Genomic DNA, 117,204 nt, shown 5'->3' on the forward strand with positions numbered 1-117,204 from the left:
TCTCTTTTCAGCTGGCGATAAACCTTTCCTCGATCCTTTGCAGACTTGTTAAACTGTTCCTGATCAGAATAAAAAACGCTCACGCTAATACACAAGCACCCGTGTCTCGCCAAAGCTGACAAATAAACAGACGGACAAGCCGCACTGCACGTGAGAACAGGGGAATGAGCCAGCGAGCGGGGATAGGGCGCCTCCTGCGCTTAAAAGCTTACAGCACCTGGTATTCCCAGGCGGTCTCCCATCCAAGTACTAACCAGGCCCATCCCTGTTTAGCTTCCGAGATCAGACGAGATCAGGCGTGCTCAAGGGGGTGTGGCCGCAAGCAAGAGCAAGGCTCGCTGGCACCCTTCTTATTGAGAGGACAGCTCCGTCACCTCTTTTACAACGCTGCTTTTTTTCCCTTGCGTTTTTCTCTTCTTCCCACGTTCTCTCTCTTCACTGCCTTCGTCCCCGCTCTATTTCACTTCAGCCTTTCACTCTTGCTTCCTTCCAATGAGGACGGAGCTGCGGGAGAAAGGGCGCTATAGAGGATCGCTGTGGAGAGCTGCTGCTGTGCTTTGACATCTGAGCTCTGTGGAAAACGATCTCAATACAATTCTGAAAAACGCGACTCTCCGAACGCCAGCCGAACAAGTCTCCACAGCCGAAGCGCTGTGTCTCTTTTCAGCTGGCGATAAACCTTTCCTCGATCCATTGCGGACTTGTAAAACTGTTCCTGATCAGAATAAAAAACGCTCACGCTAATACACAAGCACCCGTGTCTCGCCAAAGCTGACAAATAAACAGACGGACAAGCCGCACTGCACGTGTGAACAGGGGAATGAGCGAGCGAGCGGGGATAGGGCGCCTCCTGCGCTTAAAAGCTTACAGCACCTGGTATTCCCAGGCGGTCTCCCATCCAAGTACTAACCAGGCCCATCCCTGTTTAGCTTCCGAGATCAGACGAGATCAGGCGTGCTCAAGGGGGTGTGGCCGTAAGCGAGAGCAAGGCTCGCTGGCACCCTTCTTATTGAGAGGACAGCTCCGTCACCTCTTTTACGACGCTGCTTTTTTCCCTTGCGTTTTTCTCTTCTTTCCACGTTCTCTCTCTTCACTGCCTTCGTCCCCGCTCTATTTCACTTCAGCCTTTCACTCTTGCTTCCTTCCAATGAGGACGGAGCTGCGGGAGAAAGGGCGCTATAGAGGATCGCTGTGGAGAGCTGCTGCTGTGCTTTGACATCTGAGCTCTGTGGAAAACGATCTCAATACAATTCTGAAAAACGCGACTCTCCGAACGCCAGCCGAACAAGTCTCCACAGCCGAAGCGCTGTGTCTCTTTCAGCTGGCGATAAACCTTTCCTCGATCCTTTGCGGACTTGTAAAACTGTTCCTGATCAGAATAAAAAACGCTCACGCTAATACTCAAGCACCCGTGTCTCGCCAAAGCTGACAAATAAACAGACGGACAAGCCGCACTGCACGTGTGAACAGGGGAATGAGCCAGCGAGCGGGGATAGGGCGCCTCCTGCGCTTAAAAGCTTACAGCACCTGGTATTCCCAGGCGGTCTCCCATCCAAGTACTAACCAGGCCCATCCCTGTTTAGCTTCCGAGATCAGACGAGATCAGGCGTGCTCAAGGGGGTGTGGCCGTAAGCGAGAGCAAGGCTCGCTGGCACCCTTCTTATTGAGAGGACAGCTCCGTCACCTCTTTTACGACGCTGCTTTTTTTCCCTTGCGTTTTTCTCTTCTTCCCACGTTCTCTCTCTTCACTGCCTTCGTCCCCGCTCTATTTCACTTCAGCCTTTCACTCTTGCTTCCTTCCAATGAGGACGGAGCTGCGGGAGAAAGGGCGCTATAGAGGATCGCTGTGGAGAGCTGCTGCTGTGCTTTGACATCTGAGCTCTGTGGAAAACGATCTCAATACAATTCTGAAAAACGCGACTCTCCGAACGCCAGCCGAACAAGTCTCCACAGCCGAAGCGCTGTGTCTCTTTTCAGCTGGCGATAAACCTTTCCTCGATCCTTTGCGGACTTGTTAAACTGTTCATGATCAGAATAAAAAACGCTCACGCTAATACACAAGCACCCGTGTCTCGCCAAAGCTGACAAATAAACAGACGGACAAGCCGCACTGCACGTGTGAACAGGGGAATGAGCGAGCGAGCGGGGATAGGGCGCCTTCTGCGCTTAAAAGCTTACAGCACCTGGTATTCCCAGGCGGTCTCCCATCCAAGTACTAACCAGGCCCATCCCTGTTTAGCTTCCGAGATCAGACGAGATCAGGCGTGCTCAAGGGGGTGTGGCCGTAAGCAAGAGCAAGGCTCGCTGGCACCCTTCTTATTGAGAGGACAGCTCCGTCACCTCTTTTACGACGCTGCTTTTTTCCCTTGCGTTTTTCTCTTCTTTCCACGTTCTCTCTCTTCACTGCCTTCGTCCCCGCTCTATTTCACTTCAGCCTTTCACTCTTGCTTCCTTCCAATGAGGACGGAGCTGCGGGAGAAAGGGCGCTATAGAGGATCGCTGTGGAGAGCTGCTGCTGTGCTTTGACATCTGAGCTCTGTGGAAAACGATCTCAATACAATTCTGAAAAACGCGACTCTCCGAACGCCAGCCGAACAAGTCTCCACAGCCGAAGCGCTGTGTCTCTTTCAGCTGGCGATAAACCTTTCCTCGATCCTTTGCGGACTTGTAAAACTGTTCCTGATCAGAATAAAAAACGCTCACGCTAATACTCAAGCACCCGTGTCTCGCCAAAGCTGACAAATAAACAGACGGACAAGCCGCACTGCACGTGTGAACAGGGGAATGAGCCAGCGAGCGGGGATAGGGCGCCTCCTGCGCTTAAAAGCTTACAGCACCTGGTATTCCCAGGCGGTCTCCCATCCAAGTACTAACCAGGCCCATCCCTGTTTAGCTTCCGAGATCAGACGAGATCAGGCGTGCTCAAGGGGGTGTGGCCGTAAGCGAGAGCAAGGCTCGCTGGCACCCTTCTTATTGAGAGGACAGCTCCGTCACCTCTTTTACGACGCTGCTTTTTTTCCCTTGCGTTTTTCTCTTCTTCCCACGTTCTCTCTCTTCACTGCCTTCGTCCCCGCTCTATTTCACTTCAGCCTTTCACTCTTGCTTCCTTCCAATGAGGACGGAGCTGCGGGAGAAAGGGCGCTATAGAGGATCGCTGTGGAGAGCTGCTGCTGTGCTTTGACATCTGAGCTCTGTGGAAAACGATCTCAATACAATTCTGAAAAACGCGACTCTCCGAACGCCAGCCGAACAAGTCTCCACAGCCGAAGCGCTGTGTCTCTTTTCAGCTGGCGATAAACCTTTCCTCGATCCTTTGCGGACTTGTTAAACTGTTCATGATCAGAATAAAAAACGCTCACGCTAATACACAAGCACCCGTGTCTCGCCAAAGCTGACAAATAAACAGACGGACAAGCCGCACTGCACGTGTGAACAGGGGAATGAGCGAGCGAGCGGGGATAGGGCGCCTCCTGCGCTTAAAAGCTTACAGCACCTGGTATTCCCAGGCGGTCTCCCATCCAAGTACTAACCAGGCCCATCCCTGTTTAGCTTCCGAGATCAGACGAGATCAGGCGTGCTCAAGGGGGTGTGGCCGTAAGCAAGAGCAAGGCTCGCTGGCACCCTTCTTATTGAGAGAACAGCTCCGTCACCTCTTTTACGACGCTGCTTTTTTTCCCTTGCGTTTTTCTCTTCTTCCCACGTTCTCTCTCTTCACTGCCTTCGTCCCCGCACTATTTCACTTCAGCCTTTCACTCTTGCTTCCTTCCAGTGAGGACGGAGCTGCGGGAGAAAGGGCGCTATAGAGGATCGCTGTGGAGAGCTGCTGCTGTGCTTTGACATCTGAGCTCTGTGGAAATCGATCTCAATACAATTCTGAAAAACGCGACTCTCCGAACGCCAGCCGAACAAGTCTCCACAGCCGAAGCGCTGTGTCTCTTTTCAGCTGGCGATAAACCTTTCCTCGATCCTTTGCGGACTTGTAAAACTGTTCCTGATCAGAATAAAAAACGCTCACGCTAATACACAAGCACCCGTGTCTCGCCAAAGCTGACAAATAAACAGACGGACAAGCCGCACTGCACGTGTGAACAGGGGAATGAGCGAGCGAGCGGGGATAGGGCGCCTCCTGCGCTTAAAAGCTTACAGCACCTGGTATTCCCAGGCGGTCTCCCATCCAAGTACTAACCAGGCCCATCCCTGTTTAGCTTCCGAGATCAGACGAGATCAGGCGTGCTCAAGGGGGTGTGGCCGTAAGCGAGAGCAAGGCTCGCTGGCACCCTTCTTATTGAGAGGACAGCTCCGTCACCTCTTTTACGACGCTGCTTTTTTTCCCTTGCGTTTTTCTCTTCTTCCCACGTTCTCTCTCTTCACTGCCTTGGTCCCCGCTCTATTTCACTTCAGCCTTTCACTCTTGCTTCCTTCCAATGAGGACGGAGCTGCGGGAGAAAGGGCGCTATAGAGGATCGCTGTGGAGAGCTTCTGCTGTGCTTTGACATCTGAGCTCTGTGGAAAACGATCTCAATACAATTCTGAAAAACGCGACTCTCCGAACGCCAGCCGAACAAGTCTCCACAGCCGAAGCGCTGTGTCTCTTTTCAGCTGGCGATAAACCTTTCCTCGATCCTTTGCGGACTTGTTAAACTGTTCATGATCAGAATAAAAAACGCTCACGCTAATATACAAGCACCCGTGTCTCGCCAAAGCTGACAAATAAACAGACGGACAAGCCGCACTGCACGTGTGAACAGGGGAATGAGCGAGCGAGCGGGGATAGGGCGCCTCCTGCGCTTAAAAGCTTACAGCACCTGGTATTCCCAGGCGGTCTCCCATCCAAGTACTAACCAGGCCCATCCCTGTTTAGCTTCCGAGATCAGACGAGATCAGGCATGCTCAAGGGGGTGTGGCCGTAAGCGAGAGCAAGGCTCGCTGGCACCCTTCTTATTGAGAGGACAGCTCCGTCACCTCTTTTACGACGCTGCTTTTCTTCCCTTGCGTTTTTCTCTTCTTCCCACGTTCTCTCTCTTCACTGCCTTCGTCCCCGCTCTATTTCACTTCAGCCTTTCACTCTTGCTTCCTTCCAATGAGGACGGAGCTGCGGGAGAAAGGGCGCTATAGAGGATCGCTGTGGAGAGCTGCTGCTGTGCTTTGACATCTGAGCTCTGTGGAAATCGATCTCAATACAATTCTGAAAAACGCGACTCTCCGAACGCCAGCCGAACAAGTCTCCACAGCCGAAGCGCTGTGTCTCTTTTCAGCTGGCGATAAACCTTTCCTCGATCCTTTGCGGACTTGTAAAACTGTTCCTGATCAGAATAAAAAACGCTCACGCTAATACACAAGCACCCGTGTCTCGCCAAAGCTGACAAATAAACAGACGGACAAGCCGCACTGCACGTGTGAACAGGGGAATGAGCGAGCGAGCGTGGATAGGGCGCCTCCTGCGCTTAAAAGCTTACAGCACCTGGTATTCCCAGGCGGTCTCCCATCCAAGTACTAACCAGGCCCATCCCTGTTTAGCTTCCGAGATCAGACGAGATCAGGCGTGCTCAAGGGGGTGTGGCCGTAAGCAAGAGCAAGGCTCGCTGGCACCCTTCTTATTGAGAGAACAGCTCCGTCACCTCTTTTACGACGCTGCTTTTTTTCCCTTGCGTTTTTCTCTTCTTCCCACGTTCTCTCTCTTCACTGCCTTCGTCCCCGCTCTATTTCACTTCAGCCTTTCACTCTTGCTTCCTTCCAATGAGGACGGAGCTGCGGGAGAAAGGGCGCTATAGAGGATCGCTGTGGAGAGCTGCTGCTGTGCTTTGACATCTGAGCTCTGTGGAAATCGATCTCAATACAATTCTGAAAAACGCTACTCTCCGAACGCCAGCCGAACAAGTCTCCACAGCCGAAGCGCTGTGTCTCTTTTCAGCTGGCGATAAACCTTTCCTCGATCCTTTGCGGACTTGTAAAACTGTTCCTGATCAGAATAAAAAACGCTCACGCTAATACACAAGCACCCGTGTCTCGCCAAAGCTGACAAATAAACAGACGGACAAGCCGCACTGCACGTGTGAACAGGGGAATGAGCGAGCGAGCGGGGATAGGGCGCCTCCTGCGCTTAAAAGCTTACAGCACCTGGTATTCCCAGGCGGTCTCCCATCCAAGTACTAACCAGGCCCATCCCTGTTTAGCTTCCGAGATCAGACGAGATCAGGCGTGCTCAAGGGGGTGTGGCCGTAAGCGAGAGCAAGGCTCGCTGGCACCCTTCTTATTGAGAGGACAGCTCCGTCACCTCTTTTACGACGCTGCTTTTTTTCCCTTGCGTTTTTCTCTTCTTCCCACGTTCTCTCTCTTCACTGCCTTGGTCCCCGCTCTATTTCACTTCAGCCTTTCACTCTTGCTTCCTTCCAATGAGGACGGAGCTGCGGGAGAAAGGGCGCTATAGAGGATCGCTGTGGAGAGCTGCTGCTGTGCTTTGACATCTGAGCTCTGTGGAAAACGATCTCAATACAATTCTGAAAAACGCGACTCTCCGAACGCCAGCCGAACAAGTCTCCACAGCCGAAGCGCTGTGTCTCTTTTCAGCTGGCGATAAACCTTTCCTCGATCCTTTGCGGACTTGTTAAACTGTTCATGATCAGAATAAAAAACGCTCACGCTAATACACAAGCACCCGTGTCTCGCCAAAGCTGACAAATAAACAGACGGACAAGCCGCACTGCACGTGTGAACAGGGGAATGAGCGAGCGAGCGGGGATAGGGCGCCTCCTGCGCTTAAAAGCTTACAGCACCTGGTATTCCCAGGCGGTCTCCCATCCAAGTACTAACCAGGCCCATCCCTGTTTAGCTTCCGAGATCAGACGAGATCAGGCGTGCTCAAGGGGGTGTGGCCGTAAGCGAATGTACGGCTCTCTGGCACCCTTCTTATTGAGAGGACAGCTCCGTCACCTCTTTTACGACGCTGCTTTTTTTCCCTTGCGTTTTTCTCTTCTTCCCACGTTCTCTCTCTTCACTGCCTTCGTCCCCGCTCTATTTCACTTCAGCCTTTCACTCTTGCTTCCTTCCAATGAGGACGGAGCTGCGGGAGAAAGGGCGCTATAGAGGATCGCTGTGGAGAGCTGCTGCTGTGCTTTGACATCTGAGCTCTGTGGAAAACGATCTCAATACAATTCTGAAAAACGCGACTCTCCGAACGCCAGCCGAACAAGTCTCCACAGCCGAAGCGCTGTGTCTCTTTTCAGCTGGCGATAAACCTTTCCTCGATCCTTTGCGGACTTGTAAAACTGTTCCTGATCAGAATAAAAAACGCTCACGCTAATACACAAGCACCCGTGTCTCGCCAAAGCTGACAAATAAACAGACGGACAAGCCGCACTGCACGTGTGAACAGGGGAATGAGCGAGCGAGCGGGGATAGTGCGCCTCCTGCGCTTAAAAGCTTACAGCACCTGGTATTCCCAGGCGGTCTCCCATCCAAGTACTAACCAGGCCCATCCCTGTTTAGCTTCCGAGATCAGACGAGATCAGGCGTGCTCAAGGGGGTGTGGCCGTAAGCGACAGCAAGGCTCGCTGGCACCCTTCTTATTGAGAGGACAGCTCCGTCACCTCTTTTACGACGCTGCTCTTTTTCCCTTGCGTTTTTCTCTTCTTCCCACGTTCTCTCTCTTCACTGCCTTCGTCCCCGCTCTATTTCACTTCAGCCTTTCACTCTTGCTTCCTTCCAATGAGGACGGAGCTGCGGGAGAAAGGGCGCTATAGAGGATCGCTGTGGAGAGCTGCTGCTGTGCTTTGACATCTGAGCTCTGTTGAAAACGATCTCAATACAATTCTGAAAAACGCGACTCTCCGAACGCCAGCCGAACAAGTCTCCACAGCCGAAGCGCTGTGTCTCTTTTCAGCTGGCGATAAACCTTTCCTCGATCCTTTGTGGACTTGTAAAACTGTTCCTGATCAGAATAAAAAACGCTCACGCTAATACACAAGCACCCGTGTCTCGCCAAAGCTGACAAATAAACAGACGGACAAGCCGCACTGCACGTGTGAACAGGGGAATGAGCGAGCGAGCGGGGATAGGGCGCCTCCTGCGCTTAAAAGCTTACAGCACCTGGTATTCCCAGGCGGTCTCCCATCCAAGTACTAACCAGGCCCATCCCTGTTTAGCTTCCGAGATCAGACGAGATCAGGCGTGCTCAAGGGGGTGTGGCCGTAAGCAAGAGCAAAGCTCGCTGGCACCCTTCTTATTGAGAGGACAGCTCCGTCACCTCTTTTACGACGCTGCTTTTTTCCCTTGCGTTTTTCTCTTCTTCCCACGTTCTCTCTCTTCACTGCCTTCGTCCCCGCTCTATTTCACTTCAGCCTTTCACTCTTGCTTCCTTCCAATGAGGACGGAGCTGCGGGAGAAAGGGCGCTATAGAGGATCGCTGTGGAGAGCTGCTGCTGTGCTTTGACATCTGAGCTCTGTGGAAAACGATCTCAATACAATTCTGAAAAACGCGACTCTCCGAACGCCAGCCGAACAAGTCTCCACAGGCGAAGCGCTGTGTCTCTTTTCAGCTGGCGATAAACCTTTCCTCGATCCTTTGCGGACTTGTTAAACTGTTCCTGATCAGAATAAAAAACGCTCACGCTAATACACAAGCACCCGTGTCTCGCCAAAGCTGACAAATAAACAGACGGACAAGCCGCACTGCACGTGTGAACAGGGGAATGAGCGAGCGAGCGGGGATAGGGCGCCTCCTGCGCTTAAAAGCTTACAGCACCTGGTATTCCCAGGCGGTCTCCCATCCAAGTACTAACCAGGCCCATCCCTGTTTAGCTTCCGAGATCAGACGAGATCAGGCGTGCTCAAGGGGGTGTGGCCGTAAGCGAGAGCAAGGCTCGCTGGCACCCTTCTTATTGAGAGGACAGCTCCGTCACCTCTTTTACGACGCTGCTTTTTTTCCCTTGCGTTTTTCTCTTCTTCCCACGTTCTCTCTCTTCACTGCCTTCGTCCCCGCTCTATTTCACTTCAGCCTTTCACTCTTGCTTCCTTCCAATGAGGACGGAGCTGCGGGAGAAAGGGCGCTATAGAGGATCGCTGTGGAGAGCTGCTGCTGTGCTTTGACATCTGAGCTCTGTGGAAAACGATCTCAATACAATTCTGAAAAACGCGACTCTCCGAACGCCAGCCGAACAAGTCTCCACAGCCGAAGCGCTGTGTCTCTTTTCAGCTGGCGATAAACCTTTCCTCGATCCTTTGCGGACTTGTTAAACTGTTCCTGATCAGAATAAAAAACGCTCACGCTAATACACAAGCACCCGTGTCTCGCCAAAGCTGACAAATAAACAGACGGACAAGCCGCACTGCACGTGTGAACAGGGGAATGAGCGAGCGATCGGCGATAGGGCGCCTCCTGCGCTTAAAAGCTTACAGCACCTGGTATTCCCAGGTGGTCTCCCATCCAACTACTAACCAGGCCCATCCCTGGTCAGCTTCCGAGATCAGACGAGATCAGGCGTGCTCAAGGGGGTGTGGCCGTAAGCGAATGTACGGCTCTCTGGCACCCTTCTTATTGAGAGGACAGCTCCGTCACCTCTTTTACGACGCTGCTTTTTTTCCCTTGCGTTTTTCTCTTCTTCCCACGTTCTCTCTCTTCACTGCCTTCGTCCCCGCTCTATTTCACTTCAGCCTTTCACTCTTGCTTCCTTCCAATGAGGACGGAGCTGCGGGAGAAAGGGCGCTATAGAGGATCGCTGTGGAGAGCTGCTGCTGTGCTTTGACATCTGAGCTCTGTGGAAAACGATCTCAATACAATTCTGAAAAACGCGACTCTCCGAACGCCAGCCGAACAAGTCTCCACAGCCGAAGTGCTGTGTCTCTTTTCAGCTGGCGATAAACCTTTCCTCGATCCTTTGCGGACTTGTTAAACTGTTCATGATCAGAATAAAAAACGCTCACGCTAATACACAAGCACCCGTGTCTCGCCAAAGCTGACAAATAAACAGACGGACAAGCCGCACTGCACGTGTGAACAGGGGAATGAGCGAGCGAGCGGGGATAGGGCGCCTCCTGCGCTTAAAAGCTTACAGCACCTGGTATTCCCAGGCGGTCTCCCATCCAAGTACTAACCAGGCCCATCCCTGTTTAGCTTCCAAGATCAGACGAGATCAGGCGTGCTCAAGGGGGTGTGGCCGTAAACGAGAGCAAGGCTCGCTGGCACCCTTCTTATTGAGAGGACAGCTCCGTCACCTCTTTTACGACGCTGCTTTTTTTCCCTTGCGTTTTTCTCTTCTTCCCACGTTCTCTCTCTTCACTGCCTTCGTCCCCGCTCTATTTCACTTCAGCCTTTCACTCTTGCTTCCTTCCAATGAGGACGGAGCTGCGGGAGAAAGGGCGCTATAGAGGATCGCTGTGGAGAGCTGCTGCTGTGCTTTGACATCTGAGCTCTGTGGAAAACGATCTCAATACAATTCTGAAAAACGCGACTCTCCGAACGCCAGCCGAACAAGTCTTTAAGTGGAAATCTAATAAGTAAATTGATTCTTAAAATGTAGAGAGCTTTGCAAAGAAATATATTGGGGCTTTTAGATAATATATTTCAAGGATGTAATTGATGTAAATGTACCAAAACAATATATGCTGTCTGGGTCGTTAGAATTAGCTGAAAGTAACTGATAAGCTTTGAATAACATATCTAGTGCTTCTTCTTTCACTTTTGGATGTAATCTGTTTTCTCTTAGGGAAAGTGGAAGTTTTAGAATGGACAAAGCGCTGAGCTTTTTTACAGCGCAACGTCTTATGAAAACCCTGTACTGCTTGTAACAAATTGAGTCTCTGGTTGCTCCCAATATTGAAATAAAGACCTTACTCAGGTGAGAACTCTCTCTTGTGGCTTCCTTGATAGTTATATTTCCATGACACCGGTTTTAATGTCTGTAGATTGTATCTTATTTTTATTTTTTGTTTTGTTTCATGTTCATATTATGTGTTTTCACCCAGTTGACTCCAGTTAATAACAGTTCACCCAGTTAATAGCCACTTTTTATGCGTGAAAAACGGGTGATCTTTCTATCTCGTGATCAGCTTAGTATCTTTCTGTAAGTTTTTTTCTTCTTAATTAAACGTTTAAAATACATGAATTTCATAAAGACAACACACGTTTCGAACAGAAAAAAAATCATATTCTGTTCTCTTCCTGGTATGTATAACAGATCAGCAGGTCTTATTTTCCCAATTGCTTTTTTCCACTGTATTTATCATAATGGCTAGCCAATGTCCTCTCTTAGCTAGGTAATGTTACTTGTGGATGTGCTTCTGCATTGCGTAGAAGCACATGTATCCATAGAAAGTGTATTATACTACTATTTGAGCTACAGTACATAAAAATAATTATATCGTTATTAATTTCTTTAGGTACGTGATTCCATATTATATTCCCTATTAATCAAATTCTAAAAGTATGCTTTTGTTTACTCCGATAACGAGCACATTCACAGAAAATGTGAATATCTTATGACTTTTCACAAAGTATATAAAGTTAAGATGGTCAGAAGGAGCATGTAAAAACGTTTCCGAAACCTGGTAAAATCTTACTACATGTAAGACTTTGATGCTTAAAATGTTTAGGAAGAAAGTGGAATACTGGTGTGTATTTTTTCTTTAAACTACCAATACCAGCCATATACAGTTTACACTATATGTTTATGTTCCTAAATTAATATAGTTTATGGTGGTGTATCGTGGTTGTAGAGGTTTGATGGGTTTACTGAGACAATTATTAATTGTAGCAGTAATCACGAGGTTGTTCGTTGTGGCTTTTAGAAAATCAATCGTCAGAACAACTAACAACGCACACACACGGGTTCAATACACGAGATACATTTATTCATATAAATTGTGCACCAAACATATACTAGTCTGCCTGGATACGAGCGGCAGACCTTACTGTGAGGGTTATCAATATACAAGGTATATAATCTCGAAGAGATGCCAACACAAAGAGATACACAACAGAGAATATATGTCAATATATATCGTTCGGTTACCAAATCGCTAATCAGTGTTATTACCCACTGTTACTCTAAACTCGGAAGTAAATACATTACTCATGAATTAAATTGATAACAACTTGTGTTGAGGTACAATTGAATTCTCGAGACACAATGTAGAACATGGGGTTTACTTATCCACTGTGTATGGATTTGGAATCTCCCGGCACGAACACCAAGTCACTCTTTTGCCTGGGAAGAAGCTGGTTCGTTCCTGGTCCAGCGCTGCTTCTGAATAAGCTATTCAGGTTGTCGATGAGGGTCCAACTGTAGGCTGCCGTTGATCAAGCGGATCATTCACGTTGGTAGAATTCTGAGTACGTATGGGATCCTCGGCCTCGCGCTTAGAACAAAGTCCAAGTCCCTTTGCAGACAACAGCAGTTGTCACGTGATTGTCTCTGAGGATGCGCGAAAATGGCCAAGGAGAGCCCCGATCTGAGCTTGCGCTCCCTTTTTGACCAAGACATAGATGTGTGCTGATTGGTTGAGAGTTTGGCGGGCATTAGAGACCCACGTGGTATTACCACGCCCTGCCAGTCCCTGATTGGTTGGTCAAGGTGAGATATGAGTCACTTACTCTTGACACTTAGGAATGCAGTCCAGATGTCCATTCGGCACTCCCTAGACAGATAGGCACCAATGGATGACCATTGATCATGATAGCCAGGCTAAGCTAAGTGCATCCCCATCTGGGAGCTGTCCATTATCAAAAGAAAACATCTTAAATCAACCTGCATGAATACTTTCTCTGTGGCTGCACCACAAAGATGGAGGGTGAGATGGGGCCTCATTTAGGACAGAATACCACTGCCTAATTCTGTCTTATTAACAAGCATTGCCGCTACAACGGCATCTCTCCTGTCAAACTTCCTCCTGACATGTTTGACAGGATCTGGGCCGTGGTGAACAGTGGGAAAGACGCCCTGTGGAGAGTGAGGAACATGGGGCTGTTCAAAGGCATCGAGGTCCCAGTCAAGGCAGCAGGTAGCCTGGCCCTGTTCATCACCCGAGAGAACTATTACCTCAGAGATCTGTGGAGAGAAGGGAGGGAGGAAGCAGAAAATCTGTGGGAAATTGAGAGCATAGGTCAATATCTCAAGAAACTGTGAAAAACATTATCATGTTTAAGTAAAGAATGTGATTTGCACCAGAAAAAAATAAATTGTTGCTATATAACTGGTACCGTGTCAAAATGTAATGAGATGGGATTATATATACTGTTTTAAGTATGTATATTAATGTAAAGCTTTCTAATTTGTGATGTCCTGTATTTTTTTGTGAAAAGAAAATAAAGTTCTTAAAAAATCGATTCACCCAGGGCGAGGCTCGGCCATTGCACTCCGGCTGTGCTGACCCCTGCGAATTCCCCAAATGTGGGAATCTCGACTGCATAATTTCTGGTAGTGGGGGACTCCGTTCGCGCTCTCTCCTGATGTGCTTGGTCAAATATCAGATACGGGAGAGTTAGGACACCATGAGCTGCGATAGGATCCCAGTTCGAAAGGAGTCGATGCCACTGCTGGTTCCCAGTTTCTTTTAGTTAGAGGTCCGGAGAAGCATTTCAAGCTGGTTACACTACTCCTTCCGGACATTCATTCCCTTTTCAAAGTCAGTCGTTTTGCTGTTGTCTGCATTATTTAGGCTGATTATCGAGGTTAGCCTTTATTTGGTCATGGGGGCCTCGGTACTGTATGCTAATTCTCAAGACAGTTTCACCCGTTTTCTGATTGCTAGGTTCTGTACCAGTGCAGACATGTCAAACAGTGAATAGCTGTACCTCTATTGTATCCGTGCTCAATGAATGAAATCAGTATTAAATGAATATATGTATAGTTATACGAAAAACAAGTGGTTTATTGACTCATCTTCATTTGCAGATTTAGAGGCAGCTTCGATATTCGGGGGAGGCATAAAACATGGTGCTGATCTTTGGAAAGCAGGAGGCAAAACTGACACGTTCTCATACAAGGAGCTGAAACCAGGCCACCTGGGTGAAGATCAGGTATCGTAACCGCTAGACCATATGGGAGCATACAGCCATGTTGTGCGTGCGTCATGTAAGCAAACTGTAATTGCTGCCTTCATGACCTGCTTGATGGAGAAAACACACAAGAGAGTTGGCACTCAGAGTGTCGAAGGGTTGATGTATACTAGGGCTCAGTTGAAATGCAGCATCAGGACTTTTCCGACTAGTGTCACACAAAGAGAGTACATCCTTTCCTACTGGCTGTGTATGTCTCGGTAACTCGCTGTGATCGTATAGTGCTCAGAATTTGTGTTGTGGCTGCAACAACCCCGGTTCGAATCCACATACTGGCAGAATAGGAGGAGTACTGCCTGACTGGATCGTTGATGAACGACAGAGGCCACTCCGACCTCTTCTTGGTTTTCTTCAATGACTTACTAAGGATCTTCTTCACATTCGCCCATGCAGGGGAAGCCAGTTACACCAAAGCAAACGCAGGAAAGTGCATTTCAAGCAGAGACCAGGAGGGACTTGTTTACACCGAGAGTGGTCGGAGAATGGAACAATGCGCCCAGCCCTGTTGCTGGAGCCGATTCTTGATGAGATCTTGGGCTCACTAAGAGGCCCCCGCTGGATGCTAATCTTTCTGTTGTTCTTGCAGGTCCTGCGCTGCTTTTGAGCCGACAGAGCTCGTCCTGGTCTGTCGGCACAGCCCAATTGCAAATGATCGGCTCCACGTACAGAAGGAACGTGCGTTTGGTACAAGAGTGCACGAAGGCACCGGAAATACATTGGGAACAAATGACCGGTCGTTCAAGACCTCTGTGAAGTACAGGAGCGTGCAAAACAAGGCTGCTTCCACCCGGTCTCAAACCGGGGACCTTTCGCGTGTTAGGCGAACGTGATAGCCACTACACTATGGAAACCTGCAGGGACCGCTGCTGGTGTCTTGCTTGCATTTCGGGCTGAGAAAGGGACGCGTCACTTTAGGCAGGGTGCGCTGGAGAGAGGAACAAAGGGCGCGATGAAACAAAATGCCGAAACCCGGGATCAAACCAGGGACCTTTAGATCTTCAGTCTAACGCTCTCCCAACTGAGCTATTTTGGCGGTGCGCAGAGCCCACAGCCACCTGCTCCAGCCTTCCTGTGTTGCGGCATGAGCGCACCAAGAGTAGCGGGAGAGTGTTGCAGGAACGTCACTCTGAAGGAAAGCCACCCAGGTGCGCCCTCTGAGCTCTGTCCAGCGCATCTTCCTCGCATGGACTCCTGCCTGCGACGGGCAGGAAACAATTAGCAAGAACAGAACGACACCCCATGGGTGTCTCATGACCACACCTTAGGTTGTGACACGTGCAGGTGTGAGGGGTTGCCGGGCTACTTTGGAGCAGAGCTTGGGCGGAGGGGGGGGCGGGAAAGCAGACAAAGAGGTGACACCTCAAGGTCTGCACGATCACAGCTCTCCGCTGCCCCAGGCTTCCGCTCGATAAGCTACTGGACACACCCGCCCCTCCTCACACAGACCGTGGAAAAGCCCCCGAGTGTGAGGGCTCTCTCTTCCTCCCAGGAGCTCTTGGACACGACGCACAGACAGGGCGCGGGGAGCCGCCGCCTGCAAACACGGCTCCAGGCAGGAATCCACTCCGCAGGAACCGCAGAGCAGAGGAGATGGGGGCAGCTTAGCTCCTGTGCAGAGACCTGAGCTGTTGTTGCTGCGGACGCTGTCTTTTCTGCACTCGGGGTAGGAGTGAATGTTGAGTTGCCCTTAGAAATGAAGCAGAGCACTTCAACGGCACGGTTGTGTGTGTGTGTGTGCGCCCTGGTGATTCTGGGAGACAGATCGAACCTGGGCTGTGGTTTAAATGCTATTGGTTTGTGAACAGAATACCCTTATCCCAGTGCATTGTGCCACATTAAATAAACGCACGAGAAAAAGAGATTCAGAACGCAAAGCTGTGTCAGTGTTCTGTGTAAAAAATCGGTTTGAACATCACAGGAGCTGTTTTTAATAAGCTGCTGAGTAAAGAATATTGTAGCATTTACAGGTTCTTTTCAGAACAAAGGACGAGTGGAGACGCGATTAACAAACAAGCGCTTTGTTATTAATACTCACACTTTGTTATGAACACTACCATTAAAACTACCAGTTGTACTCTCACTAATGTTAAAATGAATACACTAGTAGTAGTATTAGTTGCTGCCCGTGACGTCACATACACTCTCTGTGACGAATGCGAGACACCTAGACACATACAGTGACGTGCCGGCTGTTGCCGTGGTTACCATACTTATGATTTATAAACACTGGAAAAATGTATTTAAACTGTTACTTACATACATTTATCAACTTGGAATATAATTTTCTAGCTCTAGGATAGAGTTACCTAAATAATAATATGAATAATCATTGTTTAATTTCGGATTGAACATTATTAACACTAAACGCACTATGGTAATTGATCGATACAGTCTTTATTGACTGTTTTCTAGATATTTAAACAGGGTCAAGAAAAGAATCAGTACTCACCAATCAGTGAAGTTAATCGATTATTCTATGGTCCTTCAGCTGAATAAATTGGTTGTCGATACATAAGTGATCAATAATTCTCCTCCGTTCCCTCCGCGCATCTCCCGCGGTCTCGCTCTCTGATCCCAGCACTCTGGCTGGTGTCTGTGACGTCACAGCGCTCTTTCTGACAAAGCAGAGCTGGAGGAGACTCCTGTCCGGAGCCCGGGGGGCTTTTCTTACAGATATAAAATCTCCCCCCCCAAAAAAAACACACCGGACTGTGAAGAGAAGCGAATCATCACAGTTAGAGAAGGAGAGCGACAAACCTAGGAATAAAATTCATTAAACAGAAAAAAAAGTTTACATCGCAGATTATTGCGTTACAAAGCGTACCCATGTGGAGCAGTAGAGGACAAGCACGAGTCCCTGAAATAAGCGCTTTTAAGAGTTTTACACAAATCTTCAGAGTAAAGAAGCCAGGAGGATCAGACTCCTGATCCTGGAGGTTAAAATGTGTATCCTGGTTTTATTTCCACCCAGCTCTCAGTTCCATTAGTGGTCTGATGATTTAAATTAACTGTATAACTGTTACCAGACTTAATCTAAATTGTAAATTTATAAGACTGTCTACTAATAATAAATATACTGATCAAAGTGTCAATACTGGTGTTTATAAAATAAATACTGTAGCATTTGCAGGTTCTTTTCAGAACAAAGGACGAGTGAAGACGCGATTAACAAACAAGCATTAACACAAAACCAAACACAGGATATACACACACATGAGGAGACTGAGGGAACAAGTACACATAGTTAGGGTGGTAATTACCTAACAACACACTATACTTTTACAAGACTACACAGGGCACTAGAACTACTAGGACATTATTTACACAGGTAGGGTCAGCCGCTGGTCATCGTGCTGACCCTCAGACTCTCCCCGGCTACCACTCCCAGCATGCCCAGCGGTACTACAAGCGCCTAGGGGCACTTTCTCCTCACCACCAGGCGAGGGCATTACACTGCCCCCACCTGAAGCGTCTGGCGTCTGGCGTCTGGCGTCTGGCGTCTCGCCGACGTCGAACACCCCCCTCAGGCTGTACTCGTACTGGGCTAACTGCTGTGGAACCCTGCGCCGCAGTGACGGCTGGCGACCCACGGACGCCCCACTATCGTCCGGCTCCAGCCCCGGCTGCTCCTGTAGAGCCTCCCCACACGGCTCCTCCTCCCGGGCCCGGTAGGGGGCCAGGCGGTCTCGGTGCAGGACCACCACTCTCCCCCGTGTTCGCAACCGGACACGGTAGCAGACTTCACCCACCACCCCGAGTACCTCAGCGGGACCCTCCCATGACGGCGCCAGCTTAGGGCTGAGGCCTTTGCAGCGGCGCGGGTTGTACACCCAAACCGAGTCCCCGGGCTGGAAGGCAGGCCCCCTGCAGCGCAGGTCGTAGTGCCGCTTCTGCCGGACCCCCGCCTGTGTCAGGTGGGTCCGTGCAAAGCTGTGCACCTGCTGCATCCGCTGCCGCAGGTCCCACTCGTAGTCCGGTCCAGCCGGCGGTGCCGACCCGTCTCCGGGCGGCGGGCCGAAGACCAGGTCCACCAGGGTTCGCATTTCCCGGCCCAGCATGAGCGAGGCCGGGGTGCACCCGGTGGATTCCTGGACCGCGGTCCTGTACGCCCAGAGCGCAAGGGGGAGGTGGCAGACCCAGTCCCGTTGGTGCCGGGACACCAGGGTGGCCAGCTGGGTGGCGAGCGTCCGATTAAACCGCTCCACCAACCCGTCGCTCTGGGGATGCAGCGGTGTGGTCCGCGTCTTAGTGATCCCCAGGCGCTGGCACACTCTGGCGAAGACCTCAAAGTTACGCCCCTGGTCACTGTGTAACTCCTCCGGCACCCCCAGCCTGGCAAATATCCCCTCCAGCAGTGCATCGGCCACCGTGGGGACCCTCTGGTCCGGGAGGGCGTAGGCCTCCGGCCACTTCGTAAAATAATCCATGGCCACCAAGACGTAGCGGTTCCCAGCCTCGGTGCGCGGAAACGGGCCCAAAACGTCCACCCCCACCCGCTCCATAGGAGCCCCCACCTGGTGTTGTTGGAGGGGGGCCCGAGAGTGCTCGGGGGGACCCTTCTGCGCCACGCACACCGCACACGTTTGGCAGTACCTCTGCACGTCCCAGTGGCAAAGACCCCAATAAAAATGGCCTCGGAGACGCTGCAGGGTTTTCTTACCGTACCTCACCACTGGAGGGTACCCGCCACCCCCGGTGCAGCACCCCATCCTTTACCTCCAAGGCCTCCCACAGGGAGCAGAGGGCCTTGACGGACTTTGGGTGCGGGGCGAGCTCCTCTCGCGTAGGCCGCACTCCAGCTGCCCTCCAGCGGAGCACCGGCCCCACGTCAGGATCAGCTGCCTGACGCTGCGCCAGGTCTGGCAGGCCCACCCCCAGCGGCCCCTCCCGGGCCGTGGCCGCGGTGCCCACCCCCGCCACGGTGCGGACAGCCACCTCACGCTGCTCCCGCCGGGCGCAGTGATGGCAGTCCGCGGCCTCGCAGGGGCGCCGCGAGAGAGCGTCGGCATTGAGATGGCGAGACCCCGCACGGTGCACGACAGTGAAGTCGTACTCCTGCAGGATCTCTATCCATCGCGCCATCTGCCCCTCCGGCTCCTTTTAGTGGAGCAGCCAGGTGAGGGACGCATGGTCGGTCCTCAGCCGGAACCGGGTCCCGAACAGGTACGGCCTGAAGTGGTGGACCACCGCCATCACCGCCAGCAGCTCGCGACGGGTCACGCAGTAGTTCCGTTCAGCCCTAGTCAAAGCCCGACTATAGTAGGCCACTACGCGCTCCCCATCCGGCCCCTCCTGCGCCAACACCACGCCCACCCCCGAGTCACTCGCGTCGGTATCGAGAACATACGGCAACCGCGGGTCGGGGTAGGCCAGCACGGGGGCCCCCACCAGAGCTTCACGCAACCGGCCGAAGGCAGTCTCACAGCCCGAGTCCCAGTCGAAACGGCGGCCCTTGTCGGTGAGGGGTTGAGCCTCAGGCCAGCACGGCGGATGCAGTCCAGCACCGCCTGTAGGTTCGTCAAGGCCTGGTCGAAGCCCCGGGCATGAACCAGCAGATCGTCCAGATACAGCACACACTGGTTCCGCGGGACAGATGCCAGCACCCTCTCCATCAGCCTCTCGAACGTCGCCGGGGCATTGCACAGGCCAAAAGGAATGACAGTAAACTGCCAGAGGCCCTGGCCGATAGAAAAGGCTGTCTTCGGGCGAGCATCGGGAGCAAGCGGTACCTGCCAGTAGCCGCAGCGGAGGTCCAGGGAGCTGAACCAGGTCGACCCGGTGATGTAGTCTAGGGCGTCATCTATCCTCGGCAGGGGGTAGGAATCTTTCCGGGTGACCTCGTTCAGCTTGCGGTAGTTGACGCAGAACCTCCACGAGCCGTCTTTTTTTTTTACCAGTACAGCTGGCGCCGACCACGGGCTCGCGGAGGGCTCAATCACCCCCGCTGCGGCCATCTCCCGGATCTTTTCCTCGGCGGCGGTCCGCTTGGCGTGAACCATGCGTCCCGGTGGGATGCGGATGGGCCGAGCGTCGCCGGTGTTGATCTCGTGTTGGACCAGGGCAGTGCGGGTGCAGTCCTCATCTATCGCCGCAAAGAGATCCTCGTTCTGGGCGAGTAGCGCCTGGAGCCGCTGCCGCTGGTCCTGATCGAGGCCCTCGCAGCTCTGCTGGTAGATCCTCAACGGCGCGCCTCGCTTCCATGCAACGCTCGGCTCCCGCCGCCGCCGCCTTGTCTGGCCCCCCGGCTGACTCGGGAGCAGGATCCAGCACGCTCGCTCCCCGGCTCACAGGCCTGGTCTGCCCCGGCGACTGCCGCTGCCGCCGCCGCCACTGCCTCTTTTTCTCCCAGCTCCGGCAAGCCCGCGTCCCTCGGCCTTCGCCGGGCCTGCCCTCCACCAGGTGAAGTCGCTCCCCCTGCCACACCAACTCCTGCCGGCTCAAGTCCAAACTGGCCCCCACTCGCTGCAGTACGTCCAGCCCCAGAATGCAGTCCTCCTGGATGGGTGCAAGGTAGCAGGGGTGGCACACCGTCGCTGCACCTAGACGGAAGGCAAGCACCCGTTTCCCCCGGACTGCGGCGAGCTGTCCCGTCACGGTCCTTAGCCGCAGGCCGGAGGCCTCCCATCCTGGGGGGTTGGTGCCCTCGGTGTCGGGGAGGACGCCCGGCCGGAGTAAGGTTACCGATGAACCGGCGTCGAGTAGGGCCAGGCAGGGTTGGTCCTCGATTCGGCAGTGGAGGTACAGGCCCCGGCTACAGCCGACTCGCCCCACGGTGACGTGAGGGGCGCCGGTCTTAATAGCGCTCTCCGGAGCGGGGGGTGAGGTGTTCGAGTGGCGGCCTTCCACACGCTGAGTCGCCCCGTTCCCGTTTCCCGACGCCGATCGAGGAGTGCGAGGTTCGGGTGCCCGGCAGAACCGGGCTCAGAGTTCCCTCTTCCTGCAGCGGTCGCAAAGCAGCGTGTGGGGCTGTTCCGCAGGGGTCGCTGCAAGGTCTGGCTCCTCTTCCCCCTCGCTGGACTCCTCCGTCGCCGCCTCGGTCAGCCAGCAGTGTCTGCTGGCGCTTCCAGCCACCCTGAACACGGCCTCAGCCAAGGCCTGCTCCAGCGATGCACTTGGTGCCGCAGCTCCTCGGGTGAGAGGGCCTTGAGAAAGGCCTGGAGAGCCATCTCCCCCTGCGCCTCCCGGGGAAAAGTTGGGTATCCTCGGCGGGCGAGGAACGCGACATCAGCGGCAACCGGGCCCAGTCGCTCTCCTGGTCGGCGCCGCCGCAGGGCCAGCCTCTACCGCATCAAGTCCGGCGCCTCCTCCACACCGAAACGCAGCTGGAGAGCCGCCGCCAGCGCCGTGTATTCGCCTCTGTCCTCCTCCGGGACGTCCAGGAGCACCTGGCAGGCCACTCCTTCCATCTCTGCCCGGCACCAGCCATTCGTCCAGGCCGCGAGCTGGAACTGCGCCTTGTAGGTTTCCCAAGGCGCTTCCCCGTCGTAGCGACCGGGTTGCACCCGCACTGATGGGTGTGGGAATCGCTGGTCAGCTCCAGCAGGGAGGGTATCTTCTCTTTGGGGCATCCACTGGGCGGGAGTAGCGGGCAGTCGCCCCAATTCTACCGGCAGGACCACTACTGGATAGCCCTGGTAAGGGCTGTGGCCACCTGTCACACCCAGGAGTTGCTCAGGCTCCCTATGTGAGCTGCCGATGGGTTCTGTCTCTTTTAGAGTCAGACAGCACTTGACAGAATCAGCTAATGTCTGCCAAGATTTGTCCATCCTGCCCGCTTCTGACACCAATGTAGCATTTAGAGGTTCTTCTCAGAACAAAGGACCAGTGGAGACGCGATTAACAAACCAAGCAATAGCTTTATTCTTTAACAACCACAAAACCAAACACAGGATATACATGCACATGAGGAGACTGACAGAACACGTACACATCTTTAGGGTGGTAATTACTTAACAACACGCTATACACTTATAAGACTACACAGGGCACTAGAACTACTAGGACATTATTTACACAGGTAGGGTCAGCCGCTGGAAAGCAGGGATAATAAGGAAATGGGTGGCACCCAAGCACATGTTAAAGAAAAAAAACTTGGCTTCTTAAAAGTGATTATGATAGCCACAGGACAGAAGAGACAGTGCACTGTGGTCCAATAATGACTGTGTTGAAACAGCCAGAGTGTGCTGCATGCCATGGAGATGGAAAAGGTAGCTCATCCCAGTCAATCGCAAGGTTGTGTAGGACTGCACATGACCTGATGATGATGGTGCTGCCTCTTGATGGACTGGTATACAAACCAAATGACAGCCAAGCAAAGCGTTAGTTGTTTTACAATTCCGAAAGATTGTTCAAAGTGGCTTCTTGCATTTTTATGACTCCTGTTATAGTGCTTCTCTTGTAATGTTGTAGGATTGTGCACAGGTGTCAGAAGATATAGTCATAAAGAATAACCACAGGCAAAACAACATGCCAGCTTGCTCTTCCCTACTTTGAAAGGAAGATATTGGAACTGATTAAAGAACTTAATTTGAAATTCTGAAAAGTAAGCACAAGGCACACCATGGATAAATAAATGTATTAATTTAAAAAAAGAAATACTGAGAAGGTCAGAGGAACAATAATTGTTGTATTTATTTGCTCAGGTAGTTTTATAAGTTTAACTTTCAGTAAAGTTCTGTTAAAAATAAAACTGGTCATTAGTTGGCGTCTTTTGTAACGATTTAGCAATAGTGACATGTCGGCTTGTTCGACTGGAGTGTTAAACAAAAATAATACAGTAGCGTCCTGTCTCAAGTGTACAGCTGCAGTTCTCGTTTGTTTCGTGACTAATTGCAATTGCATTAGTCTGTGTAAAAAAAGACTTCTGCAGCTCCAGTGGTGCAATCGAACTCATGCTGAGATTGAGTTCAAGCCTCACCTGGAGCAGTGTGGCCTATATCTTCAACTATTTAAACTAACTGACCAGTTTAGGTCCTGTTAAGTATTTGCTGGAGATCAGGTCTAAATTAACATCAAAGGAACAAGTAAAGGTTTGTTCCTTGTCAGACCTGAAGAAGGCTCCAAAGCTCAAACGTTGTTTGCTTCTCTTTTCTGCATGGAATAAAATTTTACTTGTTCCTATGCAGTCCACACATGCTGACACAGCTCCCTACTTAAATTACCATCAGCAATGGACCTCCAGCAGACCTATACACAAATATATGAGAGAGGTCTACTGAAATGAGAGGAGCATGATGGAGTACCGAAGACTTGAAAAAGCACTCACTTTTCTGTGTTTTTGTTGTTACCAAGATTTGTTTTTAATGTTCTTTTTCTCTTTGTTTTGAAGTTGTTCTGTTTTTTTTTTCTTTTTTGTAGTTGTTAGACTACTACAGGGATTTACCTAGTCTATTAAGACTTCTTTTATCAAAACATATTTTATTAATAAAAGTGTGATTTCTTAATAATCAACTTTAATGTTATCTTTATTAGTAGCTGTATTACAGGTAATGCATGCACAGCCTTTATTATGCTATAGTGAATTTTCAGGTATCCCATGGAGGGAAGAGAACTGAAATTAAGGAAATACTTATTTAAAGGGGTATAAGTCTTAAAAGTGTTCTGTCACATCTGGGTGTTAATTGAATAGATTTGTTGTATTATTTCATATGATTTGACTCTACACTTGTGTTTCTCAGGAGACAGCAGTAATATTGGGGATTTGCAGGTACAGATAATAAATTATACTATACAAGTGTAGAGGTTTGATGGGTTTACTGAGACAATTATTAATTGTAGCAGTAATCACGAGGTTGTTCATTGTGGCTTTTAGAAAATCAATCGTCAGAACAACTAACAACGCACACACACGGGTTCAATACACGAGATACATTTATTAACATAAATTGTGCACCAAACATATACTAGTCTGCCTGGATACGAGCGGCAGACCTTACTGTGAGGGTTATCAATATACAAGGTATATAATCTCGAAGAGATGCAAACACAAAGATACACAACAGAGAATATATGTCAATATATATCGTTCGGTTACCAAATCGCTAATCAGTGTTATTACCCACTGTTACTCTAAACTCGGAAGTAAATACATTACTCATGAATTAAATTGATAACAACTTTTTTTGAGGTACAACTGAATTCTCGAGACGGAATGTAGAACATGGGGTTTACTTATCCACTGTGTATGGATTTGGAATCTCCTGGCACGAACACCAAACCAGCTGACAAGCTCTGTTGCAGCCTCTGTTCCAGCAGTTGTCCAATGGGCGTTGTCCCGGCGTCCTCTGGCTACCAGTCTGAATCCAAGAAGACAGGAATTTTAATATCGCACTGCCGTCTTGTGTACAAAATATTTGTTCAGCTCTAACGTCTGTGTGCGTTGACAAGGCATCTCAAAAGGACGTATTAAATAAGAAAATGATCCTTTCTGTTACCATTCCTGTGGTTGGAGCGTTGTTTCACCCTTTTACGTTCTACAATATTTACAGACAAGGTTTTATCACTGGAGTTGTACAGAACAAGTGTGCATCAGTCCATGAAAATCATCAGTACTGCTGTTTTTCTATGCATAGTTTAATCAAGAGCAATTAAAAGATGCAAAAGATGGATTGTGGTCTGTGAGCACCTGCACATCTTCGAAAGGTCTCTATGTTGGGGGTGTAGCTTAGTGGTAGAGTGCTTGTCTTACATGTATGAGGTCCCAGGTTCAATCCCTAGCATCTTCAAGTGCTTTATGTACTGTGCTCACATCGCAGTCTTCTGTCGAGTGAGAACTCTTTGCTCGTGTTCATAGAGAGCCAGGTTTACACAATTAAACTCGAAGTGCTACAGTGTTCTCTGCAGTTTTAGATGTACCTCCAAAGCATTTAGTTCTGTTAACTACCAAAGAATGTGAACTAATTTAAAGTCACATTCAGGAAATCCAGAGAACGTCTTCACACTTGTCGTGGCTGTTGCAGAAAAACCTCACCCGGGATTTCCTGAGAGATCATTCACCGAGCGAGTCCTCCCTCTGGATTCCGCACTGAGCTGAAAGCTGCGTGAATTCCTCACTGCGTGTCCTGTACTGTGTAGCACAGTGACAAGAACGCCTTGAGTTTTTTTCCGTATGTGAAGGAAAATGCAAAAGAGCATGAAAAGTGTTGATGGTATAAAATATCCATGGTACAACTTGAGAAAGAACTGACGGACAAAACAATGACATTTGATGATTACAAGAGAAACACAACCATCCGAACATGGGCTTGGATCCTGAACGCTTGTGTTAAAAGACAAAGCAAAGGATATAACCTGTAAATGTCTTCATGTCTTACAGTTTATGAAATAACACAATTTCTTCCTTTCTTAATAATTTCTTACTATTGATAGATGCTTTTTTGAATTTTAACAGAATCACAATTACAGACATTTGGGGTTAAACTGTTATTCACATATTCTAACGAAGAGAAACGTTAGTGTCTTCCGGTATGTGAGCCCATTTCTCAAATAAGAAAAGAATAAGTTATATAAATTGAATTATTCTATTTTGTAGGCTTGCATAGTCTTATTCATATTTCAGTTAAACCTTTTCTTCTGTAGTAATTTCACTTGATATTATATTAGTCCTGATTTACAATTTTTGGACATGGTTCATCTTAAATAATTTGTAATTAGTTTCAGTTTTGGAAAATCGCGCCCAGAAGCTACTAAAACTGGTAATGTTTGCATAATGTGTAATGCAATAGTAGCATTTTGGGTGGGAAAACAAAAGGTATTTCTTGGTATGAATCCCAACACTTCATAAGCGGTGTTCGAGGATTTCTCGCTTCAGATAAAGCTGTCAATACATCACAGATTTTTACTCAATCAATATCAGCAGTGTTATCGCTACCGAACACTAAATATAGATCCTGGCAATACTTCGTGAGATCTTCGTAAGAAAAAAAGAAAAAAGTACAGAAGCAATAAACGCTTTTTTTGGATCAAGAAGAGGATAATAATGAGACTCAAAATATCCCTGTCTTTTCTTTTTTCGAGGACAAATGGATTATTGAGGTGTAAAGATGGGTTCAAAACCAAAATCATCTGCTATTGCTGCTGTTTCTTTGATAGTTTCTTCAAATCCTTCAATTGATCATTGATATAGAGGAATAATATTATACAAATTGTGTTTTTCTGTGAATTGCCAATTTTATTGTAATTACATCTTCGTTTACAGATGTCTTGCATGTATCACAAGGTATAATAGTCGCCGTGTGTCCTCAGCTAAAATGTTTTAAAAAGTACGACAAAAGTACAATATGCTTAACAACATTTATGGTTATATCTATATTAAAATGAAGGTAAATATACCAAGATATTAAAAAACAATTGTACAGTCCTAATCTCATAATGCTTGTGAAGTTTTCCAATAAATCCGAACTGTAATTTTGAAATATTATTGCTGAGAATGCGAAGAGAATACAAAGATCAAAATCAATGAGTGAAAATACAAAAGTAGTTCATTAAACTGAGTTTCTTCCCTGAAATGATTTGATTTGCTTGCAAAGTACTAAGCAGCTTTGAACGGATCACGGGAATCAAATATACAGATGGGTTCAGAGTGTGCTTTCCAACTTTTGTGTAACATTTTCCTTTGATAGGGCAGAGTTGTCTTCACAATCTGGGTTACATAAAAAGGAGTGACGTCAGTACAAAACAGCTTTCCTTCTTGGGGAACAACGGTTGTGTTCCATATTTCTAACTATTTTGGTTTCAAGATCTCAATTTAGTGTGAAACATAAAACCACCCTTTTGGTGAACAACCGAGCCACAAAGACTCATGTACATCTTAACACTCCTCGGTCTCAGTGAAAGTAATACACTCCGTAAAATTTCCAGAGATTCATTTATTTTTAAAGGAAAATCACCAACAGCGGCCAAGATCTACTGGAGTTTTTCATTCTATACTGCGATTTCTGAAGGGTACCCTGTGAAAATATGAGTTTTGACGAGAAGGGATGGACATATAAGGCTTGGGGAATTAAACTTTAAGGTGAAGACTGCGGGTTCAGCAGCAGCAGAACCTGATCAGTATCAGTTGACTCCGATATACTTTGAAAATTAACTTCGGGATTTAGAGTCAGACATGCTACCGTTGCACCATGGGGTACTTAATTAAAAAAAATAGAAAAACAGTCAGTGTTCCTGGATCTGTTATCAAGAACAACACCTGCACAAGAGCTGTGCAGGAAGAATAAAATATGGTCTGAGATGAAGAGACTCTCTTCGGAAGAGCGGCGCTCTTCACAGGAGAATTTTTTGTGAAGCTGATTTGTCTCCTTTGGGGAATTCAAAACAGCTGAGAGCTGTGACCTTGTGGCACAAAGGTAGCATGTCTGACTCCACATCAGAAGGCTGTGTGTTCAAATTATGTCGAGGTCTGCTTTTAGTTTTTCAGGTTCTGCTCGTCCTGAACACGGAATTCACACCATGTAGTTGAGTTCTATCTGTACACCACATAGATAATCTAAACAAAATAGAGCCCTACTGGACATACAGTTAGGATCTCCCACAGCGAATACCCTTGAACACAAGAGAGAAGGCACAGTTCACATCTGCGAAACATCACATCCGTCTTTAGAGACAGCTACATCAGAGAATGGAATCCCGGAAGTTTCAAATAATTTCTTTTAATACAGGTTCAAGCAAACCTGAAAGTTAGGGAGTTTCTGGACACTTTTGTTTTATTAAAAAGTGTCTGAAGCCTGAAAATGTAATTTGAAAAAAAAACGCTATTGGACATTAGCAGGTACTTTTTGTAACGATTTGCTATTTCATGCTGGAAAACAAAGGAAACAGACCCAATGTTTGCTTTCAGGTGCGGTTCATTACATAATAGACATCTATTACTGAGGAGCTTGAATAAAATTTACATGAGCCAGGTAGAAGTCGAACCTACAATCTTATGATCCAACATCAGATGCGTTATTTATTAAACTGCTGGTATTTCACATAACCTGAATTCCCCAATAGTGTGCTCAGCGTTGCTACTAGTAATATACCGCCCCGTCTAAAATTTCAAAGTGAGAAACGTGTGTTTTCTGATTTTTTATGAGTTTTAAAATATAATCTCTTTAAATCAGACAAAGGCTTTATGTTCCGCACTGAAATTCCAATTGATTGAGAATTCAAAGAAAGACTGTTTTCTTCCACAACACCGTATAATTATCACATCCACCAGACTCTCCAACTTCTCCAGACCTTGCTGGGTGAGCATTCGCTCCGATAAATTAGGTCACGTATCATGTTAAATCACTTCTTCTCAACACAACATTTCCTGGTACACGTTTTCTCTATGAAAAAAAGACATTTTTCCCTTGCATGATTTCTCGTTTTTTATCAAAGCGTACAGAAAGAAAAAAGAAGAAGAAATAGTGTTGCAAAAGAACTCTGTCGCCCTTGGGAAATGTCAAACGCATTGGACATGAAAAATGCCCAATAAAAGCCATTTCTCTTCGTTTCTTAGTGTCGGGGCTGCTACTGTATGTAAAAGAGGCAATTTGCTCTGAGAGCAGGTTCAACACTTTCTGAACGCAGATGTCTCAGAGCAGTGTGTCCAAGTAGCTGTAAAAGGTGACAGTCATCCTGTCACCGTAGCTTAGTTGGTTAAAGCGCTTCTCAATTAAACAAAAGAACCTATGCTCAAATCCCAGCTGTGTATTTCTTCCTATCTTGTAGTACAGAACGTACCATTTTGGGCAATCACAAAGGGCTTGACTTCGTTAAATGCATGTGTTCATTTCCTTTCTGGAAAACTTGTTTTTGATTAAATTCACACAGCTTGCGAAACATGAAATTCAGTTTTTGGTTATCAGTGCAGAAGAAATATTACCGGCTGGCAAAAAGAACGGTAAGATATTTTTTTTTTGATTCGAGAAAATACTCCACCAGTCAGTCTCTGTGGCACAATCGGTTAGCGTGTTCGGCTGTTATCCAAAAGGTTGGTGGTTCAAGTCCACCCAGGGTCGGGTTTCTTTTGCGATGTAAACATTGTTTTCGCATAGGTCGATTGGATTTCTCAGCTAAATCACAGCCATTTTAATATTTGTAGGAAATGCAATTGTTCAACACGTGTCAAAAATGTCCAATAATGCCCAACATCGCAACTCCCCAGAAAACCATATTCACCCAAGAAAAATGATCGTCGAATCGTCATTTATACTCCCGTCACATCCTCTGCTGAAATATTTTAAAAATACAATGCAGATTTGTTTGAGAACTTGACAAGCATTGTTTTGTTAGCACTGTGCAGTTGGATTTTGATATTTTGACATATTTACCTTAATTTTAAACTGTAAATACTGTACAATCTATTGTAATTGTGTTGTAATATTAAAATATGTTAGCTGAGGATGCAAAGGGGTGAAAGGGAAAGGTCAGAGGGTACAGTAACAACAAGGTTAGGATTGGTGGAGGTGGTAGGGGTGTTGATGGTTTTTCTCTGTAGAGGATGATTGAGTTTTTTATCGTTCTCTGAAGTGAGAAACTGGAAGAGTTGGGAGTTGAGAGATCTGATGAGGTTAGTTATAAAAGGAAGTTGATGTAGAGCTGTTAGCTGTAAGAATTCCTTAATGTCTTTGATGTTGTCATCAAAGATAAACTGCAGTAAGCAAAGATAAAAAGAAAATTATCTTTGCATACTGCCCTGTCTTTCTAACAACTGAAGAAGGCATGGAATAACCTTTTACTTGTTCCTTTGGAGCCTACGCATGCCGACGCAGCTACAGTATAGTTCTGCAAGTCCATCTAAAATAACTTTGTTAATATATGCAGGTGATAAATTAACGTGTCTGAGTATCTTTTCCAGCTTTACTGAATTACATCAACTTGCCCACCGAGGATAAGCGTACCTCCGTTGCCCGAGTAACGTGACGCCTGTGAATGACGTGTAAAGAGCGCATTCTATACCTAGTGGAGACGGACAACGTTTCCAGCGCTGGGTTTCAGGGGCTTTCCCAACCTCTCCTCGACCTTTAAACGCCTTACATAGTAAATTTACATTATCCTGTAATATGAATTTCCCTAACAGAAAAAAAAAAATGTAACAGAAGAAACTCTCGTAAGGTTAAATTCCCCCCACCACGATTACAACCTCCGATTAAACTGCTGCCTGACCGGTGTACGCGTCGCCAGTCCGCTCCAGCTCCGCAGGAGACGGGCTGTCAAACCCGAGACGGGAATCCGGGTCCGGGCTGCCCCACGGGTGAGTGAACCGCCGTCCTCTCCGGGCTTAGTCCGGACGGAAGCTCAGTAGTACCTAGTGCCCTGTTCACTAACTGCTGTAGGGTACGAGAGGTCGGCGGTGACTAAACACTCCGCCTGCAGGGAGAGGGACGGGACGGAGACGGTTATTCTCTTCTGGCAGTTTATTTTAACTGTCACATTTCCACCGTCTCTCTCTCTCTTTCATTTTCGTCCTGCTCTCTCCCGTTTCCTCGTCACATGGCCGCCGCATGGCCAGTCAGAGAACAAGGAAACGCGTGTATCATCATCGTAAACCTGTTCAGAGACGGAAGTAGAGAGCTCTCTTTAACTTAAAAATATTTTAAACTGCATAACCGAATAAAACAATGACAACGGCCCAGGGCATAAACGCGCACCAGTTTCTGACGCGTAGGCGGACTTCAGAGGCGCCTGACTCCTTTTGTCGTTGAACCGACTTCTGTCTTCATTACTTCGGAGTTTCACTCCTACTTCGTATCAGAAATAAATAACTTTCCACACGACTTTACAGGAAGCTGGAAACAACAGGTTCGAGAAGTGATATTTACATGTCTCTATATATAATACTTTCCGTACAAATAAAAGGTATAGATGTCTGGGGGAGGCTCAGTGGTTGTTATTCCTGCCCTGGGATCAGTTCAGAACCTGGGGTGCTGTCTGTGTGGAGTTCTGAACTGTGTTTGTGGGGGTTTCCTCCTGGTGCTCCAGTTTCCTCCCAGTCCAGAGACAGGCTGGGGGGTTAATTGACTTCTTGGTGTGTGTGTATATGTGTGTGTCCTGTGATGGACTGGTGCTCCGTCCAGGGTGTGTGTGTGTCCTGTGATGGACTGGTGCCCTGTCCAGGGTGTGTGTGTGTATGTGTGTGTCCTGTGATGGACTGGTGTCCTGTCCAGGGTGTGTGAGTGTGTGTGTCCTGTGATGGACTGGTGCCCCGTCCAGGGTGTGTGTGTGTCCTGTGATGGACTGGTGCCCTGTCCAGGGTGTGTGTATGTGTGTGTCCTGTGATGGACTGGTGTCCTGTCCAGGGTGTGTGAGTGTGTGTGTCCTGTGATGGACTGGTGCCCTGTCTAGGGTGTGTGTGTATGTCCTGTGATGGACTGGTGCCCCGTCCAGGGTGTGTGTGTGTCCTGTGATGGACTGGTGCCCTGTCCAGGGTGTGTGTATGTGTGTGTCCTGTGATGGACTGGTGTCCTGTCCAGGGTGTGTGAGTGTGTGTGTCCTGTGATGGACTGGTGCCCTGTCTAGGGTGTGTGTGTATGTCCTGTGATGGACTGGTGCCCCGTCCAGGGTGTGTGTGTGTCCTGTGATGGACTGGTGCCCTGTCCAGGGTGTGTGTATGTGTGTGTCCTGTGATGGACTGGTGTCCTGTCCAGGGTGTGTGAGTGTGTGTGTCCTGTGATGGACTGGTGTCCTGTCCAGGGTGTGTGTGTGTGTGTGTGTGTGTGTGTGTGTGTGTGTGTGTCCTGTGATGGACTGGTGTCCTGTCCAGGGTGTGTGAGTGTGTGTGTCCTGTGATGGACTGGTGTCCTGTCCAGGGTGTGTGTGTGTGTGTGTGTGTGTGTGTGTGTGTGTGTGTGTATGTGTGTGTCCTGTGATGGACTGGTGTCCTGTCCAGGGTGTGTGAGTGTGTGTGTCCTGTGATGGACTGGTGTCCTGTCCAGGGTGTGTGTGTGTCCTGTGATGGACTGGTGCCCTGTCCAGGGTGTGTGTATGTGTGTGTCCTGTGATGGACTGGTGCCCTGTCCAGGGTGTGTGTGTGTGTGTGTGTGTGTGTGTGTGTGTGAGTGTGTGAGTGTGTGTGTCCTGTGATGGACTGGTGTCCTGTCCAGGGTGTGTGTGTGTGTGTGTGTGTGTGTGTGTGTGTGTGTGTGTGTGTGTGTGTGTGTGTGTGTGTGTGTGTGTGTGTGTGTGTGTGTGTGTGTGTGTGTGTGTGTGTGTCCTGTGATGGACTGGTGTCCTGTCCAGGGTGTGTGAGTGTGTGTGTGTCCTGTGATGGACTGGTGCCCTGTCTAGGGTGTGTGTGTGCGTGTCCTGTGATGGACTGCTGTCCTGTCCAGGGTGAACCCTGCCTTGTGCCTGTTGCTTGCTGGGATAGACTCCAGCTCCCCCCTGTGACCCTGGACTGGATACAGCTGTTAGAAAATGGATGTCACTGTCCCCGGTCTCTTTGTGTGTGTCAGTGTCCCCGGTCTCTCTATGTGTGTCACTGTCCCCAGTCTCTGTGTGTGTGTGTCACTGTCCCTGGTCTCTCTGTCTGTGTCAGTGTCCTAGGTCTCTCTCTCCAGATGCGCTCCAGAGGTGGCAAGGCTGTAGACTGGAGGATGATGGGAGTGTGGCTCTGTTTGATCACTACAGCTTCAATGGACAAGACTTCCTGTCCTTTGAGGTGGACAACATGACCTGGAGAGCAAGTTCCCTGGAGGCAGAGGGCACTCAAAGGGACTGGAACCAGAACAAGATTAAAAACCAGTATACCAGATTCTTCCTGGAGACTGACTGTATGGAAACACTGAAGAGATTCCTGCAGTACAGAAAGAAACACAAAAACCACACAAAGGTGAGACAGAGAGATATCAGATACAATATGAGACAAATGCACCTAGAAGCTCTACACAAGAAGTTCCCCCATGTGCAGAGGAGTGGGTGGCACAGTGCAGTTTCTGGGGTGCTGTCTGTGTGGAGTTTGCATGTTCACCTCATGTTTGTGTGGGCTTCCTCCCACTTGCTGGTGGGTAAATTGGCTTATGGGAAATTGGCTTGTGTGTGAGTGTGTGTCTGTGTCTGTGTGAATGTGAAGCTTGTGTGATCCTGTGTGAATAGGACGTGTCTGCAGTGCTCCAGTTCTACTGTGATCTCCTTTCTTAGCCTGAGGAACAGACAAAGAGAAAATGTGTTTGATTTGTATAATTGTCTAATACTGACATGTTTTGGTTGTAAAGGTTTGCAGAAAGGAGCCACACAATATTTTGTCTGTGCAGCGATGTCGCCTCACCTTGCACAGTGTCCACACTAATTCTCAGTGTGTTAACATTGCTTCCGGTCTCCCTCTCAGTCTCTCCTCAGGTGTTTGTCTCTTCCGAGCATCTGGGAGACACACAGAGCTGTTCCCTGTCCTGTCTGGTCACTGGGGCTTCAGTCCTAGAGTCATAGAGGTCAGTTTGTCCAGGCCTGGAGAGACCGAGGGAGAGGACGTGTGGTCCAGTGGGCTCAGACCCAATGGAGACAGCTGAGGAAGAGTGTAGAGATCTGAGAGAGTAAGATCGAGGAATACAGCTGTACTGTCACTCATCACAGCTCCAACCACAGCGTCATGCTGAGCTGGGGTAAGTGTCTGGAGCAGATCAGTGTGTGTTATACTATATCACACACGGGGGTGAGAGTGGAGCAGATCAGTGTGTATTATACTGTATCACACACTGGGGTGAGTCTGGAGCAGATCAGTGTGTATTATACTGTATCACACACTAGGGTGATAACAGAGTCACATTATTTTTGTTATGCAGCAGGTAACGTCTGAAACTTTTCTTGTCTCTATAACAGATTATGCCGCATGTCTGAACTCTAACCACCTGGATTCCAGACTGCATGTCAGGGTGATTCTGGCACTTCTGTGTGTGATGGCAGCAGGGGCTGTAGTCATCTTGCACCAGAAGAAGCTGTGCTGTGTGCCATTTTTACCACTGTCTTCACAAAGTCTTTTCACAGACCCCAGCTTGCTCTCCATGAGACACACAGACAGGGAGAGAAGCTGGGGGTCAGAGTGCAGGGTCAGCCATTGTACAGCACCCCTGGAGCAGTTGGGGTTAAGGGCCTTGCTCAGGGGCCCAAAGGAGTAGGATTCCTCTGCCGGCCGCAGATTTTTAAAAAAGATTTTAAGATTTTTAAAGTACGCAGGCTGGATAGCCAGTAGCCATATCACCTTGCAACTCGCAACTGGTCAGTACTTGGATGGGAGACCTCCTGGGAAAGCTGAGGTACTGCTGGGAGAGGTGTTAGTGTGGCCAGCAGGGGGCGCTCACCCTGCAGTCTGTGTGGGTCCTAATGCCCCAGTATACGGCAGTGGCAATTTCCCTAAGGAAACAAATACTCCACATTAGTCTGAATGCCACATTCTTCATTGGTCCCATAACATCACAGAAATATAAAAACAAAACTACTCACTCTTTAATCTCGTCTAATCCAAGACACACCAAATATCACAGTCTTATTTTAACACGCGTGCTGTGATTCCTCTATGTAGCAGAAATAACATCCGAGGAGCCAAGAGATCATTTCAGCATTTCGCTTCTGAACGGAAAACACAAACGACCAACTTGGAATGACTTGCTTTTGACGCTTTTCAAAGCGTTCTTTGTGCACGACAACTGCGCCACCAAGCAAACTACATAAATATGAGAAAACACGCAAGAGAGTTGTCACTCAGAGTGTCGAAGGGTCGATGTATACTGGGGCTCAGTTGAAATACAACGTCAGGACTTTTCCGAATTATGTCACACAAAGAGAGCACAGCCTTTTCCGCCCTGCCACATGTAACTTGGTAACTCGCCGTGATCGTATAGTGGTCAGTACTTTGTGTTGTGGCCGCAACAATCCGGGTCACGGCAGAATAGGGGCGTCTGCTTTTACTACTTGCACGAATTAAGGCAAAAAAAAGCCAATCGATGTGAACGAACGGCGCTTTACAGAGGAGTACTGCCTGACTGGATCGTTGATGAACGACAGAGGCCACTCCGACCTCTTCTCGGTTTTCTTCAATGACTTACTAAGGATCTTCTTCACATTCGCCCATGCAGGGGAAGCCAGTTACATCAAAGCAAACGCAGGAAAGTGCAATTCAAGCAGAGACCAGGAGGGACTTGTTTACACCGAGAGTGGTCGGAGAATGGAACAATGCGCCCAGCCCTGTTGCTTGAGCCGATTCTTGATGAGCTCTTGGGCTCACTAAGAGGCCCCCGCTGGATGCTAATCTTTCTGTTGTTCTTGCAGGTCCTGCGCTGCTTTTGAGCCGACAGAGCTCGTCCTGGTCTGTCGGCACAGCCCAATTGCAAATGATCGGCTCCGCGTACAGAAGGAACGTGCGTTTGGTACAAGAGTGCACGAAGGCACCGGAAATACATTGGGAACAAATGACCGGTCGCTCAAGACCTCTGTGAAGTACAGGAGCATGCAAAACGAGGCTGTTTCCGCCCGGTCTCGAACCAGGGACCTTTCGCGTGTTAGGCGAACGTGATAGCCGCTACACTACGGAAACCTGCAGGGACCGCTGCTGGTGTCTCGCTTGCGTTTCGGGCTGAGAAAGGGACGCGTCACTTTAGGCAGGGGGAGCTGGAGAGAGGAACAAAGGGCGCGATGAAACAAAATGCCGAAACCCGGGATCGAACCAGGGACCTTTAGAGCTTCAGTCTAACACTCTCCCAGCTGAGCTATTTCGGCGGTGCAGAGAGCACACAGCCACCTGCTCCAGCCTTCCTCGGTTGCGGCATGAGCGCACCAAGAGTAGCGGGAGAGTGTTGCAGGAACGTCACTCAGAAGGAAAGCCACCCAGGTGCGCCCTCTGAGCTCTGTCCAGTGCATCTTCCTCGCATGGACTCCTGCCTGCGACGGGCAGGAAACAATTAGCAAGAACAGAACGACACCCCATGGGTGTCTCATGACCACACCTTAGGTTGTGACACGTGCAGGTGTGAGGGGTTGCCGGGCTACTTTGGAGCAGAGCTTGGGCGGAGGGGGGGCGGGAAAGCAGACAAAGAGGTGACACCTCAAGGTCTGCACGATCACAGCTCTCCGCCGCCCCAGGCTTCCGCTCGATAAGCTACTGGACACACCCGCCCCTCCTCACACAGACCGTGGAAAAGCCCCCGAGTGGGAGGGCTCTCTCTTCCTCCCAGGAGCTCTTGGACACGACGCACAGACAGGGCGCGGGGAGCTGCCGCCTGCAAACACGGCTCCAGGCAGGACTCCACTCTGCAGGAACCGCAGAGCAGAGGAGATGGGGGCAGCTTAGCTCCTGTGCAGAGACCTGAGCTGTTGTTGCTGTGGATGCTGTCTTTTCTGCACTCGGGGTAGGAGTGAATGTTGAATTGCCCTTAGAAATGAAGCAGAACACTTCAACGGCACGGGTGTGTGTGTGTGCGTGCGCCCTGGTGATTCTGGGAGACAGATCGAACCTCGGCTAAAAGAGAGGGGGCTTAGCCCTCTTCCATTTGCTAGTTCAAAGTTGTACAACCCATTTGTATCTGCTAGGCGGCGCAGTCGTCGTCCACAAAGAAGGCTTTGAAAAGCGTCAAAGGCAAGTCATTCCGAGTTGGTCGTTTGTGTTTTCCGTTCAGACGCGAAATGCTGAAATGATCTCTCGGCTCCTCGGTTGTCATTTCTGCTCCGTAAAGGAATCAGAGGACGCGTCGGCTTCCAGCACGCTGGGTCGGAACACGATGCCGTGGGTCGGAGTGTACGATGTCTTCCTCGTTAGTATAGTGGCAAGTATCCCCACCTGTCACGTGGGAGACTGGGGTTCGATTCCCTGACGAGGAGTAGCTTTTCTTTCACCTCCTTAGAGAAAGGACTGCCTTTTACTTCTCTGTTTTCTTTCACAGCGTCGTGCACCTTTTCATTGCTCTCGCTTTCAGAGCCTACGCACGGCACACGACTCGACATCAGGAAGCACATTGAATTGAAAGCAGGGAGCGCTGAGACATGCACTGTGCAGATCCCGCCACACTAAGAGGTGAGTGTGTCTGTTCGATGCACAAAGAACGCTTTGATAAGCGTCAAAGGCAAGTCATTCCGAGTTGGTCGTTTGTGTTTTCCGTTCAGACGCGAAATGCTGAAATGATCTCTCGGCTCCTCGGTTGTCATTTCTGCTCCGTAAACACAGCACACGTCGCCTTCCAGCACGGTGGGTCGGGACAAGATACCGGGGGTCGGAGAGAGCGATGTCTTCCTCATTAGTATAGGTCGCGTGGCGACAAAAGAAGTCTGCTTCCGCCCAGTTTCGAACCGGGGACCTTTCGCGTGTGAAGTGAACGTGATAACCGCTGCACTACGGAAACGGTGAGAAAAGGGACCCCCCGGCAGTAAGTATTCAACCTTATTGCATTACTGCTCCCAACCAGTTGATATCAATTTAATTCCTAAGGGTTATGTACTTGTTTTGAGTATCTCATGTAGAAGTTGTAAACAAGTTCAATTACGAAATGGTCTAAATGAATGATATACTAAACTTATGTCCTCTTGATATGTGTAACTCTTTGTAACTGAATGAATTTATATCTTTTGTATTCTGATAACCCATACGATAAGATCTGTTAGGTTTGCATGCATATTCTATATATTAACAAATGTATCCTCGTGTATTAGTACCTGTGTGTGCGTTGTTTGAGTTATGTCGCATGGTTGGATTCTAAGACCATTAAAATAATCAATTTTGTGATGTACTGCCACAAAAATAATTGTCCCAGTAAATGCCCAAACCCCTACAGAACTGGTGCCTCGTGAGACAACACTACAACAGTGTGTGATATCCTGTCCCAGCCTGTGGAGCAGACAGCGAGCCTGTCTCTTAATAATACTAATAATACAGTGTGTGATTCCCTGCCCCAGCAAGAGGAACAGACAGTGAGCCTGTCTCTCAATAATAATACAGTGTGTGATCTACTGTCCCAGCCTGAGGAACACACAGTGAGCCTGTATCTAAATAATAATAATACAGTGCGTGATCTCCTGTACTAGCCTGAGGAACAGACAGCGAGCCTGTCTCTCAATAATGATAACCTAGTGTGGAATGTCCTGTCCCAGTCTGAAGAACAAACAGTGAGCATGTCCCTCAGTAATAATAGAACAGTGTGTGATCTCCAGTCCCAGCAGGAGGAACAGACAGTGAGTCTGTATCTCAATAATAATAATACAGTGTGTGATCTCCTGTCCAAGCCTGGGGAACACTGAGGCTGTCTCTCAATAATAATAATACAGTGTGTGATTTCCTGTCCCAGCCTGGGGAACAGTGAACCAGATACTCAATAATAATAATACAGTGTGTGATCTCCTGTCTCAGCCTGGGGAACACTGAGCCTGTCTCTCAATACTAATTATACAGTGTGTCATTTCCTGCCCCAGTCAGAGGAACAGACAGTGAGCCCGTCTCTCAGTAATAATAATACAGTGTGTGATCTCCTTTCCCAACCTGAGGAACAGACAGGAGTGAGCCAGTCTCTCAATAATAATAAAGCAGATTATGATCTGCTGTCCCAGCCTAAGGAACAGTCAGGAAAGAGCAGATCTCTCTATAATAATAATACAGTTTGTGATCTCCTGTCCCAGCCTGAGGAACAGACAGTGAGCCTGTCTCTCAATAATCATTGCGCCTCCTGTCCCAGCCTGGGGAACAGTGAGCTTGTCTCTCAATAATAATAATAATACAGTTTGAACTCCTGTCCCAGCCTGAGGAACAGTGAGCCTGTCTCTCAATAATAAAAATACAATGTGTGATCTCCTGTCCCAGCCTGGGGAACACTGAGGCTTTCTCTCAATACTAATAATACAGTGTGTGATATCCTACCCTAGCCTGAGGAACAGACAGTGAGCCTGTCTCTCAATAATAATAATAGAGTGTGTGATTTCCTGTCCCAGCCTGAGGAACAGACTGTGAGCCTCTCTCAATAATAATAATCCAGTGTGTTATCTCCTGTTCAAGCCCAAGCGAAGACACAGTGAGCCTATCTGTCAATAATAATAATACAGTGTGTGATCTCCTGTCCCAGCCTGAGAAACAGACAATGAGCCTGTCTCTCAATAATAATAATACAGCGTGTGATCTCCTGTCCCAGCCTGAGGAACAGACAGTGAGCCTGCCTCTTAATAACAAGCCAATGTGTGATCTCCTGTCCCAGCCTGAGGAACAGACAGTGAGCCTGTCTCTCAATAATAATACAGTGTGTGATCCTCTGTCCCAGCCTGAGGAACAGACAGTGAGCCTGTCTCTCAATAATAATAATACAATGTGTGATCTCCTGTCCCATTCTGAGGAACAGACAGTCAGCCTATCTGTCAATAATAATAATACAATATGTGATGTCCTGTCTCAGCCTGTGGAACAGAGAGTAAGCCTGTCTCTCAATAATAATAATACAGTGTGTGATCTCCTGTCCCAGCCTAGGGAACAGTGAGCCAGACTCTCAGTAATAATAATACAGTGTGATCTACTGTCCCAGCATGAGGAACAGTGAGCCTGTCTCTCAATAATAATAATTCAGTATGTGACCAACTGTCCCAGACTGAGGAAAAGACAGTGAGTCTGTCTTTCAATAATAATAATAATACAGTGTGAATTCCTGTCTCAGCTTGTGGAACATACAGTGAGCCTGTCTCTCTATAATAATAATATAATGTATGACCTCCTGTCCCAGCCTGGGGAATATACAGTGAGCCTGTCTCACTATAATAATAATACAGTGTCTGATCTCCTGTCCCAGCCTGAGGAACAATAAGCCTGTCAATCAATAATAATACAGTATGTGATGTCCTGTCTCCGCCTGAGGAACAGAGAGTAAGCCTGTCTCTCAATAATAATAATTCAGTGTGGGATCTCCTGTCCCAGTCTGATGAACAGACAGTGAGCCTCTCTCTCAATAATTATAATACAGTGTGTGATCTCCTGTCCCAGCCTGAGGAACAAACAGTGAGCCTGTCTCAAAATAATAATAATACAGTTTGGGATCTCCTGTCCCAGCCTTGGGAACAGTGTACCAGACTCTCAATAATATTAATAATAATAATACAATGTGATCTACTGTCCCAGATTGAGGAACAGACATTGAGCCTGTCTCAATAATAATACAGTGTGTGACCATCTGTCCCAGACCGAGGAAAAGACAGTGAGTCTGTCTCTAAATAATTATAATAATACAGTGTGGGATCTCCTGTCCCAGCCTGGGGAACAGACAGTGAGTTTTTCTCTCAATAATAATACAGTGTTATCTCCTGTCCCAGCCTGGGGAACAGACAGTGAGCCTGTCTCTCAATAATAATAATACAGTGTGTGATCTCCTGTCCCAGACTGAGGAACAGACAGTGAGACTGTCTCTCAATAATTATAATAATACTGTGTGAGCTCCTGACCCAGCCTGGGGAACATACAGTGAGCCTGTCTCTCTATAATAATAATTCAGTGTGGGATCTCCTGTCCAACTCTGAGGAACAGACAATGAGCCTGTCTCTAAATAATAATAATACAGTGTGTGATCCTCTGTCCCAGCCTGAGGAACAGACAGTGAGCTTGTCTCTCAATAATAATAATACAGTGTGTGATCTCCTGTCCCAGCCTGAGGAACAGTGAGCCTGTCAATCAATAATAATACAGTATGTGATGTCCTGTCTCAGCTTGAGGAACAGAGAGTAAGCCTGTCTCTCAATAATAATAATACAGTGTGGGATCTCCTGTCCCAGCCTGAGGTACAGACAGTGAGCCTGTCTCTCAATAATAATATAGTGTGTGACCACCTTCTGTGGTCTGTTTCAAATCCGCCCGCGATGAGACACCGAGGAGAAATGAAGAGCCCCAGTCGCGCTAGAAAATCACCCGGGAAAGAGACTTTCAATGTAGGAAAAAAAAGTCGCTAGTAACAGACATAATATGTTTGTTTTGTTTTTTTAATCGCTGCAATGTGTGACTAAGCTCATACGACTAAGAGTTGCCCCCTTTGTCTAGATCTGGTAACCTGCTCGTCGCTGGTGGGCCAGATCGTGTCCCCCGTCACTACACTGGGGCATTAAGACCCACACAGACCGCAGGGTGAGTGCCCCCTGCTGGCCCCACTGAGAGGTCGAATCCCACCTCCTCCGCTCTCTGCGAAAAGCAGTATCTTCAGGCCCTGACATCCCACCCCTGCCACTCTCTGCGTAAATAAGTATCGTCAGGCCCTGACATCCCACCCCTGCCACTCCCTGCGTAAAGAAGTGTCGTATGGCCCTGACATCACACCCCCACCACTCTCTGCGGAAAGCACTGTCGTATAGCCCTGACACCCAACCCTCCACTCTCTGCATTAAGCACTGTCGTATAGCCCTGACACCCACCCCTCCACTCTTTGAATAAAGCAGTGTCGTCAGGCCCTGACATCCCACCCCTGCCACTGTCTACGTAAAGTAGTATCGTCAGGGCCTGACATCCCACTCCCGCCACTCTCTGTGTAAAGTAGTGTCATATGGCCCTGACTCCAATCCCTCCACTCTCTGCATAAAGCAGTGTCTTATGGCCCTGAAACCCTCCCCTCCACTCTCTACATAAAGCAGTGTTGTCAAGCCCCGACATCCCTCCCCCGCCACTCTCTGTGTAAAGCACTGTCGTATGGCCCTGACATCACACCCCCACCACTAACTGTGTAAAGTAGCATCGTCAGGCCCTGACATCCCACCCCTGCCACTCCCTGCGTAAAGAAGTGTCGTATGGCCCTGACATCACACCCCCACCACTCTCTGCCGAAAGCACTGTCGTATAGCCCTGACATCCCACCCCTCCACTCTCTGCATAAAGCAGTGTCGTCAAGCCCTGACATCCCACCCCCACCACTCTCTGTGTAAAGCAGTGTCATATGGCCCTGACATCCTAGCCCCACAACTCTCTGTGTAAAGCACTGTCGTATGGCCCTGACATCACACCCCCACCACTCTCTGCGGAAAGCACTGTCGTATAGCCTTGACACCCACCTCTCCACTCTCTGTGTAAAGCAGTGTCATCTAGCCCTGACATCCCACCCCCTCCACTCTCTGAATAAAGAAGTGTCGTATGGCCCTGACACCCACCCCTCCATTCTCTGCATAAAGCAGTGTCGTCAGGCCCTGACATCCCACCCCTCCACTCTCTGCGTAATGCGGTATCGTCAGGCCTTGACATCCAACCCCCGCCACTCTCTGCGTAAAGCAGACATGTTACAGACATTTACAACAAAGACATATTATAAAATATTGACATATACTGTAGGCGGCTGGAGCATTATTGGGAGACAGACTCACTGTTCCTCAGGCTGTGACAGGAGATCACATACTGGGCTCCCAGATCAACTGAGTTCCCTCCTCCCTCTCCCAGTAGGATTGGGACCCGTTGTGATTCTGGCAGGTGTGGGAACTCTGGGATTAGATTTCTGAATTTCGGGAAGAATGTTTCTCTAATCCCAGAGTATCTGTCACAGTGCAGTAGGAAGTGCACCTCTGTCTCTATTTCTCCCCGCTGGCAGTGGGAGCACAGCCTGTCCTCTCTGGGCAGCCAGGTCTGCCTGTGTCGCCCAGTTTCTATGGCCAGGTTGTGGTCACTGAGCCTGTAATTCGTCAGGGTCTGTTTCTGTTTGTTATTTTTTATTTTGGTCAAATATTCAGCTAGTGTGTATTGTCTATTTAAGGTTCTGTAGCATTCCAGTTTATGTTGTGTTTGTGTGTGTGTGTCCCAGTGTGTGAGATATTGCTGTTTGATCTGTGCTGTGATGTGGTTGAGTCTGGGTTGTGGTGCTCTAGCAGTGCTGTCCTGAGGCTGGTTAGTGTCAGGGTCACTCACTGCGAGTGTGATTTCAGCAGAGTCTCTGTACTCTTGGGACACTTGACTCACCTGTCTCTCTCTTTCTCTCCCTGTGCTGTCCCTCTCCTGCCCCCTCTCTCCCTCCTCAGACTCCAGCTGGAGGAGGTCCAATCACCACCTCCTGTGAGACAGAAGAAAAATAAGGTGGGTAATGCTCTGATCCTCTCTTTACTCCTGTCCAGTGTCCAGTCAGTGTCCAGTCAGTGTGTCTGTATGAACCCCTCTCTCTCTCAGTGCAGTGTTCATGTACTGGAGTGTCCAGTCAGTGTGTCTGTATCAACCCCTCTCTCTCTCTCAGTGCAGTGTTCATGTCCTGGAGTGTCCAGTCCGACTCTTAACGTGACTCTCCTGTCTCTGCTGCAGAATCGCTGGTGCGTCTTTTTAAACTCCCTGAGCTGTGTGTCGGTGGAGACAGATGATCAGGACGAGCCGATGGAGGCGGCGGAGACCGTGGGTCAGGAGAGGAAGAGCGAGGGAGAGGAGGAGCAGGCTGCCGGGAAGGACAAGGAGAGGAAGAGGAGGTGCAGGTGAGCAGACAGGGGGGCGCCGCCCGGTCGTGTCTGTGATTCAAGGAGGAGTCTCCTCTTGCTGTTTGATGTCATGGTGACGTCTGTGTCTGTGTCCCTCACACCTGCAATAACAATATTCTTTCCAGGTTCCTTTCCTGGTTCTGTGCCAGCTAAGATCTGGACTGGACTAGACTGGAATGGACTGGAGCTGAGGGACGCCAGACTGGACTGCACTGAAGCTGAGGGACGCCAGACTGGACTGGACTGGAGCCTAGGGACACCAGACTGGACTGGACCGGAGCTGAGAGACACCAGACTGGACTGCACCGGAGCTGAGAGACACCAGACTGTGCTGGACTGGAGCTGAGGGACCCCAGACTGTGCTGGACTGAAGCTGAGGGACCCCAGTCTGGACTGAAGCTGAGGGACCCCAGTCTGTGCTGGACCGAAGCTGAGGGGCCCCATTCTGGACTGGACTGAAGCTGAGGGACCCCAGACCCCAGTCTGGACTGAAACTTGTAATTTTTGTTCTTTTGTTAAGCATCAATAAAAATTTTTTTAAAAAAATCTGTTTAGCTTTTGGTTTTTTCCCTCCCCCCCCCCCAAAGTTGCTGCTGGGAGAGGTGTGAGTGGGGCCAGCAGGGGGCGCTCTCACCCTGCGGTCTGTGTGGGTCCTGATGCCCCAGTATAGTGATGGGGACACTGGACTGTAAACAGGCGCCGTCCTTCGGATGAGACGTCAAACCAAGGTCCTGACTCTCTGTGCTCGTTAACAATCCCGGGGTGTTTCTGGAGAAGAGTAGGGGTGTTACCCCAGTATCCTGGCCTGATTCCCCCCCTGGTCTTGACCCATCATGGCCTCCTTTTCACCCCCCCTCTCTGAACTGGCTCCATCCCTCTGCTCTCCTCCCCAATGAGAGCTGCTGTGTGCTGAGCGGACTGGAGCATCATCCAGGTGGGGGCTGCACACTGGGGGGACTGGAGGGGATCCCCCTGACCTGGGAAGAGCTCTGAGTGGAGAGTCCAGACTTATTAATTATTATTATTATTCGTGCTGCACTGGGCTTCAGTCCTGGCAGTGAGAGAGGGACTCTGTGATCAGTACAGACACTTATGACTGTATAATAATACACGATAGAAATGGAAAACAGGGTAGCGCTGTAGTCCCTTCGAAACGTTTTGAACTGCCAGAAGAAGTTTTCACAACCCGGACTCGTGAAGGAACAGGTCTTCTCCCATCGTCCGGAGCAAGGTGTATGGTGTCCTGGTGATTTCTCCCGTTTTGAACGGAGTTTAATGTCTTGTTTCTACTTTATTAGAGAGAGGCACTGAACATCCTGTGATGGACTGGTGTCCTGTCCAGGGTGTGTGAGTGTGTGTGTGTCCTGTGATGGACTGCTGTCCTGTCCAGGGTGTGTGAGTGTGTGTGTCCTGTGATGGACTGCTGTCCTGTCCAGGGTGTGTGAGTGTGTGTGTGTCCTGTGATGGACTGCTGTCCTGTCCAGGGTGTGTGCGTGTGTGTGTCCTGTGAAGGACTGGTGTCCTGTCCAGGGTGTGTGTGTGTCCTGTGATGGACTGGTGGATCACAATATTAATTCTCCTCCTTGATTCCCTCCTTCATCGCCAGAGTGAAAGCGGGACACGGCAGTAAAAGCTCAGCCCTGCGGGTGGTGGTCCTCTCGGCCACACGGGGGCGCTCTGGCTCCACGGGGGGGGGGGGGAGTTATGTTCAAGTCCCGCTGGGAATCGCACCGACGCGGCGGAGTTTGTGAACGTCCCAGACACCAAGAAAACGAGAGAGAGAAAAAAGGTCGTTTTCGGGGTTCAAGAAGCAACCCCGAGATTCAGGGAGTTTCCCCGCTGAGCTTACTCTGCCGAAAACACGCAGGTTTTATTTTTTTCCCGTGTCCCCCCTCACACAGGCCGTTTCTGTAGCGTGAAGTTGTGTTTTTTTGCGCGGCGGTCGGTGAGGGGCGAAATTGTATTTATTTTTTTCCCACGGTCTGAAACAGAAACGGCCGGGTGGTGTTGTAGAGAGGTCGACGTGCCTGGTTTTCCTCGTCTCCGAAGCCTGTTTTTTTGGGGGGGGTTGTGAGGTCCCACGCAGCGCTCGGAAAAGAAAATGCCGTCTCTTTTCCCCGCAGGACGGGGGGGGGGGGAACCTGTGTTTTTTGGACGTGGCGTGGCCCGAAATTTCCACCCTTGGCCGCTAGAGGGGGGTGGAGGTTGGTCTTTCTTTGACTTGGGGGTAGGGGGGGTGCTAATTTCACTGAACCAAACCCCACGGAAACCCGTGTTGGACGTGGGGGTGCTGAATGCGCCCTCGACGTGATTTTGTCTTTAAATTCAAGTGCAGCTTTTGTAACCCTTGGGCCGGAAAAAGCTGGACCCGTTTCCCCTGCCTGTCCGAGGTGGCGACTACCGGGGTCATACAGGGACACCCGGCTGGCCGCTGAGAGTTGGAAAAATAAAATGTCCACCTAAAAAAAAAACAACCGCGAAAAATATCGGCCATTTTTGTTTCGCGGCCGAGCCGTGAGCGCGTCGGGGGCGACATCACGGGGGCGTCACAATGAGCCGCCTGACGTCACAGAGCGGCGGAATCTAGCGGGGGGCGGCGCTGAAGCCCCGTGAGCTCAGAGGAGTGAAGAGAGAGGAGGAGGAAAGGACTATATAGCGCTTTCTAAACACGTGTTTCTTCCAAAAAAGATTCGTGGGTTACTTCGACTTCAAACAAATAATAGTTTCAGCTTCAGATTCACTCTGAAGAATCCCTGTGAAATCGGTAAGTCAGTTAAAAATGCCGCTGTCGAGAAATAACAAAATAAGTTGAGAAATAAGTTGTTTTTTTTTTCCCGTTACTCCACTCTTATGGGTGTGATCGTGCTGTAAAAAGATATTGAGAGGAGGTGCACCTCTACACAGAGAGTGGTGGGGGTGGGGAACAAGCTGCCCAGCCCTGTGGTTGAAGCCGATACCCTGGCTTCTCTCCAGACACAGCTGGGTGAGCTCCTCCAGTCAGGACAGGAGGGTCTACTGTACACAGAGGGGGGCGGGGGTGGGGAACAAAGCCGATACCCTGGCTTCTCTCCAGACACAGCTGGGTGAGCTCCTCCAGTCAGGACAGGAGGCTCTACTGTACACAGAGAGTAGCGGGAGTGTGGAACAAAGCTGATACCCTGGCTCCTCTCCAGACACAGCTGGGTGAGCTCCTCCAGTCAGGACAGGAGGCTCTACTGTACACAGAGGGGGGCGGGGGTAGGGAACAAGTCGCCCAGCTGTGTGGCTCCGCCCCCTCCCCTCCCCTCTGTGACTCTGCTTGTCTCGGCAGGACGATGGACCGACAGAGATGCCGCACGGCCGTGCGCGGTCGCAGCAGGACCCGGGCCCAGCGAGGCGTCGTAAGTCCACCCCTCCCACCCGCCGTCCAGCGTCCAGCGTCCAGCCCTCCTCCAACTGGCCTCTCCGCCCCCAGCAGCGCTCACTGTATTATAATAATAATAATAAACTTCACTGATAGAGCACCTTTCACACACATAGCAGCGCAAAGCGCTTGACAGACCAGGTCTCACGGTAACACCTCCAGACGAGGAGACACACTTCCAGTGGTGATCTTGACTGAGGACACGCCTCGGCTCAAGAGACAGGGTCGCGGGTCCGAGGAACACCAAGCTGCAGGTCCATTATGGCCTTCTGAGAGCACAGATTGCCTCTGGACGTCCCAGACTCTTCCTGAACACACTGTAAAGACTCATCTGTCCAGACTTTCACTGGACACACTGTAGAGACTCACCTGTCCAGACTCTTACTGGACACATTGTACACACTCACCTGTCCAGACTCTTACTGAACACACTGTACACACTCACATGTCCACACTCTCACTGGACACACTGTAGAGACTCACCTGTCCACACTCTCACTGGACACACTGTAGAGACTCACCTGTCCACACTCTTACTGGACACACTGTCCAGACTCTTACTGGACACACTGTACACACTCGCCTGTCCACACTCTTACTGGACACACTGTACACACTCGCCTGTCCAGACTCTCACTGGACACACTGTACACACTCACCTGTCCAGACTCTCACTGGACACACTTTCCAGACTCTTACTGGACACACTGTAGAGACTCACCTGTCCAGACTCTTACTGGATACACTGTACACACTCACCTGTCCAGACTCTTACTGGACACACTGTCCACACTCACCTGTCCACACTCTTACTGGACACACTGTCCACACTCTTACTGGACACACTGTACACACTCGCCTGTCCACACTCTTACTGGACACACTGTCCACACTCACCTGTCCAGACTCTTACTTAACACACTGTACACACTCACCTGTCCACACTCTCACTGGACACACTGTAGAGACTGCTCAAGGCCCCTAGTCTCGACACGACTGGGCTGGACTATTTGGTCAGAGCTGTCTCGGAGATGGGCTGTTTGGCGTCTTCACAGGTCACACCGGTCAGGCCGAACCCGGACTGGCAGCGGGAGAGATCCCGGCCCAAGTCCCGGTGCTTTTCCGTAAGTCTGACCCGGTCGCCTTCCGCGAGACTGGACCGGCCGCCCTGTGGTGGGCCCGGTGCCCCACATCTACCCTACAGCTCCCCCACTGACCCCTAAACTCCCGATACCCTACAGCTCCCCACACTGACCCCTAAACTCCCGATACCCTACAGCTCCCCACTCTGACCCCCACAGTCCTGATGGCCGAGAGGTCTCTGCTTGCTGTAGTGATTGAGTGAGCTCTGTGGACCTAACCTCTGTCTTGTGTCCTCGTTTTCAGCGTCTCCTAGTGGTCCGTCATTTCACCAGAGCTGAAGGTGAGATCTGGGGAGGAGACAGAGCACCCCCTAACACCCCTGAGCTAGGTTACAGGGTAAGACAGCTTCTTACTGTTGGACACACCTGTCCACACTCTTTCTGGAAACACTGGACACACTCGCCTGTCCGGACTCTTACTGGACACACTGTACACACTCGCCTGTCTGGACTCTTACTGGACACACTGTACACACCCACCTGTCCAGACTCTTACTGGACACACTGTACACAACCACCTGTCCAGACTCACCTGTCCACACTCTTTCTGGACACACTGGACACACTCGCCTGTCCGGACTCTTACTGGACACACTGTACACACCCACCTGTCCAGACTCTTACTGGACACACTGTCCACACTCACCTGTCTGGGCTCTTATTGGACACACTGTACACACCCACCTGTCCAGACTCTCACTGGACACACTGTCCACACTCACCTGTCTGGGCTCTTATTGGACACACTGTCCACACTCACCTGTCTGGGCTCTTATTGGACACACTGTCCACACTCACCTGTCCACACTCTCACTGGACACACTGTACACACTCACCTGTCCAGACGTAGTCTCTGCTCCTCATCCCCCCTGCGTTGTGTCTCCCCCTCTCCCCGCTGGACAGAATCCCGTGGTGTCTTCGTGTTTCCCCGAGCTCGTCCAGAAGCTGGAGAGGGCAGCCGAGCTGCAGCTGGAGCTCCCGGGGTCGCCCGGCTCATCGCGCTCGGGCTCGCCCAGCTCGTTCGGCTCGGTGCCCCCCCCCCCTCGCCCAAGAGCCCCCTCCACTCCCCGCCCCCGGCCCCCCCCTCCGGCCCCCTCAGGCCACTGCCCGCCCCGCCCCGCTGCCCCCCCTTAATCCCCGCCATGCCCCTCGAGCCCCCCCTGCTGCCCGGGGCGGTGCCCCTGCCCCTGCCCCCGCCCGTCCTGCCCCCCATCGCCCGCCCGGCCCCGCCACGCCCCGCCTGGGGCTCCCCAGTGCGGAGGGCAAGGAGAGAGGCTGAGATGTTTGTCGAGACAAGTGGGGCAGAGTCTGTCCGTCTGTCCGTCTGTCTGTCCATCTGTCCTTCTGTCCGTCTATCCTTCAGTCCATCTGTCCCTCTGTCCATCTGTCCCTCTGTCCGTCTGTTTTTTTCTCTGTCCATCTGTCCATCTGTCTTTCTGTCCTTTTCTCTGCCTTTCTGTCCATCAGTCCATCTATCCTTTTCTCTGTCTTTTTGTCCGTCTGTACTTCTCTCTTTCTGTCTTTCTGTCCTTCTGTCTGAGTCTCTCCATGTCTCCCTGCTCTCTGTCTGTCCTGCGTTGTCCCAGCTGGGTCTCTCTCCCTGTGTCTCTCCGTGTGTCTCCCTGCTCTCTGTCTGTCCTGCGTTGTCCCAGCTGGGCCTGTCTCCCTGTGTCTCTCCGTGTGTCTCCCTGCTCTCTGTCTGTCCTGCGTTGTCCCAGCTGGGTCTCTCTCCCTGTGTCTCTCCGTGTGTCTCCCTGCCTGTCTCTCTGTCTGTCCTGCATTGTCCCAGCTGTGTCTCCCTCCCTCCTCTCTCTCTCCGTGTGTCTCCCTGCTCTCTGTCTGTCCTGCGTTATCCCAAATGGGTCTCTCTCCCTGTGTCTCTCCTTGTGTCTCCCTGCTCTCTGTCTGTCCTGCGTTGTCCCAGCTGGGCCTGACTCCCTGTGTCTCTCCGTGTGTCTCCCTGCTCTCTGTCTGTCCTGCGTTGTCCCAGCTGGGTCTCTCTCCCTGTGTCTCTCCGTGTGTCTCCCTGTCTGTCTCTCTGTCTGTCCTGCGTTGTCCCAGCTGGGCCTGTCTCCTCTGCTCTCTGCCTTCAGCTCTGTTCGCCGATGTCCCGCCAGCCCGTCACTCTCTCAGCCTGTCTCTTGACTTGCAGGAGGAAGAGGAGGTGGAGACAGCTCTTCCGGCAGGAGAGAGGAAGGAGGTCAGTGCTGGTCCCACCCTGCCCCCTGTCCTGTCTGTGGTGGAGTTTTGCCGTCTTGTCTGTCCCTGGGTCTCAGTGTCTCTCTCTCTTTCAGCCCTGTCTGTCAGTGTCTCTCTCGGCCTGCTGTCTGCCTGTCCCTGCCTCTCTGTCTCTCTCTCTTTCAGCCCTGTCTGTCAGTGTCTCTCTCCTCCTCCTCTCTGTCCTCAGTGTGTCTCCTTCCTCCTCTCTGTCCTGGAGTGTCCAGTCAGTGTGTCTGTATCAACCCTTCTCTCTCTCAGTGCAGTGTTCATGTACTGGAGTGTCCAGTCCGACTCTTAACGTGACTCTCCTGTCTCTGCTTCAGAAGCGCCGATGCGTCTTTTTGAAGTCCCTGAGCTGCGTGTCAGTGGAGACAGAAGATCAGGACGAGCCGATGGGGGCGGCGGAGACCCTAGCTCAGGAGAGGAAGAGCGAGGGAGAGGAGGAGCAGGCTGCCGGGAAGGACAAGAAGAGGAAGAGGAGGTGCAGGTGAGCAGACAGGGGGGCGCCGCCCGGTTGTGTCTGTGATTCAAGGAGGAGTCTCCTCTTGCTGTTTGATGTCATGGTGACGTCTGTGTCTGTGTCCCTCACACCTGCAATAACAATATTCTTTCCAGGTTCCTTTCCTGGTTCTGTGCCTGCTAAGATCTAGACTGGACTGGACTGGAGTGAATTGGACTGGACCGGAGCTGAGGGACACCAGACGACTGGACTGCAGCCTAGGGACACCAGACTGGACTGGACCGGAGCTGAGAGACACCAGACTGGACCGAAGCTGAGGGACCCCAGACTGTGCTGGACCCAAGCTGAGGGACCCCAGACTGGACTGGACAGGAGCTGAGGGACACCAGACTGTGCTGGACCGAAGCTGAGGGACCCCAGTCTGGACTGAAGCTGAGGGACCCCAGACTGTGCTGGACCGAAGCTGAGGGACCCCAGTCTATGCTGGACCGAAGCTGAGGGACCCCAGTCTGTGCTGGGCCGAAGCTGAGGGACACCAGACTGTGCTGGACCGAAGCTGAGGGACCCCAGTCTGGACTGCACTGGAGCTGAGGGACACCAGACTGGACTGGAGCTGAGGGGCCCCAGACTGGACTGGACTGGAGCTGAGGGACACCAGACTGGACTGGACTGGAGCCTAGGGACACCAGACTGGACTGGACCAAAGCTGAGGGACCTCAGGCTGTGCTGTACCGAAGCTGAGGGACCCCAGACTGTGCTGGACCGAAGCTTAGGGACCCCAGTCTGGACCAAAGCTGAGGGACCCCAGTCTGTGCTGGACCGAAGCTGAGGGACCCCAGACTGGACCGAAGCTGAGGGACCCCAGTCTGTGCTGGACCGAAGCTGAGGGACCCCAGACTGTGCTGGACTGAAGCTGAGGGGCCCCAGACTGGACTGAAGCTGAGGGGCCCCAGACTGTTCTGGACTGAAGCTGAGGGGCCCCAGACTGGACTGATGACCTTTTGTTAAGCATCAATAAATTTTTTTAAAAAAAAATCTGTTTAGCTTTTGGTTTTTTCCCTCCCCCCCCCCCCAAGGTTGCTGCTGGGAGAGGTGTGAGTGGGGCCAGCAGGGGGCGCTCTCACCCTGCAGTCTGTGTGGGTCCTGATGCCCCAGTATAGTGACGGGGACACTGGACTGTAAACAGGCGCCGTCCTTCGGATAAGACGTCAAACCAAGGTCCTGACTCTCTGTGCTCATTAACAATCCCGGGGTGTTTCTGGAGAAGAGTAGGGGTGTTACCCCAGTGTTCTGGCCTGATTCCCCCCCTGGTCTTGACCCATCATGGCCTCCTTATCACCCTCCTCTCTGAACTGGCTCCATCCCTCTGCTCTCCTCCCCACTGAGAGCTGCTGTGTGCTGAGCGGACTGGAGCATCATCCAGGTAGGGGCTGCACACTGGGGGGGCTGGAGGGGATCCCCCTGACCTGGGAGGAGCTCTGAGTGGAGAGTCCAGACTTATTAATTATTATTATTATTCGTGCTGCACTGGTCTTCAGTCCTGGCAGTGAGAGGGGGACTCTGTGATCAGTACAGATACTTATGACTGTCTAATAATACACGATAGAAATGGAAAACAGGGTAGCGCTGTAGTCCCTTCGAAACGTTTTGAACTGCCAGAAGAAGTTTTCACAACCCGGACTTGTGAAGGTACAGGTCTTCTCCCTTCGTCCGGAGTAAGGTGAGAGGTCACCCCCTCGGGGCGCAGTATCCCCGATGCACCCCCCCACCACCACCCAAAACGACACACACTTCTGTGACGATTGGGAGACCCCGGTTCGATCAGCCCCTGCGGTGTAGGAAACGACCCGCTGGAGAGAACACGCAGACTCCACACAGAAGGGTCACCTCGGCATTTATTCCAACAGCAAAACACCAGAGAGAAACGGGTCTCCGAAAGATAAGCGCACACCGGGAAAAACACGACGGGGTCATTACAAATAGGAATAGGAGTTCTTTTTTTCTTTTCCGGACGTCAGTTGTATCGTGTCCTGGTGATTTCTCCCGTTTCGAACGGAGTTTAATGTCGCGTTTCTACTTTCTTAGAGTGAGGCACTGAACTTTGGGGAACATGACATCCACCCAGTATTACTAGTAGGTTGGTAAATATAAATGTTCTTTTTCCCCCCGTATGATACCTCGCGAAATATAACGATGGCCAACTCCTTAAGTCGAAATTTAAACCCTTCTCACGCTACAAGACAGTCCGTCAACATCGCCGCGGCCCGAAGCGCGACCTTCGGTATGACGTTGGCCGAAGGGGGTGGGGTAAGTACGTCACAGCCGGGGGAAGCCCCTATCACGTGAGAGGGGTGCTGCGGGCGACAAGCCCCCGGGGGCGAAGAGAAGTTGATTTGCGTGGGGTGTGGAAACACTACACGACTGGGCAAGCGAGCCGTTTTTTTTTTGTTTTGTTTTTTCCAGAACATCAGAACAACCGCAGAGATGACCATCGATCCACCTCCAGACGTTTCCTTTTTTGTCCTGTTTGGCCTCCAAAATAAAAAAAAAACTGGGATCCATCGTGGCGTTGCCAAATTAAAACGTCAACCACTTTTCGGGCTTTCGTGCTGTCCATGATGAAACCGTCATGGTTGTGTAAGCATACGTTACGTCACAGACCGGCGGCGCTCGGACGTAAGGAGTGTCGTTACGTTTTTGAAATGGCACGTCAGACAAGATCTCTGACAAGATCTCCGAAAAACCCAAATCTGTAAGATTCAATTTCAATTCAGTTTTTTATATAGCGCCTTTCACAACAAGAATGCCCCAAGGCCCCGAACAAAGGAGTTGTTCCACACCCCCGCCACCCTCTGTGTACAGTAGAGCCCCCTGTACTGACTGGAGGAGCTCACCCAGCTGTGTCTGGAGAGAAGCCGGGGTATCGGCTTCAACCACAGGGCTGGGCGGCTTGTTCCCCACCCCCACCCCCTTCTGTGTACAGAAGAGCCTCCTGTCCTGACTCCAGTAGGAAATGTCACCTGGAGGCAACACACCGGCTTCTTTTAACAGATCACCTCGGGAATCGGGAACAACGGAGCTGTGTGCGGCCGTCTGTACGGAGGGGTTCAGCGCGGGGGGGCTCCGGGCTCGGGTCTGAACCCGGGGGGGGGGGCTGTCTGTGTGGAGTCTGCATGTTCTCCCTGTGTTCTTCGGGTCCAAAGACAGGCTTTTGGGCTAATTGGCTTCTGGGAAAACTGGCCCTGGTGTGTGTGTGTCCTATGATGGAGTGCTGTCCTGTCCAGGGTGTTTGAGTGAGTGTGTGTTTGTCATGTGATGGACTGGTTCCTGTCCAGGGTGTGTGAGTGTGTGTGTCTGAGTGTCCTGTGAGGGACTGGTGTCCTATCCAGGTTGTGTGTGTGTGTCCTGTGAGGGACTGGTGTCCTGTTCAGGGTGTGTGAGTGTGTGTATGTGTCCTGTGAGTGACTGGTGTCCTGTCCAGGGTGTGTGAGTGTGTGTGTGTCCTGTGATGGACTGCTGTCCTGTCCAGGGTGTGTGTATGTCCTGTGATGGACTGGTGTCCTGTCCAGGGTGTGTGAGTGAGTGTGTATGTGTCCTGTGATGGACTGGTGTCCTGTCCAGGGTGTGTGAGTGTGTGTGTCTGTGTGTCCTGTGATGGACAGATGGTACCAAGCCTGGACACCCATGAGACACTGGCTTCCTCAGAAGACTCTCACGGAGGGCACACTGTCCCTAACCCAGGTCCAGAAGAAACTACCGTGATCTATAATTCCTGCGCCACGGAAGGGTTTGTGACGTCTATGTCCGGCGCCCGCGCCCGTGGACTGGCGGTTTGGCGTCGCGCTCCGCAGCTCGAGCTTCGGTGCGAGGCAGGGCGGGAGGGAGTCGATGTGGCCTCGGCGCCATCTTTGCTGGTGAGTCAATTGTGACCGTTGCGGTACAATAAACCATCAATCAAGCTTTTCCCACCCCGTCCAGTATTTCTGTCGCGGCCCACGTCCCTTACAATCGACAAACTATAAAAAAACAGTAGCCCTTCGCAACATTACACGCCATTTTTTTATTTTAAACGTCCGCTAAATACGCAGGTGGCTCGATACCTGTCTTATCCTCGCCGGCGTCTTTATACCGGCAAGTGAATTTTATTTGGGGTCCCTCAGAATTGTGACAGAAATGTCAGTGAACCACAATAAAAAACGAAACTTTTTATTTAAAGGCGGTGAATGGATTTTTTGAGTAACCGTGTAGCGACTAACGTAAGGAAAAAAAAAGTTGTCTTTCCCTACGAAGACGTTTTAGTACAGGACTTTCTTTAAATATCAGTTGTGCATAGCGTTTTACAAAAAGTTGATGATGATCTTGGAGATAATTGCAAAGGAAAATTGAGATAACTACCAAAACATTACGTGTGAAACGACAGGACAGAACTTTGAACCCACAAAGAAACAAAGGTATGAAATATTGCCTCGTCATGGGGGGTTGATAATTGTAGTAAGTGTTCCTAATTTTCGTAAAGAAATGTATATTATGGGAGTCACACGTGAGATTTAGTGTATATACGTTTCATATTGTGCATATATACGGGGTTAAAAAGTGGAATGAGTATGATTATAAACTCGCGTGTCCTATAATCAGATAATTTTTGAACAAGCTTTGATTAGACAGGTGAAAAACAACATCAGATCCTTTTTTTTAATATATTCTCACGTCTGAATATCAGCTTCTCCCCTCTGGCCAACATTTCAGGGCTCCCAGGTGTAGATCCCAAATTGAAACAAATATTAATTTGTTACCCAGTTAAACAGTTAATAGAAGTGAGTGACCAGGGTAAATAAAGGTGGGTCAGTGTAAACTGTTTATTCTGGACCAGACTTCGTCATGTGTGATATGTCATGACTTCTTATATTAAGTTTTATCTTTATATTTAGTTCTACATGTGTAATAGATGCGATGTGTGTCCATAAAAAGGTTTCTCCAGGGGAAAATCAAGTTCGTTTTAAAACCGTGTTTCCTTTTTAGGGTACGTTTGCATTCCAAGTGTGGGTTTTTTGCCTTTTTATCATATTTTGGATGTGAATCCGTGGTATTTTTGCTGAGACAAGTTGCCTTTCTTATACGCGGAGGGATCTGCTTGTGAGATGTCCGCTTGGTCCATTTCTGAGCTCAGTATAAGGTGTAGAAAGCATGACTGTCATCATAACCCGCATCTCACCCAGGTGTGGAATAATGTTGTGACTATTGCTTCAGCAATAACATGCTGATTGCATGTTTCTAGATGGGTATAACAGAGATCTCAACTACTGAGGGGCCTTATTAATAAAGTCTCCACAGCCGAAGCGCTGTCTCTTTTCAGCTGGCGATAAACCTTTCCTCGATCCTTTGCGGACTTGTAAAACTGTTCCTGATCAGAATAAAAAACGCTCACGCTAATACACAAGCACCCGTGTCTCGCCAAAGCTGACAAATAAAGAGACGGACAAGCCGCACTGCACGTGTGAACAGGGGAATGAGCGAGCGAGCGGGGATAGGGCGCCTCCTGCGCTTAAAAGCTTACAGCACCTGGTATTCCCAGGCGGTCTCCCATCCAAGTACTAACCAGGCCCATCCCTGTTTAGCTTCCGAGATCAGACGAGATCAGGCGTGCTCAAGGGGGTGTGGCCGTAAGCGAGAGCAAGGCTCGCTGGCACCCTTCTTATTGAGAGGACAGCTCCGTCACCTCTTTTACGACGCTGCTTTTTTTCCCTTGCGTTTTTCTCTTCTTCCCACGTTCTCTCTCTTCACTGCCTTCGTCCCCGCTCTATTTCACTTCAGCCTTTCACTCTTGCTTCCTTCCAATGAGGACGGAGCTGCGGGAGAAAGGGCGCTATAGAGGATCGCTGTGGAGAGCTGCTGCTGTGCTTTGACATCTGAGCTCTGTGGAAATCGATCTCAATACAATTCTGAAAAACGCGACTCTCCGAACGCCAGCCGAACAAGTCTCCACAGCCGAAGCGCTGTGTCTCTTTTCAGCTGGCGATAAACCTTTCCTCGATCCTTTGCGGACTTGTAAAACTGTTCCTGATCAGAATAAAAAACGCTCACGCTAATACACAAGCACCCGTGTCTCGCCAAAGCTGACAAATAAACAGACGGACAAGCCGCACTGCACGTGTGAACAGGGGAATGAGCGAGCGAGCGGGGATAGGGCGCCTCCTGCGCTTAAAAGCTTACAGCACCTGGTATTCCCAGGCGGTCTCCCATCCAAGTACTAACCAGGCCCATCCCTGTTTAGCTTCCGAGATTAGACGAGATCAGGCGTGCTCAAGGGAGTGTGGCCGTAAGCGAGAGCAAGGCTCGCTGGCACCCTTCTTATTGAGAGGACAGCTCCGTCACCTCTTTTACGACGCTGCTTTTTTTCCCTTGCGTTTTTCTCTTCTTTCCACGTTCTCTCTCTTCACTGCCTTCGTCCCCGCTCTATTTCACTTCAGCCTTTCACTCTTGCTTCCTTCCAATGAGGACGGAGCTGCGGGAGAAAGGGCGCTATAGAGGATCGCTGTGGAGAGCTGCTGCTGTCCTTTGACATCTGAGCTCTGTGGAAAACGATCTCAATACAATTCTGAAAAACGCGACTCTCCGAACGCCAGCCGAACAAGTCTCCACAGCCGAAGCGCTGTGTCTCTTTTCAGCTGGCGATAAACCTTTCCTCGATCCTTTGCGGACTTGTTAAACTGTTCCTGATCAGAATAAAAAACGCTCACGCTAATACACAAGCACCCGTGTCTCGCCAAAGCTGACAAATAAACAGACGGACAAGCCGCACTGCACGTGTGAACAGGGGAATGAGCGAGCGAGCGGGGATAGGGCGCCTCCTGCGCTTAAAAGCTTACAGCACCTGGTATTCCCAGGCGGTCTCCCATCCAAGTACTAACCAGGCCCATCCCTGTTTAGCTTCCGAGATTAGACGAGATCAGGCGTGCTCAAGGGAGTGTGGCCGTAAGCGAGAGCAAGGCTCGCTGGCACCCTTCTTATTGAGAGGACAGCTCCGTCACCTCTTTTACGACGCTGCTTTTTTTCCCTTGCGTTTTTCTCTTCTTCCCACGTTCTCTCTCTTCACTGCCTTCGTCCCTGCTCTATTTCACTTCAGCCTTTCACTCTTGCTTCCTTCCAATGAGGACGGAGCTGCGGGAGAAAGGGCGCTATAGAGGATCGCTGTGGAGAGCTGCTGCTGTGCTTTGACATCTGAGCTCTGTGGAAAACGATCTCAATACAATTCTGAAAAACGCGACTCTCCGAACGCCAGCCGAACAAGTCTCCACAGCCGAAGCGCTGTGTCTCTTTTCAGCTGGCGATAAACCTTTCCTCGATCCTTTGCGGACTTGTTAAACTGTTCCTGATCAGAATAAAAAACGCTCACGCTAATACACAAGCACCCGTGTCTCGCCAAAGCTGACAAATAAACAGACGGACAAGCCGCACTGCACGTGTGAACAGGGGAATGAGCCAGCGAGCGGGGATAGGGCGCCTCCTGCGCTTAAAGCTTACAGCACCTGGTATTCCCAGGCGGTCTCCCATCCAAGTACTAACCAGGCCCATCTCTGTTTAGCTTCCAAGATAAGACGAGATCAGGCGTGCTCAAGGGGGTGTGGCCGCAAGCGAGAGCAAGGCTCGCTGGCACCCTTCTTATTGAGAGGACAGCTCCGTCACCTCTTTTACGACGCTGCTTTTTTCCCTTGCGTTTTTCTCTTCTTTCCACGTTCTCTCTCTTCACTGCCTTCGTCCCCGCTCTATTTCACTTCAGCCTTTCACTCTTGCTTCCTTCCAATGAGGACGGAGCTGCGGGAGAAAGGGCGCTATAGAGGATCGCTGTGGAGAGCTGCTGCTGTGCTTTGACATCTGAGCTCTGTGGAAAACGATCTCAATACAATTCTGAAAAACGCGACTCTCCGAACGCCAGCCGAACAAGTCTCCACAGCCGAAGCGCTGTGTCTCTTTTCAGCTGGCGATAAACCTTTCCTCGATCCTTTGCGGACTTGTTAAACTGTTCCTGATCAGAATAAAAAACGCTCACGCTAATACACAAGCACCCGTGTCTCGCCAAAGCTGACAAATAAACAGACGGACAAGCCGCACTGCACGTGTGAACAGGGGAATGAGCGAGCGAGCGGGGATAGGGCGCCTCCTGCGCTTAAAAGCTTACAGCACCTGGTATTCCCAGGCGGTCTCCCATCCAAGTACTAACCAGGCCCATCCCTGTTTAGCTTCCGAGATCAGACGAGATCAGGCGTGCTCAAGGGGGTGTGGCCGTAAGCGAGAGCAAAGCTCGCTGGCACCCTTCTTATTGAGAGGACAGCTCCGTCACCTCTTTTACGACGCTGCTTTTTTTCTCTTGCGTTTTTCTCTTCTTCCCACGTTCTCTCTCTTCACTGCCTTCGTCCCCGCTCTATTTCACTTCAGCCTTTCACTCTTGCTTCCTTCCAATGAGGACGGAGCTGCGGGAGAAAGGGCGCTATAGAGGATCGCTGTGGAGAGCTGCTGCTGTGCTTTGACATCTGAGCTCTGTGGAAAACGATCTCAAAACAATTCTGAAAAACGCGACTCTCCGAACGCCAGCCGAACAAGTCTCCACAGCCGAAGCGCTGTGTCTCTTTTCAGCTGGCGATAAACCTTTCCTCGATCCTTTGCGGACTTGTTAAACTGTTCATGATGAGAATAAAAAACGCTCACGCTAATACACAAGCACCCGTGTCTCGCCAAAGCTGACAAATAAACAGACGGACAAGCCGCACTGCACGTGTGAACAGGGGAATGAGCGAGCGAGCGGGGATAGGGCGCCTCCTGCGCTTAAAAGCTTACAGCACCTGGTATTCCCAGGCGGTCTCCCATCCAAGTACTAACCAGGCCCATCCCTGTTTAGCTTCCGAGATCAGACGAGATCAGGCGTGCTCAAGGGGGTGTGGCCATAAGCGAGAGCAAAGCTCGCTGGCACCCTTCTTATTGAGAGGACAGCTCCGTCACCTCTTTTACGACGCTGCTTTTTTTCCCTTGCGTTTTTCTCTTCTTCCCACGTTCTCTCTCTTCACTGCCTTCGTCCCCGCTCTATTTCACTTCAGCCTTTCACTCTTGCTTCCTTCCAATGAGGACGGAGCTGCGGGAGAAAGGGCGCTATAGAGGATCGCTGTGGAGAGCTGCTGCTGTGCTTTGACATCTGAGCTCTGTGGAAAACGATCTCAATACAATTCTGAAAAACGCGACTCTCCGAACGCCAGCCGAACAAGTCTCCACAGCCGAAGCGCTGTGTCTCTTTTCAGCTGGCGATAAACCTTTCCTCGATTCTTTGCGGACTTGTTAAACTGTTCCTGATCAGAATAAAAAGCGCTCACGCTAATACACAAGCACCCGTATCTCGCCAAAGCTGACAAGTAAACAGACGGACAAGCCGCACTGCACGTATGAACAGGGGAATGAGCGAGCGAGCGGGGATAGGGCGCCTCCTGCGCTTAAAAGCTTACAGCACCTGGTATTCCCAGGCGGTCTCCCATCCAAGTACTAACCAGGCCCATCCCTGTTTAGCTTCTGAGATCAGACGAGATCAGGCGTGCTCAAGGGGGTGTGGCCGCAAGCGAGAGCAAGGCTCGCTGGCACCCTTCTTATTGAGAGGACAGCTCCGTCACCTCTTTTACGACGCTGCTTTTTTTCCCTTGCGTTTTTCTCTTCTTCCCACGTTCTCTCTCTTCACTGCCTTCGTCCCCGCTCTATTTCACTTCAGCCTTTCACTCTTGCTTCCTTCCAATGAGGACGGAGCTGCGGGAGAAAGGGCGCTATAGAGGATCGCTGTGGAGAGCTGCTGCTGTGCTTTGACATCTGAGCTCTGTGGAAAACGATCTCAATACAATTCTGAAAAACGCGACTCTCCGAACGCCAGCCGAACAAGTCTCCACAGCCGAAGCGCTGTGTCTCTTTTCAGCTGGCGATAAACCTTTCCTCGATCCTTTGCGGACTTGTAAAACTGTTCCTGATCAGAATAAAAAACGCTCACGCTAATACACAAGCACCCGTGTCTCGCCAAAGCTGACAAATAAACAGACGGACAAGCCGCACTGCACGTGTGAACAGGGGAATGAGTGAGCGAGCGGGGATAGGGCGCCTCCTGCGCTTAAAAGCTTACAGCACCTGGTATTCCCAGGCGGTCTCCCATCCAAGTACTAACCAAGCCCATCCCTGTTTAGCTTCCGAGATCAGACGAGATCAGGCGTGCTCAAGGGGGTGTGGCCATAAGCGAGAGCAAGGCTCGCTGGCACCCTTCTAATTGAGAGGACAGCTCCGTCACCTCTTTTACGACGCTGCTTTTTTTCCCTTGCGTTTTTCTCTTCTTCCCACGTTCTCTCTCTTCACTGCCTTCGTCCCCGCTCTATTTCACTTCAGCCTTTCACTCTTGCTTCCTTCCAATGAGGACGGAGCTGCGGGAGAAAGGGCGCTATAGAGGATCGCTGTGGAGAGCTGCTGCTGTGCTTTGACATCTGAGCTCTGTGGAAAACGATCTCAATACAATTCTGAAAAACGCGACTCTCCGAACGCCAGCCGAACAAGTCTCCACAGCCGAAGCGCTGTGTCTCTTTTCAGCTGGCGATAAACCTTTCCTCGATTCTTTGCGGACTTGTTAAACTGTTCCTGATCAGAATAAAAAACGCTCACGCTAATACACAAGCACCCGTATCTCGCCAAAGCTGACAAGTAAACAGACGGACAAGCCGCACTGCACGTATGAACAGGGGAATGAGCGAGCGAGCGGGGATAGGGCGCCTCCTGCGCTTAAAAGCTTACAGCACCTGGTATTCCCAGGCGGTCTCCCATCCAAGTACTAACCAGGCCCATCCCTGTTTAGCTTCTGAGATCAGCCGAGATCAGGCGTGCTCAAGGGGGTGTGGCCGCAAGCGAGAGCAAGGCTCGCTGGCACCCTTCTTATTGAGAGGACAGCTCCGTCACCTCTTTTACGACGCTGCTTTTTTTCCCTTGCGTTTTTCTCTTCTTCCCACGTTCTCTCTCTTCACTGCCTTCGTCCCCGCTCTATTTCACTTCAGCCTTTCACTCTTGCTTCCTTCCAATGAGGACGGAGCTGCGGGAGAAAGGGCGCTATAGAGGATCGCTGTGGAGAGCTGCTGCTGTGCTTTGACATCTGAGCTCTGTGGAAAACGATCTCAATACAATTCTGAAAAACGCGACTCTCCGAACGCCAGCCGAACAAGTCTCCACAGCCGAAGCGCTGTGTCTCTTTTCAGCTGGCGATAAACCTTTCCTCGATCCTTTGCGGACTTGTTAAACTGTTCCTGATCAGAATAAAAAACGCTCACGCTAATACACAAGCACCCGTGTCTCGCCAAAGCTGACAAATAAACAGACGGACAAGCCGCACTGCACGTGTGAACAGGGGAATGAGCCAGCGAGCGGGGATAGGGCGCCTCCTGCGCTTAAAAGCTTACAGCACCTGGTATTCCCAGGCGGTCTCCCATCCAAGTACTAACCAGGCCCATCCCTGTTTAGCTTCCGAGATCAGACGAGATCAGGCGTGCTCAAGGGGGTGTGGCCGCAAGCGAGAGCAAGGCTCGCTGGCACCCTTCTTATTGAGAGGACAGCTCCGTCACCTCTTTTACGACGCTGCTTTTTTTCCCTTGCGTTTTTCTCTTCTTCCCACGTTCTCTCTCTTCACTGCCTTCGTCCCCGCTCTATTTCACTTCAGCCTTTCACTCTTGCTTCCTTCCAATGAGGACGGAGCTGCGGGAGAAAGGGCGCTATAGAGGATCGCTGTGGAGAGCTGCTGCTGTGCTTTGACATCTGAGCTCTGTGGAAAACGATCTCAATACAATTCTGAAAAACGCGACTCTCCGAACGCCAGCCGAACAAGTCTCCACAGCCGAAGCGCTGTGTCTCTTTTCAGCTGGCGATAAACCTTTCCTCGATCCTTTGCGGACTTGTTAAACTGTTCCTGATCAGAATAAAAAACGCTCACGCTAATACACAAGCACCCGTGTCTCGCCAAAGCTGACAAATAAACAGACGGACAAGCCGCACTGCACGTGTGAACAGGGGAATGAGCGAGCGAGCGGGGATAGGGCGCCTCCTGCGCTTAAAAGCTTACAGCACCTGGTATTCCCAGGCGGTCTCCCATCCAAGTACTAACCAGGCCCATCCCTGTTTAGCTGCCGAGATTAGACGAGATCAGGCGTGCTCAAGGGAGTGTGGCCGTAAGCGAGAGCAAGGCTCGCTGGCACCCTTCTTATTGAGAGGACAGCTCCGTCACCTCTTTTACGACGCTGTTTTTTTTCCCTTGCGTTTTTCTCTTCTTCCCACGTTCTCTCTCTTCACTGCCTTCGTCCCTGCTCTATTTCACTTCAGCCTTTCACTCTTGCTTCCTTCCAATGAGGACGGAGCTGCGGGAGAAAGGGCGCTATAGAGGATCGCTGTGGAGAGCTGCTGCTGTGCTTTGACATCTGAGCTCTGTGGAAAACGATCTCAATACAATTCTGAAAAACGCGACTCTCCGAACGCCAGCCGAACAAGTCTCCACAGCCGAAGCGCTGTGTCTCTTTTCAGCTGGCGATAAACCTTTCCTCGATTCTTTGCGGACTTGTTAAACTGTTCCTGATCAGAATAAAAAACGCTCACGCTAATACACAAGCACCCGTGTCTCGCCAAAGCTGACAAATAAACAGACGGACAAGCCGCACTGCACGTATGAACAGGGGAATGAGCGAGCGAGCGGGGATAGGGCGCCTCCTGCGCTTAAAAGCTTACAGCACCTGGTATTCCCAGGCGGTCTCCCATCCAAGTACTAACCAGGCCCATCCCTGTTTAGCTTCCGAGATCAGACGAGATCAGGCGTGCTCAAGGGGGTGTGGCCGTAAGCGAAAGCAAGGCTCGCTGGCACCCTTCTTATTGAGAGGACATCTCCGTCACCTCTTTTACGACGCTGCTTTTTTTCCCTTGCGTTTTTCTCTTCTTCCCACGTTCTCTCTCTTCACTGCCTTCGTCCCCGCTCTATTTCACTTCAGCCTTTCACTCTTGCTTCCTTCCAATGAGGACGGAGCTGCGGGAGAAAGGGCGCTATAGAGGATCGCTGTGGAGAGCTGCTGCTGTGCTTTGACATCTGAGCTCTGTGGAAAACGATCTCAATACAATTCTGAAAAACGCGACTCTCCGAACGCCAGCCGAACAAGTCTCTACAGCCGAAGCGCTGTGTCTCTTTTCAGCTGGCGATAAACCTTTCCTCGATCCTTTGCGGACTTGTTAAACTGTTCCTGATCAGAATAAAAAACGCTAACGCTAATACACAAGCACCCGTGTCTCGCCAAAGCTGACAAATAAACAGACGGACAAGCCGCACTGCACGTGTGAACAGGGGAATGAGCCAGCGAGCGTGGATAGGGCGCCTCCTGCGCTTAAAAGCTTACAGCACCTGGTATTCCCAGGGGGTCTCCCATCCAAGTACTAACCAGGCCCATCCCTGTTTAGCTTCCGAGATCAGACGAGATCAGGCGTGCTCAAGGGGGTGTGGCCGCAAGCGAGAGCAAGGCTCGCTGGCACCCTTCTTATTGAGAGGACAGCTCCGTCACCTCTTTTACGACGCTGCTTTTTTTCCCTTGCGTTTTTCTCTTCTTCCCACGTTCTCTCTCTTCACTGCCTTCGTCCCCGCTCTATTTCACTTCAGCCTTTCACTCTTGCTTCCTTCCAATGAGGACGGAGCTGCGGGAGAAAGGGCGCTATAGAGGATCGCTGTGGAGAGCTGCTGCTGTGCTTTGACATCTGAGCTCTGTGGAAAACGATCTCAATACAATTCTGAAAAACGCGACTCTCCGAACGCCAGCCGAACAAGTCTCCACAGCCGAAGCGCTGTGTCTCTTTTCAGCTGGCGATAAACCTTTCCTCGATTCTTTGCGGACTTGTTAAACTGTTCCTGATCAGAATAAAAAACGCTCACGCTAATACACAAGCACCCGTGTCTCGCCAAAGCTGACAAATAAACAGACGGACAAGCCGCACTGCACGTATGAACAGGGGAATGAGCGAGCGAGCGGGGATAGGGCGCCTCCTGCGCTTAAAAGCTTACAGCACCTGGTATTCCCAGGCGGTCTCCCATCCAAGTACTAACCAGGCCCATCCCTGTTTAGCTTCCGAGATCAGACGAGATCAGGCGTGCTCAAGGGGGTGTGGCCGTAAGCGAGAGCAAGGCTCGCTGGCACCCTTCTTATTGAGAGGACATCTCCGTCACCTCTTTTACGACGCTGCTTTTTTTCCCTTGCGTTTTTCTCTTCTTCCCACGTTCTCTCTCTTCACTGCCTTCGTCCCCGCTCTATTTCACTTCAGCCTTTCACTCTTGCTTCCTTCCAATGAGGACGGAGCCGCGGGAGAAAGGGCGCTATAGAGGATCGCTGTGGAGAGCTGCTGCTGTGCTTTGACATCTGAGCTCTGTGGAAAACGATCTCAATACAATTCTGAAAAACGCGACTCTCCGAACGCCAGCCGAACAAGTCTCCACAGCCGAAGCGCTGTGTCTCTTTTCAGCTGGCGATAAACCTTTCCTCGATCCTTTGCGGACTTGTTAAACTGTTCCTGATCAGAATAAAAAACGCTCACGCTAATACACAAGCACCCGTGTCTCGCCAAAGCTGACAAATAAACAGACGGAAAAGCCGCACTGCACGTGTGAACAGGGGAATGAGCCAGCGAGCGGGGATAGGGCGCCTCCTGCGCTTAAAAGCTTACAGCACCTGGTATTCCCAGGCGGTCTCCCATCCAAGTACTAACCAGGCCCATCCCTGTTTAGCTTCCGAGATCAGACGAGATCAGGCGTGCTCAAGGGGGTGTGGCCGCAAGCGAGAGCAAGGCTCGCTGGCACCCTTCTTATTGAGAGGACAGCACCGGGGTAAAGTTAGCTCGAAGTTCGAAAACGATTTTGGCACGCCTGTAGCGCTTTCACGAAACGTCTTAGAATTGCGAGAATGCTTGTTTTGTGTATAAAATACATTGTGGATGCTTTCTCAGCCTTTACTTTTTCGTTTTTATGACATTTTTTTGACCAAGCACGAATATTCTTTTGTCCATATCTTCGCAATGGAAGCACAGAACGCCGTCAAACCAAATGCATTTTAAAGACCACGACTTGTGGATATTTCCACACTCTTTACATCAAACTATCAGTGAGCTAATTATCTTTTTTTAAACCTCCGGTTTTTCATCGATGCGTAATTACGCACGAACTGGAACCCGGGGGACCGCTGTGTGCACACGTTCACAACGCGAGAAATACTGTTCAAATCGCTTCGTGCGAAAAACCCGTATATGACCATAGGAAGCAGAACAGCGCAGTCTCCCATTACCCAGACTGTAAGCACGGGAATAAAGCTTTGTTTGACTTCTGAAACCCTTCCTTTACGCCCTGTTTTCATTCAGGTAAGGGTCAACTATATTGAAAATACTACTGACAGCAGGAAGATTAAAATATTCTTTACTCAGCATCTTATTAAAAACAGCTCCCATGATGTTCAAACCGATTTTTTACACAGAACACTGACACAGCTTGGCATTCTGAATCTCTTTTTCTCATGCTTTTATTTAATATGGCACAATGCACTGGGATAGGGGTATTCTGTTCACAAACCAATAGCATTTAAACCACAGCACCCACAATGCTGCAAGTGTTTTGCACACTAAGCAGGTCCTCTGACTTTTCCCAGCTTTATTTTGGGTTGTGGAACCTTTCTTTATATTTTTTAGGATTTTCTGAAGATAACACTACAGGTGGGATGGGTGGGTTGTCTTCCTGGCTCAATAGCATTTCAAATACAGCACCCACACTGCTGAAACCAAGTGTTTTACACACCAGACAGGCCCCCAAACCTCATACAACCTTACTGTAGCTGTGGCCCCTTTCTTTAATTTTTTATGATTTTCTGAAGATTACACTACAGGTAATACACTGGGACAGGTGGGTCGTCTTCATGGCTCAATAGCATTTCAAATACAGCACCCACTCTGCTGAAACCAAGTGTTTTACACACCAGACAGGCCCCCAAACCTCATACAACCTTACTGTGGCTGTGGCTCCTTTCTTTATTTTGTAATGAGTTTCTGAAGATAACACTACAGGTAATTCACTGGGATAGGGGGGTGCTATTCATGAGTCAAAAGCTTCATCACAACATCTGAAAATTTTAGATTTTACATTCTTTTTATTTGTTTCGTTTAGTTTTTTCCTAATTTCACATTTTAAATAAGCTATATCTGTAATCACAATGAAGGTGTGGTATGCAGTCTTGATGATGTGACTGTGTAACCATCAGGCACGAAGGAGAGAAAAACAAAAAACTCCAAAGGAGAAAAAAAATCTCTGGGGGTCCAAGGCCTGATGGTTGACCTCCCCTCCAGGTCCTGGTTGTGTATGACAAGTAGTTACTAGAAACAGTTCACATGCACAACCATGCAGATTGACACGGTGAATTCTATTTCATATATTATGTGAGACTAGATGTTAATGTTGAGTGTGTCCCATCCACTGGGTTGAGCAGTACAGGATCTTGAGTTTTGTAGGCTGGGTTCCTTGCTTCAGTAATCCAGGAGGATCCCTTGTCATGGGGGACGGAGCTCAATATCAACCAAAGGCACCGAAGAGAGAACAGTGGCAGGCATGGTGTGGAGAAAAAAAATGGGTTAGACACAGAAAAAACAATTGCAACATGGTTGTCTACTTACCCACCTGATATCTGTTTCTGCACTTCCTAAAGAATTAGATCACTTGGGATAAAGAAGACTACAGAGACGATGTAGAAGACTACAGCATTGTTAAATATGCTTGTAGGTATGGGGCATCCTTAAAAAGGTCTGACATATATTTCCACAATTTAGGGGCTGTGTGCCTAAATGCTCTGCTACGTGCTTGCTATTGTTAACATAATCTGTTCATTGATCTAGACAGCATCCTACAACTACCTTAACCTTACTGTAAGAAAAGTATCACTTTGGTGTCTAGGCTGTTCTTTTTCATGAGTCTCCACTCCTGGAGATGTACATGGTACGATATTGAAAGCCAGTGGGGTTCGGACTTCGATGATGCAATTGTGTTTTATTGTTCCGGTTAGAATCCTTTTAGCACTGTGCCCTGTCTGAAGGTAGATAGAGTACTGTTTTGGAAACCTAATAAGAAGGAATCACCCTAGATACACTTCTATTTGATAGAAGCCATTTTTCTTTGATCTTTCTCACAACGGAGTGGAAATTCTTGATTAATCTATCTTACTAGGATGGATACAATTTTATCTGGAAATCTTTCACATAAATCATGTCATGGTGACATACTGTCGTTTTACATTTCTTTGCACTACTACAGTGATGTTAACAGTGTGTAGTGATCATATTTAAAAGGGACTGTGTTGTGTCATGATTAACTTTTTTACTGTTTTCATACAGACTTTGTTTGGTTTCTGGCAATAGATAACAAATGGTTTCTAGTGATTTTGTGTTCTAGTGTTTTTCATTATTGTTTGGCAAAGTGTACGAAAGTTTACTCTTACCCAAGATAAAATTTTTTGGGGGATATTGAAACTTGTACTTACGTGTCTTTTGGAGGTGAATTCTGCTGAGAACACGTTGACAGTCTTCTTGAGTTTCCAGCATGTCTTTTATGTAATGCTCGGGAGTAGGGGGTGGATGCTCACTCATCAACAGTGCCTGAAATATAAAACCGTAAGAAGGGTTACGAACTGCAAAGGATCCAAGGAGTATAAATGGGTCACAAATCAAGATCTAGGTATTTGCACAATTTGCCAGATCTCTCTTAATCAAACTCCTTTTTTCTTACTTTGTGTTTTTACAGCAAGACGTTATATTGTTTCTGTGCTAAATGGCAAGCTCTTTTAGGTGTTCATGGTTGTGTCTTTGTTTCTATACTATTGGAAAGAAACCTAGTAAGTGATTTGATGCATCCATGTCTAATCATTAATCTGACACAGTAATTCTATCTTTGAGATGCCTGTGTCATGTAATAAATTGCACAGATTATCAGTAATCTTTTATGTGTGCCTTCTTTGGTGTGTTTTTTGAAAAGTTATCTCTAATTTATAGAACCATTAATGCCAGAAGACAAGCCTGCAATCCAAACTTCTTAACAATAACAAACAATTATAACGTCCACTGAAATATGTCATCCTACTGTATGTTTCTGCTGAATCTAAAACTACATGTCCTGCTTAAAAAACCCTTTCATAGTGATAGTTTGCATGCAGAGCATACTCACCAAACTGGGGTTGGCAAAATGTACATATCCATGTTACTTCATTCTTTGCGCTTTCATACTCTTCTTTTGAGATGCACAATTCATGGAACCAGTTTTCACAACTGTCACACTGAATCTACACGGACAGTAAACCTTATATCAGTTCAGCTATCACCTTTCACTGGCATGTTTTGTTATTATGTGCTTACATTACACATACAGATAGAGATGATGTTCACTTACCCAGTTTGTCTGCCGCACTGGTGTTTCTCCACACATCAGGCACATGTCCTGGAGAGGAGCTATAATAAACATGCCAAATAGACTGATTTTTCCAATGTTATCTACAGATCATTGTTGCATAATTGAAGACAGTTTGATAGAGACCTTTTCGTATGCACTTTCCTGATTAGGTGTTCTACTGCTTCTTAAACCGCACATTGTCATGTCTCAGAATACTCCTGTCAACACCTGTTACCCTTTTTTGCGTCAGCGTGTGTTGCTATGATTTTAAGGGGGCACATGATAACACAGCTATCATGTTTCAGTTTGCTTTGCTTCACTATGGGCAATTTAGACCCACACTTTTCCCAGACAATGGTTGTGTCAACCACGACGAAGGCCAAAGTGTCATTGAATTTTAACTGTGTGAAATGTGATTTAATTAACTTTTCATCACTGTGTTATATAGTACAAAAAGAATACCCAAATGAGTTCTGCATATAAATAAATTGAGAATCTTTTTCATCCAGACTTGTTACAGAGAGAGAACATGCTTCAGGAAAATAATATACACCAAGAAACGTAGGCAATGAGGATTAAATGGTACAATACCTGAAGCCTCAAGAATTCTGATTGACAGGTCTTCCCGCAACTTTCTCATTTCTTTGGCACTGCTGTTTATTTCGATATATGTTGGAATATCCGGGAAATTGTTAATGATGTCTGCGCCCATCTAACAGACAAAAGTTTGTTTCAATTATTTCCCTAAAAATCTCTCATACAATAGTTTTAAGTCCAAAATTTCGGCGTGGAAAGGTTATGCTGACCTGCATCACAAAGACCCCACAGCTTGAGGCATCTGCTTGCCTGGTGTGACCAATCACGCTTGGGTGCCAGTTGATATTCAACCAGTCTTCTTTTCCTAGGACATTCCTTCGCATCTTAAAAAAGTCCCTGTGAATCAAAACAATAGGTTATTGATAAATGAGGAAATATTTGTCATGCTGAACTTGAACCTGAAATGTATGTGTGCCCCTGCAGAATTTCACCACGAAACTAATGCTTGATTTCTTACCTGAACCTTTTTGCCGCTGCAGTGGAGTTTCCCATCTCATCACTCCCCATAGGGTCGACCACAAAGACTTTCTGGGATGGAGCATACAGATACTGCAAGAAACAAATGGCCCATCATCAGACATGAAGTTGCATTTAATGTGGGGCCAGACACACAGGCAGTTTCAGGAGTTTTATGTTGTTTAAACAAAGGTTTTTAATATTTGAATATTTTATATATATAATATTTATATTTATATATTATTTAACATTTAATATTTTGCAAACCTCGGCAAAGACAGTCAGGAAATGACCTAACAGTACTTTTTTTCCTACATGACACTTTGACTTGTTTGGTTGTCTGTTCATTACACAGCAGTATTCACAATAATAATTTAGGAAAAGTGCACTGTCACCATTGCCTTGGACACTCACTATCAATGTCCACCTTTTTTAACAGGAGAGGAACACATACATTGTGACTTTGTAATTTTTTTAGATGCAACAAGGATAATCACTTGAACTGTAATGGTTCCAGGTGTAATTATAAACCTACGCTGTTTTGGATTACCTGCACCACACTTACCAACAATTTCCAGTGGACACCAGTGTTAAAAAAGCTAATAATGGCTTCATAGTTTTCAAAGTTGACCTGTAATGAAAAGAATGACAAGATTAGTACAACAGGCTGCCTCACAGGGATGGTGTGCTACCTTTGAATTTTGATTTCTGACTATAAAGGTAGTTTCTTTAGGCAGCACCATGGGCACAGTTGTGACCTGTTTTGATTGCTTGTAGCTCTCCTTGTTTCTCTATTGATAAAACAATCATCAGTTAGTGAAAAACCATGTTTGCCCCCTCACTAATGTAATCCATCAACATTTGTGTTTGATGTCCTTACCTTGGACAAACGTTGTCTAGCCATGCGCTCTCTATTCCCACTCATGATTACACCAGTTGTGTAGTGGTTCATTAGGAAAACCTTCTTCCCCAAGTCCATGGATTCTTTCGCTACTTGAAAGTAACACTCAATGGTCTTATGGAAAAAGCAAACACAATTGAAGAAGATGTGATTTCACGCACTCACACACATTTGATTACACAAAAGCTCAGAAACCTTAACAAATGCATGCAATCAAACACTTTCATCTTACCTCGCCTATGAGCCACTCATCTGGTTTCAGAGACACAAACTCCGAGTGTCTGAGAATATATGTGTCTGCACTGTGCATGGATGGCAAAACTGCAACCACTAATTCACTCGGATTGATGTTCCAAAGGGCGTGTACCTAAAAAAGATTTACCAAGCCAAAAGCATACACAAGAGATCACTGGACCTAACATAATGAAAATTGAGATTACACACCACAAGTATAACACAAGTATGTCAACAAGTATAACAAGTTAGAGAGAAACGACAAAGAACACCTACAGTAGTAGAAGATGACATTCATAAGCTCTGAAAAAGAAGTGAATGTCCACACAGAGAAATATTTGAAATACAAATCCTACCTTCTTTTTGAAATCTGTTTTCTCTTTTATAAGTTTTGAGATGGGGCGTGCATCACAGTGTGGTGTGATCACTTCAGCCATGCCCACGGCAGCTTGCTTGGGTGACACTTTCCTTTCTTCTTTGTGCTGCCATTCTTTATATTCTGTGGTTCCTGCTTTCCCCTGCTGTACTTGCAGGCCGTTGCTGTCATCTGGCGATTTTTCATTTGTTTCAATATTTCTATTGCTAACTTTTTTTTCCTGTGTTCTCATTTTTTTGGGGATTGGAATTTTCTGTGGTGCGCTGTAGAATTTATTTTTTGTTTCTTTGCCCACACCTGGTGCTCTCTTTGCCCATTGTTCCTGTGCATGTTCATGACGTGTCTTAGTGGTGATCAATGGAGCCGTCAAAACCTTTTTGGGGAGAGCATTTTAGATTATATGTTCTCTGTACCACCCTAGAGGGATTTTCTCATTATCGTAATAAACTCTGTTGGCCTCAGTTTCCTCCTGTGCTGAAGTATTGATTGCTTGACAATGCCAAACCAGGTCTCAACATGACAGTTAGTGGCTCTTGTTTGTGCTACCTCTGACATTGATATGTCTTTTTTGCTGTCTGAAGCATATCTTGTCAGGTCACCCAACAAAATTCCACTCCACAGTGGAAATAGTGCCATGTATCTTTGCAACAGAAATCTAATTATGTCTTCACAGAAATAGGGGTTCACATTGTGTTGTGTCCCATAGTCATCATGTCCTTGAACTGATATGCTGTCTTCATAAATACCTTTGAACTCCACAGCGAAAGGAGAGCAGCCCAGGCTGCCTCTCATTTTTGGGTATAGTACCTCATCTGTGTCTTTGACTTCTGCTTCCTTTTACATCTGGTCTGGTGTGGTTGTTTGAGAAATGTAAGCGTTAAGGAGGCAGACACTAGATTGGACTTCAGTTGTGAACCTCCTGCTTGAGAGTACAATACACATGTGTTTGAAAACATTTCTGGCGACACTCAAAGTTGTGCTGTTTTGCAGGATGGCAAAGGAAAATGTTGCAAAGTCTCGCAGTCCTTTGTCTGTTGTTTTTTTACTAATTGCTTGAGAGACAGCCTTTATGACATGGGCAGAGCAAAGGTGCAGAACAGTGAACATCTGAAGTTCTGTGTACTTAAGTTTGCCTTGGCAGACTTTCATTGCATGATTTAAGTATGCATGGATGGTGTCCCCATTGAAGGCAAAAAAAACACTATGAATCAGGGCCCAGCTGTAGTCAGTTTCTACATGCTGCACTCTCTTGGTAGTACATGTTGAGATGTCAAACATGAATTTACGTAGCCAATGTTCTATACTGACAATGGTGTAGTCAGTTGTCAACATTTCAGACACTGGTAATGGAGGCTTTCTTTTCCACCTCCAGGTAACGTAAGACTGTATTACAAAATTCTTTTGTTCTCCGATGGAATTTTTCTGACTACCCCTCCTGTTGCATCCAGGTAAAGGCTGACTTTCTCCTTCATCTTTAGATGGGCAATAAGAATTCACATACTCTGTTCTGTGTAAAGATAGGCAGCAAATGTGTCTAACTGCAAAATCTGTATATATCCTGAAAAATGGACAGTGTTGAAGTCGCATGCTTTCATATATTTTTGTGCCATATGTAATTCAATCACTGGATCATAGTGAATGCGTTTACTGTTCCTGAACTCTGATGAAATGACTTTCAGCACATTCTGTGTTAGTGGTTTAGATAAATTGCCTGCTGCAATTTCAGCAAGCGGAGTTCTGCTCAGGTTCCTGTAGTATACATTGCTGATTCCTTTTGTGAGGGCACGGGCAATCTTTCGACAATAAGGCTGACGTGCTTGTTGAAATTGTTTCCCTTTTACTGTGCTGTATTTGCCCTGCTCGTACAACATCAATTGTGATGTCATCATTTCCCATTGGTTTGTGTCTTGTTGTCATTATGTATTTTACATTGCAGGACCTGAAGGTACAGACTGCTTTTATCATCAGAAAGTTTTTTTTTCTGCTGTTCTCTTTCCTGATGTATTGGTATTTGAAGGCTATTGGGCAGCAAGGATTTATCTTCCTGAACTCGCTATATAACATCTGGGTCCATGGTCGTCTTAGTTTAGATGTACCTTTTAGAGGTGCTATTTTTCTCCATTGTTCAGCCTTTAGACATACTTTGAAAGTTTTAGGCACAGACATAATCTTTCTTAATCCCCTTTTATCCTGAGGTGACATCCCAGACGAGCTTGCCCCCTGGGAATATTCACTGTACTCTTCGGGCTTTTTTTCTGATTCTACACAGATTTTTTTTCTCCCTCTAACATGTCACCACTGTCTGTGCTGCCGTGTGCTGCCCATGTATCTTCTGTATCTTCTGATGAACTTCTGAGCTCTGTGTTGCCTTCCAAACTATGTCCCTCACTTTGACTTGAAATACTGACTATAGATTGTGTACTGTCATCTGGTTTGGAATCCCTACCAATACTCTCTTCTTTCTGCATCCTAAGCACTTGGGTTCTTACTTTTTTTCTATCTTAATGCCAAATCACTTCTTGTTACCATTGATAACCATTTCTTGTTGCTGGGGCAATCCTCTCCAAGGACTCTGTTTGACAGTGTTGACCACATATTGTCATTCCAACTCATTTTTTTTTTCAAGTTTAGAAAACCTCAGAAATTCGTTGATCATATTCCCTACTCCACCAGCCCTTGACCACAGGTCTGAGGGGTGCGTAGTGTGGTGCAGGTTCTTGTCCCATCCTGCTCTTGGTCCAAGTTGGAGGGTTGCACCGATTCTGAGTCTTGTTAGCTGGTATGGATTGGTTTGGGGGTGTTGATACCAGAGTGGTCCAGGAGGGGGGTGCAGGTGTCTCGGGGGCATTCTTGATTTTCTATGACTTCAGGTTGATTCTGTTGGTTCTGAGTGTCTTGGTTATATACGCTTGTGTGTATAGATGAAAAAGCTATTGAAGAGCACCCCATTCATCTCGGTGGAAGTTGGAAGTTTTGATGCTCAAAAAATCCTAAAAAGAGAATTAAAGTTTCACACAACAAAGCATGACTGTGAAAGGTCAGGAGGCCTGCCTTGTGTGCACAACACTTGATTACAGTCAAAAAATCATGAAGCCATGAAGAAGACCCACCTGTCCCAGTGTATTACCTGTAGTGTTATCTTCAGAAAATCATAAAAAATAAAGAAAGGGGCCACAGCCACAGCAAGGTTGTATGAGGTTCGGGGGCCTGTCTGGTGTGTAAAACACTTGGTTTCAGCAGTGTGGCTGTTGTATTTGAATTGTTATTGAGCCATGAAAAAGACCACCTATCCCAGTGTGTTACCTTTAGTGTTATCTTCGGAAAATCATAAAAAAATAAAGGGGCCACAACCCAAAACAAAGCTGGGAAAAGTCAGAGGACCTGCTTAGTGTGCAAAACACTTACATGCAGCATTGTGGGTGCTGTGATTTAAATGCTATTGGTTTGTGAACAGAATACCCCTATCCCAGTGCATTATGCCACATTAAATAAAAGCACGAGAAAAAGAGATTCAGAACACAAAGCTGTGTCAGTGTTCTGTATAAGAAGTCTCTTGGAACATCATGGGAGCTGTTTTTAATAAGCCGCTGAGTAAAGAATATTTTAATCTTCCTGCTGTCAGTAGTATTGTCAATATAGTTGACCCTTACCTGAATGAAAACAGGACGTAAAGGAGGGGTTTTAGAAATCAAACAAAGCTTTATTCCCGTGCTTACAGTCTGGGTAATTGGAGACTGCGCTGTTCTGCTTCCTATGGTCATATTGACAGTATTGAACAGTATTTCTCGCGTTGTGAACGTGTGCACACAGCGGTCCCCGGGTTCCAGTTCGTGCGTAATTATGCATCGATGAAAAACTGGAGGTTTAAAAAAAGATAATTACCACACTGATAGTTCGAGTAGTTTTAATGCGGCTCCTTCGCACACAGTGCTGATCTTTTGGAAAACAGGAGGGAAAACCAACACGTTCTCATACGGGGAGTCAAACCCAGGCCGCCTGGGTGAAAACCAGGAATCCTAACCCCTAGACCATATGGCAGCGAACAACCACGCTGTTCCCGGCATCATGCAAGCAAACTACATAAATATGAGAAAACACGCAAGAGAGTTGTCACTCGGAGTGTCGAAGGGTCGATGTATACTGGGGCTCAGTTGAAATGCAACGTCAGGACTTTTCTGAATTATGTCACGCGAAGAGAGCACAGCCTTTTCCGCCCTGCCACGCGTGTATCAGTAACTCGCCGTGATTGTATAGTGGTCAGTACTTTGCGTTGTGGCCGCAACAACCCCGGTTTGAATCCGAGTCACGGCAGAATAGGGGCGTCTGCTTTTACTACTCGCACGAAGGAAGGCAAAAAAAAGCCAATCGATGTGAACGAACGGCGCTTTGCAGAGGAGTACTGCCTGACTGGATCGTTGATGAACGACAGAGGCCACTCCGACCTCTTCTCGGTTTTCTTCAATGACTTACTAAGGATCTTCTTCACATTCGCCCATGCAGGGGAAGCCAGTTACACCAAAGCAAACGCAGGAAAGTGCATTTCAAGCAGAGACCAGGAGGGACTTGTTTACACCGAGAGTGGTCGGAGAATGGAACAATGCGCCCAGCCCTGTTGCTGGAGCCGATTCTTGATGAGATCTTGGATCACTAAGAAGCCCCCGCTGGATGCTAATCTTTCTGTTGTTCTTGCAGGTCCTGCGCTGCTTTTGAGCCGACAGAGCTCGTCCTGGTCTGTCGGCACAGCCCAATTGCAAATGATCGGCTCCGCGTACAGAAGGAACGAGCGTTTGGTACAAGAGTGCACTCGTCTCCTCGGTTGTCATTTCTGCTCCGTAAAGGAATCACAGAACGCGTCGCCTTCCAGCACGCTGCGTCGGGACACGATGCCGGGGGTCGGAGCGTGCAATGTCTTCCTCGTTAGTATAGTGGCAAGTATCCCCGCCTGTCACGCGGGAGACCGGGGTTTGATTCCCTGACAGGGAGTAGCTTTTCTTTCACCTCCTTAGAGAAAGGACTGCCTTTCACTTCTCTGTTTTCTTTCACAGCGTCGTGCACCTTTTCATTGCTCTCGCTTTCAGAGCCTCTGCACGGCACACGACTCGACATCAGGAAGCACATTGAAGTGAAAGCAGGAAGCGCTGCGACATGCACTGTGCAGATCCCGCCACACTAAGAGGTGAGTGGGTCTGTTCGATGCACAAAGAAAGCTTTGATAAGCGTCAAAGGCAAGTCATTCCGAGTTGGTCGTTTGTGTTTTCCGTTCAGACGCGAAATGCTGAAATGATCTCTCGGCTCCTCGGTTGTCATTTCTGCTACATAGAGGAATCACAGCACGCATGTTAAAAGAAGACTGTGATATTTGGTGCGTCTTGGATTAGACGAGATTAAAGAGTGAGTAGTTTTGTTTTTATATTTCTGTGATGTTATGGGACCAATGAAGAATGTGGCATTCAGACTAATGTGGAGTATTTGTTTCCTTAGGGAAATTGCCACTACCGTATACTGGGGCATTAGGACCCATATGGACCGCAGGGTGAGCGCCCAGCGACAGAAACCAGACGGTACCGTGTGTCGGGCTCGGCTGCGAGCAGGACAATGACTTCACTTAAATGTTTAACTGATAAAACCCAAATGAACCAAACCTGTATAAATTAGTGGTGGAAGTAGTCTTTTTATATAGCAAAAGGTCTCTGATCCTTTGGTAAGAACGATGGGTATATAACCCATTGTCCTCAATATTGGAAATGAATCCTTGAGCACTGCTGTTGTACCAACGGTCCATAAAAGCCTAACATTACCCTTTCTTGCATAAACTGTAGAACATGCCATCACATTTCAGTTGCACCTCAGTAGCAGTTTGATCTATTATCACCCTACTCCCCCCCTCATAACCTTCGCTCTTCTTATTCTGGTCTCCTAACTGTCCCCCAAGCCCGTCTACACTGTATGAGTGACAAGGCCTTCTCCTGTCTATTGGAACTGTTTTATCCTGTGTATTCTAATTGTAATTATGTCAAGTACTTTGAGAAGCCACCTTTGGAACCATTATATAAAATAGTTTATCCTAAATCCTTGAAGCTTTAATAGGGCAGTGCAGTAGGGCTAAAAATTGACAGTGTTAGTGGGCCATCATGATTTGTGCAAATTATAGGTAGGCACAAAGGGAGACTAGGATTCACTTGAAATTCATGACATGGGACACTGAAACAGGGGAGAGGCTTTGTGTAGTAAGCATTCAGTCTCAATCTACACAGTCTGTGCTGCTGGTAGAGGTGGTTGTGAACACCTGTCTTCCCAGTCAAGTACTGGGATCTCCAGTCTCAATCCTAATACTTCTCATGTCTGTCCAATACCACTGCTGTGAAACCAACACCCATAAGACAAGACCTCCGAGATTCTAACTGCACCATTATTCACTGATGTTTGTGCACCAGTATTGTTCCTCTGCTAAGCAAGGGAAGGCCTACTTTACATCAAGCCCCTGTTGACAATTCCTTCCTTGTGTTTCTTTCAGTCAGTTTGTGCAGCCTAGAATAGGACACCAGATCTCACTCTTACTGGGCACTACAGTAGCAACTCACACTCCATAAGCACTACCCCTCTCGGAAATGGGAGGATTTCCAGTATATTGAACACCTCTGTCTCTCCCACAGTAAAAAAAAATAAGTCACACTGCCCTGCCCAAGGAATAATGCAGCCATCTTTGCCCAGTACAATGCTTTATTACTCCAGACATCTTCAGTCCTCATTGGCAGCAATACAAGAAGCATTCTTGAAAGGGGAACCCCCCCCACAAATACTTCCATTGATTAATGGGTCTCACTTCCCTTGAATCTCTCCACCCCATTCAAACCTATAAACCATAAAGAAACAAGGACAAACAGAAGGGTCTTTCACAGCTTTATTGAGATGTTGCCATTACAAGGCAAGTGGATGCAGGAGAGTCACAAGGGCCAGGCTGGAGCCTTCATTCAGGCACCTGGGGAGGAAGAAGGAGAACAATCCAGCTGAACTGCAGGACACCCACCCCTACAGGAGCTCCTCCTGCCAGACCCTACCTGTCCACTGGCCAACATCTCCAAAGTCCACTGCTCCCTCCACATCCTCACTGGTGCTCTCAGCATCTTCACTGGAGCTCTGAGGGTCTCCCTCCTCATCCTCAGTCCAGTTAGCTCCCACATCCAGAGGACCCTCTACTGGTGCCACAGCCACCCGTCTGCTGGTCACCAGGCTCCTGGTACCTGTGGACAAACAGCACCCAGGAATGAGGGATCCGCTATACCCAGAGTCCCACAGTGATGCTACTCATCTAAACAGTCCCTTTGTCCAGCATGGGATCATTCCTCAGTTGTCCAAGCATGGTTGTCTCTTGGGCAGAGATGCATCCACAAGGGATAGAGAACCAGACCCACCTTCATTCCGGCTGCCAGCACACCTGGACTCACAGCAGGCACAGACCTCATGGTCACCATACAGATCCTCCCACCTGGAGGAGAGGAGGAGGACAGGTGAGGCCTCCACCTGGCATGTCCCAGAGCACCCTCAGCAGGCTCCTTGCAGAAGTACCTCTTCGCCTCCCTGTTGTAGGTGCAGGACTTGGTCCCTGGTGTTGGTTTAGCAGGAGCCACAGCCATGACACAGTGCATGTACAGCTCAGTCACTACATGCAGCAAGAGGGAAGGTCACAGCATTAAGGGATCAAGGCCAATAGAGGGACAGAGAAGGACCTTCTGCCATCAGTGAAGGCAAGCTGGCAGCTCTAGGCACTACAGCTGCCACAGTCTGGTTCACATCTAGATCATGGATGGAAAAGCAGACCATGGATCAGTAGAGCAGGAAGGCTGAGCGGCCTTTGAGAGCAGTACCTTCCTGGACAGCTTCTTCTGGAAGAGAAAGGCATCAATTGTGAAGCGGAGCACATCCTTCTGCTTGGAGGGGACAAACCTGGACAGGCAGCCATCTGCCTTGCTGTCCACCATGCACCTGGGGACAAGGACAAGGATGAACCCCTGCAGGCTCTCAGGGCTCCTGCCCACCTCCCCTCCCAGAAGGGGCCATACCCCAAGTTATCGATCACAGGGAAACGGGGCTGCGAGTGCTGGTCCGGTTTCTCGGTTACGCAACACGAGTGGATGTACAGCCTCTGCTCCGCTGTGGCAAAGTAGGCAGTGGCCTGGAAGTACATGGGCTGACCCAGGAAGTACTCATCCTTAGGAGAGAGCCGGACCCAGTGGGCTGGAGAGAGAGAGGCAGCATTACACCTGCACACAGCACCCCCTGCTGGCAGGAGGAGCCACTCGCTCAAGGAGCTTACAGTTGGTGGTGAGCAGGACAAAGCTGTGCTTGTTTTTCAGGTCCTTGAAGAAGGTCCTTCTCCTGGCCCACGTGGGGACATAGCCAACCTTGTAGGAGTAGTGGAACCTGCAGGACAGAGGAGATGAGGGGCTTCTGGACACTTTCCCAGCAGCTTCTCAGCAGCAGCAGAGCCCTGCCTACCTGTTGTAGGAGCACTTGACCGGCACAGAGAAGGGAATGAAGTGATGCACAGGCGCACTGGAGGAGGGCGGGGCATAGCGGAGAGTGTTGGAGTACACCAGGCGGCCCTGGACAACCTGCAAGGTCACAGAGGAAGGGGTATTCCCAGGAAAGGCAACCCCGACACTAGCCCTACAGTTCACATCGATACATTGCCTGTAGATGAAGACCCGCTTACCGATCGCTCGGTACCGCACTCGTGAAGCCCGTAGATGAAGTAGAAGTAATGGCGTGTGGTTCGGCTGACGCTGCAGTTGCCCAAGGTCACCTCCGATGGCCGACAGCTGAAGCCGAACAGGAGCCGACTGACCCTCACGTACATCCTGCTGGAGTCGCACCACACAGCCACTGCTCGGGTGCCCCCGATGGCCGGGCGAGCCGGCTGCCGCCCTCGCTGGGGAGGAAACAGGACGCTCTTGATGTAGGCGGGTAAGGGGCAGCTGCCGGCTTCATCTTCTCCTTGTCGCAGTAGGGCGAGTACGCGTCTCTGGACACGGGAAGGCGGCGAAAGTCGGGAGCCAAGGACTGCGAGTCGTTCTCGCTTGCAGACAGGTCTTCGGAGGGCGCATCTGCCAGGTTCAAGTCCTCCAACTGGGCTGCATCTTCAGGAGCCGGGAGGTCGGCCTGGAGCGCCAATTCCCGAGAGTCCCAGCCAGCCGGCCCAGCGGAGACCAGTGCGGGGAGCCCGGCCCCTGCGCACAGGCACAGCACAAAGAGAAACGAGCGCATCGCCAAATTAACGTCCCGCTTAATTGCTACAGGAGTAAAATAAGTAAACCACAAAACCGTGTTGAAGCAAGAAAGCATAAAGTGTGAACGCGGTGACTACGTTTTTATACTGGCAGGACCTGCTACCGCACACCTGGTCACAGTACCGCTCAATCAACACAATCAATTACACACAGAGACCCGGATTGTTCTCAGCGTCTAATTAGAACCTGCTTCCAGTCTGAGGCGGGACTCCGTGAAGCCGCCTGAACACTTTCCCGTGTGTATCTGACCTCAGCGGAGGAGTTCCACGCAATTTCGACAGGATTAAATCACCCACACGTGTAAAATTTGCTCAGATTAATTTATTGTTCAATTAGTTTCTAATTTCCGAGGAAAGTGTGTTAAACTCGCTGTCAGACAGAGTACGGAACATGCAACACGTCCGTCCACACTTTCCTTTATCGAGGGGGCTGTTCTATCAACACGTACCGCAATGAAAATTATTTTACTATTTTTCATGTGTAATTGCATGTCATATTAAAATGTGTAATACAAGCATTTCTTTGCTTCCCAGTAAAGAAATACTGATCAGCTTTTGACATGATCTGATAATAATTTGTCCGATTTTCCAGAGATTGCTTTTGCTTCGCAGCACTGAGAACCTATGGAAGCCCGTTTCCGCCAGGGAGTAAAAAAAACGCACTATGGTATCTCTGAATTGTGACTTAGAATCATAGAATTGCGACCTAAAAACTCAGAATTCTGACTTTATCTCTCACATTTGCGACTTCGAAATAGCCCATATTTCATTGTCTGTCCTTTTGTTATTGTAACGGATTCGGGTTCTAGGGCTTGTGCCCTCGCCGCTCCCACCCTACTTCGTGCCTCAAACCCCGTATTGGCTCAAACCCAGGTCTTGCTGGCTAGAACCCGAATCCGTTACAATAACAAAAGGACAGACAATGAAATATGGGCTATTTCGAAGTTGCAAATGTGAGATATAAAGTCGGAGTTGTGAGTTACTAAGTCGCAATTCTGAGTTACTTAGCCGGAATTCTGCGATACCATAGCGCGTTTTTTTGTAACCCCCTGGCGGAAACGGGCTTTCATACATTTCAAGTAGTCTGATCAGTGCAGGACAAGTTAATGTAGAATCATTACTATGTGTGTCTCTTGTTTGTATATAAATGAATGTCTTTGACAACTTAATGTAAGTTTTTAATTTAGTTTTACGATGTAGGTCATGCGTTAACATATGCACGAGCATACGAAATGTCTCACTCCTGATTCAGCTCATGCTCCATAGGAGAGAAGAGATTCCTCCTGCTTCTCGTACAATCATATCAGAACAGAAGCCCGTGTCGCCCAGCTCTGATTCAAGAGCGACTCGCATCTTCAGCCCTTTTTTTATTCGTGATCCTAATTTTCTTTAGTTATGATCAATATTGAACTTTTTCTAAATAAAACGACAATAATCAAACATGCAGGCAGACTTTTAAAAAGTATTAGGAGCTGACAGGGTGCCCCTTTGGAATAGTTGTCAGAAAATGTGAGAAAAGGAAAGGTACGTAAGCTCTCACACACAGCATTAGAGATTGGCATCTGATGAAAAAAACAACTACCTGTCTCCCCAGCATTTAAAGGTGCTGTTGTTTTGATTTTACATATTGTTAGCATTTTAATGAATTGTTAAAAGATTGATACACAAATCGCTAAATAAGAAAACGTAAAAACCCTAGCTGTAAGCAATTGGCCATTCATATTCCTGAATTTTAAATCCCTGTGTTTTTCTGTATCCGAATGCCTGGTGCAGCTAATTTGAAAGCAGAGTCTACCATTTACTGTATTGCAGAAGCATATTGTTGCCACCAAGGAAAAAAAATCCTGAGTTTACAGGAGTAAAGGAGGAAACAAATGCAAACACCGTTTAGAAAAAACACACACGTCTCAGGCCTTAACCATGACAAGAATGGAATTTGAACCTAGATGAGCAGAGCACAATGGATTAGCAATCCAAAAACTCCTGACTCCTGTTTAATTTTCTTTTCGCTTGCTCGATTTGTAGTACGCTCCTCAATCCTTACAACCGATAAACAAGACGGCTTCATGTGCCACAGCATTCTGCTGCAGGTACGGGTTGCACCGTGTATTAGGCGAACCCGAATTAAATATTTCAAATATGTGAAGAATTTCATGAAAAAGATCACAGCCAATGTCAGCAAATCGGAGCCTGTAGGCAGCTTCAACAGAACAAAACGATCTGAAGCCGCAATTCTTTCATAGAGTGTATTGTGACACTCTAACCACACTGTTGCTATTACTGCTACTTCTGCTGCCGTTGGTTAAAACTCTACTCAGCGGGCAAGTAAAGGTGTACAAGGAATAGACTACTTTGAGCCGTCCAAATTCCATTATGTGAATTTAAGCTTTTTTTAAATTAATAATAGCATTAGTAATACAATGCGTGCTCAGAAATGTTACTTATTAGCTTATGAAGCAACAGTGTTTCGACAATTTGCGGTCTTCAAAAAGTAAACGCTGAAGTTTTTATACTTCCTTGTGAGCAGATCACCTTTGATTTAGAAAAGGAAAACTTACTCCCCTGTTGCTTTCATTGCAATATCTGAATCGAGACCCAAGCGCTAAGAAAGCTGAATAACGCAAAAGACATATTCCCGATTTTAATTTAGATACACATTTTCTAATGCAGCTTTCATTACAAGACAGTCTATTTCTCGAAAGCGTGTTATGTAAAAAAGAGAAAAACGAAAATATATGCGACCCACTATGCCTTCCTCCAAATCTTTTTCTAGATCTCTTCGTCATACCTTCTCTTCCTCCCTGGGCCACTTGCCCGCTTCTCTCACTAAACCAGCATTCCGTCTCTTTACAGCTATCTGTTCCAAGACCAGGCTTTCTAACCACCTTCTATTCCATTACAGATGTCGTCGACATAATATCATCCCTAAAGGATTTCGCCTTAAATTTAATACCTTTTCTTTTGACTCTGATACCACCCAGAGTAACACTCAGAGACTTCTAAAACAATTTTCTAGGAAACTAATGCTCTCTACCATTTTCTCCCTCACAAAACAGATTATCCTTTAAGACAACAACATCAAAGAGGCTAAGGAATTTCTACGGCTGACAGCTCCACATCATCTTCCCTTCATAACTTACCTCATTAGATCTCTCAACTCTAAACTCTACCAGTTTCTCACTACAGAGAAGGACAAAAAACTCAGTCATCTTCTACAGAAGAAAACCATCAACACCCCGAACACCCTCACCAACCCTAACCTTGTTGTCACCATACCTTCTGACCTTTCCCTTTCACAGGATGAGCGATCCCTCCTCAGCAAAGGGCTCAGTTTTGTACCAGTTCCCAGGAAACTGGACATCACCCAGACCAATGTCGACCTTAACCGCTTTTACCGCAGGATCCGTCTCAGAGCACATTTTGCTGATAATTTCTCTTCACAGGCAGCTGATAACAACCCGGTTATTGATGTCATTAACAACATTAATCCCAAACAGAGCTGTTGGACTCCCTCCTCTGGCCGTTTTCCACCAGTTGATTATTTCATCAACCAATGCACTAATCAAGCTCCCAAGGCACTCCCTATACCCAGTAAACATAGATCTAACCTCGCCCAAGGAGAAAATCAGGCGCTCCAGTCTCTCCGCAACAGGGATGATATTGTCATCAAACCAGCGGACAAAGGAGGTGCTGTTGTGGTGTGGCGTAAGGATCTATATATCTTTGAAGCCTCTAGACAACTACAGTGCCTTGCGAAAGTATTCGGCCCCCTTGAACTTTTCAACCTTTTGCCACATTTCAGGCTTCAAACATAAAGATATAAATTTTTTATTTTATGTGAAGAATCACCAACAAGTGGGACACAATTGTGAAGTGGAACGAAATCTATTGGATTTTTGAAACTTTTTTAACTAATAAAAAAATGAAAAGTGGGGCGTGCAAAATTATTCGGCCCCTTTACTTTCAGTGCAGCAAACTCAGTCCAGAAGTTCAGTGAGGATCTCTGAATGATCCAATGTTGTCCTAAATGACTGATGGTGATAAATAGAATCCACCTGTGTGTAATCAAGTCTCTGTATAAATGCACCTGCTCTGTGATAGTCTCAAGGTTCTGTTGAAAGCGCAGAGAGCATCATGAAGACCAAGGAACACACCAGGCAGGTCCGTAATACTGTTGTGGAGAAGTTTAAAGCCGGATTTGGATACAAAAAGATTTCCCAAGCTTCAAACATCCCAAGGAGCACTGTGCAAGCGATCATCTTGAAATGGAAGGAGTATCAGACCACTGCAAATCTACCAAGACCTGGCCGTCCCTCTAAACTTTCAGCTCAGACAAGGAGAAGACTGATCAGAGATGCAGCCAAGAGGCCCATGATCACTCTGGATGAACTGCAGAGAACTACAGCTGAGGTGGGAGAGTCTGTCCATAGGACAACAATCAGTCTTACACTGCACAAATCTGGCCTTTATGGAAGAGTGGCAAGAAGAAAGCCATTTCTCAAAGATATCCATAAAAAGTCTCGTCTAAAGTTTGCCACAAGCCACCTGGGAGACACCCCAAACATGTGGAAGAAGGTGCTCTGGTCAGATGAAACCAAAATCGAACTTTTTGGCCACAATGCAAAACGATATGTTTGGCGTAAAAGCAACACAGCTCATCACCCTCAACACACCATCCCCACTGTCAAACATGGTGGTGGCAGCATCATGGTTTGGGCCTGCTTTTCTTCAGCAGGGACAGGGAAGATGGTTAAAATTGAGGGGAAGATGGATGCAGCCAAATACAGGACCATTCTGGATGAAAACCTGTTGGAGTCTGCAAAAGACCTGAAACTGGGACGGAGATTTATCTTCCAACAAGACAATGATCCCAAACATACAGCAAAATCTACAAAGGAATGGTTCACAAATAAACGTATCCAGGTGTTTGAATGGCCAAGTCAAAGTCCAGACCTGAATCCAATCGAGAATCTGTGGAAAGAGCTGAAAACTGCTGTTCACAAACGCTCTCCATCCAACCTCACTGAGCTCGAGCTGTTTTGCAAGGAAGAATGGGCAAGAATTTCAGTCTCTCGATGTGCAAAACTGATAGAGACATACCCCAAGCGACTTGCAGCTGTAATCGCAGCAAAAGGTGGCTCTACAAAGTATTAACGCAAGGGGGCCGAATAATTTTGCACGCCCCACTTTTCATTTTTTTATTAGTTAAAAAAGTTTCAAAAATCCAATAGATTTCGTTCCACTTCACAATTGTGTCCCACTTGTTGGTGATTCTTCACATAAAATAAAAAATTTATATCTTTATGTTTGAAGCCTGAAATGTGGCAAAAGGTTGAAAAGTTCAAGGGGGCCGAATACTTTCGCAAGGCACTGTAACTGACACTTCTGCCTACCTCCCTCTCCAACAGGACCCTACCACTGACTACCAAAAGGAAGTGGTTTCCACCATTTCCCTTCTTATCAGCAGTAACGAGCTCCCCCAGGAGGCGAACCGGCTCATCATGGAACATCCACAGGTATCTCAATTTTACCTCCTCCCCAAAATCCACAAACCGGACACCCCTGGACGCCCCATCGTATCAGCATGTAACTGTCCAACTACTTACATCTCAGCCTTTCTCGACAGCCTCATGAGACCGCTGGTTGAAGATCTTCCCTCATACATCAAAGACACCAACCACACGCTCCAACTTTTTAATGATTTCCAATTTCAGGGTACCGAATGCTACATTTTTACCATGGACATCACATCTCTGTACACCGTCATTCCCCATAATGACGGCCTTATAGCCCTCAAGCACACGCTGGACAAACGCACAGTGCTTGAATTGGTCCTCACACTGAACGCATTCTCTTTCAATAATCTTTTTTACCAACAGGTCAGTGGAGTTGCCATGGGCACCAGAATGGGACCCAGCTATGCCAACATTTTTGTCAGCTGGGTAGAAGAACGCTTCTTCGCTTCCTACACTGGCTATGTCCCTGACCTCTACAAGCGATATATTGATGACTGCGTCGGTGCCGCCACATGCTCCAACGATCAGCTTGAGTTCTTCCTGCACCATTTCACCAACTTCCACCCGTCCCTCAAATATACGGTTAACATATCTTCCACCACTCTTCCGTTTCTAGACATCCACTTGTCTATCAACTACCCCCGACTGTCCACTTCAGTTTATTACAAACCCACGGATTCACACAGCTACCTCCTGTACAGCTAATTTCACCCCAACCACACTAAAAACTCTCTTCCTTTTTCACAATTCCTTAGGTTACGACGATTATGCAGCGACGACATCGACTTCGAGAACCAAGCCCTCGAAATGTACTCATTTTTCATCAACAGAGGATACCCCAGCAGTGTGATTGACAAGGCCCTTGCCCGAGCCAAAAACACCCCCCGGACCATCAACCCGATCAGGAACTCCCGCCGTAAAAACTGCATTCCTTTGGTGCTTCCTTACCACCCTAACACACTTCCTATCCCCAGGACCATTAACCAGAACTTTTCCATCGTACAGGATGATCCCTCCATTGGGGCCCTCTTTTCTGATCGCCCTATCATCTCATATCGCCGACCACCTAATCTGCGTAACCTCCTTGTTCACAGCTCCCTTGACCGCCCTCAACAACCATGTAACCCTGTCTGTAGATGGCTCTGTACTTGAGCTCCAATCAAAATTGAAAAACCTTGGGGTTATATTCGATTCTGGCTTAACATTCGACCCACATGTACAGCATACTGTCAAAACATCTTTTTTTCACCTTAGAAATATCGCAAGACTACGCCCTATGCTATCATTAACTGTGGCTGAAAAGCTGATCAACATATTTGTATTCTCTCGAATTGACTACTGCAATGCTCTGCTCCCTGGGGTATCTAAATCTACTCTGAACAAGCTGCAGTATGTCCAAAATTCAGCAGCCAGAATCCTGACCAGGTCTAGTGCAAGTGTTCACATTACTCCTATCCTGGAGTCCTTGCACTGGCTTCCGGTCAAATTCCGCGTAGACTTTAAAATCCTCATGCTCACCTACAAGGCTTTACATGGCTTGGCACCTCAATACCTGTCTGAACTTTTATCGCCCTACTCCCCACCTCGCAACCTCCGCTCTTCAAATTCTGCCCTCCTTACTGTCCCCCAAGCCCGTCTACATTGTATGGGCGACAGGGCCTTCTCCTGCTATGCCCCCAAGCTCTGGAACTCTTTGCCCAAGGATATTAGAGAGTCACCTTCTCTAAACTCCTTCAAATCCAGACTCAAAACCCTCCTTTTCAGAAAAGCCTTTACTTAACTGGTTCCATTCTTCACCCCTCTGCTCTTCTTAATACCATCTTCCACGGTCTCCTCTACTGTTATTGTTGTATTGTTGTAATTATAATTGTGTCCTGTCTTGTGAAATTTTCTTATTTATTGTTGTAGTCTTCTTATTTATTGTTATTGTCATCCTGTAAAGCGCTTTGAGAAGCCACCTTTAAAGGCGCTATATAAAATAAAGTTTTTTATTATTATTATTATTATTATTATTATTATTATCCACACCAGGCACTTTCCCTTGCAACAGAGCTCGCTGTATCACCTGCAAGTACACAGCCACCACCACACTCATTCAAGGCCCCTCAGGACAATTTCCGGATCACACAGACAGCATCTTGTACCTCCAGCAACCTTATTTACTGTATCTCTTGCAGTAAATGCCCAGCCATCTACATTGGAGAAACAGGAAGGAGACTCGAAGACCGCTTCAGAGAACACGTCAGGGCTGTGAAGATTAAAGATCTCTCCAAGCCCATTGTTTCTCATTTCACCTCTGACGGCCACAACCACTCTAATCTCTCTGTATGTGTTCTCAAAGACAGTTTTCAGAAACTCATACATCAGAAAGACCACCGAAACTAAAATTATTCTGCAGCTAGGATCACACATTCTCCCTTCCCTTAACGACAGACTACTGTTCTTTTAAATTTTCTCCATTCATTGGAAGTTTCATTTCACACCTCTCTGCACCCAATCTGACTTCAAACCTCTTGATTGGCCTCTCTTTCTGTCCCCTGCTCCCGCCTCTCACTCCTCCTCTCTCCCAGCCTTTGTTCTCCCGCTACTTTACCTTTGCCTACTGTCCTGTCTCTCTCACACCTGAAGAAGGCTCCACGGCCGAAACGTTGTGTTCTCTTTCTTCTTTTTTTCAGCATGGAATAAACCTATTACTTGACACTGATTTATGCAGTGAGTGGCGAGGCTGGGATGTCAGGGCTATACGACAGTGCTTTACGCAGAGTGGAGGGGGCGGGATGTCAGGGCCTGACAACACTGCTTAACGCAGAGAGTGGAGGGGTGGGTGTCAGGGCCATATGACAGTGCTTTAGGCAGAAGGTGGCTGTCAGGGCCTGATGAGACTGCTTTATGCAGAGAGTGGAGGGGTGGGTGTCAGGGCCATACAACAGGGGTTAACGCAGAGAGTGGCGGGGGTGGGATGTCAGGGCCTGACAGCACTGCTTAACGCAGAGAGAGGCGGGTTTGGGATGTCAGGGCATGAAGACACTGGTTTATGCAGAGAGTGAAAGGGTGGGTGTCAGGGCCATACGACAGTGCTTTACGCAGAGAGTGGAGGGGGGGGGATGTCAGGGCCTGACGATACTGCTTTACACAGAGAGTGGCAGGGTTGGGATGTCAGGGCCTGACGATACTGCTTTACGCAGATAGTGGCGGGGGTGGGATGTCAGGGCATGAAGACACTGCTTTACGTAGAGAATGGAGGTGTGGGTGTCAGGGCCATACGACAGGGGTTAACGCACAGAGTGGCAGGGGTGGGATGTCAGAGCCTGACAGCACTGCTTAACGCAGAGAGTGGAGGGGTTGGTATCAGGGCCATACGACATTTCTTTACGTATAGGGTGGCGGGGGTGGTATGTCAGGGCCTGATGAGACTGTTTTATGCAGAGAGTGGAGGGGTGGGTGTCAGGGCCTGACAGGACTGCTTAACGCAGAGAGTGGCGAGGGTGGGATGTCAGGGCATGAAGACACTGGTTTCTGCAGAGAATGGAGGGGTGGGTGTCAGGGCCATACGACAATTCTTTACGGAGAGAGTCGCGGGTTTGGGATGTCAGATCCTGACAGCACTGCTTAACGCAGAGAGTGGAGGGGTGGGTATCAGGGCCATACGACACTTCTTTTCGCAGAGAGTGGCAGGGGTGGGATGTCAGGGCCTGACGATACTGCTTTACACAGATAGTGACAGGGGTGGGATGTCAGGGCCTGACGATACTGCTTTACGCAGATAGTGGCGGGGGTGGGATGTCAGGGCTTGACGACACTGCTTTATGCAGAGAGTGGAGGGCTGGGTGTCAGGGCCATACGACAGTGCTTAACGCAGTGAGCGACGAGGCTGGGATGTCAGGGCCATACGACCGTGCTTAACGCAGAGAGTGGAGGGGTGAGTGTCAGGGCCATATGACAGTGCTTTACGCAGAGAGTGGCGGGGGTGGGATGTCAGGCCCTGACGAGACTGCTTAATGCAGAGAGTGGAGGGGTGGGTGTCAGGGCTATACGACACTTATTTATTCAGAGAGTGGCGGGGGTGGGATGTCAGGGCCTGACGATACTGCTTTACGCAGAGATTGGCGGGGGTGGGATGTCAGTGCATGAAGACACTGGTTTATGCAGAGAGTGGAGGGGTGGGATGTCAGGGCATAAATACACTGCTTCATGCAGAGAGTGGAGGGGTGGGTGTCAGGGCCTGACAACACTGCTTAACGCAGAGAGTGGAGGGGTGAGTGTCAGGGCCATATGACAGTGCTTTAGGCAGAGAGTGTCGTGGGTGGGATGTCAGAGCCTGACCATACTACTTTACGCAGAGAGTGGCAGGGGTGGGATGTCAGGGCCTGATGATACTGCTTTACACAGAGAGTGGCGGGGTTGGGATGTCAGAGCCTGACAGCACTGCTTAATGTAGAGTGTGGAGGGGTGGGTGTCAGGGCCTGACGATAATGCTTTACGCAGATAGTGGCGGGGGTGGGATGTCAGGGCCTGACCATACTGCTTTACGCAGAGAGTGGCGGGGGTGGGATGTCAGGGCCTGACGAGACTGCTTAATGCAAAGAGTGGAGGGGTGGGTGTCAGGGCTATACGGCACTTATTTATTCAGAGAGTGGCGGGGGTTGGATGTCAGGGCCTGACGATACTGCTTTACGCAGAGATTGGCGGGGGTTGGATGTCAGGGCCATACGACAGTGCATTACGCAGATAGTGGAGGGTGTGGGATGTCAGGGCATGAAGACACTGGTTTATGCAGAGAATGGAGGGGTGGGTATCAGGGCCATATGACACTTCTTTTCGCAGAGAGTGGCAGAGGTGGGATGTCAGGGCCTGATGATACTGCTTTACACAGATAGTGGCGGGGGTGGGATGTCAGGGCTTGAGGACACTGCTTTATGCAGAGAGTGGAGGGGTGGGTGTCAGGGCCATACGACAATTCTTTACGCAGAGAGTGGCGGGGTTGGGATGTCAGAGCCTGACAGCACTGCTTAATGCAGAGAGTGGAGGGGTTGGTATCAGGGCCATACGACACTGCTTTATGCAGAGAGTGGAGGGGTGGGTGTCAGGGCCATACGACAGGGGTTAACGCAAAGAGTGGAGGGGTGTGATGTCAGGGCCATACGACAGTGCTTTACACAGAGAGTGGCGGGGTTGGGATGTCAGGGCCTCACGAGACTGCATTATGCAGAGAGTTGAGGGGTGGGTGTCAGGGCCATGCGACACTTCTTTACGCAGAGAGTTGCGGGATTGGGATGTCAGGGCCTGAAGATACTACTTTACGCAGTTAGTGGTGGGGGTGGGATATCAGGGCCATACGACACTTTTTTACGTAGAGAGTGGCGGGGGTGGGATGTCGGGGCTTGATGACACTGCTTTATTCAATGAGTGGAGGGGTGGGTGTCAGGGCTATACGACAGTGCTTTCCGTAGAGAGTGGTGGGGGTGTGATGTCAGGGCCATACGACACTGCTTTACACAGTGAGTGGCGGGGTTGGGATGTCAGGGATGACAACCGAGGAGCCGAGAGATCATTTCAGCATTTCGCGTCTGAACGGAAAACACAAACGACCAACTCGGAATGACTTGCCTTTGACGCTTTTCAAAGCGTTCTTTGTGCACGACGACTGCGCCACCTAGCAGATACAAATGGGTTGTACAACTTTGAACTAGCAAATGGAAGAGGGCTAAGCCCCCTCTCTTTTAGCCCAGGTTCGATCTGTCTCCCAGAATCACCAGGGCGCACGCACACACACACACCCGTGCCGTTGAAGTGCTCTGCTTCATTTCTAAGGGCAACTCAACATTCACTCCTACCCCGAGTGCAGAAAAGACAGCGTCCGCAGCAACAACAGCTCAGGTCTCTGCACAGGAGCTAAGCTGCCCCCATCTCCTCTGCTCTGCGGCTCCTGCGGAGTGGAGTCCTGCCTGGAGCCGTGTTTGCAGGCGGCAGCTCCCCGCGCCCTGTCTGTGCGTCGTGTCCAAGAGCTCCTGGGAGGAAGAGAGAGCCCTCCCACTCGGGGGCTTTTCCACGGTCTGTGTGAGGAGGGGCGGGTGTGTCCAGTAGCTTATCGAGCGGAAGCCTGGGGCGGCGGAGAGCTGTGATCGTGCAGACCTTGAGGTGTCACCTCTTTGTCTGCTTTCCCGCCCCCCCTCCGCCCAAGCTCTGCTCCAAAGTAGCCCGGCAACCCCTCACACCTGCACGTGTCACAACCTAAGGTGTGGTCATGAGACACCCATGGGGTGTCGTTCTGTTCTTGCTAATTGTTTCCTGCCCGTCGCAGGCAGGAGTCCATGCGAGGAAGATGCGCTGGACAGAGCTCAGAGGGCGCAGCTGGGTGGCTTTCCTTCTGAGTGACGTTCCTGCAACACTCTCCCGCTACTCTTGGTGCGCTCATGCCGCAACACAGGAAGGCTGGAGCAGGTGGCTGTGGGCTCTCCGCACCGCCAAAATAGCTCAGTTGGGAGAGCGTTAGACTGAAGATCTACAGATCCCTGGTTTGATCCCGGGTTTCGGCATTTTGTTTCATCGCGCCCTTTGTTCCTCTCTCCAGCGCCCCCTGCCTAAAGTGACGCGTCCCTTTCTCAGCCCGAAACACAAGCAAGACACCAGCAGCGATCCCTGCAGGTTTCCGTAGTGTAGCGGCTATCACGTTCGCCTAACACGCGAAAGGTCCCTGGTTCGAGACTGGGTGGAAGCAGCCTCGTTTTGCACGCTCCTGTACTTCACAGAGGTCTTGAACGACCGGTCATTTGTTCCCAATGTATTTCCGGTGCCTTCGTGCACTCTTGTACCAAACGCACGTTCCTTCTGTACGTGGAGCCGATCATTTGCAATTGGGCTGTGCCAACAGACCAGGACGAGCTCTGTCGGCTCAAAAGCAGCGCAGGACCTGCAAGAACAACAGAAAGATTAGCATCCAGCGGGGGCCTCTTAGTGAGCCCAAGATCTCATCAAGAATCGGCTCCAGCAACAGGGCTGGGCGCATTGTTCCATTCTCCGACCACTCTCGGTGTAAACAAGTCCCTCCTGGTCTCTGCTTGAAATGCACTTTCCTGCGTTTGCTTTGGTGTAACTGGCTTCTCCTGCATGGGCGAATGTGAAGAAGATCCTTAGTAAGTCATTGAAGAAAACCAAGAGGAGGTCGGAGTGGCCTCTGTCGTTCATCAACGATCCAGTCAGGCAGTACTCCTCCTATTCTGCCAGTATGCGGATTCGAACCGGGGTTGTTGCGGCCACAACACAAATTCTGAGCACTATACGATCACAGCGAGTTACCGAGACATACACAGCCAGTAGGAAAGGATGTAATTTCTTTGTGTGACACTAGTCGGAAAAGTCCTGACGCTGCATTTCAACTGAGCCCTAGTATACATCAACCCTTCGACACTCTGAGTGCCAACTCTCTTGTGTGTTTTCTCCATCAAGCAGGTCATCAAGGCAGCAATTACAGTTTGCTTACATGACGCACGCACAACATGGCTGTATGCTCCCATATGGTCTAGCGGTTACGATACCTGATCTTCACCCAGGTGGCCTGGTTTCAGCTCCTTGTATGAGAACGTGTCAGTTTTGCCTCCTGCTTTCCAAAGATCAGCACCACGTTTTATGCCTCCCCCGAATATCGAAGCTGCCTCTAAATCTGCAAATGAAGATGAGTCGACAAACCACTTGTTTTTCGTATAACTATACATATATTCATTTAATACTGATTTCATTCATTGAGCACGGATACAATAGAGGTACAGCTATTCACTGTTTGACATGTCTGCACTGGTACAGAACCTAGCAATCAGAAAACAGGTGAAACTGTCTTGAGAATTAGCATACAGTACCGAGGCCCCCATGACCAAATAAAGGCTAACCTCGATAATCAGCCTAAATAATGCAGACAACAGCAAAACGACTGACTTTGAAAAGGAAATGAATGTCCGGAAGGAGTAGTGTAACCAGCTTGAAATGCTTCTCCGGACCTCTAACTAAAAGAAACCGGGAACCAGCAGTGGCATCGACTCCTTTCGAACTGGGATCCTATCGCAGCTCATGGTGTCCTAACTCTCCCGTATCTGATATTGGACCAAGCACATCAGGAGAGAGCGCGAACGCAGTCCCCCACTACCAGAAATTATGCAGTCGAGATTCCCACATTTGGGGAATTCGCAGGGGTCAGCACAGCCGGAGTGCAATGGCCGAGCCTCGCCCTGGGTGAATTGATTTTTTAAGAACTTTATTTTCTTTTCACAAAAAAATACAGGACATCACAAATTAGAAAGCTTTACATTAATATACATACTTAAAACAGTATATATAATCACATCTCATTACATATTGACACGGTACCAGTTATATAGCAACAATTTATTTTTTTCTGGTGCAAATCACATTCTTTACTTAAACATGATAATGTTTTTCACAGTTTCTTGAGATATTGACCTATGCTCTCAATTTCCCACAGATTTTCTGCTTCCTCCCTTCCTTCTCTCCACAGATCTCTGAGGTAATAGTTCTCTCGGGTGATGAACAGGGCCAGGCTACCTGCTGCCTTGACTGGGACCTCGATGCCTTTGAACAGCCCCATGTTCCTCACTCTCCACAGGGCGTCTTTCCCACTGTTCACCACGGCCCAGATCCTGTCAAACACGTCAGGAGGAAGTTTGACAGGAGAGATGCCGTTGTAGCGGCAATGCTTGTTAATAAGACAGAATTAGGCGGTGGTATTCTGTCCTAAATGAGGCCCCATCTCACCCTCCATCTTTGTGGTGCAGCCACAGAGAAAGTATTCATGCAGGTTGATTTAAGATGTTTTCTTTTGATAATGGACAGCTCCCAGATGGGGATGCACTTAGCTTAGCCTGGCTATCATGATCAATGGTCATCCATTGGTGCCTATCTGTCTAGGGAGTGCCGAATGGACATCTGGACTGCATTCCTAAGTGTCAAGAGTAAGTGACTCATATCTCACCTTGACCAACCAATCAGGGACTGGCAGGGCGTGGTAATACCACGTGGGTCTCTAATGCCCGCCAAACTCTCAACCAATCAGCACACATCTATGTCTTGGTCAAAAAGGGAGCGCAAGCTCAGATCGGGGCTCTCCTTGGCCATTTTCGCGTATCCTCAGAGACAATCACGTGACAACTGCTGTTGTCTGCAAAGGGACTTGGACTTTGTTCTAAGCGCGAGGCCGAGGATCCCATACGTACTCAGAATTCTACCAACGTGAATGATCCGCTTGATCAACGGCAGCCTACAGTTGGACCCTCATCGACAACCTGAATAGCTTATTCAGAAGCAGCGCTGGACCAGGAACGAACCAGCTTCTTCCCAGGCAAAAGAGTGACTTGGTGTTCGTGCCGGGAGATTCCAAATCCATACACAGTGGATAAGTAAACCCCATGTTCTACATTGTGTCTCGAGAATTCAATTGTACCTCAACACAAGTTGTTATCAATTTAATTCATGAGTAATGTATTTACTTCCGAGTTTAGAGTAACAGTGGGTAATAACACTGATTAGCGATTTGGTAACCGAACGATATATATTGACATATATTCTCTGTTGTGTATCTCTTTGTGTTGGCATCTCTTCGAGATTATATACCTTGTATATTGATAACCCTCACAGTAAGGTCTGCCGCTCGTATCCAGGCAGACTAGTAAATGTTTGGTGCACAATTTATATGAATAAATGTATCTCATGTATTGAACCCGTGTGTGTGCGTTGTTAGTTGTTCTGACGATTGATTTTCTAAAAGCCACAACGAACAACCTCGTGATTACTGCTACAATTAATAATTGTCTCAGTAAACCCATCAAACCTCTACAACCATGATACACCACCATAAACTATATTAATTTAGGAACATAAACATATAGTGTAAACTGTATATGGCTGGTATTGGTAGTTTAAAGAAAAAATACACACCAGTATTCCACTTTCTTCCTAAACATTTTAAGCATCAAAGTCTTACATGTAGTAAGATTTTACCACGTTTCGGAAACGTTTTTACATGCTCCTTCTGACCATCTTAACTTTATATACTTTGTGAAAAGTCATAAGATATTCACATTTTCTGTGAATGTGCTCGTTATCGGAGTAAACAAAAGCATACTTTTAGAATTTGATTAATAGGGAATATAATATGGAATCACGTACCTAAAGAAATTAATAACGATATAATTATTTTATGTACTGTAGCTCAAATAGTAGTATAATACACTTTCTATGGATACATGTGCTTCTACGCAACGCAGAAGCACATCCACAAGTAACATTACCTAGCTAAGAGAGGACATTGGCTAGCCATTATGATAAATACAGTGGAAAAAAGCAATTGGGAAAATAAGACCTGCTGATCTGTTATACATACCAGGAAGAGAACAGAATATGATTTTTTTCTGTTCGAAACGTGTGTTGTCTTTATGAAATTCATGTATTTTAAACGTTTAATTAAGAAGAAAAAAACTTACAGAAAGATACTAAGCTGATCACGAGATAGAAAGATCACCCGTTTTTCGCGCATAAAAAGTGGCTATTAACTGGGTGAACTGTTATTAACTGGAGTCAACTGGGTGAAAACACATAATATGAACATGAAACAAAACAAAAAATAAAAATAAGATACAATCTACAGACATTAAAACCGGTGTCATGGAAATATAACTATCAAGGAAGCCACAAGAGAGAGTTCTCACCTGAGTAAGGTCTTTATTTCAATATTGGGAGCAACCAGAGACTCAATTTGTTACAAGCAGTACAGGGTTTTCATAAGACGTTGCGCTGTAAAAAAGCTCAGCGCTTTGTCCATTCTAAAACTTCCACTTTCCCTAAGAGAAAACAGATTACATCAAAAAGCGAAAGAAGAAGCACTAGATATGTTATTCAAAGCTTATCAGTTACTTTCAGCTAATTCTAACGACCCAGACAGCATATATTGTTTTGGTACATTGTCTTCTAAAGTAACCTAAACAGTGTACTTTGTTGACGCACTGTTTTCTAAAACTCTGCACGTACTGTAGCACAGCAATTACATCCTTGAAATATATTATCTAAAAGCCCCAATATATTTCTTTGCAAAGCTCTCTACATTTTAAGAATCAATTTACTTAGTAGATTTCCACTTAAAGACTTGTTCGGCTGGCGTTCGGGGAGTCGCGTTTTTAAGAATTGTATTGAGATCGTTTTCCACAGAGCTCAGATGTCAAAGCACAGCAGCAGCTCTCCACAGCGATCCTCTATAGCGCCCTTTCTCCCGCAGCTCCGTCCTCATTGGAAGGAAGCAAGAGTGAAAGGCTGAAGTGAAATAGAGCGGGGACGAAGGCAGTGAAGAGAGAGAACGTGGGAAGAAGAGAAAAACGCAAGGGAAAAAAAGCAGCGTCGTAAAAGAGGTGACGGAGCTGTCCTCTCAACAAGAAGGGTGCCAGCGAGCCTTGCTCTCGCTTACGGCCACACCCCCTTGAGCACGCCTGATCTCGTTTGATCTTGGAAGCTAAACAGGGATGGGCCTGGTTAGTACTTGGACGGGAGACCGCCTGGGAATACCAGGTGCTGTAAGCTTTTAAGCGCAGGAGGCGCCCTATCCCCGCTCGCTCGCTCATTCCCCTGTTCACACGTGCAGTGCGGCTTGTCCGTCTGTTTATTTGTCAGCATTGGCGAGACACGGGTGCTTGTGTATTAGCGTGAGCGTTTTTTATTCTGATCATGAACAGTTTAACAAGTCCGCAAAGGATCGAGGAAAGGTTTATCGCCAGCTGAAAAGAGACACAGCGCTTCGGCTGTGGAGACTTGTTCGGCTGGCGTTCGGAGAGTCGCGTTTTTCAGAATTGTATTGAGATCGTTTTCCACAGAGCTCAGATGTCAAAGCACAGCAGCAGCTCTCCACAGCGATCCTCTATAGCGCCCTTTCTCCCGCAGCTCCGTCCTCATTGGAAGGAAGCAAGAGTGAAAGGCTGAAGTGAAATAGAGCGGGACGAAGGCAGTGAAGAGAGAGAACGTGGGAAGAAGAGAAAAACGCAAGGGAAAAAAAGCAGCGTCGTAAAAGAGGTGACGGAGCTGTCCTCTCAATAAGAAGGGTGCCAACGAGCCTTGCTCTCGCTTACGGCCACACCCCCTTGAGCACGTCTGATCTCGGAAGCTAAACAGGGATGGGCCTGGTTAGTACTTGGATACGCTTAGCGTGAGCGTTTTTTATTCTGATCAGGAACAGTTTTACAAGTCCGCAAAGGATCGAGGAAAGGTTTATCGCCAGCTGAAAAGAGACACAGCGCTTCGGCTGTGGAGACTTTATTAATAAGGCCCCTCAGTAGTTGAGATCTCTGTTATGCCCATCTAGAAACATGCAATCAGCATGTTATTGCTGAAGCAATTGTCACAACATTATTCCACACCTGGGTGAGATGCGGGTTATGATGACAGTCATGCTTTCTATACCTTATACTGAGCTCAGAAATGGACCAAGCGGACATCTCACGAGCAGATCCCTCCGCGTATAAGAAAGGCAACTTGTCTCAGCAAAAATACCACGGATTCACATCCAAAATATGATAAAAAGGCAAAAACCCCACACTTGGAATGCTAACGTACCCTAAAAAGGAAACACGGTTTTAAAACCAACTTGATTTTCCCCTGGAGAAACCTTTTTATGGACACACATCGCATCTATTACACATGTAGAACTAAATATAAAGATAAAACTTAATATAAGAAGTCATGACATATCTTACATGACGAAGTCTGGTCCAGAATAAACAGTTTACACTGACCCACCTTTATTTACCCTGGTCACTCACTTCTATTAACTGTTTAACTGGGTAACAAATTAATATTTGTTTCAATTTGGGATCTACACCTGGGAGCCCTGAAATGTTGGCCAGAGGGGAGAAGCTGATATTCAGACGTGAGAATATATTAAAAAAAAGGATCTGATGTTGTTTTTCACCTGTCTAATCAAAGCTTGTTCAAAAATTATCTGATTATAGGACACACGAGTTTATAATCATACTCATTCCACTTTTTAACCCCGTATATATGCACAATATGAAACGTATATACACTAAATCTCACGTGTGACTCCCATAATATACATTTCTTTACGAAAATTAGGAACACTTACTACAATTATCAACCCCCCATGACGAGGCAATATTTCATACCTTTGTTTCATTGTGGGTTCAAAGTTCTGTCCTGTCGTTTCACACGTAATGTTTTGGTAGTTATCTCAATTTTCCTTTGCAATGATCTCCAAGATCATCATCAACTTTTTGTAAAACGCTATGCACAACTGATATTTAAAGAAAGTCCTGTACCAAAACGTCTTCGTAGGGAAAGACAACTTTTTTTTCCTTACGTTAGTCGCTACACGGTTACTCAGAAAATCCATTCACCTTCTTTAAAAAAAAAGTTTCGTTTTTTATTGTGGTTCACTGACATTTCTGTCACAATTCTGAGGGACCCCAAATAAAATTCACTTGCCGGTATAAAGACGCCGGCAAGGATAAGACAGGTATCGAGCCACCTGCGTATCTAACGGACGTTTAAAATAAAAAAAATGGCGTGTAATGTGGCGAAGGGCTACTGTTTTTTTATAGTTTGTCGATTGTAAGGGACGTGGGCCGCGACAGAAATACTGGACGGGGTGGGAAAAGGTTTATTGATGGTTTATTGTACCGCAACATTCACAATTGACTCACCAGCAAGATGGCGCCGAGGCCACATCGACTCCCTCCCGCTCTGCCTCGCACCGAAGCTCGAGCTGCGGAGCGCGACGCCAAACCGCCGGTCCACGGGCGCGGGCGCCGGACATAGACGTCATAAACCCTTCCGAGGCGCAGGAATTATAGATAACTGTAGTTTCTTCTGGACCCGGGTTAGGGACAGTGTGCTCTCCGTGAGAGTCTTCTGAGGAAGCCAGTGTCTCATGGGTGTCCAGGCTTGGTACCATCTGTCCATCACAGGACACACAGACACACACACTCACACACCCTGGACAGGACACCAGTCCATCACAGGACACATACACACTCACTCACACACCCTGGACAGGACACCAGTCCATCACAGGACATACATACACCCTAGATAGGACACCAGTGCATCACAGGACACACACACACACACTCACACACCCTGGACAGGACACCAGTCACTCACAGGACACATACACACACTCACACAGAACCTGGATAGGACACCAGTCCCTCACAGGACACTCAGACACACACACTCACACACCCTGGACAGGACAGCACTCAGACACACACACACCAGCCGATACCCCGGCTTCTCTCCAGACACAGCTGGGTGAGCTCCTCCAGTCAGTACAGGGGGCTCTACTGTACACAGAGGGTGGCGGGGGTGTGGAACAACTCCTTTGTTCGGGGCCTTGGGGCATTCTTGTTGTGAAAGGCGCTATATAAAAAACTGAATTGAAATTGAATCTTACAGGTTTGGGTTTTTCGGAGATCTTGTCAGAGATCTTGTCTGACGTGCCATTTCAAAAACGTAACGACACTCCTCACGTCCGAGCGCCGCCGGTCTGTGACGTAACGTATGCTTACACAACCATGACGGTTTCATCATGGACAGCACGAAAGCCCGAAAAGTGGTTGACGTTTTAATTTGGCAACGCCACGATGGATCCCAGTTTTTTTTTTTATTTTGGGGGCCAAAGAGGACAAAAAAGGAAACGTCTGGAGGTGGATCGATGGTCATCTCTGCGGTTGTTCTGATGTTCTGGAAAAAACAAAACAAAAAAAAAGAAGGGTTTAAATTTCGACTTAAGGAGTTGGCCATCGTTATATTTCGCGAGGTATCATACGGGGGGAAAAAGAACATTTATATTTATCAACCTACTAGTAATACTGGGTGGATGTCACGTTCCCCAAAGTTCAGTGCCTCTCTCTAATAAAGTAGAAACGCGACATTAAACTCCGTTCGAAACGGGAGAAATCACCAGGACACTATACAACTGACGTCCGGAAAAGAAAAAAATAACTCCTATTCCCATTTGTAATGACCCCGTCGTGTTTTTCCCGGTGTGCGCTTATCTTTCGGAGACCGTTTCTCTCTGGTGTTGTTTTGCTGTTGGAATAAATGCCGAGGTGACCCTTCTGTGTGGAGTCTGCGTGTTCTCTCCAGCGGGTCGTTTCCTCCACCGCAGGGGCTGGTCGAACCGGGGTCTCCCAATCGTCACAGAAGTGTGTGTCGTTTTGGGTGGTGGTGGGGGGGTGCATCGGGGATACTGCGCCCCGAGGGGGTGACCTCTCACCTTACTCCGGACGAAGGGAGAAGACCTGTACCTTCACGAGTCCGGGTTGTGAAAACTTCTTCTGGCAGTTCAAAACGTTTCGAAGGGACTACAGCGCTACCCTGTTTTCCATTCCTATCGTGTATTATTAGACAGTCATAAGTATCTGTACTGATCACAGAGTCCCCCTCTCACTGCCAGGACTGAAGCCCAGTGCAGCACGAATAATAATAATAATAATTAATACGTCTGGACTCTCCACTCAGAGCTCCTCCCAGGTCAGGGGGATCCCCTCCAGCCCCCCCAGTGTGCAGCCCCTACCTGGATGATGCTCCAGTCTGCTCAGCACACAGCAGCTCTCAGTGGGGAGGAGAGCAGAGGGATGGAGCCAGTTCAGAGAGGGGGCCATGATGGGTCAAGACCAGGGGGGGAATCAGGCCAGGACACTGGGGTAACACCCCTACTCTTCTCCAGAAACACCCCGGGATTGTTAATGAGCACAGAGAGTCAGGACCTCGGTTTTACGTCTCATCCGAAGGACGGCGCCTGTTTACAGTCCAGTGTCCCCCGTCACTATACTGGGGCATCAGGACCCACACAGACTGCAGGGTGAGAGCGCCCCCTGCTGGCCCCACTCACACCTCTCCCAGCAGCAACCTTAGGGGGGGGGGGGGGAGGGAAAAAACCAAAAGCTAAACAGATTTTTTTTAAAAAAAATTTATTGATGCTTAACAAAAGGTCATCAGTCCAGTCTGGGGCCCCTCAGCTTCAGTCCAGACCAGTCTGGGGCCCCTCAGCTTCAGTCCAGTCTGGGGCCCCTCAGCTTTAGTCCAGTGCAGTCTGGGGTCCCTCAGCTTCAGTCCAGACTGGGGTCCCTCAGCATCGGTCCAGCACAGTCTGGGGTCCCTCAGCTTCGGTCCAGCACAGACTGGGGTCCCTCAGCTTCGGTCCAGTCTGAGGTCCTCAGCTTCGGTCCAGCACAGACTGGGGTCCCTCAGCTTCGGTCCAGTCTGGGGTCCCTCAGCTTCGGTCCAGCACAGACTGGGGTCCCTCAGCTTCGGTCCAGACTGGGGTCCCTAAGCTTCGGTCCAGCACAGTCTGGGGTCCCTCAGCTTCGGTACAGCACAGCCTGAGGTCCCTCAGCTTTGGTCCAGTCCAGTCTGGGGCCTCTCAGCTCCAGTCTAGTCCAGTCTGGGGCCCCTCAGCTCCAGTCCAGTCCAGTCTGGTGTCCCTCAGCTCCAGTGCTGTCCAGTCTGGGGTCCCTCAGCTTCAGACCAGCACAGTCTGGGGTCCCTCAGCTTCGGTCCAGCACAGTCTGGGGTCCCTCAGCTTCGGCCCAGCACAGACTGGGGTCCCTCAGCTTCGGTCCAGCACAATCTGGTGTCCCTCAGCTCCTGTCCAGTCCAGTCTGGGGTCCCTCAGCATCGGTCCAGCACAGTCTGGGGTCCCTCAGCTTCGGTCCAGCACAGACTGGGGTCCCTCAGCTTCGGTCCAGTCTGAGGTCCTCAGCTTCGGTCCAGCACAGACTGGGGTCCCTCAGCTTCGGTCCAGTCTGGGGTCCCTCAGCTTCGGTCCAGCACAGACTGGGGTCCCTCAGCTTCGGTCCAGACTGGGGTCCCTAAGCTTCGGTCCAGCACAGTCTGGGGTCCCTCAGCTTCGGTACAGCACAGCCTGAGGTCCCTCAGCTTTGGTCCAGTCCAGTCTGGGGCCTCTCAGCTCCAGTCTAGTCCAGTCTGGGGCCCCTCAGCTCCAGTCCAGTCCAGTCTGGTGTCCCTCAGCTCCAGTGCTGTCCAGTCTGGGGTCCCTCAGCTTCAGACCAGCACAGTCTGGGGTCCCTCAGCTTCGGTCCAGCACAGTCTGGGGTCCCTCAGCTTCGGCCCAGCACAGACTGGGGTCCCTCAGCTTCGGTCCAGCACAATCTGGTGTCCCTCAGCTCCTGTCCAGTCCAGTCTGGGGTCCCTCAGCTTCGGTCCAGCACAGTCTGGGGTCCCTCAGCTTTGGTCCAGTCTGGTGTCTCTCAGCTCCGGTCCAGTCCAGTCTGGTGTCCCTAGGCTGCAGTCCAGTCGTCTGGTGTCCCTCAGCTCCGGTCCAGTCCAATTCAGTCCAGTCCAGTCCAGTCCAGATCTTAGCAGGCACAGAACCAGGAAAGGAACCTGGAAAGAATATTGTTATTGCAGGTGTGAGGGACACAGACACAGACGTCACCATGACATCAAACAGCAAGAGGAGACTCCTCCTTGAATCACAGACACGACCGGGCGGCGCCCCCCTGTCTGCTCACCTGCACCTCCTCTTCCTCTTCTTGTCCTTCCCGGCAGCCTGCTCCTCCTCTCCCTCGCTCTTCCTCTCCTGAGCTACGGTCTCCGCCGCCTCCATCGGCTCGTCCTGATCTTCTGTCTCCACTGACACGCAGCTCAGGGACTTCAAAAAGACGCATCAGCGCTTCTGAAGCAGAGACAGGAGAGTCACGTTAAGAGTCGGACTGGACACTCCAGTACATGAACACTGCACTGAGAGAGAGAGGGGTTGATACAGACACACTGACTGGACACTCCAGTACATGAACACTGCACTGAGAGAGAGAGGGGTTCATACAGACACACTGACTGGACACTCCAGTACATGAACACTGCACTGAGAGAGAGAGGGGTTGATACAGACACACTGACTAGACACACCAGGACATGAACACTGCACTGAGAGAGAGAGGGGTTCATACAGACACACTGACTGGACACTGATTGGACACTGGACAGGAGTAAAGAGAGGATCAGAGCATTACCCACCTTCTTTTTCTTCTGTCTCACAGGAGGTGGTGATTGGACCTCCTCCAGCTGGAGTCCGTGGAGGGAGAGAGGGGGCAGGAGAGGGACAGCACAGGGAGGGAAAGAGAGAGACAGGTGAGTCAAGTGTCCCAAGAGCACAGAGACTCTGCTGAGATCACACTCGCAGTGAGTGAGCCTGGGTGTAGCCCACTAATACTGACCCACTGGACACCACATGACAGAGAGGAGGAGGAGGAGAGAGACACACTGCCTGGACACCACAGGACAGAGAGGAGGAAGGAGACACACTGAGGACAGAGAGGAGGAGGAGAGAGACACTGAAAGACAGGGCTGAAAGAGAGAGAGACAGAGAGGCAGGGACAGGCAGACAGCAGGCCGAGAGAGACACTGACAGACAGGGCTGAAAGAGAGAGAGACACTGAGACCCAGGGACAGACAAGACGGCAAAACTCCACCACAGACAGGACAGGGGGCAGGGTGGGACCAGCACTGACCTTCTTCCTCTCTCCTGCCGGAAGAGCTGTCTCCACCTCCTCTTCCTCCTGCAAGTCAAGAGACAGGCTGAGAGAGTGACGGGCTGGCGGGACATCGGCGAACAGAGCTGAAGGCAAAGAGCAGAGGAGACAGGCCCAGCTGGGACAACGCAGGACAGACAGAGAGACAGACAGGGAGACACACGGAGAGACACAGGGAGAGAGACCCAGCTGGGACAACGCAGGACAGACAGAGAGCAGGGAGACACACGGAGAGACACAGGGAGACAGGCCCAGCTGGGACATCGCAGGACAGACAGAGAGCAGGGAGACACAAGGAGAGACACAGGGAGAGAGACCCATTTGGGATAACGCAGGACAGACAGAGAGCAGGGAGACACACGGAGAGAGAGAGGAGGGAGGGAGACCCAGCTGGGACAACGCAGGACAGACAGAGAGCAGGGAGACACAAGGAGAGACACAGGGAGAGAGACCCATTTGGGATAACGCAGGACAGACAGAGAGCAGGGAGACACACGGAGAGAGAGAGAGGAGGGAGGGAGACACAGCTGGGACAACGCAGGACAGACAGAGAGACAGGCAGGGAGACACACGGAGAGACACAGGGAGAGAGACCCAGCTGGGACAACGCAGGACAGACAGAGAGCAGGGAGACACACGGAGAGACACAGGGAGACAGGCCCAGCTGGGACAACGCAGGACAGACAGAGAGCAGGGAGACATGGAGAGACTCAGACAGAAGGACAGAAAGACAGAAAGAGAGAAGTACAGACGGACAAAAAGACAGAGAAAAGGACAGATGGACTGATGGACAGAAAGGCAGAGAAAAGGACAGAAAGACAGATGGACAGAGAAAAGAACAGAAGGACAGAGGGACAGATGGACAGAGGGACAGATGGACTGAAGGATAGACGGACAGAAGGACAGATGGACAGACAGACGGACAGACTCTGCTCCACTTGCCTCGTCAGACATCTCAGCCTCTCTCCTTGCCCTCCGCACTGGGGAGCCCCAGGCGGGGCCTGGCGGGGCCGGGCGGGCGATGGGGGGCAGGACGGGCGGGGGCAGGGGCAGGGGCACCACCCCGGGCATCAGGGGGGGCTCGAGGGGCATGGCGGGGATGAAGGGGGGGCAGCGGGGCGGGGCGGGCAGGGGCCTGAGGGGGCCGGAGGGGGGGGTCGGGGGCGGGGAGCGGAGGGGGCTCTCGGGCGAGGAGGGGGGGGACACCGAGCGGAACGAGCTGGGCGAGCCGGGCGACCCCGGGAGCTCCAGCTGCAGCTCGGCCGCCCTCTCCAGCTTCTGGACGAGCTCGGGGAAACACGAAGACACCACGGGATTCTGTCCAGCGGGGAGAGAGGGAGACACAACGCAGGGGGGATGAGGAGCAGAGACTACGCCTGGACAGGTGAGTGTGTACAGTGTGTCCAGTAAGAGTCTGGACAGGTGAGTGTGTACAGTGTGTCCAGTAAGAGTCTGGACAGGTGAGTGTGTCCAGTGTGTCCAGTGAGAGTGTGGACAGGTGAGTGTGTACAGTGTGTCCAGTAAGAGTCTGGACAGGTGAGTGTGGACAGTGTGTCCAGTAAGAGTCTGGACAGGTGAGTGTGTACAGTGTGTCCAGTAAGAGTCTGGACAGGTGAGTGTGTCCAGTGTGTCCAGTGAGAGTGTGGACAGGTGAGTGTGTACAGTGTGTCCAGTGAGAGTGTGGACAGGTGAGTGTGTACAGTGTGTCCAGGAAGAGTCTGGACAGGTGAGTGTGGACAGTGTGTCCAATAAGAGCCCAGACAGGTGAGTGTGGACAGTGTGTCCAGTGAGAGTCTGGACAGGTGGGTGTGTACAGTGTGTCCAATAAGAGCCCAGACAGGTGAGTGTGGACAGTGTGTCCAGTGAGAGTCTGGACAGGTGGTTGTGTACAGTGTGTCCAGTAAGAGTCTGGACAGGTGGGTGTGTACAGTGTGTCCAGTAAGAGTCCGGACAGGCGAGTGTGTCCAGTGTGTCCAGTAAGAGTCCGGACAGGTGAGTGTGTCCAGTGTGTCCAGAAAAAGTGTGGACAGGTGTGTCCAACAGTAAGAAGCTGTCTTACCCTGTAACCTAGCTCAGGGGTTTTAGGGGGTGCTCTGTCTCCTCCCTAGATCTCACCTTCAGCTCTGGTGAAATGACGGACCACTAGGAGACGCTGAAAACGAGGACACAAGACAGAGGTGAGGTCCACAGAGCTCACTCAATCACTACAGCAAGCAGAGACCTCTCGGCCATCAGGACTGTGGGGGTCAGAGTGGGGAGCTGTAGGGTATCGGGAGTTTAGGGGTCAGTGTGGGGAGCTGTAGGGTATTGGGAGTCTAGGGGTCAGTGTGGGGAGCTGTAGGGTATCAGGAGTTTAGGGGTCAGTGTGGGGAGCTGTAGGGTATCGGGAGTTTAGGGGTCAGTGTGGGGAGCTGTAGGGTATCGGGAGTTTAGGGGTCAGTGTGGGGAGCTGTAGGGTATCGGGAGTTTAGGGGTTAGTGTGGGGAGCTGTAGGGTATCGGGAGTTTAGGGGTCAGTGGGGGAGCTGTAGGGTATCGGGAGTTTAGGGGTCAGTGTGGGGAGCTGTAGGGTATCGGGAGTTTAGGGGTCAGTGGGGGAGCTGTAGGGTAGATGTGGGGCACCGGGCCCACCACAGGGCGGCCGGTCCAGTCTCGCGGAAGGCGACCGGGTCAGACTTACGGAAAAGCACCGGGACTTGGGCCGGGACCTCTCCCGCTGCCAGTCCGGGTTCGGCCTGACCGGTGTGACCTGTGAAGACGCCAAACAGCCCATCTCCGAGACAGCTCTGACCAAATAGCCCAGCCCAGTCGTGTCGAGACTAGGGGCCTTGGGCAGTCTCTACAGTGTGTCCAGTGAGAGTGTGGACAGGTGAGTCTCTACAGTGTGTCCAGTGAGAGTCTGGACAGGTGAGTCTCTACAATGTGTCCAGTGAGAGTCTGGACAGGTGAGTCTGACCAGTGTGTCCAGTAAGAGTCTGGAAAGGTGAGTGTGTACAGTGTGTCCAGTAAGAGTCTGGACAGGTGAGTGTGTACAGTGTGTCCAGTAAGAGTCTGGACAGGTGAGTCTCTACAGTGTGTCCAGTTAGAGTCTGGACAGGTGAGTGTGTACAGTGTGTCCAGGAAGAGTCTGGGACGTCCAGAGGCAATCTGTGCTCTCAGAAGGCCATACTGGACACTTGACCCTGTCTCTTGAGCCGAGGGCGTGTCCTCAGTCAAGATCACCACTGGAAGTGTCTCTCCTCGTCTAGAGGTGTTACCGTAAGACCTGGTCTGTCAAGCGCTTTGCGCTGCTATGTGTATGAAAGGTGCCCTATCAGTGAAGTTTATTATTATTATTGTTATTATAATACAGCGAGCGCTACTGGGGGCGGAGAGGTCAGTCGGAGGAGGGCTGGATGCTGGACGCTGGACGGCGGGCGGGAGGGGTGGACTTACGACGCCTCGCCAGGCCCTCGTCCTGCTGCGACCGCGCACGGCCATGCGGCATCTCTGTCGGTGCATCGTCCTGCCGAGACAAGCAGAGTCACAGTGGGGAGGGGAGGGGGCGGAGCCACACAGCTGGGCGGCTTGTTCCCCACCCCCGCCCCCCTCTGTGTACAGAAGAGCCTCCTGTCCTGACTGGAGGAGCTCACCCAGCTGTGTCTGGAGAGAAGCCAGGGTATCGGCTTTGTTCCACATCCCCGCCACTCTCTGTGTATAGTAGTACGCTGGGCAAACGTCCCGAGATCGAATTCTTCCGCGACGGGGGTACCTTTAAAGCGGAGACGACGGCACCGAAAATTTTTGGCGCGCCCTCTCTTTAAAGCCCTGGCCAAATACGAAGACAGTACGTACAGTTATAATTCAAACGGAATTAAAAACTACACATGACAGTTACCATGGTGGTGCTTGTGATCATTGCGTTTAACCAACGAAACAGGGCGAAAAACCAGTCACATGACTTTGGGGCAGAGTTTCGAAAGCTTAACCTATCAGCAACAAAGCGAAATTTACACGATAGGCTACCTCAAACTGTCAGTTACACGACTGTGTATGTCGCTTAAGCCACTCCTATTTGGCATTTTAGTTATGGAGGCGAGAAGACGCCCCCCCCCCCCCCCCTCTCTGGGTGTCTGATTTGCCGCCATGTTTAACCGTCCGTGTCCGAATCGCAGTAGCTACGCGTATGAAATAAAGTTCATCCCAGCTACAAAACATATATATTTTTGTGGTAAGAGGGCGCAAAACATCAGTATTTACTGCTATTAATTACTGTACGATTTATAGTTGAAATCTGAGCCTAGATATAAAGTTAGATATAAAGTTAAAATCTCGACAAAGCAATGTAGGAAATACAGAGAAAAGAAATCCTTTCTGACATCTAAAATCAGTTTCGATCAAGGTCTCTAAAACGAACAAGAAAAAGAGGATTTTCGGAGGGCAATTACGCTGTGTTTATATAGGATAAGTGATCTATGAGCAATCTAATTTCTTGTTCGTTTAAAACAGTGAAATGTCAGCTGCAAAAGATCGCACCAGAAACAGCACTCTCTCTGCCTGTCATAGACGTTCAGGAAAGGCTGAATGAAGTCATGTTAAGAACAATAATTCTGTGATCAATAATAACAGTTGTAGGACAAGAAACAAAAGATAATGAAAACTTCTTTAGGCTAAAACTCAAGTTCATTCTACAAATTAAGGCAAATGAAAATTCAGGATGTTAAAGTGCTAGAGGTGTAAAAAAATACAAAAATGCACATGAGTAAAAAGTTTTAGAAATGGAGCAGGTGTTGCTTTGAAATAAGCAAACAGAAAAAAAGCCATGACTAAAGTGCAGAAGAGGGATGCAGGAACACTTGCTTAGATATACAAAAAAAATCACAAAAAGGTGTATGTTACAAAAGAACATGCAAACATGTTCATCATGTACATCAATTTCCCTTCACGATCAATAAAGTCTTATCTATAAACATGAAACAGAGTGAGGAATCAGAAAATTAGCATGCATAAAAAACAGCAATTCTGTCAGTGACCCCTAAATGAATTAATAGCAACCATGGTTTCATGGAGGGCTTCTCAGATAGTTGGGCATTCAGGTAGATTGCCAGGTGAAAGGATTTGTAAACATACTTTGTTAAAGCAAGTCAGTTTTTTCTGCAACACATAAAAGACATTTTTCCAAGAAAGTTTAGCCTTTGTCACTAATGAAACCACTAAATAAAGACATAAATATAGAAATCTTAAGATTTTGTTATTCAATGTTGGTAGCAGGATGAACTGTGCTAAGTGTATATTTTGTCGCAGCTTTGCTGCAAGATGTTAACAGTGAAAAAAGGTATTTAGAAATGAGTTATTTCAAGAAGAAAATGTTCAGAATAATTGCAAATCTAGCAGGATAGAGAAAGCACAGAAAACAGGCAGTAAGATTGATCAGATTAGTATGAAAAGTTATTTAGCAAAGGGAATGAGAAGAGTGACAAACTAGTATGCTTTAGATCTTTTTATCTGGACCAGGGAAAACTGATCATGTTTCTCTATAACAATAATAAAAAACTTTATTTTATATATCACCTTTAAAAGTGGCATCTCAAAGCATTACAGTAGATATAAAAACAGATAAAAGGACCACAGATTACAAAGTAAATACATATAAGAAAGACAAGCAGTTAGAGGTGCTACCAAAATTAGAAAATGAAGCAGATACAGACACTAAGTCTTCTGAAAAGAAAGGTTCTGAGGTTAGATTTAAATGCACTCAGGGTACGTGACTGATATCACTGGGAATACAAATTGAGAGCTCTGGGGTGCAGCTAGAGAAGACCCTGTCACCCACAGAATGTAGATGTTCTTGAGGACAGCTAGAAGACCAGAGTCAGACGGACAAAGGTGGGGAGTAGACAGATAATAAGCCATATACTGTAGGTACTGAATGAGGATGAGGATTTTGAAGTTGACTCGAAACCTGATAGGTAACCAATGCAAGGACTTGAAAACAGGTGTAATGCATCCCTGATAGGATTCTCGCTGTCATATTCTGAACATATTGAAGATTGCTCAGTGTGGATTTAATTTCCCCAGTGAACAGGATGTGCATTTATTAATTCTAGAAAAAAAAGCCTTTCTTGATTTCTCTAGTTCTTAGTTTCTCTAGTTCCCTTTAAAATAAACTATTATTCCACAATGCAGAGTATTATATGGACAGTATTTACACATGATATTGTGATTTAAAGAAATGAACACAAGCAGCTTTTCGAGATTTAAGTGTTGGCTGAGTTATTGCAGGATAAAAAACTAGAGATGTTGGTAAGAAGATAATATTGGGATAGCTGAGGAATACACTGATAACAAGAACACTTCCTAATGGGGTTAGGCATACTTTTGATGAAGATGATGAAGTTAACTGAGTGTATGTTTACATAGATACTAAAATGAGGATTGTATTTTAGATTTTGTGTAGTTGCTAGCATTGAACTGTGTGTTGGATGCACATGAATTGAAGGAATGGGCAAACATCGCTGATGCGGATCCACAGAGCCAGCATATTAAGATGTTTATAATTAGAGGCAATTTGTTTAAATAACTAGGTATGGATACTGATGTGCAAGAGAGGTGGAAAGGCTGTTTACTTAAGCCAGCACTATAAAATATTTTATTCTCAGTGAGATGCTGCCATTTCATAGTGGGTTTCTAACACTGTGTATAGTTCAATCCACACAGTGCCTTTACTTCCATCCATTTCTAATCTCTTTATCCAGTACAGAGGATTAGGAGCCTATCCCAGTAAGCAACGGACACAAGGCAGAATACACCCTGGACATAGCCCCAGTCCATCACAGGACAGACAGACACAAACACACACACCAGGGCCAGTTTTCCCATAAACCAATTAACTTACCAGTATGTTTTGGAGTGCGAGAGGGAGTCATATCACACATATGGAGAAAAACCATGTAACCCAGAGAGAACATGCAAACCCCACACACACAGGATGGCAGGAATTGAATCTAGGACCCTAGTGCTCCAAGATAGCAATGCTAACCACTTTGCCACCATTATAAATGGATGGATATCTTAGTTATCTTTCTAGTTCACAGGTTTGCATGCATAATTTAATTTTGAAAGGCGCCGAGACATCAGGTACTACGGTTGTATTTATGAAAAAGAAACAAAACAAAAAGCATACTAACAACTGTGCCATCCTACTCTTTAGTTAATACAATTTATTATTTATAAACAGTTAACATTGTTAGCAAAATATTTTGAATTATATTTAGTCAGATTTAATGTATATTTGAACAATGAAAATATATTTTTACAAGATGCGGGGGAAAGTGCAACAACTTATTACAGTGCTAAATTTAATATTGATTGCTTATAGTTTATGCTAACACCTAACTTTCTTAATTAGGTGTAATTAAAACAGTGAACTAAGTGTAACATACCATTCAGAAATACAATCGAGAATAGTTTTGTGGTGTTTGTATGGAAGAAACGTTTCTAAAATGTATAACGTAACAAATTTAAAGACGATTAAATTCTGTAATCTTTCCACTTGTAATGTCATTAGACAGAACAAGAAGTTTCTGCTTTGTCTAAGGATGGTATCAAAAAGTAGTCTAGGTGGTGAGAAAGCTGTGCTTAATGATAATTAAGTGACTTAAAAGTAAAAAGAGATGGTTCATATTGCTTGATTAATTTTAAAAACTAAGTTATAAATGCAGACGCGATCACTGCCATAAGCGCTCCAGGCAGTAGAACGTTCGTTCTGTGCTGCTGCGCTCCGCGCCTCCTCCCTCTCTCGGTGCCGCGCCCCTCTCTGACGGAGCGCAGTGGGCGGTACGCTATTTTCAGAGCCTCTGATTGGGAAAAAAAGACCTGCTGATGAGTTTCACACAACAGGAAGAGAAAAGAATGGGATTTTTTCTCTTCGAAACGTGTGTTGTCTTTATGAAATTCGTGTATTTTAAACGTTTAATTAAGAAGTAAAAACCTTACAGCGTACACAGAGATTCTGAGCTGATCACGAGGAAGAAAAATCACCCATTTTTCGCGCATAAAAAGTGGTTTTTAACTCTCGTAACCCATTTTTATACGTTTTAAAGTCGTGCAATGTCTAAGTTAAGCAGGAACACATCATTATATCTCATTTTTTATTTCTTTTAAAAAAAATTAAAAATCGTTTGCCCAGCCTAATAGTAGAGCCTCCTGTCCTGACTGGAGGAGCTCACCCAGCTGTGTCTGGAGAGAAGCCAGGGTATCGGCTTTGTTCCACACCCCCGCCACTCTCTTTGTACAGTAGAGCCTCCTGTCCTGACTGGAGGAGCTCACCCAGCTGTGTCTGGAGAGAAGCCAGGGTATCGGCTTCAACTACAGGGCTGGGCAGCTTGTTCCCCACCCCTGTCACCCTCTGTGTAGAGGTGCACCTCCTCTCAATATCTTTTTACAGCACGATCACACCCATAAGAGTGGAGTAACGGAAAAAAAACAACTTATTTCTCAACTTATTTTGTTATTTCTCGCCAGCGGCGCTTTTGAGCGACTTACCGATTTCACGGTAACCCGGTAAGTCGAAGTAACCCGCGAATCTTTCTTGGAAGAAACACGTGTTTAGAAAGCGCTATATAGTCCTTTCCTCCTCCTCTCTCTTCACTCCTCTGAGCTCACGGGACTCCGGCGCCGCCCCCCGCTAGAATCCGCCGCTCTGTGACGTCAGGCGGCTCATTGTGACGCCCCCGTGACGTCGCCCCCGACGCGCTCACGGCTCAGCCGCGAAACAAAAATGGCCGACATTTTTCGCGGTTGTTTTTTTTTGGGGTGGACATTTTATTTTTCCAACTCTCAGCGGTCCCTGTACGACCCCGGTAGTCGCCACCTCGGACAGGCAGTGGAAACGGGTCCAGCTGTTTCCGGCCCAAGGGTTACAAAAGCTGCACTTGAATTTAAAGACAAAATCACGTCGAGGGCGCATTCAGCACCCCCACGTCCAACACGGGTTTCCGTGGGGTTTGGTTCAGTGAAATTAGCACCCCCCCCGACCCACAAATAAAAGAAAGACCAACCTCCACCCCCCTCTAGCGCCCAAGGGCAGAAATTTCGGGCCACGCCACGTCCAAAAACCACGGGTTCCCCCGTCCTGCGGGGAAAAGAGACGCCAAACGGGCTTCGCAGACGTGGAAAACCAGGCACGTCAACCTCTCTACAACACCACTTCACGCTACAGAAACGGCCTATGTGGGGGGGGGGGGGGGAGACACGGAAAAAAATAAAACCTGCGTGTTTTCGGCAGAGTAAGCTCAGCGGGGAAACTTCCTGAATCTCAGGGTTGCTTCTTGAACCCCGAAAATGACCTTTTTTCTCTCTCTCTCGTTTTCTTGGTGTCTGGGACGTTCACAAACCCCGCCGCGTCGGTGCGATTCCCAGCGGGACGTGAACATAACCCCCCCCCCGTGGGGCCGAGAGGACCACCACCCGCAGGGCTGAGCTTTTACTGCCGTGTCCCGCTTTCACTCTGGCGATGAAGGAGGGAATCAAGGAGGAGAATCAATATTGTGATCCACCAGTCCATCACAGGACACACACAGACTCATACACCCTGGACAGGACAGCAGTCCATCACAGGACACACACACACTCACACACCCTGGACAGGACACCAGTCCATCACAGGACACACACACACTCACACAACCTGGACAGGACACCTGTCCATCACAGGATGTTCAGTGCCTCTCTCTAATAAAGTAGAAACACGACATTAAACTCCGTTCGAAATGGGAGAAATCACCAGGACACGGTACACCTTGCTCCTGACGATGGGAGAAGACCTGTTCCTTCACGAGTCCGGGTTGTGAAAACTTCTTCTGGCAGTTCAAAACGTTTCGAAGAGATTACAGCGCTACCCTGTTTTCCATTCCTATCGTGTATTATTATACAGTCATAAGTATCTGTACTGATCACAGAGTCCCCCTCTCACTGCCAGGACTGAAGCCCAGTGCAGCACGAATAATAATAATAATTAATAAGTCTGGACCCTCCCCTCAGAGCTCTTCCCAGGTCAGGGGGATCCCCTCCAGTCCCCCCAGTGTGCAGCCCCACCTGGATGATGCTCCAGTCCGCTCAGCACACAGCAGCTCTCAGTGGGGAGGAGAGCAGAGGGATGGAGCCAGTTCAGAGAGGGGGGTGATTAGGAGGCCATGATGGGTCAAGACCAGGGGGGGAATCAGGCCAGGATACTGGGGTAACACCCCTACTCTTCTCCAGAGACACCCCGGGATTGTTAATGAGCACAGAGAGTCAGGACCTCGGTTTGACGTCTCATCCAAAGGACGGCGCCTGTGTCCCCCGTCACTATACTGGGGCATCAGGACCCACACAGACCGCAGGGTGAGATCGCCCCCTGCTGGCCCCACTCACACCTCTCCCAGCAGCAACCTCAGTTTTTCCCAGGAGTCTCCCCTCCAGGTACTGGCTGGGCTCCCACCTGCTGGGCTCCAGTGGGGAGGGGGCTGCCAGCTGGGAGCTGCAGGGTGAGATGGCTGCTGGGCAAACGATGGCTAAAGAGCTTCCTAGGACACTCAGGACTTCGTGGTCGACTTCCTGCTCTTCAGACGGAGGTGGCTTGAAATCTGTCTCGTTTCAAGGAGTATTGGACACGATGACCCCCCTGCTATATCCCCGCCAACTGGTGGCACGCCGACGACGAGGGCTCTCGGCCTCAATCCGTCAACCACAAACTCTCCGGGATGAAAGAGAAGGACAGACTCTGTTCGTTCGTTTCGGTGGGGGGGGGAACCAAAAGCTAAACAGATTTTTTTTTAAATTTTTTTATTGATGCTTAACAAAAGAACAAAAATTACAATACAGATTAATGTCAAGGATTTAGTTAGTGACCCCCCCCCCCCATCTTACGATCATCACAGGACCTTAAAATAATACTTAATAATACAAGGTCATGCAGACGATCTGAGGACTCAGGTGGGGATAATGTGAAAGTTTTCCACAGTCCAGTCTGGGGTCCCTCAGCTTCAGTCCAGACTGGGGTCCCTCAGCTTCAGTCCAGACTGGGGTCTGGGGTCCCTCAGCTTCAGTCCAGACCAGTCTGGGGCCCCTCAGCTTCAGTCCAGTCCAGTCTGGTGTCCCTCAGCTCCAGTCCAGTCTGGGGCCCCTCAGCTCCAGTCCAGCCCAGTCTGGGGCCCCTCAGCTCCAGTCCAGTCTGGTGTCCCTCAGCTCCAGTGCAGTCCAGATTGGGGTCCCTCAGCTTCGGTCCAGCACAGACTGGGGTCCCTCAGCTTCGGTCCAGACTGGGGTCCCTCAGCTTCGGCCCAGCACAGTCTGGGGTCTCTAAGCTTCGGTCCAGCACAGTCTGGGTCCCTCAGCTTTGGTCCAGTCCAGTCGGGTCCCTCAGCTTCAGTCCAGCACAGTCTGGGGTCCCTCAGCTTCGGTCCAGTCCAGCCTGGGGTCCCTCAGCTTCAGTCCAGCACAGACTGGGGTCCCTAGGCTCCAGTCCAGTCCAGTCTGGGGTCCCTCAGCTTCGGTCCATTCCAGTCTGGGGCCCCTCAGCTCCAGTCCAGTCCAGTCTGGGGCCCCTCAGCTCCAGTCCAGTCCAGTCCAGTCCAGTCCAATCTTAGCTGGCACAGAACCAGGAAAGGAACCTGGAAAGAACATTGTTATTGCAGGTGTGAGGGACACAGACACAGACGTCACCATGACATCAAACAGCAAGAGGAGACTCCTCCTTGAATCACAGACACGACCGGGCGGCGCCCCCCTGTCTGCTCACCTGCACCTCCTCTTCTTCTTCTTGTCCTTCCCGGCAGGCTGCTCCTCCTCTCCCTCGCTCTTCCTCTCCTGACCCACGGTCTCCACCACCTCCATCGGCTCGTCCTGATCATCTGTCTCCACCGACACGCAGCTCAGGGACTTTAAAAAGACATACCAGCGCTTCTGGAGCAGAGACAGACGAGGGGACAAGTGGACAAGTGGACAGATGAGTGGACAGACGAGGGGACGAGTGGACAAGTGGACAGACGAGGGGACAGACAAATGGACGAGGGGACAAGTGGACGGACGAGGGGACAGACAACTGGACGAGGGGACAAATGGACGGACGAGGGGACAGATGAGGGGAAAGAAGAGAGGACAGACAAGTTGACGGACGAGGGGACGAGTGGACGGATGAGTGGACGGACGAGGGGACAGACAAGT

The 117,204-nt window shown here is 48.9% G+C and overlaps 2 protein-coding genes, 2 long non-coding RNA genes, 27 other non-coding genes and 9 pseudogenes across 31 annotated transcripts; 4 read left to right on the top strand and 36 right to left on the bottom strand.

Annotated features, from left to right (window-relative positions):
• Nucleotides 1–205: 205 nt before the first annotated feature.
• On the bottom strand, nt 206–324 carry LOC148670699 (5S ribosomal RNA). The gene has a single exon (XR_015938460.1). It is a non-coding gene; the product is annotated as a 5S ribosomal RNA (ribosomal RNA).
• A 537-nt stretch (nt 325–861) lies between these two features.
• LOC148670700 (5S ribosomal RNA) lies at nt 862–980 on the bottom strand. The gene has a single exon (XR_015937830.1). It is a non-coding gene; the product is annotated as a 5S ribosomal RNA (ribosomal RNA).
• Nucleotides 981–1,515: 535 nt separating this feature from the next.
• On the bottom strand, nt 1,516–1,634 carry LOC148670701 (5S ribosomal RNA). Its single transcript, XR_015937831.1, has one exon. It is a non-coding gene; the product is annotated as a 5S ribosomal RNA (ribosomal RNA).
• A 537-nt stretch (nt 1,635–2,171) lies between these two features.
• LOC148670702 (5S ribosomal RNA) lies at nt 2,172–2,290 on the bottom strand. The gene has a single exon (XR_015937832.1). It is a non-coding gene; the product is annotated as a 5S ribosomal RNA (ribosomal RNA).
• Nucleotides 2,291–2,825: 535 nt separating this feature from the next.
• LOC148670703 (5S ribosomal RNA) lies at nt 2,826–2,944 on the bottom strand. Its single transcript, XR_015937833.1, has one exon. It is a non-coding gene; the product is annotated as a 5S ribosomal RNA (ribosomal RNA).
• Nucleotides 2,945–3,481: 537 nt separating this feature from the next.
• LOC148670704 (5S ribosomal RNA) lies at nt 3,482–3,600 on the bottom strand. Its single transcript, XR_015937835.1, has one exon. It is a non-coding gene; the product is annotated as a 5S ribosomal RNA (ribosomal RNA).
• A 537-nt stretch (nt 3,601–4,137) lies between these two features.
• LOC148670705 (5S ribosomal RNA) lies at nt 4,138–4,256 on the bottom strand. Its single transcript, XR_015937836.1, has one exon. It is a non-coding gene; the product is annotated as a 5S ribosomal RNA (ribosomal RNA).
• A 537-nt stretch (nt 4,257–4,793) lies between these two features.
• Nucleotides 4,794–4,912, bottom strand: LOC148670706 (5S ribosomal RNA). Its single transcript, XR_015938531.1, has one exon. It is a non-coding gene; the product is annotated as a 5S ribosomal RNA (ribosomal RNA).
• A 537-nt stretch (nt 4,913–5,449) lies between these two features.
• Nucleotides 5,450–5,568, bottom strand: LOC148670707 (5S ribosomal RNA). The gene has a single exon (XR_015937837.1). It is a non-coding gene; the product is annotated as a 5S ribosomal RNA (ribosomal RNA).
• Nucleotides 5,569–6,105: 537 nt separating this feature from the next.
• On the bottom strand, nt 6,106–6,224 carry LOC148670708 (5S ribosomal RNA). Its single transcript, XR_015937838.1, has one exon. It is a non-coding gene; the product is annotated as a 5S ribosomal RNA (ribosomal RNA).
• A 537-nt stretch (nt 6,225–6,761) lies between these two features.
• LOC148670709 (5S ribosomal RNA) lies at nt 6,762–6,880 on the bottom strand. Its single transcript, XR_015937839.1, has one exon. It is a non-coding gene; the product is annotated as a 5S ribosomal RNA (ribosomal RNA).
• A 537-nt stretch (nt 6,881–7,417) lies between these two features.
• On the bottom strand, nt 7,418–7,536 carry LOC148670710 (5S ribosomal RNA). Its single transcript, XR_015937840.1, has one exon. It is a non-coding gene; the product is annotated as a 5S ribosomal RNA (ribosomal RNA).
• Nucleotides 7,537–8,073: 537 nt separating this feature from the next.
• Nucleotides 8,074–8,192, bottom strand: LOC148670711 (5S ribosomal RNA). Its single transcript, XR_015937841.1, has one exon. It is a non-coding gene; the product is annotated as a 5S ribosomal RNA (ribosomal RNA).
• Nucleotides 8,193–8,728: 536 nt separating this feature from the next.
• LOC148670712 (5S ribosomal RNA) lies at nt 8,729–8,847 on the bottom strand. Its single transcript, XR_015937842.1, has one exon. It is a non-coding gene; the product is annotated as a 5S ribosomal RNA (ribosomal RNA).
• A 537-nt stretch (nt 8,848–9,384) lies between these two features.
• Nucleotides 9,385–9,503, bottom strand: LOC148670713 (5S ribosomal RNA; annotated as a pseudogene).
• Nucleotides 9,504–10,040: 537 nt separating this feature from the next.
• On the bottom strand, nt 10,041–10,159 carry LOC148670714 (5S ribosomal RNA; annotated as a pseudogene).
• Nucleotides 10,160–13,276: 3,117 nt separating this feature from the next.
• Nucleotides 13,277–13,441, top strand: LOC148670715 (U1 spliceosomal RNA). Its single transcript, XR_015938650.1, has one exon. It is a non-coding gene; the product is annotated as a U1 spliceosomal RNA (small nuclear RNA).
• Nucleotides 13,442–30,181: 16,740 nt separating this feature from the next.
• On the top strand, nt 30,182–34,451 carry LOC148670716 (uncharacterized). Its single transcript, XR_015936980.1, has 4 exons — nt 30,182–30,272; nt 32,578–32,849; nt 33,345–33,615; nt 33,833–34,451. It is a non-coding gene; the product is annotated as an uncharacterized LOC148670716 (long non-coding RNA).
• A 1,019-nt stretch (nt 34,452–35,470) lies between these two features.
• Nucleotides 35,471–35,543, bottom strand: trnav-aac (transfer RNA valine (anticodon AAC)). The gene has a single exon. It is a non-coding gene; the product is annotated as a tRNA-Val (tRNA).
• Nucleotides 35,544–35,652: 109 nt separating this feature from the next.
• On the bottom strand, nt 35,653–35,725 carry trnaf-gaa (transfer RNA phenylalanine (anticodon GAA)). The gene has a single exon. It is a non-coding gene; the product is annotated as a tRNA-Phe (tRNA).
• A 10,075-nt stretch (nt 35,726–45,800) lies between these two features.
• On the top strand, nt 45,801–47,911 carry LOC148670719 (uncharacterized). The gene is made up of 3 exons (XR_015937050.1): nt 45,801–46,148; nt 46,695–46,764; nt 47,843–47,911. It is a non-coding gene; the product is annotated as an uncharacterized LOC148670719 (long non-coding RNA).
• An 8,245-nt stretch (nt 47,912–56,156) lies between these two features.
• LOC148670720 (5S ribosomal RNA) lies at nt 56,157–56,275 on the bottom strand. The gene has a single exon (XR_015937843.1). It is a non-coding gene; the product is annotated as a 5S ribosomal RNA (ribosomal RNA).
• Nucleotides 56,276–56,812: 537 nt separating this feature from the next.
• LOC148670721 (5S ribosomal RNA) lies at nt 56,813–56,931 on the bottom strand (annotated as a pseudogene).
• A 537-nt stretch (nt 56,932–57,468) lies between these two features.
• On the bottom strand, nt 57,469–57,587 carry LOC148670722 (5S ribosomal RNA; annotated as a pseudogene).
• A 536-nt stretch (nt 57,588–58,123) lies between these two features.
• LOC148670723 (5S ribosomal RNA) lies at nt 58,124–58,242 on the bottom strand (annotated as a pseudogene).
• A 536-nt stretch (nt 58,243–58,778) lies between these two features.
• LOC148670724 (5S ribosomal RNA) lies at nt 58,779–58,897 on the bottom strand. Its single transcript, XR_015937844.1, has one exon. It is a non-coding gene; the product is annotated as a 5S ribosomal RNA (ribosomal RNA).
• Nucleotides 58,898–59,434: 537 nt separating this feature from the next.
• On the bottom strand, nt 59,435–59,553 carry LOC148670725 (5S ribosomal RNA). The gene has a single exon (XR_015938318.1). It is a non-coding gene; the product is annotated as a 5S ribosomal RNA (ribosomal RNA).
• A 537-nt stretch (nt 59,554–60,090) lies between these two features.
• LOC148670726 (5S ribosomal RNA) lies at nt 60,091–60,209 on the bottom strand. Its single transcript, XR_015938011.1, has one exon. It is a non-coding gene; the product is annotated as a 5S ribosomal RNA (ribosomal RNA).
• A 537-nt stretch (nt 60,210–60,746) lies between these two features.
• LOC148670727 (5S ribosomal RNA) lies at nt 60,747–60,865 on the bottom strand (annotated as a pseudogene).
• A 537-nt stretch (nt 60,866–61,402) lies between these two features.
• Nucleotides 61,403–61,521, bottom strand: LOC148670728 (5S ribosomal RNA; annotated as a pseudogene).
• A 537-nt stretch (nt 61,522–62,058) lies between these two features.
• On the bottom strand, nt 62,059–62,177 carry LOC148670729 (5S ribosomal RNA). The gene has a single exon (XR_015938461.1). It is a non-coding gene; the product is annotated as a 5S ribosomal RNA (ribosomal RNA).
• Nucleotides 62,178–62,714: 537 nt separating this feature from the next.
• Nucleotides 62,715–62,833, bottom strand: LOC148670730 (5S ribosomal RNA; annotated as a pseudogene).
• A 537-nt stretch (nt 62,834–63,370) lies between these two features.
• On the bottom strand, nt 63,371–63,489 carry LOC148670731 (5S ribosomal RNA). Its single transcript, XR_015937846.1, has one exon. It is a non-coding gene; the product is annotated as a 5S ribosomal RNA (ribosomal RNA).
• Nucleotides 63,490–64,026: 537 nt separating this feature from the next.
• LOC148670732 (5S ribosomal RNA) lies at nt 64,027–64,145 on the bottom strand. The gene has a single exon (XR_015938443.1). It is a non-coding gene; the product is annotated as a 5S ribosomal RNA (ribosomal RNA).
• Nucleotides 64,146–64,682: 537 nt separating this feature from the next.
• LOC148670733 (5S ribosomal RNA) lies at nt 64,683–64,801 on the bottom strand. The gene has a single exon (XR_015937847.1). It is a non-coding gene; the product is annotated as a 5S ribosomal RNA (ribosomal RNA).
• A 537-nt stretch (nt 64,802–65,338) lies between these two features.
• LOC148670734 (5S ribosomal RNA) lies at nt 65,339–65,457 on the bottom strand. Its single transcript, XR_015938462.1, has one exon. It is a non-coding gene; the product is annotated as a 5S ribosomal RNA (ribosomal RNA).
• A 2,549-nt stretch (nt 65,458–68,006) lies between these two features.
• LOC148670735 (uncharacterized) lies at nt 68,007–71,940 on the bottom strand. Its single transcript, XM_088632538.1, has 10 exons — nt 71,638–71,940; nt 71,280–71,414; nt 71,027–71,161; nt 70,712–70,777; nt 70,148–70,239; nt 69,900–70,026; nt 69,685–69,805; nt 69,094–69,152; nt 68,872–68,986; nt 68,007–68,306 (listed from the first exon to the last, which is right to left on the bottom strand). Exons 1-10 carry the CDS (start codon nt 71,887–71,889, stop codon nt 68,290–68,292), a joined length of 1,119 nt encoding a protein of 372 aa, XP_088488664.1. The 5' UTR covers nt 71,890–71,940; the 3' UTR covers nt 68,007–68,289.
• A 7,510-nt stretch (nt 71,941–79,450) lies between these two features.
• On the bottom strand, nt 79,451–80,091 carry LOC148670736 (zona pellucida sperm-binding protein 3-like). The gene is made up of 3 exons (XM_088632973.1): nt 79,972–80,091; nt 79,718–79,892; nt 79,451–79,640 (listed from the first exon to the last, which is right to left on the bottom strand). The coding sequence occupies exons 2-3, from the start codon at nt 79,840–79,842 to the stop codon at nt 79,451–79,453; spliced, it is 315 nt and encodes a 104-aa protein (XP_088489099.1). The 5' UTR covers nt 79,843–79,892; nt 79,972–80,091.
• Nucleotides 80,092–94,564: 14,473 nt separating this feature from the next.
• LOC148670737 (U1 spliceosomal RNA) lies at nt 94,565–94,729 on the bottom strand. The gene has a single exon (XR_015937867.1). It is a non-coding gene; the product is annotated as a U1 spliceosomal RNA (small nuclear RNA).
• Nucleotides 94,730–97,914: 3,185 nt separating this feature from the next.
• On the top strand, nt 97,915–98,033 carry LOC148670738 (5S ribosomal RNA; annotated as a pseudogene).
• Nucleotides 98,034–117,204: the final 19,171 nt, after the last annotated feature.

This window comes from Lepisosteus platostomus, chromosome 5 (genome assembly GCF_059453375.1).
Source record: "Lepisosteus platostomus isolate fLepPlt1 chromosome 5, fLepPlt1.hap1, whole genome shotgun sequence".
Classification (NCBI taxonomy): Eukaryota; Metazoa; Chordata; class Actinopteri; order Semionotiformes; family Lepisosteidae; genus Lepisosteus; species Lepisosteus platostomus.

Coding starts and splice junctions, on each gene's coding strand:
- LOC148670735 (XM_088632538.1), bottom strand. CDS start 71,889: ATGAGAACACAGGAAAAAAAAGTTAGCAATAGAAATATTGAAACAAAT. Junction 71,415..71,637: donor AAACAGATTTCAAAAAGAAG/GTAGGATTTGTA, acceptor AATCTTTTTTAG/GTACACGCCCTTTGGAACAT. Junction 69,806..69,899: donor GTGGGGTCTTTGTGATGCAG/GTCAGCATAACC, acceptor TTTGTCTGTTAG/ATGGGCGCAGACATCATTAA.
- LOC148670736 (XM_088632973.1), bottom strand. CDS start 79,842: ATGTACTTCCAGGCCACTGCCTACTTTGCCACAGCGGAGCAGAGGCTG. Junction 79,641..79,717: donor CCTGTGATCGATAACTTGGG/GTATGGCCCCTT, acceptor CCTTGTCCCCAG/GTGCATGGTGGACAGCAAGG.